A 144,179-nucleotide genomic window follows, 5' to 3' on the forward strand; every position below is an offset into this window, starting at 1 on the left:
AACTGGATTTTAAATTCAGAAACAGTCAATTGCTCCGACTACTAATGTTCATTGCAGAACCAAGCCACCTAAAACTAACACAGCTGCGGACACTTCTCTACTCAGTCTACTGTAAGGTTTCTCTTCCCCCCCCCCTCGTGAAGTTTCAGTTCATTTTAAATATTTCATTATATCCTTTTTTCATCCCATTAAAGGAGAATTTTCTTTTCGTTCGGCACCAGATGAATCGTCAAGAAGAAACAAAATTGCATAATTTTTGATGAAATGAAATCAAAATGACATCCTTTAGCCGTAAAACTTGTCTTATTCCAGGGCTGTTCAACATCGATTGGAGGTCAATCTGCCCTCCTCTTTAGCTCATAATTTTCCAATCGCTACGAAGCAAAATTTAAGAATGGTATTTTGTCCAGCATAGCAGAGCAGTCCTGTAATTGTATCTGTAGAGGAGGTATAAAACTAATTAAATGCTACTATTTGTGTCCAGATTTTTAAAAGGCTCTGTGTTGTTAAAAATTGGTGAAAAAAGTTTCTCCAGTATGCAAAAAGCAGGCCAAGTTATAAATTCTAAAAAAAACGAAAAGATTTACGCTATTATTTTTTTTTCCCCTGAAAGGACTGTCAATATAAAACGAAATGAAACTCATTAAAAAAAAACTTTTCCCACAAAATAAATTTTCAAAGAAAAATAAAAACTCCACTCAACCAAAAATAAGCAAAAACAAAGGCAAATAATCTACCAAGTGTAAAACTACAACAAGTCAGCATCGATGAATAAATGAAACCCAAAATGAACAGAATTACAATAAATAACCGAGTTCAACTCAAAACGAGCAGAAACTAGCATGAGTAGCTCTCAAAACCATTATGCCTTCCCAAGACCAGAACATAATTTGCTAACTAACTAAATAAAAATTATATGTTTTCACTTTTAGAACTTTAATAAGTTAAATATCTGTCCCACAACTACCGTTTCTTCACGAACGTCGTTTGGGTTTGATCTGTGAATCTAGCCAATTTCTTCTTAGCAGTGAAAAACATAGAGATACTACCACCAGTAATGAGGAATAAAATAGATACAAGGTCACCTAGCACAGTAAGACTGGAAGTGCCTACTCCAAGAACAAACCGTTTTACCAATTCGTTCGTTTCTTTATGCATGTCAGCGTTTAATAAGCTATAGTCTCGTGTTTTTTTTTTTATTCCTTGTTTTCGTTGTAAGTGTTAGCGCAATTTAGTTGGAATTTTATTCTAAGCTACGATTGCTTGTATAAATAAAGCTTGAGAGTAAAGAGCTAATGTTTGCTAGGAACCAGAGTCTTCGTATAATTCAGAAAACAAAATTAAATTTGATTTGATACAGTAAATACATACATAAGCAATAACCATTCTCTTCGAAATTCAAGGAAAACTAAACAAAAACTATAAAGATATTTAACAATAAAGCTTCTCAATGAGAATCAAATGTAAAACCAAAATTGAAACAGTGTTAGTATTATTACTTCATGGAAGCTCAAAAAGGCTGACTAAAGAAATATTAGTATTATGCAATCGCCAGATTACTCAAAATTTTTGAAGCAACTTGGGATTTTTTTTTGTAGACACAAATTCAGTATCCCATGACCTGAGAGCGAAATTATCCTGTTCCTTACAAACCTAAAAATTTTGAGATCTTACTTTTGTTTTGAATGATTTTTTCCGCTTTTTAGAATGCTCTATATGGGAAACTTCTAAGACCCTCTGCTGCCTAGCAACTGTAAGGTCAGTTATATGCCTATCAACTCTTCTATGTTTGTCCTGGTAATGAAATTACCCTATTCTGCTTGTTGGTTTTTACTATTAGTAACGGACGAAGAAAAATTACAATTTCAAAAATTAAAATATATCTTTAACTTTGGAATGTTTTTTTCTTGGAATTAGTTGTGAGAATTTTAGGGAAATTTTGGCTTAGTGACATGTGACCATAATCATTTTATAAATGGTTTTATCTTCCATTCTAGATTCCTCCATTCATATGCTCCCTCTTCACCTGAATCTGTTCAAAGTATTCCACTTAACTCCCTCCTATGAAATTCTAGTTTTCTCTCTATTATATCTCTTTGAATTCTTCTTACCCTATTCGAGGAAGCCCTTGATTTCCCTTGGTCCTTTAGAAGAACAAAAAGAAAGATTTTGGTTATTTACCATTCTTCGTTCGTAAAACTTGACTTATTCGTCTTAACCCTTACTTCAAAATAGGCCTAAAAAGTGGAATATAACATTTTTGGTGTGGTTTCTTGTTTGATTTGTAGTTATTCAAACGAGTTCCTCAAACCACCTTTAGACAATTCCTCTGAAAAGCATTTTGCATATCTTCCTCAGTCTTTCAAAGCATCCACATTTCAAGGATATACTGCATTTTTATCATTATTGTGACTTTCAGTATCCTAATAGTAGTTTGAGGACTTATCTTCCAAATTTTTTCCCAAAAAAATGTCCATTTCTTGGCTATTCTACTTTTTACCTGTTTACTGTAGCCATCATCTTCTACAATGCTTTGTGAATAAGTGAAGTTGTCCAGATTTTCATTTAGGATGTATGCTTGAGGCGAAACTTTATTTAAAAGAATTCATTTTACATAGCTGTCATATATGCATTCATCACACATACATGATACATACCGTAGATAAATACATCAATCGATAAATCATAGAACTGTCATGCATATATAGCCCATACATACAAATATATATATATATACATATATATATATATATATATATATATATATATATATATATATATATATATATATATATATATATATATATATAAATATATATATCTTCTATATATATAAAAATAAGTTGTCTGTCTGTGTGTCTGTCTGTGGATCAGGTGACGTCATGTTTCTGTGTTGACTGACGTCATGAAATTAGTTATGGTCATTTTTGCTTTGACGGTGACGTCATTCAAGATATTTAAGACATATGTTCACGTAGAAATCTATTAATGTTTAAGTTTACAATGACTGATGAACTTACCATGGCAAAAGCCGATGAAGATGCTCAAAGAGTCTATGCCAAAAAACTTGCTGCTGATAGAGAAAGTCAGAAAAGAAAGCGTGCCGAGGAACTACCAGAGCAACGCGAAAGCAGACTTGCTGCTAAAAGAGAAAGTGAAAAAAGAAGGCGTGCCGAGGAATCAAAAGAACAGCAAGTAAACAGGCTTGAGGCTGATAGAGAAAGAAAGAACAGAAAGCGTTCCGAGGAATCAAAAGAACAGCAAGGAAACAGGCTTGAGGCTGATAGAGAAAGAAAGAACAGAAAGCTTGCCGAGGAACTACCAGAGCAACGCGGAAGCAGACTTGCTGCTAAAAGAGAAAGTGAAAAAAGAAGGTGTGCCGAGGAATTACAAGAACAGCAAGAAATCAGGCTTGCTGCTGATAGAGAAAGTAAGAAAAGAAAGCGTGCCAAGGAATCACAAGAACAGCAAGAAATCAGGCTTGCTGCTGATAGAGAAAGTAAGAAAAGAAAGCGTGCCGAGGAATCAGAGCAACCTGAAAGTTATCGCCTGGCATTCAGGTACAACCCAGTCGATGACTATAGCTTGAGTAGATGTGTTCAAATCGGGACAATGTCTAAAATTTGTCCCTATTGCAAGGCCTTGAAATTCAATGGTGAAACAATGGGAATGTGTTGCGCCTCAGGAAAAGTTAAACTTCCTCTATTGGCTGCACCACCAGAGCCATTGAAGACTTTCCTTACTGGAACTACGTCAGAATCTAAGCGTTTTTTGTCAAAAATCAGAAAATACAACTCATGTTTCCAAATGACGTCGTTTGGAGCCCAAATCGAAAATCCAGATCAATTTATGTCTACTTTCAAAGTAAAAGGGCAAACTTATCATAGAGCAGGGTCCCTTCTACCATTCTCAGGCGAGAATCATAAATATTTACAATTGTACTTCATCAGTGATAGAAATTCTGAATTGAATGCACGTTGCGAAATTTCTCCCAACGTTGAAAGGACAATCGTTTCCCAATTGCAACATCTTTTCCACGAAAATAATAATTTAGTGCGTCTGTTCAAAAAAGCCATCGATTTGATGCCTACTGATACGCATAAAATTGTTATTTCCGCTGACAAAACGCCTCCTGGCCAACATGTGCGTAGATACAATGCTCCAACTATCGACGAAGTGGCAATCGTTATGGTCGGTGATCAGTTTTTACCTCGAGATATTATTCTTCATAAGCGAAACGCTCAGTTGTTAAGAATTGCTGAAACTCATCGATGCTACGATGCCCTACAATATCCTATCATTTTTTGGGATGGAGCCGACGGCTATCACTTTAATATTAAATTGATGAATCCAGCCACTAACAAAGAAATGAATAAGAAATGCAGTGCAATGCATTATTATTCCTATAGACTAATGATTCGGCAGGATGAAGAAAATTATATTTTAAAATGCCGTGAATTGTTTCACCAATTCGTCGTTGATATGTATGCTAAAATTGAATCAGAACGTTTGCTATATATCCGCCTGAATCAGACCAAGCTCCGCTCTGAACAATACATTCATTTGCGAGATGCAGTTATAAATGACGGTAATACCACAAACGTTGGAAGATTAACAATTTTATCTTCGTCATATGCTGGCAGTCCCCGTCATATGCATGAATATGCTCAAGATGCTATTGCGCATGTTCGTCTCTATGGTCGTCCAGATTTATTTATTACATTTACATGTAATCAATCTTGGGACGAGATACTGCAGCTTTTACTTCAAGGACAATCGGCGGTTCGTAGGCATGACATTACGGCCCGTGTCTTCCGGCAAAAGTTGAAATCACTGATAAACTACATTGTAAAACTTGAAGTGTTTGGGTCAGTGCGATGCTGGATGTACTCAGTGGAATGGCAAAAACGAGGTTTGCCACACGCACATATACTAATCTGGCTACATAAAAAAATTACTTCGAACGAAATTGATGATGTGATTACCGCTGAAATACCTGATAAAAATGTCGATAAGGGGTTACATGATATTATTGTAAAAAATATGATACATGGACCTTGCGGTGCACTGAACGAAAATTCACCATGCATGGCCAAAGGAAGGTGCACAAAGCAATATCCTCGACTTTTAGTATCAAACACAATTACTGGCAATGATGGTTACCCACAATATAGAAGAAGATCTACTGAAGATGGCGGTAAAACAGCAATAATAAAGAAGCGTAACGGTACCACCATCGAAGTAGATAACCAGTGGGTTGTTCCATATTCCCCATTATTATCAAAAACATTTAATGCATACATGGACCTTGCGGTGCACTGAACGAAAATTCACCATGCATGGCCAAAGGAAGGTGCACAAAGCAATATCCTCGACTTTTAGTATCAAACACAATTACTGGCAATGATGGTTACCCACAATATAGAAGAAGATCTACTGAAGATAGCGGTAAAACAGCAACAATAAAGAAGCGTAACGGTACCACCATCGAAGTAGATAACCAGTGGGTCGTTCCATATTCCCCATTATTATCAAAAACATTTAATGCACACATAAATGTTGAATACTGTAACTCCGTAAAGGCAATCAAATACATATGTAAATACGTCAACAAAGGCAGTGACATGGCAGTTTTTGGCTTGCAGCCCGAAATCAAAGATTTCGATGAAATCGTACAATATCAGGCTGGAAGATACATAAGCAGTAATGAAGCTGTTTGGCGAATTCTTTCATTTCCGATACATGAACGTAGTCCAGCTGTTGTTCACTTAGCGGTACATTTACAGAATGGTCAACGTGTTTATTTCACGGAAACCAACGTGCAACAAAGAGTCCTGAATCCACCGGATACAACATTAACAGCTTTTTTTCGCTTTGCAAAAATGATTCTTTTGCAAAAAAACTGCTGTATACTGAAGTGCCTTCGTATTACACGTGGAATACTAAAAATAAAGTATTTGAACGTCGAAAACAGGGTAAGTCAGTCGCCGGCCAACCTACCATCTTCAAAGATACCACGATAGGAAGACTCTACACCGTTCAACCCAATCAACATGAATGCTTCTTTCTACGCCTGCTTTTGGTGAATGTACCCGGTCCGACATCCGTTGAGTATTTGAGGACTGTAAATGGTACTATACATGACACTTACCGTAGTGCATGCCAAGCTCTGAATTTATTGGAGAATGACCAACACTGGGATAACTGCATCAATGACGCGTGCGAAACGTCAACCCCAAGTCAAATTCGTGCATTGTTTGGCATCATTTTAACAACTTGCTCTCCATCAGCTCCTACAGAGTTATGGGAAAAATATAAGTCAAAAATGTCCGAAGATATACTCCATCGAAAACAGTTAGAGACGTCAGATATGACTTTTGATTTTACATCAGAAATTTATAACTACACTTTAGTTGTTATAGAAGATTTGTGCGTACGTATGGCAAACAAACCTCTTCAGGATTTAGGAATGCCTTCACCTAACCGTATCGCTGCTGTTTCGACATGTGTAGAATTGGATCGTGAACAAAATTACAGTACGAGTGATCTATTGTCGTATGTACAAAATAACATTTCCAAGTTAACGTCGGAACAAAAAGACATTTATGATACGATAATGCATTTTGTCGATAACAACGTTGGAGAAATTTTCTTTTTGGATGCGCCAGGAGGTACTGGTAAAACGTTTGTTCTGGCATCAATTCGATCAAAAAATGATATAGCATTTGCAATTGCGTCGTCCGGAATAGCCGCAACATTGCTGCCTGGTGCAACTAATAAAGGAAACTATGGTATGGAGATGCGTCCTCAATGTTTGACATCAAAGTTGACACTCTTGCTTCGATGACATGGTTTTGAAAAACAGTTAGTGCTGTACACTTGTGAAGTTTGAAAGTATATCTTGGGTAGTCTCGTCTAAAATTTGAGTATTTTTCATTCTTTTGACGGAAGTAAACTTTTTAAACTTTTCATTGTGCTCAAATGCTGATGTAGCCTATTTTTTCTCCGTTGACAATGAGACGCTAATATCGAGATTTAGCTAGCCCTAATTTGAGCCACTCATGTTTCTCACGGAATTTCCTGGTTGGCTGAAAAACTATGAAAAGTTCTGATTGGCTTGGTGCAAGTAAAATCTTAGTGTGAATAGGTTTAATAATAAGTAATTAGGAATTCCATAATTACATAATTGCGTAATTCAATGCAGGTTTAGAAACAATAGGTGAATAAAGTTTAATATTAGCTTTAAAAGACAAGAACCTGAGAAAATTTTATTAATTAACAAAAGAGAGAAAAACCACCTAAAAGTATCAATTGATCTCGGTGAAAATCAATACATCAGATTGAGCATATCAGAGAACCCTACTGTAAAGATTTTAAGCTCTTATATACAAGTTGAAGGATTTTGCGGTTATTTTCCAAAAGAAAGATCATGGATGCGTGTTTCATGTTTTTGTTATGTTTTTCCCAGGGGTGACTGCATTTAACCAATGTGCCTAGGATATCGGGAGAGGACTCATTACATCGAAAATCAAATGTTCTAGCGTTTAGAGTGACCAATAGGTTGAAGGATAGCTGGCCCCCCCCTTCCACGTCCTCTCTACTCCAAAGTTGTTCGGTATAAATATTGTTATAGCATTTTATCTATCATAGTTGAAAGGTTGAGTAACTATCCCTTTGGGGATAGTATGACAACTTCCCCACCCCTACAGTCCCTATAGAAACGGCTTTAAGTTACAAAACTTACCCATTGTTTAATATTTTTCAACTATGATGGTATTGTCTGGAGGGATTCTTACAGAGAAGTTTTCATTGAGTGGAGGCAATTCATGAATGTTTCTTTAATCGTTGTTTGTTTGAAAAACGATTAGGAATAAACAAAAACAAATTACTTTAACTGAAAGTAAGGAACAACATTAAAAATCAAAACGAAAAGAAATCATTCCGTATATGAAGTGGTTGATCTCCTGCTCAATACCTTGCTTTTTACGCTAAAGTTTGACTGTTTTTGTCCCAATTCCATAGGAACAACTCCTGAAACTCAAGGGCTGTTTGATTTGAATTAGGAAGACTTTCTAAAAGTGCCAAAAAACGTTCTTGTGACGAGCACGGTCTTGAGGAAGAGGGCAACGCCTTTATTTACGAAAGAATTTCTGTTTGCTTTGAGTTTTGATGTTGCTCCTTTCAGTAAAAAAAAAAATTATTATGAAAGAGTAATGGCTGTTTAAGAAACAGGCGACATAAATATATAAAATTATTGATAAAATCTTGGTCGGGTATTCTTTTAAGCTGTTTTTATCTGACCACCTAAAAAATTTGAGAGACTTTTAAAAGAGTTAAAAAAAACTTTTTTTACCATTAAAGATTTCTTTTCAGTCAACATTGTGGTGCAATTTATTTTGGTCATGTTTGGCCTTGGGACAGAACGCCGAAGCTCACTCTGCCCTCGTGTTGAATCCTGACAAATCTCAAATAAGTGACCTTCTATGCTCATTTCTATTTGACCTACTAGAACGAGGCAATGCCAAAGAGCTGCTAAACTACTCTTACAGTGGAATGGAAAGCTGCATATTTGAGTATATGCTTTCACTTGCTAGATCATTAACTATTGGTGAAGCAAAGGACTATTATAACTTTCTTTACTCTTTGAATATTACGAAGAATAACCCTTAACAAGGTAAGCTTGAGCTTAAGATCCACGATGAGACTTGAGAACTAATCTTTAACCCCCCAACCCACCCCTCCATATACAACCACGTTGGGCTTGAAGAAAGAACTGAAACTTTTGCGCTGGTCAAGTCTCATGATCATAGAAACTTGGTAAGGGGCTCATTCGATCGGACATTCAACGTTCTAACACCTTATATGTAGGACGAAAGTAATGCGAGAGCAACCAGCCTTCCTCACTTACCCTTTTGTGCTACCCCTCCTTCTGGAGGCCCAATGATATTGAATCTAAGTTCACAAATATTATTTTTTGTTCAGAAACTCTAGAATGTTCAGAGCGTTGTCAGGCTATCAAAATAGTATATCTGCACTATCTTAAAAAAGGCTAGGGAGATCAAGTTACAACTTCCATGGAGTTTCTTTTTTTTGGGTGGGGGAGGTATTAGGTCTTCCAATTTAAACTTTGGGGAGCGAACAGCGAAGGATTAATTAGGTTTTGCCTAGAATTTACTAAATTTTGGTAATCTAAGTCCTTGTGAGATTCGAAAGTATTTACAGTGAAGTAGTAATATAAAGTGGAAGAAATTAAGTTTACCTAGGTCATTGTATATAAGTTTATACAGTATAATCAAACTCAGTATTTTTTTTAGCTACTACATTATCGGCGCTTACAGACAGTTCTTTCTCTTCCCATTTAATCTGCCATCAGCGGTCCAGTGTACATTGCCCTGGAACACGTATTTTGGCAGAAACGTTCTCAAAATGCCTTTGAAACCAACTTGTGACTTCGAAACCAACTTTGAAATCAACTTATAATTTCTAAAATCATCTAATAATAACATTACACTACTAATAACCGATTTCTGTATATTATATGTATTAGAATAAATTAATTTAAAATTATATTCTTTAAAAGTTATTGTTACAAAGGTGAAGCCAAATTTTGTGTTCAAGAGAAATCTGACTTGCCTACTCGTGAAAAAAATCTAACGTCGCTTAAATTTCTTCTTATTTCAAGGTTCTCCGGGGCACTTGCACCTCGAGCCGTTTTTGTCTAACGGTTGAGATAGGGAATGATTTTACTGTCTAAATTTGTATACCAGGGTTAACAAAAGGGGGTACAGGTAATCTCAAGATCGGTTCGGGAAATTGAGTCGAAACTTTGGGAGGTTCTGTGGAGTCAAATAAATCTCAAATTTTGACTTGATGAAGGGGGCAGAGGTAAATCTAAAAACACTATGCGTATTTAACCTGTAACAACAACTGTATTTGCAATATCTTGAGACCAGCTTTAGAAATGTAGCTCCAATTTCAGGTAGTGAAGGGAGGAGACTTCAAATTTTGTGCAGGAGGAGGGAGTGGCTAAATTTATGGTTTCCAAAGCATCTCATGGCCTTTGCACTAGAATCTTCATTGGGAATTACAACTTTGTAGCGAGGTAAATCCAAAGACACTATTGGGTACGAAGCTATGAACTTATCGTATGAGCAATATTTCTGAAATGGCCTGAGATATCATGTTAAAGCTTTCAGGGAATTTTATATGGACCAAGTTAGCCTGAAATTTATACTTATTGAGAAGGAGCAGGGGGAGAAGGGATTTTTTCGATTCACCTAGCTTTTTTGCACTATAACCCTTTCTGAGACTCGTGATCTATTCATGGTTAACTAGCATTGTACTAAACCAAGACAAACTATGTATTGCTGCCTGATGAAAATATCGTATCTGCTTTATCCTTAGGATGGCTTTTGGGATCAAGCTGAAAATTTTGAAGGAATGTAAGGGAAAGGATTTAAAGATCTGGTGTCGAATCTATTTAAAATTTTAGCTCTATTAGCCCCTATTGGACTAAAATCTATTTGCAGTGAAGCTGTTTTTAGAACAAGAGAAACCATGTTAACCGTTTTATTAACGTGCCGCATCTGTAATATCTCCAGAACAGTTTGGGAATTGAGTTAAATTTTCAATGGGATTTGTAGGACCAAGTAAACCTTGAATCTTGGACAGAGGTAGATATAAAGAAAATACGTTTTCTTGTTATCAAACTGGTAAATCTGAAATATTGGGAACGACAGGTGAGGATTGAGCTGAAACTTTGGAGCATTAGGGGGGGGGGAGGAGGCAAGAAGTCTTCATGTTTTGTGTTTATACAGATGTAATGCAAAAAATGTATGCCTCCTTTCTACTTAAAACATTTGAATAGTTTGCCTAAATTGAAATTTGAATCTGTTTACGTGAAGTAGTTAGATGAATTAAAATAACTCTTATGGACAGAAATAAACATTAAAACTCGAGAGTGGCCTCAAAATTATTTCGTAAGACCCTTATTTTTATGTAACCTAGCTACTTCACTTTGAGTGGTTTTGATTGTTCCCGGCCAAAAAGGCTAAATAATTTGAGATACACAAAAAGACTAAGTCATATTCTTTCTTCTATGCAATAAGCTTTGAAATGACATTCGCAACTTTCTTCGCCAGGTAGGTTCTTGCAATGAAAATAGATTCGAAACTAATGTTGGATGCATTAGTCTGTGACCTCCAAAATTGTGTTCGCCTCAGATAGGTATACAACTTCCACGGCTAGATAGACTTGAATGAAAGCTGAGTATTTTGAATATTGGTTTCATCTACATGTTACGCCTGAAACTATGTCAACAAGTTTTTTTTTTCTCTGACTGTCTTGTTTTTCTTACATGACATGCAGCTAAAACGAAGTGAATTAAAAAAAAACAACGAAGGGTAATTAAGACACGGCTATATTAAGAAAAAAAATGTTCGATCGATTTGTGACGCCCAAAATAGGCCCAAATATGGTCTATCCCCCATCAGTTAATAACGTACTGATGAAGGATGCTGGGACATACAAACCTAAGAAAAAATAAATTATTTTTAAGAAAAGTGGGTGGTATTAATTCGTGAAATGGTTCAAAAATAGATTAGACAACCTTTTTCTCCGATTGGTCTGAAATTTTCACAGCAACTAGAATATTCAGATTAACCTTAACGAGAACAATGAATTTCGGAAGAAAAACGTGGTTTTATCCACTATTAGCCAGAAAAATTGGATTTTTTTGTGCCAATCTGATTTCAGTTGTCAAGCCTTGTGAACACCTCAATTAAAACTTCAGGACGAAGAGAGCCTCAATTGAGGAAGTAAATCGGGTTGGATTGATTTTTGACGTCCTTTTATCATTAATACTATATTTTTATTACAGACAAGTATCTTTTCGATAATGACAGAGACCTGTAATTTTAAAGAAAAAAATCCATAACAAAGTAGATCATTAAATGACTATTTAAATGAAACGGTGGATTAAAATACGCGTTTATTTAAAGGTGGCCACAAGATGAAGGTTAGGATGGCTTACGAACCGTAGGACAAAAATCACGCAGATTTTCTTTTGGTATGATAATAAGGCCTCTCCATGTACCCCCATGATTCCGAACATGGGGCGCAGGCCCTACCGATTAAACATGGTAATATTTTGGTGGGTTATGGGCATAACGTGCATCCTTTGGTCGACCATACTTTAGAGCCGTATAAAAGCTAGATAAATGACGTCACACTCATGTAAAAGGTGTATAAGGTGTTGTATTTAGACACTATTTTTCAATAAGTATAAAATATGCCTGCAGGAAGCTCGAAAAAAGATACCCCAAACTAATGGCCTTTGAAGCTTACTTGAAGCATACTCTCTTCAGGTGTATGCTTCAGGTAAAATTTTTACTTGCAAAATTTAAATATTATGAGGAGGGCATCATGATCATAGAAATGCCTTGGTATGGCATTGCCCAAAATTAAATGAGACTGATCTATCTAAAATATGCTAGTAAATCCATTATCACAGATGTGTTATACAAAGCTACTGTTGATCGAAAACTATGACTGAAATGTCAAATTTTGTCTAACATTTAAATTACAATCCAATATTTTGATTCTTAAGCAGAAAATCTGAAAATTTTTCAAATATTCTTAATGTTAACCAACGATAAAACTATGTTGATTAAAAGCGAACGAATTTAAACTTAAAGATGTTTTTTTTTTTTAAAGAGCAGTTTATCAAAGAAAAGTAGAGAGCCATATTAAATTACAAGACGAGTAAACGCAAGCAGACGAGACGAGCAAAAATAAAGGACTGTAATAATTGAAACTGGTGACTATTACCATCAATGAATAAATGAAACTTAATTTTAACATAAATTAAAATTAATAATGACATCTAACGTCAAGATAACAGTTACTGCTATAGATGAATTAACACATCCTAAAACTAGCAGAAATCAAAATGAATAATCAAGTCAAACTTGAAACGACCAGAAATTTAAAAGAGTCTTGCTTCCACCCTAAATCTTTTAAAGGCCATTTACGCTTTATTGAAAACCAAATATAATAACATGTTGAACAGTTGTAACACAGAAAAATCAAGAATTTCTGGAATTTCAGGAATTAGTGCAACCTTCTATCCAACAATAAGTTCGCTTCTATTAGTTCTTTTCAGTCATTTTGATTATTATGGTAATCTGATTGTTTCTTATTTTTTTTTTTATTTCTGGAAAAATAAAGCCATACTGTGCAAAATATATGTCGTTTTCAATAAAACACAAACGACACCCAAACTGTTTTTAGGATTTGAGAAGGATGATTGGTTTTATCACTTTTATTTTCAAACCATGATTAATCTTCTGCCATACATTTTTATTGTTGTGTTGCTGTCGATTGTTGGAAAAATAAATGACACACAGTTTGAAATACATATCGAAACCACTAAACTTTTATGCTTAGATCATACATATCAGCTTCAGATCCTTTATATCAGCTTCTTTATATAAGTTTCAGATTATCATTGATCATTATATCCGCTTCAGATTTTATCACCTTCAAGGATTTTATCTACTTAATATCATTTTTTTATATTTACCGTAATTTTCACTTTTGGCCTTCTGTGCTTATTGTATTTTATATATCACATCTTCCATGGTTTATAGAAGGAATTCTTAAAATTCTAAGACAATGGGTAAAAAAAAGTGTCAAACAGATTGGGCCATACATAAAATGCTTCCAATCTAACTGTTGTGGAAGAGTTACATGGACCTGATTGCGTATGGTCTAATTGTAGGCCAGGTAAATGAAATAGATAATAAATTCTCTTAAGTTTTGAGTCAGTAAATTATCTGTGCTGATTCAAAAGGTGTTAGTGAAATTTTTCTTCGCCGCTTGGATTTACAACTTGTACCCTCAAACCAAGCCAAAACAACCGATTAGTTTAATCAGCTTCTCTCATATGTTGGTTCTCAACTTGTTTTCAACAAGTTGTGTATCAACTTGCTTTTTTCCAAAATGTCCTCTCTTCTCACTCACATTGTTAGTTAGGAAATAGAGCTTTTACTTTCAAAATCAGTTCTGTTGTATCTTCTATGCATCAAAAACAAAAACCTTTTTTGTGTATAATCACCTATTTCTTAATAATAGTTACTTGAATTACTGTAACCAATATTCTTGCCGTAATCTCCAATCGTTGAACAAGTTTATGAGATCTGGAGTTCTGCTCCTTTTCTAAAGGATTTAAAGACGGTATATCTATACGTTACTAACAGCTTGCTTTGACATGGTTCACACCTCAAATCGTTGAGTTGAAAAACCCGACTTTTCGACCTTATGATTTTACATTGCTATCCAATTTTCTTATAATTTTCCTACTCTAGTATATATTATTTATTTTTTCTTTTACCTTTTTATCTAAAAAATGAGAGTATTATTGCAGTATATTTTATTATTATTGCTCTGCTTGCATAAATGTATACATTATTTATAAAAGTGTTTATTTTTATTAATTCTTATATTTTAAAAATATATATTTATCTTCGTTTTTGCTATGTTTTATGTCTTTTATTACTAGTTCTTACATTTTATTGGAGATATTTGTATATTGATAATTGTTATTTTCTTATAGCTTCTAATGTTATGTATGAACAAGCATATCGACTTAAAACAGAGACTGAAGCCAATAGTCGTAGCCTCAGTCAAAGAGTGCAGTGCTTATTGTTCACGAAGACTTGCTTGGAGTTGGTACATGCCTCAAATGCTTGGGTTGAAAGACCAGACCTCAGAAAAGGCATTTTGGGTCATGAGAGGAATGTCGAGGTATAATCATTGCTTTCTTTTCTCTTGTGTTTGGTCCTTGACATCTCATAAGTTTTGACAAGTTTGATAACACTTTTTGATTTATTTTGATTTTTTTTAAGTAGAGTGTTTTTAACTTTTTTTTTTGGGATGACCGTAGGGGGAGAGTGATTGAAATCTATGAAGTTTTTATGCCATCCTATTTCAACTTTGAAAAATAACCCTTAACACAAAAAATTAATATTAACGAACTTTGCTATTATATCTGATATGTTTAGTTTAATTGACGTGGTCTTTTAATTTTTTATCGTTTACTCCCTCCCCCAGCACTGTTCCCGAAAGAATTCCTGCGGAAATAAGTCTGGTGCAGCTTTCATCGCACAAAAAGTATATAACTGTCGATCGAATGTGTGTGTGTGTGTGTGTCCTTGTGCGTTAGATTGTGCCTATGCTTGCGTATCAATATTTGAACTTGTATGGTATGTGTTTTCATACTCCACGTCTAATCCTGATTAGTAAATAAGAAGACGAATCCTCGTTTCTATCATAAAATTTCTTCGAAAAGAAGCATTTCAGAACCGGAGTCTAAAGGCCCATACCCCATTGCACATGCCCCCATCAACATGCAACAATTAAAGTAAACGGCTTGCACATGAATAAGTAAACTATCAAGAGAAAAGGGTGGAATATTGAGGAACTATTCACTCTCAGAAATCCTGTACACTGGATTGCGCATGCCAAGCGTGGTGGAACTGTTCGAACTGTACTAAGAGTGGTGGAATTGTGCCAAGCGTGGCGAAATTCTGCCAGGCGTGAGGAAACTATGTCAAGTATGGTGAATGTTTGCTAAAGAACTATGTGACATCAACCATCACAGCCAGATGGGAATGTACGTTACACACTTATTGAGTTAAATAATTAAAAATTAACCAGCCAGTTTAAAACTTGAGATGAACAAGAAAAAAGTCCTATAATAATCCAAATTTAAACGATCAGAAATTACTGTCAAAGAATAATTGAATTCGAAAATAAACCGAAATGAAGATAAAAATCACATCAAAACTAAAAGTAACGGTACTTATATATATGAATAATTAAATTTTGTTGATCAGTCCAAAGTCGATAATAAATCCCGCCTTGGAATAAAAACTGCTGAGGAAGAGAGCCATTGAATTCCTACGATGCTTTCTCCCTCTCAAAATTCAAGGTTGAATCGTCTTCTTGGAGCTGAGAAAGTGCTCCAGATATGGTTTCTAAAATTAGTCCCTTGTTGTTGGGGTTAGATTGATCTGTGGCAGAAAATGAGGCAGACTAGTGATCTCTGTCTGAGGGATCGTTTGTCTCGAGCTAAAACATCTTGTGGTTTTTTCACTGATGACATATCGCAGGGCTCAGAATCATGCAGAACCACAGTCGGCCCTTATGGAACTCTGGTTCTAAGCTGAGACCACTATGATTTCTTGATGATCTCTGCTTGGCTTGAGCTCTACCTGGACGTTAATCGGAAGCACCTTTTCTTCGAATTTCGTAAAAAAAATTTCCCACAGAATTTTTTGGAGTAATGTGGGGCAGATCCCTGTTTCAGTCAGTACATCAAGGATTATTCTTTTGTTTTTCATAAGCTGTATCGTCAGAAGCCTGACGGAGCATTCTATTTTGCGGCCCTCCGTCGTTACATATTTCAAAGTTTTCCCAGGGATGGTGGTAAACTCTCTTGACCCGGCTTTAATGAGTCGATCAATAAAGGTAGTATTTGACCATCGCAGCGAGCCTTTATAACATATCCTGACTTGGGTTTTGATAGCTTTTCCATCAGATCAGTTGCATATACCCTTTCCCTTTTTGGCTCTTTGGTTTTTCGTTTAGCTCCCCTGCATTCCTCTGTTGCATGTGACGTTGAGTTAGGATGGCAATAGTGACGTTTTGGTCCGCGCTTTTGTAGTTTGCCTTCAGGACATCGCTTCAAGAAATCTCTTTTTATGTTTTCTTTCCTCCTTTCTGTTTAAGGATTTACTTCCGAACAGAAATCCATTTCTTTTTTTTTATTTCTCTGATTTCTGTTTAGGGGTTCAGTTCCGAAAAGAAATTCACTTTTTGTTTTTCGTTCTAGTTTCTGTTTTTGGGTTTACTTCCGAACAGAAATCCACTTTTTTTAAATTCTGATTTCTGTTTATAGTTTAACTCCTAAAGAGAAATCAACTTTTTTTATTTTACTTTTCTGATTTCTGTCTACATATTCAATTCCAAACAGAGATTCACTTTTTATTCTTCGTTCTAATTTCTGTTTTCGGGTTTACTTCCGAACAAAAATCCACTTTTTTTATATTCTGGTTTTTGTTTACCGGTTCAGTTCCAAACAGATATTCACATTTGTTTTTCGTTCATTTGTGGAACAAACAGTCTTGTAGTCGTTGCTAGAAGCCTTCCAGCATTCAGTGGCTAAGTCGACAAAAGCCTAGGTGGAAAACCACAAGAAAGCATTAGGAGAAGCTTTAATGGCTGAGCGAAAGCTGAACGGAGTAACTCTCCACGGAAGGCAAAACCTATACGAAATTTTAGTTAAATTCAAAGGCGGAAAGAGGGTAGTTGATTGCATGATTTGACCCTCATTAATGAAGTGAATTAAAACATTTGAAAATCATTTGATAGTTGCCAGTATTTAGCAAAACGAGAAAACGTGGATTTCGCTGAGTGTTTAGTTGCTTCCAAAGAAATTCATTTTGGAGGGATAAAGCTACAAATTAAAAAAAAAACGTGAATAAACCCCCCCCCCCCTCTATCCCTCAATCACTCACTTTTTCTTTCTCGCTTTCATTCTATTTTTATTCTCTCACGATGAAGAGTTTACAATTGAAGTTTATGAGCTTTCAAACTTGAAAAAGGAATACGATCTTACTGTTGCCCATATTAGCCTACTTCAGTTAATGGAGAGACAAGCTCTGAACCCTAATGTACCGTCCTCAGCCCAAGAAACTGTTGCCCAGTTGGTAAATATGAAGGGCTATGAGCTTGCAATCTCTGTTGCCAGAAGGTAAGCAAAAATATTAAACAAACAATTTTGCTTTAGATCCAGGGGTGGAGTTTTAGATCGATTTGTGCTTTATGCCTTAGGCTTGCGGTTTCTTTCATTTATTTATATACTCTATATTATAAATTATAAAATGATGCATGTTATGATATAGTCTGACGTAAGCCTGCTGGTAGGCTGGTTGATTTGTTTTTAGGTTCTTAGGTTTGAATTTTCGTTTATAGGTTGTTCTGTTATGATTTATTTGCTATTTGCGAACAAATATGTAATTTTACAAGACTCTAAATTCTTTAAAAATGCAAAAACTGGCCAATTAAAGAAAAAGTAGGAGAAGTCGAACATAAAATAATGCTAGTAGTCACCGAAACTAAAAAAGAAAATTTTGTAACAATTTGTACATAGAAAGAATCTGCTTTTCATTTTGATTCCAAATATTAACAATTTATTAAGAATATCTAAAAATATTAGCGTAAAGGAATATGCCTATGTTTTGGAAAAGTGGGAAACCCCTCCCAAAAGGAGGGGTGGCCGAAAACATAACCAGCAAATTCAGTATATCTGACAAAAGCAGCAGAGGTTTCCAGTCTTAATGTATTAAAAGCAGTTTTTCTTATTTTTCGAAAAGAATGGTTACGGAGGCCATCTATCTATCTATATATCTTTTTATCTATATATATTTTTGTCGGAGTGACTTTATTGCCCCAGTGGTTGTAGAATCTCGATTTCTTGTTCGAATAGAAATTCAACGTTCTAGTGTTTTTGTTTTAAATAGCATGCCAGGCCAGGCCAGGATGAGAATTTTAGCCATTTTGTGGTGCAAGGCAATTGCCAAAGAACGCCAAAATACTATCGACTGAAAATTCTGAAAGAAACAAATCGACGTACAGGCAGCTGCCTATAAAACTTATCAGTTTCACAATGTCGCATGAAACTATATTCGTCTCTAAAGATGCAAATTCACTTGACTTACGTGAGGTTTTATAAGTTTGTGTGTAGTGGTGTATAATTTCTTACCGTTTACGATAAATGATGAGTGGGTATTTCTGCACGCGAATTGGTGGGAAGGGGATGGGAGGGGTATCTAAAGCCTCAATAGGTTCATTTTAGCTCCAAATTTTCTAACCTCCTGTGAGTGGTCCTTCAGACGAATACAAAGCAGAAGTTTAATTCCTAAACTTCCTTCGTTTCGAGAATAATTTGGAATAAACGTGTTGTATGGGTGGAATTGGTTGACAGTTCTCTTCTTATTGGAGAAAAATTATACACTTATGCACATATCATATACTTATCTGCACTAAAAGGCGAAGGGCTAAGGGCTTTTAACCTTCCAGACTACAGAAATTCAAAGTTTAGCTCCCAAAAGTACACTGTAAGCCCTCGTTTTCAAACTTCTTGTGGGATGTGTTTCAGTAAATTATTGAGAGGGATGTTTATCTCCCGATCTCAATGAATTTCGAGGAATATATTTTTACTAACTTCTGAGGGATTGGGGGCTGATGGGTGAAAAGTTTCAATTTAAAAATTTGTCACGCCTAAAAGTACTCTTTCCTTGAAACATTGTGGTACAAAGTTTAAACGTTAGTCTAAGGACCGAAGAACTCAAGGGTTCTAACCACCCTGGTGTTTAGGAAGATCCTACGTATGAAATAGAGAATTAACCGAAACTGATTAAACCAATAAATTTTCAACTCGAAGTCCCTTCAGTCCCCTATTCTGTAGTCTGTAGACTAAAGTATCCCGTTATTTTAGAAGCGAATGTTCTAAAAAAAAAACGTTTGTATAATTTTTTTTTTCATATTTGCGTACAATGGAATCTTCTGCTCAAATTTTCAGCTGAGAAAGGCAATTGGCAAACAGAACACATGTGATTCTTTTTTTTTTTTTTTTATTCTAAAAAAAAACTATTTATTCTGCTGACACTATTTTTTTTTATTCTAAAATGCTTTCAGTAAAGCGCTTGTCAAATTATAGTAAGGAGTGAGTGGGACGTTTTTCCTTCATGTATAGGGCAATTTCTTGTCGTTTTAGGTTTTAACGTACTGTTTACAATCATTAAAATAGCTTCCTTCTTTTCTTGTTATAGTTGTTTCATACTTCTATTTTTGCCCTTTCTTTGTCTGTTTTGTTTTCTAGTTTCCAATTATGTTATGAATGTGATTTTGGGGGCTCGGCTTATTCCCTTTCCTTCGCAGGAAATTCCCACCCCCCCCCCCTGTAATGTCCCTCCTGAAAGATCCATCAAAGGTAAAAACTGCGCAGCCAAAAGGAAATTAAGACAAAGAAAAAGTACAAAGAAAAGTATAATTGTGCATCAGCTATTGTGAAGGAAGGACGGTGGGCCATTGTTAAGTTGGGAGGAGGGATGCTAGATGCCTAAAGGATATGTTTCAATGCCCAAATTGGCTATGTATGTATGAGCTTCTGATAAACTGGGACGGGGTATTCGGGGGGCTGGGGGAGGGGAGAATCTTTCATCACCCTTAATTTAGGCTAAGCTTAAATAAGGGTACTGTAGAGAGATATCTCCCTTCTTATTGCAGAAAAATCTCTCTAACCTCTATATTAAAGCTTCATTTAACTAATATAATTTGCTTCGTAATTCATAAAATTGGATGCCGGTGTCCCCCTAAAAATCCCCCCCATAGAAAATTCCCCCATACGCAAAATTGAGCAGGCATAGAGAAAGATCAAAATAAGTACCGCACAATTTCAATCAAATATTCTAAGGGGTATTCAAAGGACCAGATATCAAAATCAATTTTAGGAGAGGGACTGGCTAGTCATCAATCACTTCTGACTTTAAAGAGAGGACTAGAACTCTCAATTTCTGATCAAATGAACATTCTCAGAAGTTTATATATTTACGAGGGGGGTGTTGGGGATGAGAATGGGGCATCCCTCTCCTATATGAAATAAGTTCTGCTCGTTTCGGGTTTAATATTATTTTTACTTTCATAATAAAGGTGTAGACAAATATTTCTAGAAGTCCAAAGATATTATACATCAATTTCCCCCTACACCTCTCCTTCTTTAGAACTAATTATGTATTTATCTGAAGGCTCAGTGAGAGTTAGGATCTTTTTGCATTGAAATCTACCTTTTGAGGCACCTGCCTTTCCCTAACAATAAAATGATCAGAGAACTCTACTCTAGAGGTTTATAGCTCTTTTCTAAAAAAATTAGAGCTTTTTTTTGTGAAAAATATCACTGATATTTATTGTTCGTTATTTCATTTTTTTCCCCTAGGGATGATAATATCAAACCAAGGGTCCTACAAGATCGATATAGGGATTATTCGTATACAATTTTAAGTTTCATTTTAACTAACCCAACAGATGGGAGGGCAAAGAGCCCCCTTCTTATATCCCTAGTTTCCCTAAAGACATCCCAATAAAAATGTGAAACAACTATTTGGTTCATCATATAATGGTCCAATTAATATGCTGAGACGGGGGGGGGGGGCTAGTTACATATGATCTTTTTCTTCTTAAAATGAGTACAAGAACTTCTTTTTTCTTCTAATGAGCTCTGTCTAGGGTTTCTATGACCATCCCTTCCATATGAAGTACCTCTGGTAAAAAAAATATTTATAATGATGCATTGAAGCTTTATGGCCATTTGCTATAGGCAACGACAGACCGTCTCCTACTGATATGGTTTGTTTCCTTCACGTTTTTTCCTCAGAAAATTTTGCCCCTGTCCTAGAACCCCATCTGATATCTGGTCCTTTGCAACGCTTAAGGACGTCTGGTCAAGGTTTCAAGGCTCCTTTTTTTGAATAGTTGAAAATATCAATGAATTTACATCCATGAATGACCTAACCTACACAACGCCTGGGATAAGGACTGAAAATTATGTCAAATGTCGATTCTTTGTAGGTATATTCTTTGAGTGGAAAGGGTGGGGGGGGGTTTAGTCTTAGGAGTTTATTGGAGTCAGTCTTTAGAATCGTTTTTTTTTTTTGGCAAAAAATAATTATTTTGCTATGGAAAGGGGGAGGGGTTAGTGGCCTAAAGTCTTTCCTGACCAATTTTAAACTTACAGTCGTAAGCCCTTGGGCCAAGGGGACTAAGTAAGGTATAAGGAAACTATTTAATGATTGGTTCCTTTGAAACTGGTCCCTCCTCTTATAGCATGGGCTCTAAAAAGGGCCGAATCTTTCCAATTTGCCTTAAACTTACGAGAAACTTTTGGCAAAGGGGTCCTAATGCAAAAGGGAATAGATATTTATATCCCCTCAAAATGCAGCCCTAAATCATTTAAATCCTTTATAGTATTATTTATCACTGTTTGTTGTAGTTGTTGATTTATTTGTTGCGACAAGATTATAACTTACCGTATTTTCGGATTAAAATAAAAGTAGTTTGGCATCTATAGATTTCCAGTAGGTTTTATCACAATCTGTTTTGAGACTATTTTTTGTTTTTTGTATAAGTAGTTTTGTGACCGGTATGTTTCCATAGTGTTATTTTTCATAGATTTGTATGTGTGTATTATGTTGTCAGAATTGTCATTTGCTCTTTAATTTTATTATGTTTAGTGCGACAAGCTTGATAAAAGCTTACCGTATTTTGGTATGAGCAAAATGAATGAACTTTGAAAGGTCTTGTGAGTTCAGGTTGTTAGCATAGGTTTGAAAATTAATGTTAAGAAGACTTATTCCTAAGGTTAGGAATAAGTAAAGATAGAAAGGCGACGTTGGGTAAAGAAACGATTGATCAGGAGGTCAGTTGCATTTACCTTGGTAGTATTATTAGTAAAGACTAAAGGAGCAGTGAAGATGTTAAAAGTAGAGTAGCCAAGGATCAGAGTGTTTTTTCACAGTCAGAAAAGCTTGGAGGAATAGGAAGATAAATCTGCACACCAAGATGGAAGGTACAGTGATGACAGTGGTCAAATATGGCTCTGATGCATGGGCGCTCCAAAAAGCTGATAAACATTTAATAGATATTTCCAGAGAAATTATCTACGGGTTTTTCTGAGTACCCAGCTGACTGATTAAGCTAGGATACTTAAATCATCAACACAATCTAAGTCTAGGAGAGTTTTTTCTTCCCATTTGATTCCACGGTCTCCCATTGCTTTTCCCGTGCTCCTTAAGACAAAGTCCATCAAAATAATTCGCATGCAGGGGGATAGAACACAACCCTGCTTAATTCCTGATTTAGTACAAAACCGGCTGTTAACCTCATTTCCTACCTTAACCACAGCAGTGTTATCCTCGAACATAGCACCAATCACTTTAATGTGTTTGTCTAGTATACCATAGAAGGATAAGACCATTGCTAAAGCTCTTCTATCAACATAATCAAACGATTGCTCATAATCTATGAAACTAAGGACCAAAGGTGTTGGTCCTTAAAACTAAGGCATTTCTCAATTATTAACCTAAGAGTGAAAATGTGGTCGACACATCCTCTACATTTTCTAATTCCGCACAGTCTCCTTTTAAAACTTTGTCTAAAGCATTTCTCTGTCTAAACCGTCACATATGTAGGGCGACTGCCAAAATGAAAAATGTCGAAACGAAAAAAATTAAAAATCAGCAGCATTCAAAGTTTAGCCTTCACTTTACTGCTTTAGAATTGTTGCCATGACAACATTTTTATGTTTATATACTAACTGTAAAAATCGCTGGTAGGTGTTAGAATAATCTTCATTAGCATCACTGAAATCACATTTAAAATGTTTTTGTTGATATTTCAATCCATTTACTCTCATTCCAATTCTATTAGTGTTCACATGGTAAATACCTTGTTTTTTGTCGTATGAATGCTATCTTTTCATATTTTTGTCTTATATTTTCTGTTTACTGACTACTCTCCATGTTAATTCTTTATCTGTTTTATTATTACTTTTAAGTATTATAAGCTTCCCGTATTAATTCAGATGAGCTGTTCTTTCCTAATCTAGCTTTTAATTGTTCCGCCTTCTTCGTTAATCCAGCATCTAATTGAGTCGCTCTTGGTAAATTGAGATGTAATATTGGTAACATCCATGATAAATGCATTACATATACTTTAAACTTTTGAGACAATACCACAAAAAGACAAATTGCTTTTACAAAGAGTTTCCTTTAGACTCCTGAAACACAAGTAAAATAATTCTAATAACCAACATCAAATCTACAACTACTCAGAATCTACAGAAAGTAAAATTTATACTGTGTTTGATTACGGCAAGATTATCTATTCAAAAAACCCGATTACTTATCTTTGGATCGTTGGACGGGTTGTAAACAATGTCAGAGGCTAAGAGGGTAAGTACTTTAAACGGTTTAGATTAGCAGCTGGATAAATTACACCAGTCCTGCTAATCCCAGAAAATGCAGGATCAGTGAGGGCAAGTTACAACTTTATATGTAAATAAAACACTCATATTTTCAATAATGGAACAAGTATATGAAACTTAATACTGAAAACAGAATGATCCAGTAATTGTGAAATATGGCACACCTTAAGGTTTTGTAAATAGACCCAAGGTTTTATTCCCAATTTAGACACTAACTTTAAAATACACCCTAAGTCACCTTCAATTTTTACTTTATTTCTGCCTTATCAACACAATATTTTAGCACGAATTTTACTTACAATCATTTATCCTCGAGCTAATGGAGAATTATTGATGGAGTGTGTGCGTGAAATTAAAATTGAAAATCCCGAGAAATTATTTTCTATTTGAGAATCAAGTGGAGACGTTCTTTGTGTTTCAGAGTTTATTTTCCCCTTTTTTGCATTTGTTTGAAATTAAATTTTAATTTCATTAAATTAATTTTTTTTAATTCATTAAATTATTAAATTAATTTCAATTATTTCATTATTCATTATTTTCAATTATTTCATTATTTTCAATTATTTCATTATTTAAATTATTTCATTAAATTAATTTTTTTTAATTAAATTTTTAATTTAGTTAAATTAAATTTGCATTTGTTTGGAATGCTATTTAAAGTCTTGGTTTATACATAGAGGTTATGTCTCATAGCTTTTGAAAAAAGTATAATGATCTCACGGATTGTTAGCAATAAGTTTTCGGTAGCTAACAATTGGACAGCAGAAATAGGCCTTATTTTAAAAGTACAGAGTCGAATTAACCAGCTATGATAATTATTGAAATTATTGGTTTGAGATTATTGATATTCCCCAGATGGATGGTCGAAAAGAATAATCTTTGGCAATCTTCCACTCTTCTTCTGTAAAATATGTCCTAGCCATCTCAATCTTTCTTTACAGTCTCTAGGGAATGGGGTCGAACCACAATTTTAGTACACCCAAATATTTGTCCCAAGGTGAGTCAAACGGGCGCCTAGAACAATTCTCAGACAATTTCTATGGAGAATATTCAAAAAATATTCTTCTGTCTGTAGAAGCAGCCACATTTCAGAGCCCCCTTTGGCAAATGTCCTCACATTAACTTCCTATATTCCAATCTTCATTTGCAGACTTATCGTCCTTTTCTTCCTAACTTCTTTCAACTTCAAATATTGATACACTTTGCAACTACATTACCAGTAGCCTGGGAGGGTCTATTCAAAAGAGGAGGGTCTATTCAATAGGGAGGGTCTATTCAAGACGTTTGGGTAACGTCTATTCAAAAGCGAGGCAAGGACCCCACGTCATGTGTAAATTATTGTCCCATTACAGTATCGTGTTTTTTAAGTAAGTTCCTTGAACATTAGCAACTACCAGTAATTGAGTCGAATTGTGATCTTACGCCTTTTCAATTTGGTTTTCGGAAAAGTTTCGGTTGTTCCCATGCACATCATGTTTTAGGCCGACTCATGAAAGATTTCGTAAAAACCAAAAAAAAATAAATTTATACTGTCTTACTGTTGATATTTCTGGAGCTTTCAACAATATTGTGCACTCTCAGGCTCTATTTTCCCTTGCGTCTTCAGGTGTCAATCCTTCCGTACTAAGTTGATTGTCTTCTTGGTATTCAAAGTCTAAAATTCAAGTTACCTGGAATGGCCAAATATCTGACCCGGTAAAAATTAATAAGGGAGTTCGGCAACTTGCCGTATCGTCTCCTAGTATATTTAAATGTGTGCTTGCATTGTTCCTACGTCCCCTCAGAAGTTCTTTTTTTACGCTAATATTGGTTTGTCTTCTATTGTATATGCAGATGACGTTCTTCTTGTTGCCCGGACTCACCGTGGATTGCTTCTAATTTTACTATATTAACCAATGACCTATCTAAGATTGGACTGTCAGTTAATGCGTCTAAATGCGAGTTCATTTGTTTTAATAGCCCTCATGTGGTCGCTCCATTCGTTGCTGGGACTCCAGTTCTACCATGTTCTTCTTTAGTTAGTTGGCTTGGTCTGTGTTTCGGCCCAACAATTTCCACAACCTGCTCATCCCTAATGAATCAAGCCGTGAAAAACCTACGCGTCGCTTACGGAAAAATATCCCCAAACAAAAGCCGTTACAACCGCAATGGTTTGTGCATGATTTTATAACGCTTATTGCGCCCCTGTGCTTTTCTTTTTATCAGGCATTGCTCATCTGTTTTGTAAGAAAGATCGCCATACTCTACGTGCAGCTTATTTCAGATATTGCGAATTCCTTTCCGGCTTCCTAGATGGCACCGAAAAAAGAATAATTGATCGATTTGGTTTAATAGATGTGCCTTCTCGGATTCGGTCTTTTAGTGATGATTTATGTAAAAATATTATCAACTTTATTCACGTTTATGACCCCTCTGCAGCCTTTTTTCCATATTAATACTGGTTAATTAGTCCATGTTGTCTTTTGTTAGTTTGATTTTTTTTTCTTCGCTGTTTATCGTTTTTGTTTCTGTTTATTTATAATACTCCGTACTTTGTGTTTTTTATACTTTTACGGGTAATAAAGTTCATTCATCCATTCATTCATTCATATCCTAAGAACTTCTGTGGAGGAAGTTTAACCTTTGCTTTTAAGCCTCCCATGCGCTTTAACCCAGTTGAGTTGAAACAAATGAATTAGTTTGATCAAGATAAGAAATTGGAATTCTTGTATGTTTCCTCACCTGCATACTATCTTCCTCTCTGGTCCTTAAATTCATTGAATGTGAGTGAACCAGTAGATATTTTGGTAAATATTAGTTATGTAATCATTTTTCTATCTCAAAACAGTACTACCATCTAGAAAACATTTTGCGTTTTTTTATAGTTAATTTGGGTAAAAGGAAAAATGTATTTTCCAGGAAGCTTCTTGTTTTGCTAGCTAGTGAGAGACAAAAATGTTTTTTTTTTTGAAGCCCAAAAGTAGAGAAGTTTGAAGCATTATAGCTCAAAAACCTGCTATGCAGGTTTTGATAACTTGTCACCAAACCCGCATTGTAGTTACTTTGCATTGTATATGTATATCTATCTATCTATCTATCTATATAAAAATAAGGTGTTTGTATGCATGTTTGTTTGTTTGTAAAAAGAGCGTTTGCATATGACGTCATTGTAAGTATAAAAGGCTTTGTATATACACAGACAATGGGACAGCGAAGAATGTTGTATTTTCGCAAGTTTTACGTAGTTACAATATATATATACTAGCTGTTGGGGTGGCGCTTCGCGCCACCCCAACACCTAGTTGGTGGGGGCGCTTCGCGCCCCCCCCAAGCCCCCCCGCGCGCGTAAGTCGTTACGCGCCATAATAGTTACGCGCCATTGTAGTTGTGTCCCTATGTCCCACCTGTGAATATAGATAGATATATATATATGGTTTTAACTACGTAAAACTTGCGAATATACAACATTCTTTGCTGTCCCATTGTCTTTGCATATAAATAGATCCCCGTTGTAGTTGTGTCCCTGTGTCCCGGTCGTCATTTATATTCCCTGTGTCCCGGTCGTCATTTGTATCCCGGTGTCCCGGTCTGTATATACATTCGTTTTTTAGTTTTGTTTTTCTCCTTTATTTTTTTCCTTTTTTTTTCTTTTTTAGCTTATTTAGATTTTTAGATTTTTTAGTTTTTTTATTAGTTTTTAGTTTTTTTTCTTTTTAGTTTTTTTGTCCCGGTCGTCATTTATATCCCCCTGTTTCCCCCGGTGTCCCCGTTGTAGTTGTGTCCCTGTGTCCCGGTCGTCATTTATATTCCCTGTGTCCCGGTCGTCATTTGTATCCCGGTGTACCGGTCTGTATATACATTCGTTTTTTAGTTTTGTTTTTCTCCTTTATTTTTTTCCTTTTTTTTTCTTTTTTAGTTTATTTAGATTTTTAGATTTTTTAGTTTTTTTATTAGTTTTTAGTTTTTTTTTCTTTTTAGTTTTTTTGTAGTTTTTACCTTCTTTTTAGTTTTGTTAATTTTTTTTTTTTACTTATGTCCTGGTCGTCATTTATACTCCCTGTGTCCCGGTGCTTTGTTGATTGCTAATCGAACATTCCTTTTGTCCTGGTCGCTTTCTCTTTGAGTGTCGTCATTTATTAGTTTTTTCTTTTTTTTCTTTTTAGTTTTTTATTGGTTTTTACCTTTATTTTAGCTTATTTTTCAGTTTTTTCCTTTTTTTTAGTTTTTTTTTATTTTTTATTTTTTTTAGTTTTTTACCTTTTTTTAGTTTTTTTAGTTTTTTTAGTTTTTTAGCTTTTTTTACTTTTTTTTATTAGTTTTTAGTTTTTTTTTGTAGTTTTTGCCTTTTTTTAGTTTTTTCGGTTTTTTTTTAGTTTTTTATTGGTTTTTACCTTTATAGTTTTTTTAGTTTTTTAGCTTTTTTTTTTTATTAGTTTTTAGTTTTTTTTGTAGTTTTTGCCTTTTTTTAGTTTTTTCAGTTTTGACGTCACCTGATCCAGTTTTTTCAGGTGACGTCACCTGACACATCCATCCACACATCCACAGACAGACAACTTATTTTTATATAGATAGATATATATATATATATATATATATATATATATATATATATATATACAGGGAGGTATAACACAGGACACAGGGACAAAGGGAGTATAAATGACGACCAGGACATAAGTAAAAAAAAAACTAAAAAAAAACTAAAAAAAAGGCAAAAACTACAAAAAAAAACTAAAAAGAAAAAAAACTAAAAACTAATAAAAAAAAACTAAAAAAACTAAAAAAAAAAACTAAAAAAGAAAAAAAAATAAAAAAAGGAAAAAAATGATAAATAAAGGAGAAAAACAAAATTAAAAAAAAAATAAAATAAAAAAAAACTAAAAAGAAAAAAAACTAAAAAAAAATAAAACAAAAAAAAAAACTAAAACAAAAATTTATTTCATCATATACCATTTCAAAAACGAACGTATATACAGACCGGGACACCGGGATACAAATGACGACCGGGACACAGGAAATATAAATGACGACCGGGACACAGGGACACAACTACAACGGGGACGCCGGGGGGCACAGGAGGATATATAAATGACGACGGGGACACAGGGAATGATCGATTAGCGATCACCATCAACAAAGCTCAAGGGCAATCAATAGAATCTTGAGGTATAACTAAAAAAACTAAAATAAAGGTAAAAAACTAAAAAAAGACCAATTCAAAAACGATTGTATATACAGACCGGGACACCGGGACACAAATGACGACCATGACACCGGGACAAAAGGAATATAAATGACGCATGGGACACTCAAAGAGAAATCACAGACTGGGACACCGGGACACAAATGACGACCGGGACATAGGGAATATAAATGACGACAGGGACACAACTACAACGGGGACGCCGGGGGGAACAGGGGGATATATAAATGACGACGACGACACAAGGAATGGTCGATTAGCAATCACCATCAACAAAGCTCAAGGGCAATCATTAGAATCATGAGGTATAGATCTGAATACGGATTGTTTTCCCATGGACCATTATATGTTGCATGTTCAAGAGTCGGTAAACCTGACAATCTATTTATATGCACAGACAATGGGACAGCGAAGAATATTTTATATTCGCAAGTTTTACGTAGTTAAAACATATATATATATATATATATATATATATATATATATATATATATATATATATATATATATATATATATATGTATATATATATATATATATATATATATATATATATATATATATATATATATATATCTATATTCACAGGTGGGACATAGGGACACAACTACAATGGCGCGTATATAATATGGCGCGTAACGACTTAAGCGCACGAGGGGGCTTGGGGGGGGGGGGCGCGAAGCGCCCCCTCCAACTAGGTGTTGGAGTGGCGCGAAGCGCCACCCCAACAGCTAGTATATATATATATATATATATATATATATATATATATATATATATATATATATATATATATATATATATATATATATATATATATATATATATATATATATATATATATATATATATATATATATATATATATATATATATCAAGTTTTCATTGCTTAGATAGCTCAGTATTTGTTCAGCACATTCATGTGGTAACTCAGCAAATCTGTTGAAGAGAGAATTGAAACTTCTATTAGTTAGTTCAAGCAGCACTTTCCTTCTATGCTGCTTCTGAAACGGTTTTTTATTATTGTGTTATACATTGAAAATTTTGTTTCCCAGTTTGATGATTTCAGTAAACCTTTCAAAGAATTTTCATTCATCGTGTATAGTTCCATTGAGCTTATCTCACTCTTCATTTGTTGTAGTTCTCTTACAAATTTATCCCTGAGCTCATTTGCAGGATAACTTGTCTGAGTCTTGTCTGAGAGCCTTATGTTTCTTTCACTTACATATAAATTTGGTTCAGCAGCATTTATGAAATTTTTCAAGTTTTCATTGCTTAGATAGCTCAGTATTTGTTCAGCAAATTCATGTGGTAACTCTGCAAATCTGTTAAAGAGAGAATTGAAACTTCTATTGGCTAGTTCAAGCAGCACTTTCCTTTCTATGCTGGTTCTGAAACGGCTTTTTATTATTGTGTTATACATTGAAAATTTTGTTTCCCAGTTTGATGATTTCAGTAAACCTTTCAAAAAATTTCATTCATCGTGTATAGTTCTATTGAGCTTATTCCTTTGATAAAAATGTCATAGAACGTTATATTAAAAAATATTGTCTCACTCCTCATTTGTTTTAGTTCTCTTACAAATTGATCCTTGAGATAATTTGCAGGATAAACTTGTCTGAGTCTTGTCTGAGAGCCTTATGTTTCTTTCACTTACATATGAATTTGCCACTCTCAGTTTTAATACATGGCTTGCAAAATAAACAGCAGTATCATCAACAGCTAAATCAAAAGCTGTACGGTCATTTCCATCTGTTATATCTATGTCAGATCCATGCTCCAGGAAAGTTGCAACACACTCTTTATCTCCACTCTGACTAGCATAATGAAGCGCTGTCATGCCATACTTGTCCTTGGAGTTAACATAGGCTCCATATTTGAGAAGACATTTACAAGTCTGTGAAACTGAAATAGACCCAGAAGAACATGATAAATGAAGTGGACTTGCGCCATTCTCATTTTTTAAATTAACATTAACGCCAGACTGTATAAGATATTCAACAGTCTTTGTGTGTCCTTTACAAACTGCAAAATGAAGTGGACTTTCACCTTTCTCATTTTTTAAATTAAGATCAGCGCCAGACTGTATAAGATATTCAACAGTCTCTGTGTGGCCTTCCCAAGCTGCAAAATGAAGTGGACTTGTACCATTCTCATTTTTTGCATTAACATCAGCCCCAGACTGTATAAGATATTCAGCAGTCTTTGTATCATCAACAGCTAAATCAAAAGCTGTACGGTCATTTCCATCTGTTATATCTATGTCAGATCCATGCTCCAGAAGAGTTGCAACACACTCTTTATCTCCACTCTGACTAGCATAATGAAGCGCTGTCATGCCACACTTGTCCTTGAAGTTAACATAGGCTCCATATTTGAGAAGACATTCACAAGTCTGTGAAACTGAAATAGATCCAGAAGAACATGATAAAGTGTGTCCTTTACAAACTTCAAAATGAAGTGGACTTTCACCTTTCTCATTTTTTATATTAAGATCAGCGCCAAACTGTATAAGACATTCAACAATCTCTGTGTGTCCATTCAAAACTGCTAAATGAAGGAGAGTTTTACCATAATGATTTCTTATAGCGCCAGACTTTAAAAGACATTCAACAGTCTGTGTGTGTCCTTTCCAAGCTGCAAAATGAAGTGGACTTGTACCAGACTCATTTCTTAAATTAACATCAGTGCCAGACTTTAAAAGATATTCAACAGTCTGTGTCTGTCCTTTCCAAGCTGCTAAAAGAAGTGATCTTTCAAATGGAATGGACATGTTATTTTATCATGTTTCTGTAATTTAAATGGATATGAACCACTGTTCTCATATCATTGATATATATAGGTATGATTACGTCATGACTCCTGTACTCGTATGATGTACTTGCCCTCCGTAATGATGTTAATTAAAATTACGTCATTAGCCTAGGTTACAGGTAACACAAGAGTGTTACCTGAGATACCTGTAACACTAGGTTACAGATATCATTTCAATGATATGCGTCATATCATATCATTTCAATGATATCATTCAATGATATTAGGCTTGCGGCTAATAGAGAAAGTAAGAAAAGAAAGCGTGCCCAGGAATCGCAAGAACAGCGTGAAAACACGCTTGCGTCTCAAAGAGAAATTACCAAAAATAATCGTGCCGAGGAATCACAAGAACAGCGTGAAAACATGGTCGCGGCTAAAAGCGAAATTGCCAAAAAAAATCGTGCCGAGGAATCACAAGAACAACGTGAAAATAGGCTCGCGCCTCAAAGAGAAATTACCAAAAGAAAGAGTGCCGAGGAATCACAAGAAAAAGGTGAAAACAGGCTTGAGGCTCAAAGAGATAATGCCAAAAGAAAGCGTGCCGAGGAATCACAAGAGTAACCTAAGATTATTGCCTGGAATTCAGGTACGGCCCAGTCGATGATTATAGCTTGGGAAGATGTGTTCAAATCGGGACTATGTCTAAATTTTGTCCCTATTCGAAGGCCTTGAAATTTAATGATGAAACAATGGGAATGTGTTGCGCCTCAGGAAAAGTTAAACTTCCCTGTGTCCTGTGTTTGGGACACAAATGACGACCGGGATACAGAGACACAACTACAATGGGGACGCCGGAAGGGCACTGGAGGGATATATAAGTATGCCAAAGAATCACAAGAACAACGTGAAAACATGCTTGAGGTTCAAAGAGATATTACCGAAAAAATCATGCCGAGGAATCACAAGAACAACGTGAAAACAGGCTTGCGGCTCAAAGAGATAATGCCAAAAGAAAGCGTGCCAAGGAATCACAAGAGTAACGTAAAAATTATCGTCTAGCATTCAGGTACAAACAGCCCAATCAATGATTATAGCTTGAGTAGATGTATTCAAATCGGGACTATGTCTAAAATTTGTCCCTATTGCAAGGCCTTGAAATTTAATAGTGAAACAATGGGAATGTGTTGCGCCTCAGGAAAAGTTCAGCTTCCTCAACTGGCTGCACTACCAGAGCCATTGAAGACTTTATGACGTTACAGAACGGGACACCGGGACACCCCGGACACAAATTTTGTCTTTTAGCCGCGACCCTGTTTTCACGTTGTTCTTGTGATTCCTCGGCATGATTATTTTTGGTAATTTCTCTTTGAGACGCAAGCGTGTTTTCACGCTGTTCTTGTGATTCCTGGGCACGCTTTCTTTTCTTACTTTCTCTATTAGCCGCAAACCTAATATCATTGAATGATATCATTGAAATGATATGATATGACGCATATCATTGAAAAGATATAATGTATTACTCTTGTGTTACCTGTAACCTAGGCTAATGACGTAATTTTAATTAACATCATTACGGAGGGCAAGTACATCATACGAGTACAGGAGTCATGACGTAATCATACCTATATATAGCAATGATATGATATCCATTTAAATTACAGAAACATAATAAAATAACATGTCCATTCCAATTGAAATATCACTTCTTTCAGCAGCTTGGAAAGGACAGACACAGACTGTTGAATATCTTTTAAAGTCTGGCACTGATGTTAATTTAAGAAATGAGGCTGGTACAAGTCCACTTCATTTTGCAGCTTGGAAAGGACACACACAGACTGTTAAATGTCTTTTAAAGTCTGGCGCTAATGTTAATATAAGAAATCATTATGGTAAAACTCCCCTTCATTTAGCAGCTTGGGAAGGACACACAGAGACTGTTGAATATCTTATACAGTCTGGTGCTGGAGCCTATGTTAACTCCAAGGACAAGTATGGCATGACAGCGCTTCATTATGCTAGTCAGAGTGGAGATAAACATTGTGTTGCAACTCTTCTGGAGCATGGATCTGACATAGATATAACAGATGGAAGTGACCGTACAGCTTTTGATTTAGCTGTTGGTGATGCTGCTGTTTATTTTGCAAGCCATTTATTAAAACTGAGAGTGGCAAATTCATATGTAAGTGAAAGAAACATAAGACTCTCAGACAAGACTCAGACAAGTTTATCCTGCAAATTAGCTAAATTTGTAAGATCAATTTGTAAGAGAACTAAAACAAAGGAGGAGTGAGACAATATTTTGTAATACAACGTTCTATGACATTTTTATCAAAGGAATAAGCTCAATAGAACTATACACGATGAATGAAAATTCTTTGAAAGGTTTACTGAAATCATCAAACTGGGAAACAAAATTTTCAATGTATAACACAATAATAAAAAGCCGTTTCAGAACCAGCATAGAAAGGAAAGCGCTGCTTGAACTAGCCAATAGAAGTTTCAATTCTCTCTTTAACAGATTTGCTGAGTTACCACATGAATGTGCTGAACAAATACTGAGCTATCTAAGCAATGAAAACTTGAAAAATTTCATATATGCTTCTGAACCAAATTTATATGTAAGTGAAAGAAACATATGGCTCTCAGACAAGACTCAGACAAGTTATCCTGCAAATGAGCTCAGGGATAAATTTTTAAGAGAACTACAACAAATGAGGAGTGAGATAAGATCAATGGAACTATACACGATGAATGAAAATTCTTTGAAAGGTTTACTGAAATCATCAAACTGGGAAACAAAATTTTCAATGTATAACACAATAATAAAAAACCGTTTCGGAAGCAGCATAGAAAGGAAAGTGCTGCTTGAACTAGCCAATAGAAGTTTCAATTCTCTCTTCAACAGATTTGCTGAGTTACCACATGAATATGCTGAACAAATACTGAGCTATCTAAGCAATGAAAACTTGAAAAATTTAATAAATGCTTCTGAACCACTCCACAAGGAGTGGTAGCATTAAGAGTTTCTAGCATAATATAATTGATTTAGTGATTGAAAGATTATTCTAAGACCGTAGCGGTGAGTTTTAAAAGAGTGCGTGCATCTTTGCTGGTTTGGCGCTTCGCGCCATACCAACACCTAGTTGGAGGGGGTACTTCGCACCCCCCCCCCCTGCGCGCGTAAGTCGTCACGCGCCACTGTATTTGTGTCCCTGTGTCCCAGCTGTGAATATATATATATATATATATATATATATATATATATATATATATATATATATATATATATATATATATATATATATATATATATATATATATATATATATATATATATATATATATATATATATATATATATATATATATATATATATATATATATATATATATTATATATATATGTATATATATATATATATATATATATATATATATATATATATATATATATATATATATATATATATATATATATATATATATATATATATATATATATATATATATATATATATATATATATATATATATATATATATATATATATATATATATATATATATATATATATATATATATATATATATATATATATCTATATAAAAATAAGTTGTCTGTCTGTCTGTGGATCAGGTGACGTCATGTTTCTGTGTCGACTGACGTCATGTTTTCGACTGACGAAATTACAGACCGGGACATCGGGACACAAATGACGACCGGGACACCGGCACATAGGGAATATAAATGACGACCGGGACACAAGGAATGTTCGATTAGCAATCACCATCAACAAAGCACCGGGACACAAATGACGACCGGGACACAGGGAGTATAATTGACGACCAGGACATAAGTAAAAAAAAATTAAAAACTAAAAAAAAGGTAAAAACTACAAAAAAACTAAGAAGAAAAAAAAACTAAAAACTAATAACAAACTAAAAAAGCTAAAAAGCTAAAAAAAAAAACTAAAAAAGAAAATTTAAATGAAAAAGGAAAAAAAATGAAAAATAAAGGAGAAAAGCAAAACTAAAAAAAAGAAAAAAAAACTATTCAAAAACGAATGTATATACAGACCGGGACACAAATGACGACCGGGACACCGGGACATGACGACCGGGACACAGGGACACAACTACAACAGGGACGCCGGGGGGCTCAGGGGGATATATAAATGACGATGGCGACACAGGGAATCGTCGATTAGCAATCACCATCAACAAATATCAAGGGCAATCATTAGAATCATGAGGTATAGATCTGAATACGGATTGTTTTCCCATGGACCATTATATGTTGCATGTTCAAGAGTCGTTAAACCTGACATTCTATTTATTGGATCTGTCAGGTGACGTCATGTTTCTGTGTCGACTGACGTCATTTTTTCGACTGACAAAATTACAGACCAGGACATCGGGACACAAATGACGACCCGGACATCTATCTATCTATCTATATATCTATATATATAAAAATAATATATAAATAAAAATAAGTTGTCTTTTTGTGGATCAAAAAACTAAAAAAGCTAAAAAGCTAAAAAAAAATTAAAAAAGAAAATAAAATGAAAAAGGAAAAAAAATGAAAAATAAAGGAGAAAAACAAAACTAAAAAAAGAAAAAAAAACTAAAAAAAGGTAAAAAACTAAAACCTAAAAAAAGACCAATTCAAAAACGAATGTATATACAGACCGGGACACAAATGACGACCGGGACACCGGGACATGACGACCGGGACACAGGGACACAACTACAACAGGGACGCCGGGGGGCTCAGGGGGATATATAAATGACGATGACCACACAGGGAATCGTCGATTAGCAATCACCATCAACAAAGCTCAAGGGCAATCATTAGAATCATGAGGTATAGATCTGAATACGGATTGTTTTCCCATGGACCATTATATGTTGCATGTTATAAAATATTCTTCGCTGTCCCATTGTCTGTGCATATAAATAGATTGTCAGGTTTACCGACTCTTGAACATGCAAGTTTTTTTTAGTTTTTTAGCTTTTTTAGTTTTTTTATTAGTTTTTAGTTTTTTTTTCTTTTTAGTTTTTTTTGTAGTTTTTACCTTTTTTTTAGTTTTTTTTAGTTTTTTTTAACTTATGTCCTGGTCGTCATTTATACAATATATATATATATATATATATATATATATATATATATATATATATATATATATATATATATATATATATATATATATATATACATATATATATATATATATATATATATATATATATATTTTGTAACTACGTAAAACTTGCGAAAATACAACATTCTTTGCTATCCCATTGTCTGTGTATATACAAAGCCTTTTATACTTAAAACTTGCGAAAATACAACATTCTTTGCTATCCCATTGTCTGTGTATATACAAAGCCTTTTATACTTATAATGACGTCATATGCAAACGCTCTTTTTACAAACAAACAAACATGCATACAAACACCTTATTTTTATATAGATAGATAGATAGATAGATATACATATACAATGCAAAGTAACTACTATGCGGGTTTGGTGACAAGTAATCAAAACCTGCATAGCAGGTTTTTGAGCTATAATGCTTCAAACTTCTCTACTTTTGGGCTTGAAACAAAAAAAAAACATTTTTGTCTCTCACTAGCTAGCAAAACAAGAAGCTTCATGGAAAATACATTTTTCCTTTTACCCAAATTAACTATAAAAAAACGCAAAATGTTTTCTAGATGGTAGTACTGTTTTGAGATAGAAAAATGATTACATAACTAATATTTACCAAAATATCTACTGGTTCACTCACATTCAATGAATTTAAGGACCAGAGAGGAAGATAGTATGCAGGTGAGGAAACATACAAGAATTCCAATTTCTTATCTTGATCAAACTAATTCATTTGTTTCAACTCAACTGGGTCAAAGCGCATGGGAGGCTTAAAAGCAAAGGTTAAACTTCCTCCACAGAAGTTCTTAGGATATGAATGAATGAATGGATGAATGAACTTTATTACCCGTAAAAGTATAAAAAACACAAAGTACGGAGTATTATAAATAAACAGAAACAAAAACGATAAACAGCGAAGAAAAAAAAAATCAAACTAACAAAAGACAACATGGACTAATTAACCAGTATTAATATGGAAAAAAGGCTGCAGAGGGGTCATAAACGTGAATAAAATTGATAATATTTTTACATAAATCATCACTGAAAGACCGAATCCGAGAAGACACATCTATTAAACCAAATCGATCAATTATTTTTTTTTTCGGTGCCATCTAGGAAGCCGGAAAGGAATTCGCAATATCTGAAATAAGCTGCACGTAGAGTATAGCGATCTTTCTTACAAAACAGATGAGCAATGCCTGATAAAAAGAAAAGCACAGGGGCACAATAAGCGTTATAAATCATGCACAAACCATTGCGGTTGTAACGGCTTTTGTTTGGGGATATTTTTCCGTAAGCGACACGTAGGTTTTTCACATTAGGGATGAGCAGGCTGTGGAAAGTGTTGGGCCGAAACACAGACCAAGCCAACTAACTAAAGAAGAACATGGTAGAACTGGAGTCCCAGCAACGAATGGAGCGACCACATGAGGGCTATTAAAACAAATGAACTCGCATTTAGACGCATTAACTGACGGTCCAATCTTAGATAGGTCATTGGTTAATATAGTAAAATTAGAAGCAATCCACGGTGAGTCCGGGCAACAAGAAGAACGTCATCTGCATATGCAATAGAAGACAAACCAATATTAGCGTAAGAAAAGAACTTCTGATGGGACGTAGTCACAATGCAAGCACGCATTTAAATATACTAGGAGACGATACGGCACGTTGCCGAACTCCCTTATTAATTTTTACCGGGTCAGATATTTGGCCATTCCAGGTAACTTTAATTTTAGACTTTGAATACCAAGAAGACAATCAACTTAGTACGGAAGGATTGACACCTGAAGACGCAAGGGAAAATAGAGCCTGAGAGTGCACAATATTGTTGAAAGCTCCAGAAATATCAACAGTAAGACAGTATAAAATTTTTTTTGGTTTTTACGACATCTTTCATGAGTCGGCCTAAAACATGATGTGCATGGGAGCAACCGAAACTTTTCCGAAAACCAAATTGAAAAGGCGTAAAATCACAATTCGACTCAATTACTGTTAGTTGCAAATATTCAAGGAACTTACTTAAAAAACACAATACTGTAATGGGACAATAATTTACACATGACGTGGGGTCCTTGCCTCGCTTTTGAATAGACGTTACCCAAACGTCTTGAATAGACCCTCCCTATTGAATAGACTCTCCTCTTTTGAATAGACCCTCCCAGGCTACTGGTAATGTAGTTGCAAAGTGTATCAATATTTGAAGTTGAAAGAAGTTATGAAGAAAAGGACGATAAGTCTGCAAATGAAGATTGGAATATAGGAAGTTAATGTGAGGACATTTGCCAAAGGGGGCTCTGAAATGTGGCTTCTTCTAAAGACAGAAGAATATTTTTTGAATATTCTCCATAGAAATTGTCTGAGAATTGTTCTAGGCGCCCGTTTGACTCACCTTGGGACAAATATTTGGGTGTACTAAAATTGTGGTTCGACCCCATTCCCTAGAGACTGTAAAGAAAGATTGAGATGGCTAGGACATATTTTACAGAAGAAGAGTGGAAGATTGCCAAAGATTATTCTTTTCGACCATCCATCTGGGGAATATCAATAATCTCAAACCAATAATTTCAATAATTATCATAGCTGGTTAATTCGACTCTGTACATATTTATTCTTTGTTCTAATTTCTGTTTTCGGGTTTACTTCCGAACAAAAATCCACTTTTTTTATATTCTGGTTTTTGTTTACCGGTTCAGTTCCAAACAGAAATTCACATTTGTTTTTCGTTCATTTGTGGAACAAACAGTCTTGTAGTCGTTGCTAGAAGCCTTCCAGCATTCAGTGGCTAAGTCGACAAAAGCCTAGGTGGAAAACCACAAGAAAGCATTAGGAGAAGCTTTAATGGCTGAGCGAAAGCTGAACGGAGTAACTCTCAACGGAAGGCAAAACTTATACGAAATTCGTTAAATCCAAAGACGGAAAGAGGGTAGTTGATTGCATGATTTGACCCTCATTAACGAAGTGAATTAAAAACATTTGAAAATCATTTGATAGTTGCCAGTATTTAGCAAAACGAGAAAACGTGGATTTCGCTGAGTTTTTAGTTGCTTCCGAAGAAATTCATTTTGGAGGGATAAAGCTACAAATTAAAAAAAACGTGAATAACCCCCCCCCCCCTCTATCCCTCAATCACTCACTTTTTCTTTCTCGCTTTCATTCTATTTTTATTCTCTCAGGATGAAGAGTTTACAATTGAAGTTTATGAGCTTTCTGACTTAAAAAGGAATACGATCTTACTGTTGCCCAACTTAGCCTACTTCAGTTAATGGAGAGACAAGCTCTGAACCCTAATATACCTTCCTCAGCCCAAGAAACTGTTGCCCAGTTGGTAAATATGAAGGGCTATGAGCTTGCAATCTCTGTTGCCAGAAGGTAAGCAAAAATATTAAACAAACAATTTTGCTTTAGATCCAGGGGTGGGGTTTTAGATCGATTTGTGCTTTATGCCTTAGGCTTGTGGTTTCTTTCATTTATTTATATACTCTATATTATAAATTATAAAATGATGCATGTTATGATATAGTCTGACGTAAGCCTGCTGGTAGGCTGGTTGATTTGTTTTTAGGTTCGTAGGTTTGAATTTTCGTCTATAGGTTGTTCTGTTATGATTTATTTGCTATTTGCGAACAAATATGTAATTTTACAAGACTCTAATTTCTTTAAAAATACAAAAACTGGCCAATTAAAGAAAACGTAGGAGAAGTCGAACATAAAATAATGCTAGTAGTCACCGAAACTAAAAAAGAAAATTTTGTAACAATTTGTACATAGAAAAAATCTGCTTTTCATTTTGATTCCAAATATTAAAAATTTATTAAGAATATTTAAAAATATTAGCGTAAAGGAATATGCCTATGTTTTGGAAATGTGGGAAACCCCTCCCAAAAGGAGGGTTGGCCGAAAACATAACCAGCAAATTCAGTATATCTGAGAAAAGCAGCAGAGGTTTCCAGTCTTAATGCATTAAAAGCAGTTTTTCTTATTTTTCGAAAAGAATGGTTACGGAGGCCATCTATCTATCTATATATCTTTTTATCTATATATATTTTGTCGGAGTGATTTTATTGCCCCTGTGGTTGTAGAATCTCGATTTCTTGTTCGAATAGAAATTCAACGTTCTAATGTTTTTGTTTTAAATAGCATGCCAGGCCAGGCCAGGATGAGAATTTCAGCCATTTTGTGGTGCAAGGCAATTGCCAAAGAACGCCAAAATACTATCGACTGAAAATTCTGAAAGAAACATATCAACGTACAGGCAGCTGCCTATAAAACTTATCAGTTTCACAATGTCGCATGAAACTATATTCGTCTCTAAAGATGCAAATTCACTTGACTTACGTGAGGTTTTATAAGTTTGTGTGTAGTGGTGTATAATTTCTTAATGTTTACGATAAATGATGAGTGGGTATTTCTGCACGCGAATTGGTGGAAGGGTACACTGTAAAAGTACACTGTAAGCCCTCGTTTTCAAACTTCTTGTGGGATGTGTTTCAGTGAATTATTGAGAGGGATGTTTATCTCTCGATCTCAATGAATTTCGAGGAATATATTTTTACTAACTTCTGAGGGATTGGGGGCTGATGGGTGAAAAGTTTTAATTTAAAAATTTGTCACGCCTAAAAGTACTCTTTTCCTTGAAACATTGTGGTACAAAGTTTAAACGTTAGTCTAAGGACCAAAGAACTCAAGGGTTCTAACCACCCTGGTGTTTAGGAAGATCCTACGTATGAAATAGAGAATTAACCGAAACTGATTAAATCAATAAATTTTCAACTCGAAGTCCCTTCAGTCCCCTATTCTGTAGTCTGTAGACTAAAGTATCCCGTTATTTTAGAAGCGAATGTTCTAAAAAAAAAACGTTGGTATAATTTTTTTTCCATATTTGCGTACAATGGAATCTTCTGCTCAAATTTTCAGCTGAGAAAGGCAATTGGCAAACAGAACACATGTGATTCCCAACTGACACTATTTTTTTTTATTCTAAAATGCTTTCAGTAAAGCGCTTGTCAAATTATAGTAAGGAGTGAGTGGGACGTTTTTCCTTCATGTATAGGGCAATTTCTTGTCGTTTTAGGTTTTAACGTACTGTTTACAATCATTAAAATAGCTTCCTTCTTTTCTTGTTATAGTTGTTTCATACTTCTATTTTTGCCCTTTTTTTGTCTGTTTTGTTTTCTAGTTTCGTTCAATGATTCACTCATTGTGTTGTTTTTAATTTATGAAAAATTACCTTAATTAATGATGCTTTGATAAGATTAATTTAAAAAAGTTTAAATTGAAAATATTAGGTCATTTATATGAAAATTTGTAAAAAAAAAACTATAAGAAACAAGAAAAAAATGATAATACTTTATATATTATATTACTTAGTTTACGTTATTTATTTATTGTATCTTGATTATGAAATCGAAAGAGCTTCTTGTGAATTGGTCTGCACTTCCATTTTTGTGTTTTATTCTTCCTCCTTTTTGTATGCAATGATTCATCTTGTATTATTTGCTGTTTTTTTTTGTATTGGTCATTCGCTATTGTATTTGTGATATATTTTATTTTTAGTATACTGTAACGGCAAATGTCCCAGTGGTTTATTATGCTACTGTCTAAATTAATTATGATTTTACTTAATTATTCATTTCTTCGCAGGTTTGACATCAAGACAACTATAGTGATTGATGCCCTGACATCTGACTATGTAAATCTGTTGAGGTCGTTCAAGAATGATTTTACTGCAGAAAGTGAAACTCTTCATTTCATACGATTGAACAATCCTTCTGGTTCGTTTTCATTTTTGTGGGTTTATTATTATTATTGTTATTATTACTTAATGTTATTCACTATTATTATTATTATTATTTAATGTTATTTTGTTGATCTAGAAATAGTTTTCGGAAACTGATTTCCAATTATGTTATGAATGTGATTTTGGGGGCTCGGCTTATTCCCTTTCCTTCGCAGGAAATTCCCACCCCCCCTGTAATGTCCCTCCTGAAAGATCCATCAAAGGTAAAAACTGCGCAGCCAAAAGGAAATTAAGACAAATAAAAAGTACAAAGAAAAGTATAATTGTGCATCAGCTATTATGAAGGAAGGACGGTGGGCCATTGTTAAGTTGGGAGGAGGGATGCTAGATGCCTAAAGGATATGTTTCCAAACCCAAATTGGCTATATCTGTATGAGCTTCGGATAAACTGGGACAGGGTATTCGGGGGGCTGGGGGAGGGGAGAATCTTTCATCACCCTTAATTTAGGCTAAGCTTAAATAAGGGTACTGTAGAGAGATATCTCCCTTCTTATTGCAGAAAAATCTCTCTAACCTCTATATTAAAGCTTCATTTAACTAATATAATTTGCTTCGTAATTCATAAAATTGGATGCCGGTGTCCCCCTTAAAACCCCCCATCCCATAGAAAATTCCCCCATACGCAAAATTGAGCAGGCATAGAGAAAGATCAAAATAAGTACCGCACAATTTCAATCAAATATTCTAAAGGGTATTCAAAGGACCAGATATCAAAATCAATATTAGGAGAGGGACTGGCTAGTCGTCAATCACTTCTGACTTTAAAGAGAGGACTAGAACTCTCAATTTCTGATCAAATGAGCATTCTCAGAAGTTTATATATTTACGAGGGGGGTGTTGGGGATGAGAATGGGGCATCCCTCTCCTATATGAAATAAGTTCTGCTCGTTTCGGGTTTAATATTATTTTTACTTTCATAATAAAGGTGTAGACAAATATTTCTAGAAATCCAAAGATATTATACATCAATTTCCACCTACACCTCTCCTTCCTTAGAATTAATTATGTATTTATCTGAAGGCTAACTGAGAGTTAGGATCTTTTTGTATTGAAATCTACCTTTTGAGGCACCTGCCTTTCCCTAAAAATAAAATGATCAGAGAACTCTACTCTAGAGGTTTATAGCTCTTTTCTAAAAAAATTAGAGCTTTTTTTTGTGAAAAATATCACTGATGTTTATTGTTTGTTATTTCATTTTTTTCCCCTAGGGATGATAATATCAAACCAAGGGTCCTACAAGATCGATATAGGGATTATTCGTATACAATTTTAAGTTTCATTTTAACTAACCCAACAGATGGGAGGGCAAAGAGCCCCCTTCTTATATCCCTAGTTTCCCTAAAGACATCCCAATAAAAATGTGAAACAACTATTTGGTTCATCATATAATGGTCCAATTAGTATGCCAGGACGGGGGGGGGGGGGGCTAGTTACACATGATCTTTTTCTTCTTAAAAAAAGTACAAGAACTTCTGTTTTCTTCTAATGAGCTCTGTCTAGGGTTTCTATGACCTTCCCTTCCATATGAAGTACCTCTGGTAAAAAAAATATTTATAATGATGCATTGAAGCTTTATGGCCATTTGCTATAGGCAACGACAGACCGTCTCCTACTGATATGGTTTGTTTCCTTCACGTTTTTTCCTCAGAAAATTTTGCCCCTGTCCTAGAACCCCATCTGATATCTGGTCCTTTGCAACGCTTAAGGACGTCTGGACAAGGTTTCAAGCCTCCTTTTTTTTTGAATAGTTGAAAATATCAATGAATTTACATCCAAGAATGACCTAACCTCCACAACTTCTGGGATAAGGACTGAAAATTATGTCAAATGTCAATTCTTTGTAGGTATAGTTTAGACTGGAAAGGGTGGGGGGGGAGGTTTAGTCTTAGGAGTGTATTGGAGTCAGTCTTTAGAATCGTTTTTTTTTGGAAAAAATAATTATTTTGCTTTGGAAAGGGGGAGGGGTTAGTGGCCTAAAGTCTTTCCTGACCAATTTTAAACTTACAGTCGTAAGCCCTTGGGCCAAGGGGACTAAGTAAGGTATAAGGAAACTATTTAATGATTGGTTCCTTTGAAACTGGTCCCTCCTCTTATAGCATGGGCTCCAAAAAGGGCCGAATCTTTCCAATTTGCCTTAAACTTACGAGAAACTTTTGGCTAAGGGGTCCTAATGCAAAAGGGAATAGATATTTATATCCCCTCAAAATGCAGCCCAAAAAAGTGTCAAAAACTTTTTTTCTCATCTATTTCTAACAGAAAGGACTATTTTAGAAACTTAAAAGGGGGACTGTTCTATTAAAAGTTGAAAGTTCTTCTATTTTTTTTCAAAGGCCGAAAGCTACTAGAGGGTATTACACCTCCCTCTCGCTTCCTTTTCTGAAATCTGGCCTTCCTCTAATGCGTTTGATATCGAATGAGATTTTGAGATATCTGTCTCATTCGAAAATCTCCAAATGTCTTTTAAGTTTGTCTTTGAAGTTGATACCAGTCCCATAACCGCAATGTTAAACTTTATCTTATTCTGCAATGATAACACAAAAAAAGTATTAAAATAGATTGGTATTGCAAAAACAAATACTATGAGACATTCTACAACACGTATTTGGCCTACATTTTGGAATATTGGTAAAATATTCCATAATCTCTTCCTTTCTTTTTTTTTATTCGTCGTATTTTCTCTGTGCCTGCTTAATCTTTGAATTTGGGATAATTTTCAGTGGGGTTGATAAGCCTAGCACCGTTGTATTGATCCAGTTTTTAAGAAATGGTTAATCCGGGTGGATTTGATCTCCTAATCTAGAGAGTCTTTTGTTTCTTTTTGTTTTAGTGCAAAAAACCTAGATTAAAGCTCAAATTTAGCTATTAACAGCAAGCCTGGTGATTTCGCCTCAACTGCCATTTCATATTTAGATGTTAGTTGGGAATTTGTCAAACTGTAAGCTCCCCCAACTCAAATCAGTCTACAGTGATAAATACCTATATTGATGTTCCTTTTTGATAATAATACAAATAAAATGGAAAAATAAATGTCACTCAGTAACTTCTGAAGAGAACCAACAGAAAATGAGCAAGGTTGTTTGTTGTACAGCTGCGTACGCTCCTTCTCCGCACCAACCTGTTTCAAGCTTCACTCTTTACTCCCTTCTTTAACTTTCTTTTCTACTGTTTATTATGACCTCTTCTCGACCCATTCGTAGATGTCCTCCCTTTTATTTGGTCCGTAGATGGATGCCCGAAAAGCCCAATTCTATCATACACCTATCATAACTCATCCGCAAAAAGGTAATCGGACCACATTTTCACTGCCTATCATTTGATATATGGTTATTCAAAAAAGCATCTGAACTTTTCCTTAGACAATTCCAAAAAAAATCAAAAAACGATTGCTGAGGGTGGGTGTTAGAGGGTTTTTAACTGCTTTGGAAGACCAGTTTACGAGTCTGAAATTAATTTAGTTTTTAGGAGAAATAGTGTTTTATATGCGTTTTTACGACCAGTTTACGAGTTGCAGAAATATTTTGGAGGTGGGGGGGGTCAAAGTCTAAAATATTACCCTACATTCGGAGGTAACCGCCCTCAACATCCCTTTGTGAACTTCAAGCATCTGAACTTTTCCTTAGACAATTCCTGTGGAAAGTAGCTAGAAGGTCTTGCTCGCCCTTTTGAATTGCCCATGTTTCAAGCTAAACTTGACAACTGCATTTTTGCTTCTTCCAGCAACCCAGTTATACTTTAGAAATTATCTTCCTGTTCTTGCAAAGTTTTCAACTGTAAAAGATACTGTTCTCCTTGGCTTCTCCTTTTTACACCTTTTCTGCATCCACTGTTTTTGCTAATAATGCTGCCTAAATAAGTGAAGCTGCCCATTCCTTGGTCGTCTCCTGGCTCTCTTCATCACCTCTTCATCCACATTTAGTCCTAGTTGCATGACTTGGTCTTCTTAACATTAGCTTTAGATTTCAAAGTTTCAAACAGTTCGTGGTAAGGAACTGTAGTAAGGAGCGATCCGGCTCAATAGTAACCAAAACTCTAAAAAATTGAATTTTGATATCAATAGCTACATCAAAAGAATCGCATTTTAATGATGATTTTAAATATATAACTTTCATCAAGTTTAGTCTTACCCATCAAAAGTTACGAGCCTGAGAAAATTTGCCTTATTTAGGAAAATAGGGGATAACACCTCCTAAAAGTCGTACGATCTAAACGAAAATGACACCATCAGATTCAGCGTATCAGAGAACCCTACTGTAGAAGTTTCAAGCTCCTATCTACAAAAATGTGGAATTTTGTATTTTTTGCCAGAAGACAAATCACGGGGTCATGCCCGTGATTTTTTTTTCAGGGGTCATCGTATCGACCAAGTGGTCCTAAAATGTCGCAAGAGGGCTCATTCTAACGGAAATGAAAAGTTCTAGTGCCCTTTTTAAGTGACCAAAAAAATTGGACGGCATCTAGGTCCCCTCCCACGCTCATTTTTTTCCCAAAGTCAACGGATCAAAATTCTGAGATAGCCATTTTGTTCAGCATAGTCGAAAACCATAATAACTATGGCTTTGGGGATAACTTACTCCCCCACAGTCCCTGGGGGAGGGGCTGCAAGTTACAAACTTCGACCAGTGTTTACATATAATAATGGTTATTGGGAAGTGTACAGACGTTTTCAGGGGGATTTTTTTGGTTTTGGGGGTAGAGTTGGGGGAGGGGGCTATGTGGGAGGATCTTTCCTTGGAGAAATAAGTCATGGGGGAAGAAAAATTTAATGAAAAGGGCGCAGGACGAATCTGGTCACGTTAGAAAAAAACGTCAAATTCAGAGCTTAATATACAATGCTGGGTGTTCGGAGCCTCTCTATTATGGAGTATAATTTGAAAATAACACAACTATACGAGCGATAAAATATATATGCCACAACCATAACTGAACTAACGAAAGAACTGCTAAGAGATAACACAACTGTAAAGCGAAAACCGGTGAAAACTAACGGGAAAATAAACGAACTAAGAGGTGGAAGGGGCCCAGAGAAAAAAAATACAATCCTTTTCCACTTTTGAGCCTAACTTCCGCAAAGGAGTAATAATGTCAGAAGCCCCGAAATACCGAATTATTTTCTTTTCAAACAGTTCGTGGGAACGAACTGTAGTAAGGCGCGACCCGCCTCAACAGTAGACGAAACTCTAAAAAACGGAATTTTGATGCTAAAATATACATCAAAAGAATTAAAGTTTCATGCTGATTTTAAATATGTACGTTTCATCAAATTTAGTCTTTGTCATCAAAAGTTATGAGCCTGAGAAAATTTGCTTTATTTTAGAAATAGGGGGAAACACCCCTTAAAAGTCACAGAATCTTAACGAAAATCACACAATGGCATTCGGCGTATCAGAGAACTCTGTAGTAAAATTTACAGGCTCCTATCTACAAACATGTGGAATTTCGTATTTTTTGCCAGAAGACAAATCAGGGATGCGTGTTTATTTGTTGTTTTTTGTTTTTTTCCCCAGGGGTCATCGTATCGACCAAGTGGTCCTAGAATGTCGCAAGAGGGCTCATTCTGACGGAAATGAAAAGTTCTAGTGGCTTTTTTAAGTGACCAAAAAATTGGAGGACACTTAGGCCCCCTCCCACGCTCATTTTTCTCCAAAGTCAACAGATCAAAATTTTGAGATAGCCATTTTATTCCGCATAGTCAAAAACCATAATAACTATGTCTTTGGGAATGACTTAATCCCCCAAAGTCCCTGGGGGAGGGACTGCAAGTTACAAACTTCGACCAGTGTTTACATATAATAATGGTTATTGGGAAGTGTACAGTCGGTTTCAGGGGATTTTTTTTGGTTTTGGGGGTGGGGTTGAGGGGAGGGGGCTACGTGGGAGGATCTTTCCATGGAGAAATATGTCATAGGGGAACAGAAATTCAATGAAAAGGGCGCAGGATTTTCTAAAATTACTATAAATAAAACAATGAAAAAATAAACATGGAAAAGTTTTTTTTCAACTGAAAGTAAAGAGTAGCATTGAAACTTAAAACGAACAGAAATTATTACGCATATGAGGGGTTCTAAAAATACTTTAGCATAAAGAGCGAGGTATTTAGGAGGAGATAAATACCTCGCTCTATATGCTATAGTATTTTTAGTAATTTCAACTATTTATTCTACGGCCTTTCTGATTCAGGGGTCATTCTTAAAGAATTGGGACAAAACTTACGATTTAGTGTAAAGAACGAGGTATTAACGAGGGTACAAACCCTCTCATATACATAATAAAAATTAAAGAATATAAAAGTTTGTTACGTAAGATAATTCTTAAGCTACATATATTTTTTACTAATAGAAAAATTCGTCGAAACATTGCATGGCAACTAGGCCTCCTTTCCCATCCCTTTTTCTCAAAATCGTCTGATCAAAACTAAGAGAAAGCCATTTAGCCAAAACAGGAATTAATATGCAAATTTCATTTTAATAATTTATGTGTGGAGAGCCAAAATCAAACATGCATTAATTCAAAAACGTTCAGAAATTACATAAAAAAAACTAGTTTTTTAACTGAAAGTAAGGACCGACATTAAAACTTAAAACGAACAGAAATTACTCCGTATATGAAATGGGTTGTCCCCTCCGCAATCCCTCGCTCTTTACGCCAAAGTTTGACTCTTTGCCACAACTCTGCTTTTTAATACAATTAAAAGCTTTAGCGTAAAGGGCGAGGGATTGCGGAGGGGACAACCCATTTCATATAAGGAGTAATTTCTGTTCGTTTCAAGTTTTAATGTCGCTCCTTACTTTCAGTTAAAAAAAACTAGTTTTTTTATGTAATTTTACAGCTAGAGTTCATAGCCTTCTATGACTGCCAGTTAAGCAATATCATCCCTGAATTAAAAAAGAATGAAGTGTGATTGTCAAGACCTTATATACCCTATTCGAGTTTATTGCTACTAACACATTAGTTTGTATAAGTTATCCCGTTTGGCTACCGACGTCAAGAACGTCAAAAAAATTGTAATAATCATGACAAATAATCAGAAAAGAAATTGATCAAATTAAAATTAGTAAAATTTCAAAATTAGCATTTTCTTCGTAATTGTCGGAAAGCCATTTAAATATGTCTCTGGGGATGACATAACCCACCAGCATCACGAGCAAGAACCCTTAGAATGAAATACTAGTTGTTCATTGATAGATCTTAGTAGAAAAAGGTAGGTATGTTTGGTCTTAGCTAATGGACTATTTTAAAACTTTCAGGGACTGTTCCCTGTGCCAAAGGGATGAGGAAGTGTGCCCAAAAATAACTTGAAAATCTGTTCATATTTGATTGGTTGAAATTTTACATCCATAAGTCATGGATGAAGGAGACTGAAAGACAAAAAAAAAATTATTTAAGGGGTATGGACCACCAGAAAATGGGTTAGACCGCTTTTTCTTTTTTCTTGGTCTTTAAATTAGTTGTCTTTTCAGGAGTGTTGCGAGCCAAGCTCTTTTTTTGCACGGAAAATAAAAATTGTAAAATATAAACTTAGCTTTCAGGCTATTTTATTTTTTTTTATTTGGGTTATCCAATTGTTCTCTTGCTATACTTATTGATTCGTATACTAAACTCAAATATTTTATGATAAATCCGAACATGTGAGCATTGAGAATCATTTTTTTTTTGCGCCGAAAATAGAGTTTGGGCAGCTTAAACTTAAGTTAAGGCTATGTTTTGTTGCTTTTTAGATATGAATCATCCTTAAAAAGGTGTAAAATTTAAAATTAAAATGTCACCTCTTTGTTTTTTTCGAAAGAACCAAAATTTTAAGTCTTTCTGTTATGCAAAGATTTTTTTTTAGTTATTTTATATTTTGTTTTCAGTCCGTGAAATAGTATCTTCCCGGCCAGTCGAGCAAGTTGAAAGACTGCTCGAGGCTAGTTTAGTAGCAGCCGAAAGGTCTTTGGAAACGGCGTGTCATCGTACATGTGCCTTTCGAATTCTTAGTTCAGATGTCTTCTTACCGGCTTGGCTTGTAAAGTCCTACTCGGTAAGTTTTTTTTCTGTAAAGGTGAATTTGATTTTTTTTTTTCTTTTTTTTTCCGAAGCAAGAGGAAAGTCCTGTTAACCATCCTAATTTCTTCTTGCTTGCATAGTTTTTCTTCTCTATTTATATTAAAGTTTCCCTCTAGCATGAACTAATGTATTTCCTTCTTCGTGGCTTTTTAATATACTAATTTATATTTAGATTTATCAAAAAGAGAGCAAACCTTTTGAACTTAAGAAATGTCCACGATTTGCTCAATTTTCATAGTCAAATACAATTTATTACAATTTTTCTTCTTTTTTGGAGGAAGCGCCATGTTCTCGTTAGAAGAGGACGTCGAGAAAATGACATAAAATGGAAAAACGATAAGAATAGAATTCAATAATTTTAATTAACGTAAGCTTAATTTTAAGAAGAGTATGCATAGATGGATGATACTCCGGGTAGATTCATGTGGATCTTGAATACTCTTATCGTGTGTCAAGTCCTCTTAAGGGGAAGGGGGGCGCCGTCTAGAAAAATTGAAAAAAGGTAATTTATTCGTTATACTAGCAGTAGAAAAGTAGGCCGCCTCCACCTGTCTCGTCAAGACCCAACAAGTATTACCTTCATCATGTGTGAAATCCTTTTTTAGAGTGAGGTCATCTAAAAGAAACTGATAAAAAGGATTTTCTTTTATAATGACACTAATGAAACCCCAGACCCACCCTCAACAGAAAAACTGAAAAAGCTTCCCTGTAGCCAAGATTGTATCTAGGGGGTGGGTTGGATTTGACCTCCTGCCCCAGAAATGTTTGTCCGACTCGTAAAAACGTAACAAAAATGAATTAAACAATTTTTGATGCGTTTTTGTAAGTTTTTAAACCCCCCCCCCCCCCCTCTCAATAAAAAATCTTGTATACGCCGCTGTCTGTAGCTATTCTCGTTGGCCATCGATCCGTAGATAATTTTGTAGATTGTGTTTGGGTGTACGCTTTCATAATTGTTATGGACCAAGGAAAAACAGCCGTAACCCAGCGCAATAACCTTTGAATACCCAGTGATTGGGTTGAGTTGTGAGTAGTAAATGTAAATATTGAACAAATGATATAATAGTATCGTACTGCAGACTAGAGAATAGTTTAACTAATGGAAATATTCATTAACTAATTAAAATTTTGAGTTTTTTTGCAATAGCCAAAGGAATACAATAATTATGGCTATTGATTATTTGAACAAGAGGTAGGTATGGTTTCTGCATGAAGTTTTACAAGCAAGACTTTTCATTATGAAATATGATTATGAATCGTTTGGATGAAACTAAAAACATTTAATATTTAAAGAGAGAAATATAAAAAGATCTGTTCGGAAAGATTTAAGATACTAAAAACAATTGAAACAAAAATATGATAAAAAAAATGCTTTGATTTTAAAATGCACTAAAAAAGTAAAAACTAATTTTCTTTTCCGGTATTAGTAAAAACTAGTAAAATTTAGTAAATTAGTAAAATTAGTAAATTAGTAAATTATTAGTAAATTATGTTATAGTTATATAATTATGTAACTATATATAGTTATAGTTATATATAGTATATAGTTATATAAGTATAGTAAATTATTAGTAGATTAGTAATTAGTAAATTAAATTAGTCAATTAGTAATATTAGTAAAAACTAATTTTCTACTCGGAAGAATTAGAATTTTGACAGAATAGAGATAAAAGCGCGTGGTAGTCATTACGCATTTTATATCTGTTCGAGGACGATGATCCTACAATTCATTTTTAGTTCGAAAAATTTTCGATTTTTTTGGGTAGTAGGAATTTTTTTTTACTTTTTGATACATTTGGATGCTAAAGCGTTTTAGTCTCTAAAAGGAATGTTTAAGTGTGTTCTCTGTACTCTTGATGTAATTTTTTTTTTTACTCGTGCATAAGCGATTTAGAATTAAAGTCGGTTGCATGCTTCCTCTGAAGCTAAGATTTTCAAATATCATATTTAGGTTTAGCTTCAATATCTTTATAAATGCTTAATTTTCTTGTAAACTCTCTCATAATATGTCTTGGTAGATTCCAAATGTTTAAGGTAACATATTGCCGAAGGTTGTACGAAGGCTATCCATGTGCTGTCAAACGAAAAGCAGGTTATCCCTGCTTTTATTTTGATTCCAACCGAGGACACACCCATAGGGCAGAGAGCTTCGAAAGAAATTTCGGAATTCACACGAAATTTCAAAATTTTAAAATAATATTCATACATTTTATAGGCGTACAATCGGTGTTTCTTTACTTTTAAAGGCCAATAATGTTTTTTTAAGAATAATGTTCTTTAAAAAAATAATGTTCATACATTTTATAGGCCTACAATCGGCGTTTCTTTACTTTTAAAGCCAAACTGTTATCTGCTTTGTAACAGCTTTGTAACCTAACAAATTCCAATTCGTATGAAGTGTAAAAATGATACTGCCTCAAGGTGTTGTTACCAATTATACACGTTTTCAACTTCCTTTTAAATCTGGTCGTAATGCTAGGGAGATGTCAACATTCTTAATGATATTCTGGCAAACCCCTCAAGGAGTGCTTAAGCCAATGAGAAAGGAGGAAATCTTGAATATTAAGAATTATTGCTAAAAATCATCTCTTATAACTACAAACTTAATAATCTTAGGGATTATTTATCGGTATAAGATCTACAAAACGACACAAAAATCAAGGCTGTATGATTAGTGCAACCCTTTTAAATAGTAAAGAAAGAATTTCATAAATGCCCAATTTTAAAGGAAACTGATGATATTAAAAAAAACCATTCACGGCCAAAAATTGTGGAATCTTGTGGCAAATCGAGAGGCTACTTTACAATGCTCTACGTCTTCTAAAAGTGGTTTTATTACTACTTTTAAACATTAGAGGTGTCCCACTCATTAATTTTTTATGAAGCTCTAAAGAAAAAAAAATGCAAATTTCTTCGGCCTATTCATATTACAGCTTTCAATGAAGCCAAAGTAATTTTTTCATCAAAGAATCTGCTCGTGTCTGTTGTTAATATACATTTCACTGCTATAGGAAAATAGCATTGGCTTCAAACCTGGGAGACTGACCTTAAAGGATGTGTAAGATTGCCGGTACCACCACCTCTAGACATTTCATTCTGTTTATCACTACCAATCTTCAAAACATAATCACCAATCTAATTTGCTATTTCCAATTTATCATCAATAATTCAATTATTAATCTTTAATTCGGTTATACTCGTATCTTTTTTTTCACACGCTATAGCTTCACGAATAATGCCCCAAGTATCTTTTATATTACCTTCTTTAATCTTTAAACGGTTTAAATAATACTCGTTCTTTGCATTTCTTCTTAATTTATTTACATAATTTCTCAACTCTTTAAATTCATTTAAAATCACTTTAGATTGGTTATCAAGATATTTACAATAAAAATTATTTCTTTGGCTTATTAAACTCAAATTTCATCATTAATCCACGGCTTTCGCGGTTTCGCTTTCTTACAATTAATTTCTTTCAATGGGCAATTTTTCTCAAACACAGGGTAAAGGATATCTGAAAAAATATTAAAAACTTTTCAAGCATCATCCTTTTCACTGTAAACCACCTCCCAATCCAACGAACTAACTTCATTTTTAATTTAGCCAGATTAACTTCTTTCATGTCACACCGAAGAATTTAAGTTTTTTCTTTTAATTTTACAATCTGATAACTTCTGCAGCGAACAAAGAAGTGGTAAGTGGTCCGAATCAGAATGGGTTAATACGTCAGAGGTGCTATCTTCCACCAAAACTTCACTGACGAACAAATAATCGATCAAATTTGCAGAATGGTCCGTTAATGGGGATGAGATAGAATTTAACGGGAAAAGACAAAATGAGAGCATGACATTAAGGAAATCCCAACTGAGGTCATAAATAAAATTTGAATATGTCAAGAGGTACATTGCACGGTTCATGATTATAATAGTAACCGTTTACATATAATATACCAATTACAATTATAAATGATTAGTACATTCAAAAACACTCACAGGCAAACACCCGAAATAAGCTGCATCAAACACTAAATATTTGTCAAGGTAATATTATTAAAATGCCGAATAAAATAAGGGAAAAATGATATGAAATATCTCTCGGTACTAGAGGCCGGGTGAGTCATTAACTGTGGACCATTCTTTTTTATTTGTTGGCGTCTAGTGGCATGTCCTTCAGAAGGAGGGGGAGCTCTGAAGGTCAGGTAACACAACAAAATGAGTTGGGAAATTCTAACAGTTTAGTCCAAATCTATTTGTCAACTCATGTCTGTGACTATCTATTGAATTCAAATGAGTTCTTTCAGTGCGTATGTTGAGTAGTTGTGCTCAAGTATAATTTATACAGTTTTTAATTTTGTATCATCTCAAGTCTATCTGTTTTTGTTAAAGTCAGATGCAAAGCTGGACTCAAGACTGGATGTCAATCTGGTTTCGTTAAAGTCGGATGTCAACTGGTCCTTCAGTAGGGGGGGGGGGGGAGGGCTTCATGGTCCTTCAAGGTCGGGTAATAGACCATAACAGGGTGGGGAATTCAGGCAGTTTAGTGCAAATATGTATGTCAACTCATGTCTACGACTATCAAGTGAAGTCAATATTAATTGTTTCAGTGTATCATCATATGTTGAGTAATTGTGCTCAATTAAAATTTTACATGTGGAGGTGGGATTAGTGATAATTTCAGGCCTCATAGAAGAGGGACATACTAAGGTGGTTAACACCAAGGAAATACTGAAATAAGGAAATAAACCGTTTCTGTCAGACCAAGAACTAAGTTCTTAGTAAGTAAGTAAATAAGTGAGATAGTAAGTAATAGTTAATAGTAATTATTATGATAATGTTTATAATACTATTATGTGTATTGTTATAAATTATAACATAATGTTATTATATCTAATTATAATGTTATGTATTATAATAAATTTTTAGTAATTATTAGAAATTAGTAATAAAATAGTAGTAAAAAAATAGTTAATAAGAAATAGTTCAGAGATAAGTTTCCAAAAAAAAACATAGTTTAATCTCGACAGGGATTTCCTATTCTCAATACCATTAAAATTTCCATTATACTGTATAAAATTCAGCAGATTTCTATTTTATTGAAAAGACATAAGATGAACATATAAGCAATTATCCAAGAAACCAAAAACCGAAACATCAGCGTTTCTAACAGCTTTCAAATAATTTGATGTTACTCTTTCCATATCTGACAAGGCCTAAAATTAGAGAAAAAAAGTTTAAAAGTAATCAGCAAAAATATAACACATCAATAGTATATTCGAGCAATTTCCATAACAGATTGTAGTTTAATAATACTAAAATACAACATATTAACTTTTTCCCTATCTGACTATGGCCAGACAGAAGCCAAATCATGGCTAGAAAAACACCAAACAGAAGACTAAACTTCTGTTTAGAACACAATAAAACAAATCAACAATTCCTGCCATTCGCAAATATCTCTCACCAATAGAGAAAGTTAGTATAAGTAATTTCATAGAGCCACTTCTAAAGCTAAAAAATTGGGAGTTGGTTCCAAACACATTTTAAGTGAACAGCAAATATTTGCAAATACCTTTTATATGTCTTTTAGATGTCTTTAAATTAGATGTCTCTTCTGGTGATAGTCGCTTAACAGAATTTTCCACATTTTTTCAAGTTGTATCATTTATCTATAGCAGTGGTCTTTCAACTGAGGTCCAAGGACTCTTAGAAATCAAGGAAACTTTCAAAAGGAGTCCATGATTATTCCAAGCGTTTCTGATTGCATCCCTGTACGTTGGGCCACGCTGTTTTTAAAATTACTTATATCTTATCTTTTATGCCGGCGATTCAGCTCTTTCTTTCTACAATCAGTACAAACGTCAGCAACGCTGTACCCTTGTATCGTTTTTGGGACAATTTAGAGGTCCTGTAGCAATGCGAAATATTGGAAATTTCGTATAATCCAGTATATCCAGTATAATCCAGAGTCTTCAGTACACTCCTTTTTGGAGAACATGAGTCGCTCTTAAGAATTGAGACAAAATTCAAACTTTAGCGTAGAGAGCGAGGTGTTGAGGAGAGGTAATACCCTTTGGGACAATTTGAAAGTCCTGTAGCAATGCAAAACACTGGAAATTTCGTAGTATGATCCAGAGTCTTCAGTACACTCCTTTTCGGAGAACATGAGTCGCTCTTAAAGAGTTGGGACAACAACAAACTTTAGCGTAAAGAGCGAGGTGTTGAGGAGGGGCAACGCCCTTTATATACGTAATAATTTCTGTTCGTTTTAAGTTTTAATGTTGCTCCTTACTTTCTATACTTGAAGGTACAGTAGTGGGATTAAGGTAGGAAAAGGCTGAGAAATAGCTGAAGCGGGTAGAATCCGGGGGAGGGTGTGTCTTTTGTGAGAAATGTTTCTGTGTGAGTGTTTGTCATTGCATTTTTTTTTAATTTTTCAAATGTTTCTAAAAAAAGGATAAAGATCCTCCTGAGCCATTGCTGGCGCATAGGGCGTCGAGTTATACAGGGACAAGTAACAAGCTTGTCGCCCATCGCCCTATGCATCAAATGTTTGTAGCCTTACTTTTTTAAGAAGAACAGTTTGAAGAGGTTTTGAATAGGTGTTCGATTTCATTGCAACGACAGTAGAAAAAAGTGGTTTGGCAAGTATAGGACGCACGGAAGGGTATCAGAAATTTTAAAGCTTTTTTCGAAATTTGTGGATGCGCCATTCAGCACCTTAGTGATCGTAGTGATTGAATGTATAGTGATTGTATTTTTGAGAGTAAGTTTTGCTAACCTTCTTAGTGGTAAGAAATCTCAGTTTTGAAAAGTAATCCATTTATGCACCAGATTGAGCAAAGGAAAATTTTTGTGTAAAGTATTTTACAAGAAGTCACTAGTGTTGGATTAAAACTAGTTATCTTCACTAGCAATAAACAGTTTTGACCATTATATAATTAAATAAAAAGAGCTAATTTTTTTCAACTGAAAGTACGGAGCAACATTAAAACTTAAAACGAACAGAAAACTTAAATTACGTAAATGCAGGTTGCCTCGTCGTCAACACCTCACTCTTTACACCAAAGTTTTATAGTAATTTTGAAAGACACTTCCTATTGTTCCAATTAAACGAATATAGTGTTTCAGAAGTCTTTCTTAAAGAATTCAGACAAAATTAAAACTTAGCGTAAAGAGCGAATAGTCAGTATAATAATTTGATTCTTTTGATATATGTATTGGGATAGAAATTCCGTTTTTAGAGATTTGGTTACTATTGAGCGGGTTGCTCCTTACTTACGGTTTGTTGCCACGGACTGTTTGAAAAGTCTTATAGACAAGAAAATGATTCGAAATCAAATTTTCCTAAGCGTAATGAAGTGGCAAATCCATTTTAGGTATCAATGCCCCAGTTTGAAGTGGCTTTTTAAGGAAAACTAAAATTTGGGGATAGAAAAGGGATTCACTGACACGGCACTCGATCGATTCCGATTCCATCTGAAAAACTGCCACCATGGATCTATTATTTATATCTCTGCTACTTAATCTTATTTCTGGGCAACCAAACAAGGATTCAAGGAAAACCTGGTTTTGTTTCTTTCTGATTGCAGGGGATTCTTTGCTTCTGGCTTGTTTTGAAAGCTGTTTCAAGACTTGATTTAAGCTTGCAACAAAGTAAAAGCTGGGCAGCTAGCAGGCTTGAAGCAAGCTTGTTTGAGGCCTTTCGTTTGATTTAAAATTAGGTGAATTTCGTATGTACTTTAAATCACCATCCCTATTCTTCTTAGATCTGCCAAACTTTCGGATTTTTCCCAGAATCTTTGGATCTCTATCCTGAATTTGGGATCTTAGAAAAGGCACATATTAAACATTACTTTAAAATTATGTTAATTCTTTATGTTGTCATTATTTCATACAATAGGATGTTTGGACCCAGTTTCAGCAGCTACGAAAGTGCCCTTGAGCTCTTGAATTTGCCCACCTTATTCGATCAAAGACATGAGCTAATAATGAAATTTGGGAAATCACTATTAATAAACGGGAGGCACCGATCCATACTTCCACCATCCGCATCAATCAGCAGACATACTACAACAAACCAGAACCAGTCAAGTGCCGTACGAACAGATTCGCAAACTCCTTTGTACCATATTTCGTAAGAGCATTTAACAAGTGAATTGGAAGTTGTGCCATATTTCTTAAGTGTATCTAATTAGTGACCATTTTATGATTGTGAAAGTAGCGTAATTTAGCGTTCACTTTTGAGTGCTACGATAGCTATTTCAATAGACGAATTTCCAAATGTAGAATTGTTTGTTCGCTAGCGAACCTTGGGTCGTTCAATTCTTGGTTAAAGCCGTAATTCTACATACCCCAAAAATTACTAGAGGCATATGTCTGCCAAAAAACTGCTCCATCTGTTAGTGAACAAATATCGCCGGATATATCCAGATAATATCAAACAATTCTTGGTAGCGAACTGTAAGTAAGGAGCGACCCGCTCAATAGTAACCAAAGCTCTTAAAAACAGAATTTGATACCAACAGATCAAACAGTTCTTGGTAACGAACTGTAGTAAGGAGTGACCCGGCTCAATAGTAACCGAAACTCTAAAAAATGGAGTTTTGATACCAATAGTTACATCAAAAGAATCAAATTTTAATGCTGATTTTAAATATAAAAGTTTCATCAAGATCAGTTATACCCGTCAAAAGTTAAGAGCCTGAGAAAATTTGCCACATTTTAGAAAATAGGGGGAAACACCTTCTAAAAGTCATACAATCTTTTCAAAAATCACACCATCATATTCAGCATATCAGAGAATCTTATTGTAGAAGTTTCAAGCTCCTATCTACAAAAATGTGGAATTTCGCATTTTTTGCCAGGAGACAGATCACGGATGCGTGTTTATTTGTTTTTTTTTTTGTTTTTTGTAGTTCTTTTCCCAGGGGTGATCGTATCGACTGAGTGGTCCTATAACCTTGCGAGAGGGTTCATTCTAAGGGAAATTAAAAGTTCTAGTGCCCTTTTTAAGCGACCAAAAAAATTGGAGGGCACCTAGCCCCCCTCCCACGCTCATTTTTCCCCAAAGTCACCTGATCAAAATTATGAGATAGCCATGTTATTCACCATAGTCGAAAAGCCTAATAACTATGTCTTTAGGGACGACTTACTCCCCCGCAGTCCCTGTGGGAGGGGCTACAAGTTGAAAACTTTGACCTGTGTTTACATATAGTAATGGTTACTGGGAAGTGTACAGACGTTTTCAGGGGGATTTTTTTTTATTTTTGGGGGAGAGTTGAGGGTGGGGGGGGGGTACGTTGGAGGATACCGTTATAGGACGTTACCTCCTCGTTATACCTCAGTCTTTCCGCTAAAGTGTTTTTAGTAATTTCAACTATTTATTCTACGGCCTTTGTGATTCAGAGGTCATTCTTAAGGAATTGGGACACAATCTAAGCTTTAGTGCAAAGAGCGAGGTATCGACAGGGTTGAACCCCCTCAGATACGCAATAAAAACATACGAATATAGAAGTTCGTTACGAAAGTTAATTCGTAAGTTACGTATATTTTTTACCAATGAAAACGTTTGTAAAAAGATAAAAGTTCTAGTTGCTTTTTTAAGAAGTCAAAAACTTGGAGGGCAACTAGGCCTCCTCCTTCGCTTCTTTTTTCTCAAAATCTTCCGATTAATGGCAATTAATTAATATGCAAATTTCGTTTTAATTATTTTTGTGTGGAGAGCCAAGATTAAAACATGCATTAATTCAAAAACGTCCAGAAATTGAATAAAAAAAAAACAAGTTTTTGTAACGGTAAGTAAGGAGCGACATTAAAACTTAAAACGAACAGAAATTACTCCGTATATGAAAGGGACTTTTCCTCCTCAACGCCCCGCTCTTTACGCTAAGGTTTCTTACTGTTTTAAAAAGTAGAGTTAAGAGAAAGGGTCAAACTTTAGCGTAAAGAGCGAAGCGTTGAGGAGGGAAAGTCCCTTTCATATACGGAGTAATTTCTGTTCGTTTTAAATTATATGGACTGTAAAGAAGGTCTTCAAGTTTAATTATCACAGCCGTTTGCAATCGGACCTTTTTTAAACAACGCATTTGAAAGGTTTACTTGTCCTTCCATCCCTTTCGAAGGAATTTTATATCTAACACATAAAACCCTTCAGAGCAAAGAAAGTATATTCAAATTGGAAACAAAATAAGTCTAAACCAACCAAACATCCGCCTGATAATTATACCTGATTACGTAGAGATAGAGAGAGAGGAGAGAGAGGAGAGGAGAGGAGAGGAGAGAGAGAGAGAGAGAGAGAGGAGAGAGAGAGAGAGAGAGAGAGAGAGAGAGAGAGAGAGAGAGAGAGAGAGAGAGAGAGAGAGAGAGAGAGAGAGAGAGAGAGAGATGAGAGAGAGAGAGAGCGAGAGAGAGAGCGAGAGAGAGAGAGAGAGAGAGAGAGAGAGAGAGAGAGAGAGAGAGGAGAGAGAGAGAGAGAGAGAGAGAGAGAGGAGAGAGAGAGAGAGAGAGAGAGAGAGAGAGAGAGGGGAGAAAGAGAGGAGGGAGAGAGAGAGAGAGAGAGCGAGAGAGAGAGAGAGAGAGAGAGAGAGAGAGAGAGAGAGAAGAGAGAGAGAGAGAGAGAGAGAGAGAGAACAATTCTATAGATCTTAACTAAACAAAATAACCAACGTTCAAGCCCAAAAAGCTATGCTGAACAGTTTTTTTTTTAAATTTCCTCGTAGATCCAATCAAACAAAATAAAAGAAAACCTTACCTTGCTCCAATAAGAATCCGTCGCTACTTGATATTTGAGCTCCATAAGGAGTTTGTCAAGAACTCTCAGTCGACTTGGTGGTATGGTTCAGTGGTAAAATTCTGAAATTTCGTGTGAATTCCGAAATTTCTTTCGAAGCTCTCTGCCCTATGGGTGTGTCCTCGGTTGGAATCAAAATAAAAGCAGGGATAACCTGCTTTTCGTTTGACAGCACATGGATAGCCTTCGTACAACCTTTGGCAATCTGTTACCTTAAACATTTGGAATCTACCAAGACATATTACGAGAGAGTTTACAAGAAAATTAAGCGTCTATAAAGATAATGAAGCTAAGCCTAAATATGATATTTGCGAATCTTACCTTTAGAGGAAGCATGCAACCGACTTTAATTCTAAATCGCTTATGCACGAGCAAAAAAACATTACATCAAGAGAACGGAGAACACACTTAAACATTCCTTTTAGAAATTAAAACGCTTTAGCATCCAAATGTACCGAAAAGTAAAAAAAAAAATTCCTACTACCCGAAAAACTCGAAAATTTTGATATAAAATGCGTAATGACTACCACGCGCTTTTGTTTCTATTCTGTAAAACTTCCAATTCTTCCGAGTAGAAGGAAAGGAAAATTAGTTTTTACCTTTTTAGTGCATTTTCATATCAAAATATATTTTTTATCATATTTTTGTTTGTTTCTTTTAATTCTTTTTAGTATCTTAAATCTTTCCGAACAGATCTTTTTATATTTCTCTCTTTAAAGATTAAATCTTTTTAGTTTCATCGAAACGATTCATAATCATATTTCATACTAACAAGTCTTGCTTGTAAAACTTCATGCAGAAACCACACCTACCTCTTGTTCATATAATCAATAGCCATAATTATTGTATTCCATTGGCTATTGCAAAAAAACTCAAAATTTTAATTAGTTAATGAATATTTCCATTAGTTAAACTATTCTCTAGTCTGCAGTACGATACTATTATATCATTTGTTCAATATTTACATTTACTACTCACAACTCAACCCAATCACTGGGTATTCATTGGATATTGCGCTGGGTTACGGCTGTTTTTCCTTGGTCCATAACAATTATGAAAGTGTACACCCAAACACAATCTACAAAATAATCTACGGATCGATGGCCAACGAGAATAGGTACAGACAGCGGCGTATCCAAGATTTTTTACTCAGAGGGGGGGGGAGTACAAAAACGCATCAAAAATTGTTTAATTCATTTTTGTTACGTTTTTACAAGTCGGACAAACATTTCTGGGGCAGGAGGTCAAATCCAACCCCCCTCCCTTCTAGATACAATTTTGGCTACAGGGAAGGTTTTTCAGTTTTTCTGTTGAGGATGGGGCTGGGGTTTCATTAGTGTCATTATAAAAGAAAATTCTTTTTTTCAGTTTCTTTTAGATGACCTCACCGTAAAAAGGATTTCACGCATGATGAAGGTAATACTTGTTGGGTCTTGACGAGACAGGTGGAGGCGGCCTACATTTTCTACTGCTAGTATAACGAATAAATTACCTTTTTTCAATTTTTCTAGACGGTGCCCCCCTTCCCCTTAAGAGGATTTGACACACGATAAGAGTATTCAAGATCCACATGAATCTACCCGGAGTTTCATCTATCTATGCATACTCTTCTTAAAATTTAAGCTTACGTTAATTAAAATTATTGAATTCTTTTCTTATCGTTTTTCCATTTTATGTCATTTTCTCGACGTCCCCTTCTAATGAGAACATGGCGGTTCCTCCAAAAAAGAAGAAAAAATTGTAATAAATTGTATTTGACTATGAAAATTGAGCAAATCGTGAACATTTCTTAAGTACAAAAGGTTTGCTCTCTTTTTGATAAATCTAAATTTAGAAATATAAATTAGTATATAAAAAAAACCACGAAGAAGGAATTACATTAGTTCATGCTAGAGGGAAACTTTAATATAAATAGAGAAGAAAAACTATGCAAGCAAGAAGAAATTAGGATGGTTAACACGACTTTCCTCTTGCTTCGGAAAAAAAAAAAAAAAATCAAATTCACCTTTACAGAAAAAAGACTTACCGAGTAGGACTTTACAAGCCAAGCCGGTAAGAAGACATCTGAACTAAGAATTCGAAAGGCACATGTACGATGACACGCCGTTTCCAAAGACCTTTCTGCTGCTACTAAACTAGCCTCGAGCAGTCTTTCAACTTGCTCAACTGGCCGGGAAGATACTATTTCACGGACTGAAAACAAAATATAAAATAACTAAAAAAAAATCTTTTCATAACAGCAAGACTTAAAAATTTTGGTTCTTTCGAAAAAAACAAAGAGGTGTCATTTTAATTTTAAATTTTACACCTTTTTATGGATAATTCATATCTAAAAAGCAACAAAACATAGCCTTAACTTACGTTTAAGCTGCCCAAACTCTATTTTTGGCGCAAAAAAAAAATGATTCTCAATGCTCACATGTTCGGATTTATCATAAAATATTTGAGTTTAGTAAATAACTAAAAAAAAATCTAAAAAAAATCAATAAGTATAGCAAGAGAACAATTGGATAACTCAAATAAAAAAATAAATAGCCTGAAAGCTAAGTTTACATTTTACAACTTTTATTTTCCATGCAAAAAAAAGAGCTTGCCTCGCAACACTCCTGAACAGACAACAAATTTAACGACCAAGAAAAAAGAAAAACCCATTTTCTGGTGGTCCATGCCCCTTAAATAATTTTTTTTTTGTCTTTCAGTCTCCTTGATCCATAACTTATGAATGTAAAATTTCAATCAATCAAATATAGAAAGATTTTCAAGTTATTTTTGGGCACACTTCCCCATCCCTTTGGCACAGGAAACAATCCCTGAAAATTTTTAAATAGTCCATTAGCTAAGACCAAACACGCCTACCTTTTTCTACTAAGACCTATCAATGAACAACTAGTATTTCATTTTAAGGGTTCTTGCTCGTGATACTGGTGGGTTATGTCATCCCCAGAGACATATTTAAATGGCTTTCCGACAATTACGAAGAAAATGCTAATTTTGAAATTTTATCCAATACCACGGTGAGTTAGAGGGGTACCCGGGGACAAAATGGCGCGGGAAAAGGGTGGTGAGCCTCTTCCGAGTTTGTACGCCCAGCGTTTTCATACACAGTGGCTGAGGAATAAAGAATACACGAGGGACTTATCGCTCTATATCAGTGCAACACTACTGCCTTGACTAATTTCTTTGATTAATTAGTCAAAGAAGAATTTCTTTGACTAATTTGATTAATTTCTTTTCTGATTATTTGTTATGGTTATTACAATTTTTTTATGTTGTTGACGTTGGTAACCAAACGGGATAACTTATCCAAACTAATGTGTTAGAAGCAATAATCTCGAATAAGCTATATGAAGTCTTGACAATCATACTTCATTCTTTTTTAATTCAGGGATGACATTACTTAACTGGCAGTCATAGAAGGCTATGAACTCTAGCTGTAATCTATGAAATCTAAAGCTAATGTTAAGAAGACCAAGTCATGAAACTAGGACTATATGTGGATGAAGAGGTGATGAAGAGAGCCAGGAGACGACCAAGGAATGGGCAGCTTCACTTATTTAGGCAGCATTATTAGCAAAAACAGTGGATGCAGAAAAGGTGTAAAAAGGAGAAGCCAAGGAGAACAGCATCTTTTACAGTTGATAATATGAAAAAAACTTCGTTTTTTTAAAGAGTTAAAGAGGCTGCGTCCCAAAGTCGAACCTTAAAACGTACAGGAATTACAAGAGGCAGTTGGGGGGCTGCCGCCCCCCAAACCCCCAGCTTTTAAAGACTCTTTTGTACAGGTTTTTTTTTGTGGGGGGACTTCATTGTTACTAATTACTAGTTTCGGCGCAATGGTTCTCCTGTCCTCTTGTGTTTAACATTTTTCGAAGTTATTCCATTATTCATTCATTTCAATTTTTTGTTAATTAAAAGAGGGCCTTTCCGAAGCCAAGAGCGGGGGGTTAGCAAAAAAACAAAAAACCTGTACCAAAGAGTCTTTAAAAGCTGGGGGTTTGGGGGGCGGCAGCCCCCCAACTGCCTCTTCTAATTCCTGTACGTTTTAAGGTTCGACTTTGGGATGCAGCCTCTTTAACTCTTTAAGAAAACGAAGTTTTTTTCATATTATTTCTGTACGTTCTTCTACAATCCATGGTGGATGTAATTTAATAATTCCTGTACTCCTCGTACAGGAATTAGGAGAGGAACTTGGGTGGCTGCCGCCCCCCCCCCCGCTTTTAAATCATTGTATAAAATAGACAAAAAAATAGATAGAATGACCGAAATGTTTCTTTTGCTCATAAGAAGCTAATATTCTGTTATCTCTCAATTGATAAGCTGTCCAGGTGTTATCAAAATTATACACTTTTATTTTGATGTTGTTAAAAAAAACCGCCCGTAAGGGACTTGAACCCTTGACCAGAGGATTAAAAGTCCCACGCTCTACCGACTGAGCTAATCACTTACATGTGTGTAAATATAACTTCTCAATAAGTTTTAAAAATTTCAAATTAACATGGGCTCTTATGGAGAGAAATGCGTTAATTAAGTAGCTAATGCGAGGTTTCTGGAAAACAGGGAAGGAGTTATCGGATCGAGCTGAAATTTCGCGGATAAGCTCCTGGGCCGTAGAGGACCTTAACTTGTGAATTTCAGCCCGATCGGACAACGTTAAAAGGGGGGTGGGGTTGGGGAGTCGAAACTTTCGGGGGGTTAAGATTTTCCTACTAAACTTTCCAGGAAAATTACTCGGAGAATTCCGCATCGAATGAGTCCTCGTACACCCAGATCCGATGTCGGCTGTGACCTGTAGGCGTCGAGAAAAAAAAAGAAAATGAATTTTAAGTGTCTATGCGTGGTTTCTGGAAAACAGGGAAGGAGTTATCGGATCGAGCTGAAATTTCGTGGATAAGCTCCTGGGCCATAGGGGACCTTAACTTGTGAATTTCAGCCCGATCGGACAACGTTAAAGGGGGGCTGGGGTTGACTGGTCGAAACTTTCGGCCAGATTTTCCCCATGAAGGAAAAGTCGGAGGGGGATGAAATTTGGCAGGTTTCTTAGTTGGAGCTCGGGCTACGAAATGCATCCCTCCCCATCCCTCTGCGACCACTGGAACTCGCTTAACATTGTCGTGGGTCGCCTCTTTATAGAGGCACGAGGGTGCCTCCTTGAAAAGTTTGCAAGAACAGGAAGATAATCTCTAAATTATAATTGGGACACTAAAAGAAGCGAAAATTCAGTTGTCCAGTATAGCTTTGAAAAATGGGTCAATTCAAAAGGGCGAGGAAGACTTGCTAGTTACTTTCCACAAGAATTGTCTAAGGGAAGGTTCAAGTCTTCTTTTGAATAGCCATATATTAAATGATAGGCTGTAAAAATGTGGTTCGATTTCCTTTTTACGGAGGAGTTATGATAGGTTGTGCTTTATTGGGCCATGATAAGCCCCAAAATTGGGCTTTTCGGGCATCAAACCAAGGACAAAACAAAAGGAGGACACCTACGAACGGGGTGAGAAGGGATTATAATAAACAATGTGAAAGAAAGTTAAAGAAGGGAGTAAAGAGTAAAACTTCAAAAAGGTTGGTGTGGATGAGGAGTGTACGCAGCTGTACAACAAACAACTTAGCTCATTTTCTGTTGGTTCTTTTCAGAAGTTATTGAGTGATATTTATTTTCCCATTTTATTTGTATAATTATCAAAAAGGAACATCAATATAGGTGTTTATCACTGTAGACTGATTTGAGTTGGGGGAGCTTACAGTTTAACAAATTCCCAACTAACATCTAAATATGAGATGCCAGTCGAGGCGAAACCACCAGACTTGCTGTTAATAGCTAAATTTGAGCTTTAATCTAGGTTTTTTGCACTAAAACAAAAAGAAACAAAAGACAGTCTAGATTAGGAGATCAAATCCGCCCGGATTAACCATTTCTTAAAAACTGGATCAATACAACGGTGCTATGCTTATCAACCCCACTGAAAATTATCCCATATTCAAAATTAAGCAGGCACAGAGAAAATACGACGAATAAAAAAAACAAGAAAGAAAGAAATTATAGAATGTTTTACCAATATTCTAAAATATAGGCCAAATACGTGTTGTAGAATGTCTCATAGTATTTGTTTTTGCAATACTATTCTATTTTAATACTTTTTTCGTGCTATCATTGCAGAGTAAAACAAAGTTTAACATTGCGGTTATGGGACTGGTATCAACTTCAAAGACAAACTTAACAGAAATTTGGAGATTTTCGAATAAGACAGATATCTCAAAATCTCATTCGATATCAAACGCATTAGAGGAAGGCCAGATTTCAGAAAAGGAAGCGAGAGGGAGGTTTAATACCCTCTAGTAGCTTTCGGCCTTTGAAAAGGATAGAAGTACTTTCAACTTTTAACAGAACAATCCCCCTTTTAAGTTTCTAAAATAGTCCTTTCTGTTAGAAATGGATGAGAAAAAAAAGTTTTTGGCGCTTTATTGGGCTGCATTTTGAGGGGATATAAATATCTATTCCCTTCTGCATTAGGACCCCTTAGCCCAAAGTTTCACGTAAGTTTAAGGTCAATTGGAAAAATTCGGCCCTTTTTGGAGCCCATGCTATTAGAGGAGGGACCAGTTTCAAAGGAACCAATCATTAAACAGTTTCCTTATACCTTACTTAGTCCCCTTGAACAAAGGGCTTACGGCTGTAAGTTTAAAATTGATCAAGAAAAGACGTTGTGGCTAATTTCCGGGCCACTAACCCCTCCCCCTTTCCATAGCAAAATAATTATCTTTTGTTACCAAAAAAAAACGATTCCAAAGACTTTGACGCCAATACATTCCTAGGACTAAACCTCCCCCTCCCTTTCCACTCTAAACTATACCTAAAAAGAATTGACATTTGACATAATTTACGGTCCTTGTCCCAGGCGTTGTGGAGGTTCGGTCATCCTTGGATGCAAATTTATTGATATTTTCAACTATTCTAAAAAAAAAGGGGAGCCTTGAAACCTTGACCAGACGTCCTTAAGCGTTGCAAAGGACCAGATATCAGATGGGGTTCTAGGACAGGGGTAAAATTTTCTGAGGAAAAAACGTGAACGAAACAAACCATATCAGTAGGCGACGGTCTGTCGTTGCCTATAGCAAATGGCCATAAAGCTACAATTCATCATTATAAATATTTTTTTTACAAGAGGTACTTCATATGGAAGGGATGGTCATATAAACCCTGGACAGGGCTCATTCGAAGAAAACAGAAGTTCTTGTACTCATTTTAAGAAAAGAAAGATCATATGTAACTAGCCCCCCCCCCTCCGTCCCGGTATACTAATTGGACCATTATATGACGAACCAAATGGTTGTTTCAAATTTTTATTGGGATGTCTTTAATGAAATTAGGGATATGAGAAGGGGGCTCGTTGCCTTCCCATCTGTTGGGTTAGTTAAAATGGCACTTAAAATTTCATACGAATTATCCCTATATCGATCTTGTAGGACCCTTGGTTTGATATTATCATCCCTAGGGGAAACAAATAAAATAACAAACAATAAACATCAGTGATATTTTTCACAAAAAAAAAAAAAAAAATAAATAAAGATCAAATTTTTTTAGACAAGAGCTATAAACCTCTAGAGTAGAGTTCTCTGATCATTTTATTGTTAGGGAGATGCAGGTGCGTCAAAAGGTAGATTTCAATGCAAAAACATCCTAACTCTCACTGAGCCTTCAGATAAATACATAATTAGTTCTAAGGAAGGAGAGGTGTAGGTGGAAATTGATGTATAATATCTTTGGATTTCTAGAAATATTTGTCTACACCATGAAAGTAAAAATAATATTAAACCCAAAACGAGCAGAACTTATTTCATATAGGAGAGGGATGCCCCATTCTCATCCCCAACACCCCCCTCGTAACTATAGAAACTTCTGAGAATGCTCATTTGATCAAAAATTAAGAGTTCTAGTCCTCTCTTTAAAGCCAGAAGAGACTGAAGACTAGCCAGTCCCTCTCCTAAAATTGATTTTGATCTCTGTCCTTTGAATACCCCTTAGAATATTTGATTGAAATTTTGCGGTACTTATTTTGATCTTTCTCTATGCCTGCTCAATTTTGCGCATGGGGGGATTTGTGGGGGGGGGGGGGTTATGAATTACGAAGCAAATTATATTAGTTAAATGAAGCTTTAAAATAGATGTTAGAAAGAATTTTCTGCAATAAGAAGGGAGATATCTCTCTACAGTACCCTTATTTAGGCTTAGCCTAAATTAAGGGTGATGAAAGATTCTCCCCTCCACCCCCCCCATACCCCTTCCTAGTGTATCAGAAGCTCATACAGATATAGCCAATTTGGGTATTAAAACATATTTTTTAGGCATATAGGATCCCTCCTCCCAACTTAGCAATGGCCCGCCGCCCTTCCTTCACAATAGCTGATGCACAATTATACTTTTCTTTGTGCTTTTTATTTCTCTTCATTTCCTTTTGGCTGCGCAATTTTTACCTCTGGGGCGAATCTTCCAAGAGGGACATTACAGGGGGGTGGGAATTTCCTGCGAAGGAAAGGGAATAAGCCAAGCCCCAACATAACATTCATAACATAATTGGATATCAGTTTCCGAAAACTATTTCTAGATCAACAAAATAGCATTAAATAATAATAATAATAATAATAATAATAAATCACATTAAGTAATATTAAAAATAATAACAATAAACCCACAAAATGAAAACAAACCAGAAGGATTGTTCAATCGTATGAAATGAAGAGTTTCACTTTCTGCAGTAAAATCATTGTTGAGCGACCTCAACAGGTTTACATAGTCAGATGTCAGGGCATCAATCACGATAGTTGTCTTGATGTCAAACCTGCCAAGAAATAAATTATTAAATAAAATCATAATTGATTTAGCCAATAGCAAAATAAACCACTGGGACATTTACTGTTACAGTATACTAAAATTAAATATATCACAAATACAATAACGAATGGCCAATACAAAAAAAAACAACAGCAAATAATACAAGATGAATAATTGTATACAAAAAAGAGGAAGAATAAAACACAAAAATGGAAGTGCAGACCAATTCACGAGAAGCTCTTTCGATTTCATAATGAAGATACAATAAATAAATAACGTATAATATGTAATCTATATATATAAAAATAAGTTGTCTGTCTGTCTGTGGATGTGTGGATGGATGTGTCAGGTGACGTCACCTGAAAAAACTGGATTAGGTGACGTCAAAACTGAAAAAACTAAAAAAAGGCAAAAACTACAAAAAAAAACTAAAAACTAATAAAAAAAATAAAAAAGCTAAAAAACTAAAAAAACTATAAAGGTAAAAACCAATAAAAAACTAAAAAAAAAACTGAAAAAACTAAAAAAAGGCAAAAACTACAAAAAAAAACTAAAAACTAATAAAAAAAGTAAAAAAGCTAAAAAACTAAAAAAACTAAAAAAACTAAAAAAAGGTAAAAAACTAAAAAAAATAAAAAATAAAAAAAAACTAAAAAAAAGGAAAAAACTGAAAAATAAGCTAAAATAAAGGTAAAAACCAATAAAAAACTAAAAAAAAAAGGAAAAAACTAATAAATGACGACACTCAAAGAGAAAGCGACCAGGACAAAAGGAATGTTCGATTAGCAATCAACAAAGCACCGGGACACAGGGAGTATAAATGACGACCAGGACATAAGTAAAAAAAAAAAAACTATCTATATATATAAAAATAAGTTGTCTGTGGATCTGTGGATCGTGGATCAGGTGACGTCACCTGAAAAAACTGGATCAGGTGACGTCAAAACTGAAAAAACTAAAAAAAGGCAAAAACTACAAAAAAAACTAAAAACTAATAAAAAAAATAAAAAAGCTAAAAAACTAAAAAAACTAAAAAAAGGCAAAAACTACAAAAAAAACTAAAAACTAATAAAAAAGCTAAAATACTAAAAAAACTAAAAAAAAGGCAAAAACTACAAAAAAACTAAAAACTAATAAAAAAAATAAAAAAGCTAAAAAACTAAAAAAACTAAAAAAAGGTAAAAAACTAAAAAATAAATAACGACCGGGACACAGGGACACAACTACAACGGGGACACCGGGGGAAACAGGGGGATATAAATGACGACCGGGACAAAAAAACTAAAAAGAAATAAAAACTAAAAACTAATAAAAAAAACTAAAAAATCTAAAAATCTAAATAAGCTAAAAAAGAAAAAAAAAGGAAAAAAATAAAGGAGAAAAACAAAACTAAAAAACGAATGTATATACAGACCGGGACACCGGGATACAAATGATGACCGGGACCCGGGACACAGGGAATATAAATGACGACCGGGACACAGGGACACAACTACAACGGGGACATCGGGGGAAACAGGGGGATAACCTGACAATCTATTTATATGCAAAGACAATGGGACAGCAAAGAATGTTGTATATTCGCAAGTTTTACGTAGTTAAAACCATATATATATATATATATCTATATTCACAGGTGGGACATAGGGACACAACTACAATGGCGCGTAACTATTATGGCGCGTAACGACTTACGCGCGCGGGGGGGCTTGGGGGGGGCGCGAAGCGCCCCCACCAACTAGGTGTTGGGGTGGCGCGAAGCGCCACCCCAACAGCTAGTATAATATATAAAGTATTATAATTTTTTTCTTGTTTCTTGATAGTTTTTTTTTTTAATTTTTCATATAAATGGCCTATTATTTTCAATTTAAACTTTTTAAAGTTAATCTTATCAAAACATTAATTAAGGTCATTTTTCATAAATTAAAAACAACACAATGAGTGAATCATTGAACGAAACTAGAAAACAAAACAGACAAAGAAAGCGCAAAAATAGAAGTATGAAACAACTATAACAAGAAAAGAAGGAAGCTATTTTAATGATTGTAAACAGTACGTTAAAACCTAAAACGACAAGAAATTGCCCTGTACATGAAGGAAACCCGTCCCACTCACTCCTTACTAAAATTTGACTAGCGCTTTACTGAAAGCATTTTAGAATAAAGGAAACAGTGTCAGTTGGTAATCACATGTGTTCTGTTTGGCAATTGCCTTTCTGAACTGAATATTTGAGCCGAAGATTCCATTGTACGCAAATATGAAAAAATAATTATTCAAACGTTTTTTTTTTTTTTTTTATATAGCATTCGCTTCTAAAATAACGGGATACAAATTCGAACTTTAGTCTACTGAGCAGGGGACTGAAGGGACTTCAAGTTGAAAACTTATTGATTCAATCAGTTTCGGTTAATTCTCATTTCATACGTCGGATTTTCCTAAACACGAGGGTGGTTAGAACCCTTCAGTTCTTCGGTCCTTAGACTAACGTTTAAACTTTGTAATACAATGTTTCAAGGAAAAGAGTACTTTTAGGCGTGAAAAATTTTAAAATTGAAACTTTTCACCTATCAGCCCCAAATCCCTAAAAAGGTAGTCAAAATATATTCCTCGAAATTCATTGAGATCGGGAGATAAACATCCCTCTCAATAATTCACTGAAACACATCCCGAAAGAAGTTTGAAAACGAGGGCTTACAGTGTACTTTTGGGAGCTAAACTTTGAATTTCTGTAGTCTGGAAGGTTAAAAGCCCCTAGCCCTTCGTCTTTTAGTGCAGATAAGCATATGATATGTACATAAGTGTATAATTTTTCTCCAATAAGAAGAGAACTGTCACCCAATTCCACCCATACAACACGGTGATTCCAAATGATTCTCGAAACGAAGGAAGTTTAGGAATCGAACTTGTGCTCTGCATTCGTCTGAAGGACCTCTCACAGGAGGTTGGAAAATTTGGAGGTAAAATGAACCTATTGAGGCTTTAGATACCCCTCCCCTCCCCCAGTTCGCATGCAGAAATACCCGCTGATCTTTCATCGTACGTGGTAAGAAATTATACACCACTACACATAAACTTACAAAATCTCAAGTAAGACAAGTGAATCTGCATCTTTAAAGTTCTAAATCGATTTGTTTCTTTCAGAATTTTCAGTCTATAGTACTTTGACCTTCTTTGGCAATTGCCTTGCACCGCAAAATGGCTGAAATTCTCACCCTGGCCTGGCCTGTCATGTTATTTAAAGCAAAAACACTAGAATGTTGAATTTCTATTCGAACAATCGATTTTCCGAGATTCAACGACCACTGGGGCAATATAATCACTCCGACAAAACGATAAAAGAATGACATCCGTAACCATTCTTCTCAAAAAATGATAAAAACTGCTTTTAATATGATAAAGAATGGAAACCTTAGCTACTTTTCTCCGACATCCTGAATTTGCTGGTTATGTTTTCGGCCACCCCTCCTTTTTTTGAGGGGGGGTCCAATTTTCCAAAACATAGGCAAATTCCTTTACGCTAATATTTTTAAATATTCTTAATAAATTTTTCATATTTGGAATCCAAATGTAAAGCAGATTCTTTTTATGTACAAATTGTTACAAAATTTCCTTTTTTAGTTTCAGTGACTACTAGCATTATTTTTTGTTCGACTTCTCCTACATTTCCTTTAATTGGCCAGTTTTTTTTTATTTTTTAAGAAATTAGAATCTTGTAATATTATGTATTTGTTCGCGAATAACAAATAGATCATAAAAGAACACCCTATAAATGAAAATTTAAAACCTAAGAACCTAAAAATAAATCCACCAGCCTACCAGCAGGTTTACGTCAGATTATACCACAACGTGTATCATTTCATAATTTATATTATAATAGAGTACATAAATAAATGAAAGAAATCGCAAGCCTAAGGCATAAAGCATAAATCGATCTAAAACCCCACCCCTGGATCTAAAGCAAAACTGTTTGTTTAGTATTTTTCCTTACCTTCTGGCAACAGAGATTGCAAGCTCATAGCCCTTCATATTTACCAACTGGGCAACAGTTTCTTGGGCTGAGGACGGTACATTAGGGTTCAGAGCTTGTCTCTCCATTAACTGAAGCAAGCTAAGTTGGGCAACAGTAAGATCGTATTCCTTTTTCAAATCTGAAAGCTCATCAACTTCAACTGTAAACTCTTCATCCTGAGAGAACAAAAAGAGAATAAAAGGGAGAGAAAAAGTGAGTGATTAGGGGATAGAGGGGGGACCGAGATGGAGAGACCCTCCACGAAAGTTCAACTCATATTACAGAGACAGAGATCCGACCTGGCGATTTATGCGTTTTTATTATAGATTCTCATATTATTTATGTTTTTTTTTTCAATTTGTAACCTTATCCCTCCAAAATGAATTTCTTCGGAAGCAACAGAACATTCAGCGAAATCCACGTTTTCTCGTTTTGCAAAATACTGGTAACTATCAAATGATTTTCAAATGTTTTTATTTCACTTCGTCAATGAGGGTCAAATCTTACAATCAATCACCCTCTTTCCATCTTTGAATTTAACTAAAATTTCGTATAGGTTTTGTTTTCCGTGGAGTTACATGCAAGTGGGCCCATTTTCTGAAGTGGAATCATACAAAGATTCTAAATCTTCATAATTGCAGGACCAAAGTAACTCCGTTCTGTCTCCAAGTCCCCCCCCCCCACACTGCCAACGTTTTAACATAAAAGAAGGCATTTTGTACCTTGTTTAAATTTTATAACAAATTTTGTAAGCATGAAGCGCAAAAATAATTACAATATTTTTATCAAAGACTAAAAAGATAAAAAAAAACTTTTCTAATATCATGAAATTATTTCCAAAGGCACACAGAAATAAAAGACAAAAAAAAATCCTGGCACCTAGAAAAATTGAAATTATATAAGACTAAAAATGCGCGCTTGAAAAAACGCCAGCACCTTCTGATAATCATAGTGATGTTGTCTTTATATTCATATTGAAGAAAGCGGAGTTGAAGAAGTCCCTCGGTGGCTACAAAATATGAATACTTAGAAAGCGACTTAGGCTTCAGGTTTACGATACCAAACTTCAAGCTTTGTAAAACAGACTATCTCACAGGATTCATTGATTGCTGTAAAAATTGACACAGACAAGAGAAAATACCATCCGGCAAATATGACACAAAATTCTAAAATCAGGACTACCCCAGGCTAAACGAGATGGATTCAAAAATCAACGGAATTTTAATCAAAATGGAATAGTTGTGGGCATCAAGTCTAGGCTAATTGTAGAACAAGCTAAGACATATAGTCCAATTGAGCGAGAGGCAATTATGGCATTAGCCCCCTTTTTTAGGATTGTACAAAAATGATGTTTTATCTGAAATTAGCGAAACCAATTGTCTTTGTTGACCAGTGTGCTTCAGTTTTCAAAACATCGAAGAAAAATAAGAATAAAATCACTATAACAATCAAGATGACTGCAAAACAACTACTGAAAATGAGCTCATTGTTTAGTTGACCTATAATGGCTTACGTGACCTTTCTAATGGGCTGACGTCACACAATTCACTCGGCTGACACGCCGAGTGAAGAAAATGAATTGCTCGTATGTACACAGAGGCGTTTGTAAATATCACAGCCTATATAGACACCAGTTGCGCAAACATATTTCAAAAGCAACACATAGCTATTGTCGCGGCATTGCGTCAAAACCAGACACTCTCGCAGTTGGAAACTGGATTCCGAAAAGGCTGGTTGGCTGTGGGAGAAATTTCTGCTTTCACTCCCAGAATAGAGCCAAGATCTTTCCGCGCTGATTGGCTCTTGGAGCGCCGGAGGTTAACGCCTAGTCTAAAGATGTGTGCCGAAATCCTTCTATGGGCAAGATATGACTCGGCGCCACTGGTCTCTATATAGGCTGTGGTAAATATTTTGTTAGTTGAATTCTGACTAAACAGTTCATTATATTTGGTAACCAGCGGAGGGATCCGTTCCCAAAGTGACCTCTTTCTTCCGGATCCTTTTTACAAAGAAAGACTATCATATATCTCTGCTTCCGGGTTTAGTTCCGAGCAGAAAATTCACTCGTTTGTTTCTATTTCCGACTAGAAATCTCTTCCTTGTTTTCGTGTCTAATTTCTGTTTTCGGGTTCAATTCCGAACAGAAATCCCTTTCTTGTTTTCTTTCCTCCTTCCTGTTTAAGGATTTACTTCCGAACAGACATCCATTTCATTTTTTTATTTTTCTGATTTTTGTTTACGGGTTCAGTTCCGAAAAGAAATTCACTTTTGTTTTTGTTCTAATGTCTGTTTTCAGGTTTACTTTCGAATAGAAATCCTCTTCTTGTTTTTCTTTTTGTTCCTGATATCTGTTTACGGGCTTGCTTCTAAAAAGAAGTCCACTCTTTTTTTCGGATTTCTGTTTACGGGTTTACTCCTGAACAAAAATCCAGGTTTTCCTTTTTTTTCTGATTTTGGTTTACGGGTTTAATTCCGAACAGAACTTTCTCTTTTTTTCTTGCTTTTTTTCTTTTGCCCTTGTTTTACGGTTTCGAGTTCTAATTCTGGGTTCTTTCCGATTACACGTCCATAAGTTAAGCCCTTTGCGCTGGCGGAAGATAAGGAGACGAAAAAGCATTCCAGGGTTTCAGGAGCTCCAAGGACTGACTTCGTCCCTTGCCACACAAGGTCAAGAACCAAGCATAGTTCTGAAGGGGAAGATCTAGAGAAAACGCTCAAGATGGAACAAATAGTCTTGTAGTTGTTGCTAGAAGCCTTCCAGCATTTAGCGGCTAAGTCGACAAAAGCCTTGTTGGAAAACCACAAGAAAGCATTAGGAGAAGCTTCAATGGCTGAGCGAAAGCTGAACGAAGAAAACCAGCTGTCTCTAGTACATCATCCGAAGAAGGCGATGCAACAAGACCGAGAGCTTGTAGAAAATAGCTTCCAGACTCCAGAATAGCTTCCAGGAAGTGACGACGTGGAGGCCTACTTGGAAGCTTTTACAAGAACTACAACTGCCTCCAATTTGCCTCAAGCCACGTAGGTGGCCAGGCTTGTAGCAAACCTATCCGAGAAAGCTCTGCAGGCTTAAACAGCCATACCAACTGTCAGGCCTATCGACTTCGACGAGGTCACAACAGCGATTCTCAAGAAATTCTGCGTCAATAGCGAGACTTTTCTCCGGCGATCTCGACATGCTAACAAGCGCTCAGGTGAATCCAAATACAGAATACGGGGACTAACTGACTACCACAGCCAAAAAAAATGGCTGTGTATTGAGAAGGTGGAGGAACAAAGAACGGCAGAACGTAACCTGGCCAGGCATTTAGATCAGGTTCTTGAAAATGTTGTAGTGGAGCAGTTCATTACAAATGCTATCCCAGACCTTAGGGTTTTCTTAGGGCAGAGAGGTGCAACAGCCCCGAAATAATGCATCAAAAAGGCTGATAGCTGGGACAAGTCTCAACCGCCCGTTGAAGAAGGAGGTAGCTCGAATAATGGGACCTCTCACCAAACCTCACCAGATTCCTGGTCTTGAAGGCAAATCACACAAGCGCCTATCAAAACTTTACTATTGCCATCCTAACTCAACGTCACATGCAAAAGAGGAATGCAGGGGAGGTAAACGAAAAACCAAAGAGCCAAAAAGGGAAAGGGTATATGCAACTAATCTGGTGGAAAAGCTCTCAAACCCCAAGCAAGGATATGTTATCAAGGCTCGCTGCGATGGGCAAATACTACCTTTAATGATCGACTCATTAAAGCCGGGTCAAGGGAGTTTACCACCATCCCTAGGAAAACTTTAAAATACGTTACGACGGAGGGCCGCAAAATAGAATGCTCCGTTAGACTTCTGACGATACAGCTTATGAATCACAAAAGAAGAATCCTTGAAGTACTGACTGAAACAGGGATCTGCCCCCCATTACCCCAAAAAATTCTGATGGGAAGAAATTTTACGAGATTCAAAGAGAATGTACTTCCGATTAACGTCCAGGTAGAGCTCAAGCCAGGCAGATATTATAAGAGAAATCATAGTGGTTTCAGCTCAAAACCAGAGCTCCATAAAGCGCCGACTGAGGTACTGCATGATTCTGAGCCATACGATATGTCATCAGTGACAAAACCGCAAGATATTTTAGCTCAGGACAAACGATCCCTCAGACAGAGGTCACTAACCTGCCTCATTTTCTGCCACAGATCAACCTAATCCCAAAAACAAGGGACTAATTTCAGAAACCAGATCTGGAGCACTTTCTCAGCTCCAGGAAAACGATTCAACCTTGAATTTTGAGAGGGAGAAAGCATTGCAGGAATTCAATGGCTCTCTTCCTCAGCAGTTCTATTCTAAGGCGGGATTTATTATCGACTTTGGACTGATCAACAAAATGTAATTATCCATATATATAAGTACCGTTACTTTTAGTTTTGATGTGATTAATATCTTAATTTCGGCTCATTTTCGATTTCAATTATTCTTTGACAGTAATTTCTGATCGTTTAAAATTTGGATTTTTATAGGACTTTTTTCTTGTTCATTTCAAGTTTTAAACTGGCTCGTTAATTTTTAATTATTTAACTCAATAAGTGTGTAACGTACATTCCCAACTGGCTGTGATAGTTGACGTCACATCCTTGTTTAGCAAACATCCACCATACTTCACATAGTTTACTAACGCCTGGCAGGATTTCGCCACACTTGGCACAATTCCACCACTCTTGGTACAGTTCGAACAGTTCCACCACGCTTGGCATGCGCAACCCAGTGTACAATATTTCTGAGAGTGAATAGCCCCTCGATACCCCACCCTTTTCTCTGGATAGTTTACTTGTTCATGTGAAAGCCGTTTGCTTTAATTGTTGCATGTTGATGGGGGCATGTACGATGGGGCGTGAGCCTTTAGACTCCAGCTCTGAAATCTCTGCTGCTTCTTTTCGAAGAAAGTTTGATAGAAACGACAATTCGTGTTCTTATTTACTAATCAGGATTAGACGACACACACACATTCAATAGCCAATAATATACTTTTTGTGCGATGAAAACTGCACCAGACTTATTTTCGCAGGAATTCTTTCGAGAACAGTGTTGGGGGAGGGGGTAAACCATAAAAAAAAATTAAAAGACCAGGTCGATTAAATTAAACATATCAGATATAATAGCAAAGTTCGTTAATGTTATATTTCTTTGTGTTAAGGGTTCTTTTCCAAAGTTGAAATATAACGGTATAATAACTTCATAGTTTTGAACCACCCTCCCCCTTCCCCTACGGCCTTCTCAGAAAAAAAGTTAAAAGCATTATGCTTAAAGAAAAACTAAAATAAAACAAAAAGTGTTACAAAACTTGTTAAAAACTACGAGATTACAAGGACCAAACACAAGAGAAAAGAAAGCAATGATTATACCTCGACATTCCTGTCATGACCTAATATGCCTTTTCTGATGTCTGGTTTTTCAACCCAAGCATTTGAAGCATGTACCAACCCCAAGCAAGTCATCGTGGACAATAAACACTGCACTCTTTGATTGAGGCTACGACTATTGGCTTCAGTCTCTGTTTTAAGTCGATAAGCCTGCTCATACATAACAATAGAAGCTATAAGAAAATAACAATTATTAATATGCAAATATCTACAAGAAAATGTAAGAACTAGTAATAAAAGACATAAAACATAGAAAAAAAGAAGATAAATATATTTTAGAAATATAAGAATTAATAAAAATGAACACTTTTATAAATAACTAGCTGTTGGGGTGGCGCTTCGCGCCACCCCAACACCTAGTTGGTGGGGCGCTTCGCGCCCCCCCAAGCCCCCCCGCGCGCGTAAGTCGTTACGCGCCATATTAGTTACGCGCCATTGTAGTTGTGTCCCTGTGTCCCACCTGTGAATAGAGATAAATATAAATATATGTTTTTAACTACGTAAAACATGCGAATATACAACATTCGTCGCTGTCCCATTGTCTGTGCATATAAATAGATTGTCAGGTTTACTGACCCTTGAACATGCAACATATAATTGTCCATGGGAAAAACAATCCGTATTCAGATCTATACCTCATTATTCTAATGATGTGTCCCTGTGTCCCGGTCGTCATTTATATTCCCTGTGTCCCGGTCGTCATTTGTGTCCCGGTGTCCCAGTTTGTAATTTCTCTTTGAGTGTCCCGGTCGTCATTTATATTCCCTGTGTCCCGGTGTCCCGGTCGTCATTTGTGCCCCGGTGTCCCGGTCTGTAATTTCTATTCGAACAATCCCTGTGTCCCGGTCGTCATTTATATATCCCGCCTGTGCCCCCGGCGTCCCCGTTGTAGTTGTGTCCCTGTGTCCCGGTTGTCATTTATATTCCCTGTGTCCCGGTCGTGATTTGTGTCCGGGTGTCCCAGTCTGTAATTTCTCTTTGAGGTTCCCGGTCGTCACTTATATTCCCTCTGTCTCGGTCGTCATTTGTGTCCCGGTCTGTAATTTCTCTTTGAGTGTTTTTTTTTTAGTTTTTTTTAGTTTTTTACATTTTTTCTTTTTTCAGTTTTCTTTTTCTTCTTTATTTTTCAGCGTCACTATGAAGTACATATCGACGAACCTTTGTTTTTTTAACTTAAATCTGGTAGGCATTGATGACCTTATCCAAGTCAAAATCCCAAACCCAATCATCATCGCTATCATTTTTAGTTTTGATATGTTTTGACTCTCGCTGTCCAGGTGGATTTTCATCTAACTGCACGGTTTTGCGTTCTTTAGCCGCAAGCCTGTTTTCTTGCTGTTCTTGTGATTCCTCGGAACGCTTTCTTTTCTTACTTTCTCTATCAGCAGCAAGTTTTTTGGCATAAACTCTTTGAGCAACTTCCTCGGCTGTTGCCATTGTAGGTTCTTCAGTCATTTTACAATTAAACATTTTTCCGTGAACAAATGTCTTAAATACCATTAATGACGTCACCGTCATAGCAAAAATGACGACAACTAATTTCATGACGTCAGCCGACACAGAAACATGACGTCACCTGATCCACAGACAGACAACTTATTTTTATATATATAGATGTGTACATTTATGCAAGCAGAGCAATAATAATAAAATATATAATATATTGCAATAATACTCCTATTTTTTAGATAAAAAGTTAAAAGCAAAAATAAATAATATATACTAGAGTAGGAAAATTATAAAAAAATTAGATAGCAATGTAAAATTATAAGGTCGAAAAGTCGGGTTTTTCAATTCAAGGATTGGAGGTGTGAACCATGTCAAAGCAAGTTGTTAGTAACGTATAAATATACCGTTTTTAAATCCTTTAGAAAAGGAGCAGAACACCAGATCTTATAAAAATGTTCAACGATTGGAGATTATGGCAAGAATATTGGCTACAGTATTTCAAGAGGTTCTATGTCCAATATAAATTTCAAAGGAGAACATAATCGTATTTTAGTAATTAATATTAAGAAATAGTTGATTGCACACAAAAATGGTTTTTGTTTTTGATGCATAGAAGATACAACAGAACTGATTTTGAAAGTATAAGCTCTATTTCCTAACTAGCAGTGTGAGTGAGAAGAGAGGACATTTTGAAAAAAAACAACAAGTTGATACATCTTGAGAACCAACATATGAGAGAAGCTGATTAAACTAATCGATTGCTTTGGCTTAATTTGAGGGCACAAGTTGCAAATCCAAGCGGCGCAGAAAAATTCACATTGAATCAACACAGATAATTTACTGATTTAGAACTTGGAGAATTTATTATCTATTTCATTTACCTGGCCTACAATCAGACCATACGCAATCAGGCCCAACTCTTCCACAACTGTTAGATTGGAAACATTTTATGTACTGAAGTTGCCCAATCTGTTTGACACTTTTTCCAGCCCATTCTCCTAGAATTCTAAGAACTCCTGCTATAAACAATGGGAGATGTGATGTATAAATACAATAATCACAAAAGGCTAAAAGTGAAAGTTACGGTAAGCATAAAAAAATAATCATAAGTAGATAAAGATCCCTGAAGGTGACAAAATCTGAAGCGGATATAATGATCAATGATAACCTGAAACTGATATAAGGAAGCTGATATAAAGGATCTGAAGTTGATATGCATGATCTAACCATAAAAGTTTAGTCGTTTTGATTTGTATTTCAAACTATGTGTCATTTATTTGTCCAACAACCGACAGCAACACAACAATAAAAAATTATGGCACAAGACTAATCACGATTTGGAAAAAAAAGTGATAAAACTCATCATCCCTCTCAAATTCTTTAAACAGTTTGGATGTCGTTTGTATTCTAATGAAAACGATATGTATTTTGGACAGTATGACTTTATTTTTGAAGAAATCAGCAAAAATAAGAAAAAAATAGATTACCATAATGATCAAAATGACTGAAAAGAACTAATAGAAGTGAACTAATTGTTGGATAGAAGGTTATAAAAAAGCCTAAAAATTTCAGAAATTCTAGATTTTCCTGTGTTACAATTATAAAACAGATTATTTAAAATGTATTTGGTTTTCAATCTTCAACGCCCTGGTCGGGTCTGTAATTCTTTATGGAACAGAAACCAATCCGGGCACAATCACAGCTCTCAAGACCGTAGACGTAAAACCTAAAGAGGATAGAAGACCTGAGATGGCTCAACTTAGTCAACAACGAGAAGTTGCTACAGAAGTTGCACTGTTTTCCATCCAAATTGCGGAGCGCACAGTACGATGGTACGGTCTACGGTCATCGCCTTAGAATACCATCACACCTACTTGAAAAAATCGTGCTGGGCTTTAACCCCGCAAAAGCCTGCTGGAAACGATCCCGCGGCAGACCGAGACATCGATGGCCCGATAGTCTTTCAAAATACTTGAAGTTGGTAAACATCGATGTCCACGATGCACCAGCGTTAGCTGCTGATCGCACGAGTTGGAGGAGGCTGACATCACTATCTATATTGAGCCACTTCCGGCAGGTGACATAAGTCAAAGTAAGTCAAAGTCAAGTTTCAATAAAGGTAAATGACGTTAAGCCCTTAAGAGATTTAGGGGCGGAAGCATGACTCCTATATGTGGTAATTTCTGGTCGTTTTGAGTTTGACTTGATTATTCATTTTAACTTCTAGTTTTAACTGCTAGTTTTAGGAAGTGTTAATTCATCTATAGCTGTAACTGTTATCTTTACGGAAGATGTGATTGTTAATTTTAAATTTATGTTCATTTTGCGTTTCATTTATTCATTGATGGTAATAACTATTTGTTTCAAGCTTGAATTATTACAGTCCTTTAATTTTGCTAGTTTCGTCTGCTTGTGTTTACTCCTCCTGTGATTTAATATGGCTCTTTACTTTTCTTTGATAAACTTCTCTTTTAAAAACGATCTTTTAATTTGAATTTATTCACTTTTAGTAAACATGGTTTTATCGTTGGTTAATATCAAGAATATTTGAAAAGTTCTCAGATTTTCTGCTAAAGAATCAAAATATTGGACGGTAATTTAAATGTTAGACAAAATTTGATAATTCAATCGAAGCTTTCGATCAACAATAGCTTTGTGTAATAAATTTGTGATAATTATTTTACTAGCATATTTTGGATAGATCAGAGCGTCCCATCCAATTTTGGGCAGTGCCATAACAAGGCATTTCTAAGACCATGATGCCCTCCCCATAACATTTAAATTTTGCAAGTCAAAATTTTACCTGCATACACCTGAAGGAAGCTTAAAAGACCATTAGCTTGGTATCTTTTTTCAATCTTCCTGTAGGCATACTTTATACTTGTGAAAAATATTATCTAAATACAACAACACCTTTTACGCAATGTATGGCGTCATTGCTATACTATTATGTATATTCTGGCTCTTTATATGCACACGAGTGTGACCTCATTTATCTAGATGTTTTTTGTTTGTTTTTTTAAATTAAGGCTCTAAAGTAAAATCAACCAAAAAATGCACGTTATGCCCATAACCCACCTAAATATTGCCATGCCTCATCGGTGGGGCCTGGACCCCAAGTTGGGTATCACGGAGGTAGATGGAAAGGCCTTACTATCATACCAAATGAAAATCTGCGTGATTTTCGTCTTTCTACGGTTCTGAAGCCATCCTAACCTTCATCCTGTGGATCCCTTTGGATAAACGCATATTTTAATCCATCATTTCATTTAAATAATCTTTTAATGGTCTTCTTTGTTATGGATTTTTTTCCTTTAAAATTACAAGTCTCTGTAATTTATTAAAAAGTATACTTGTCTGTAATAATAATATAGTAATAATAACAATAAAAGGACGTCAAAAATCAGTCCAACCTGATTTGCTTCCTTAATTTTTGCCTCAATTGGGACTCTCTTCGTTCTAAAGTTTTAATTGAGGTGTTCCCAAGGCCTGAAAACTTAAATCAGATTGGCGCAAAAAAAATCCAATTTTTCAAACTAAGAACCGATAAACCACGTTCTTCTTCCAAAATTCATTGTTCTCGCTAAGGTTAATCTGAACGTTCTAGTTACTCTGAAAACTTCATATAGATTGGAGAAAAAAGCCGTTTGATCTATTTTTGGACCATTTCATGAATTAATGCCACCCACGTTTCTTCAAAGTATTTTTTTTTCTCTTAAGTTTGTATGTCCCAGCATACTTGCTCACTACGTTATTTGATGGAGGATGGAGCATATTTGGGCCTACTTTGGGCGTCATAAATCGATAGAGCATTTTTTTAAATGCCCTTCGTTGTTTTTTAGGTTCACTTCTTTTTAGCAGCATATCATGTTAGTCTAAGACAGTTTGAGAAAAACAAACTTGTTGACACAGGTATAACCTGTAGATGCAACCAATATTCAAAATATTCTGCTTTCATTCAGGTCTACCTAGCAGTGTAAGTTGTATCCCTATGGCGAACACAATTTTGGGCCAATTTTGGGAGGTCACAGACTAATGCATCCAACTTTAGTTTTGAATCTATTTTCATTACACCAACCTACCTGGCGAAGAAACTTGCTAATGTCATTTCAAAGCTTATTGCAGAGATGAGATATTTGACTTTTTTTTGTGTATCTCAAATTGTTTAGCATTTTAGCCCAGAACAATCAAAACCGCTCACAGTGAAGTAACTAGGTGAATAAAAATATCGGGTTTTTATGTTTATTTCTGTCTATAAGAGTCATCTTGATTCACCTAACTACTTCACGTAAACAGATTCAAAGTTCAATTTAGCCAAATTGTTCAAATGTTTTAGGTAAAAAGGAGGCATACATTTTTTGACAATACATATCTACAAATACAAAACATGAAGACTTTTGCCTCCTCCTCCCCCCCCCCAATACTCAAAAAGTTTCAGCTCAATTCTCACCTGTTATTACCATAATTTCCCAGATTTACCGGTTTGATAGCAAGAAAACATAGTTTCTTTATATTTACCTCTATCCAAGATTCAAGGTTTACTTGGTCCTACAAATCCCATTGAAACTCAGTTCCCAAACTGTTCAGGAGATATTACAGATACGACACGTTAATAAAATGGTTAACATGGTTTCTTTTGTTTCGTTCTACATTACTACTTCACCGCAAACAGATTCTAGTCCAATAGGGACTCATAGAGCTAAATTTTAAATAGATTGGACACCAGAACTTTAAATCCTTTCCCTCTCCACCCCTTCCCCCTTCTGAAATTTTCAGCTCGATCCCCAAAGCCATTCTGAGGATACTGCAGATACGATATTTTGATCACCCGGCAACATACAGTTTGTCTTGGTTTACTACCTTGCTAGTTTACCATGAATAGATAATAGGTCTTAGAGAGGGTTATAAAGCATAAAAGCTAGGTCGAAAAAAAAATCCCCCCGCCCCTGTTCATTCTCAATAAGTAAAAATTTTAGGCTCACTTCGTCCTTATAAAATTCCCTGAAGGCTTAAACTTGATATCTCAAGCCATGTCAGAGATATTGCTGATACGCTATTTTCATTGATTCGTACCCCATAATGTCTTTGGATTTAAGTCGCTATTTAGACGAGACAAAATTGTAATTCGCAATGAAAGTTCTAGTGCAAAGGCGATCAGATGTTTTGGAGACCATAAATTTAGCCACTCCTTCCCCAACACAAAATTTGAAGCCCCCTCCCCAACCCCACTACCAGAAATTGGGAGCTAGATTTCTAAAGCTGTTCCCAAGATATTGCAAATATGTTATTCTTACAGGCTTAACACGCTTAGTGTTTTTAGATTTAGCTTTGCCCCCTTCCCCAAGTCAACAATTAATGTTTATTTGACTTCACAGAACCTCCCAAAAATTTCAACTCGATTTCCCGAACCGATCTTGAGATATTACCTATACCCCGTTTTGTTAACCTTGGTCAATGAATGCCAATTTAGACAGTACAATCATTCCCTATCTCAACCGTCAGACAAAGCCGGACCAAGATGCAAGTGCTCCGGAGAACATTTAAACAAGTAGAAACATAAGCGACATTGGATTTTTTCACGGGTAGACAAGTCTGATTTCTCTTGAACACAAAACTTCGCTGCACCTTTGTAACGCTAACTTTTAAAAAATCTAACTTTAAATTAATTTATTCTAGTACATATATAAAAATCAGTTATTAGTAGTGTAATGTTGGATTACACTACCATTAGTTAGTTAGATAAATACTATTAGACAATTATACTTATAAGATATTTATAAGACTAATACTAATATACTATTATATATATTATAAATACTTTTATATTACTATTATACTATTATATTATATTATACTATTATATTAAATTATATTATAAATACTATTATATATATATATATATATATATATATATATATATATATATATATATATATATATATATATATATATATATATATATGTATATATATATATATATAAGATATTTATAGGATAAATACTATTGTACTATTAGATAAATTAGATGATTTTAGAAATTACAAGTTGATTTCAAAGTTGGTTTCGAAGTCTCAAGTTGGCTTCAAAGGCATTTTGAGAACGTTTCTGCCAAAATACGTGTTCCAGGGCAATGTACACTGGACCGCTGATGGCATATTAAATGGGAAGAGGAAGAGCTGTCTGTCAGCGTCGATAATGTAGTAGCAAAAATTACCGAGTTTGATTATCTATATATATAAAAATAAGTTGTATGTTTGTACGCATATGACATCATTATAAGCATATAAGGCTTTGTATATGAAGTCATTATAAGTATATACGGGGGCGATACAAAGATAAATTTTAGTATAAATCCTACAATGGCAGAAGAAACAGCCGAGGAAGCTGCTCAAAGAGTTAATGCCAATAGGCTTGCGGCTAAAAGAGAAAGTAACAAAAGAAAGCGTGCTGAGGAATCACAAGAACAACGTGAAAACAGGCTTGCATTAGGTCTTTCTTCAAGCCCAACGTGGTTGTGTGTGGACGGGTGGGGGAGGTAAGGGGTTAGTTCTCAAGTCCCATCGCGGATCTTAAGCTCAAGCTTACCTTGTTTAGGGTTATTCTTCGTAATATTCAAAGAGTAAAGAAAGTTATAATAGTCCTTCGCTTCGGCAATAGGTAATGATCTAGCACGTGAAAGCATATACTCAAATATGCAGCTCTCCATTCCACTGTAAGAGTAGTTTAGCAGCTCTTTGGCATTGCCTCGTTCCAGTAGGTCAAATAGAAATGAGCGTAGAAGGTCACTTGTTTGAGATTTATCGGGATTCAACTCGAGGGCAGAGTAGGCTTCGACGTTCTGTCCCAAGGCCAAACATGACCAAAATAACTTGCACCACAATGTTGACTGAAAAGAAATCTTTAATGGTAAAAAGTTTTTTTTAACTCTTTGAAAAGTCTCAAGTTTTTTAGGTGGTTAAATAAAAACAGCTTAAAAGAATACCTGACCAAGATTTTATCCATAATCTTATATATTTATGTCGCCTGTTTCTTAAACAACCATTACTCTTTCAATAATAAAAAAAGTTGTTTTTTTTTAACTGAAAGGAGCAACATTAAAACTCAAAGCAAACAGAAATTCTTCCGTATATGAAGGCGTTACCCTCTTCCTCAATACCGTGCTCGTCACAGGAACGTTTTTTGGCACTTTTAGAAAGTCTTCCTAATTCAAATTAAACGGCCCTTGAGTTTCAGGAGTTGTCCCTATGGAGTTGGGACAAAAACAGTCAAACTTTAGCGTAAAAAGCAAGGTATTGAGCAGGAGAGCAACCACTTCATATGCGGAATTATTTCTTTTCATTGTTCTTTACTTTCAGTCAAAGTAACTTGTTTTTGTTTATTCCTAATCGTTTTTCAGACAAACAACGATTAAAGAAACATTCATGAATTCTCTCCCCTCAAAGAAAACTTCCCCGTAAGAATCCCTCCGGACAATACAATCATAGTTGAAAAATATTAAACAATGGGTAAGTTTTGTAACTTAAAGCCGTTTCTAGAAGGACTGTAGGGGTGGGGAAGTTGTCATACTATCCCCAAAGGCATAGTTACTCAACCTTTCAACTATGCTAGATAAAATGGCTATACCAATATTTTTACCGAACAACTTCGGAGAAGAAAGGACGTGGAAGGGGGGCTAGCTACCCTTCAACCTTTTTGGTCACTCTAAACACTAGAAAATTTGATTTCCGATGTAATGAGTCCTCTCCCGATATTCTAGGCACATTGGTTAAATGCAGTCATCCCTGGGAAAAACATAAAAAACATAAAACACACATCCATGATCTTTCTTTTGGAAAATAAAAGCAAAATCCCTCAACTTATATATAAGAGCTTGAAATCTTTACACTAGGGTTCTCTGATATGCTGAATCTGATATATTGATTTTCACCGAGATCAATTGATGATTTTGGGTGGTTTTTCTGTCTTTTTTTAATTGATAAAATTTTCTCAGGTTCTTAGTTTTTAAAGCTAATATTAAACTTCATTCACCTGTTGTTGCTTAACATGCATGGAACTACGTAATTATGGAATTACTAATTACTTATTATTAAACCTATTCACACTGAGATTTTACTTACACCAAGCCAATCAGGGTTTTTCATAGTTTTTCAGCCAATCAGTAAATTCCATGAGAAACATGAGTGGCTCAAATTAGGGCTAGCTAAATCTCGATATTAGCGTCTCATTGTCAATGGGGCATTACTAGGCTACATCAGCATTGAACAAAAAGAAAAGTCTGATATTGGTATTTAAAAAGTTTGTTTCCGTCGAAAGAATGAAAAATACTCAAATTTTAGACGAGACTATTCAAGATATACTTTCAAACTTCACAAGTGTACAGCACTAACTGTTTTTCAAAACCATGTCGTCGAAGCAAGAGTGTCAACTTTGATGTCAAACATTGAGGACGCCTCCCCATACCATACTTTCCTTTATTAGTTGCGACCCAATACCGTTTAGATTCGATGCATGTATTGTGCATGTACAACAAATAATCATGCATGTATGTTTGTATCATGTATGTGCATGCATGTGTGACTTGTGTGTATCACACACGAAGCATAATATGTTTGTGTGTGTATTATATACACATCATAAATACATACTAGTATGCATTGTACGAATTATGTATGTATGGCAGCAATTGTGGGGGTGCATATATAATACCCATATCAAACTAACATTAATATATATATATATATATCTATATATATATATATATATATATATATATATATATATATATATATATATATATATATGTATATATATTTGTATGTATGGGCTACATATGCATGAAAGTTCTATGATTTATCGATTGATGTATTTATCTACGGTATGTATCATGTATGTGTGATGAATGTACATATGAAAACTATGTAAAATGAATTCTTTTAAATAAAGTTTTGCCTCAAGTATACATCCTAAACGAAAATCTGGACAGCTTCACTTATCTACGTAGCATTTTAGCAAGGATGATGGCTACAGTAAACAGGTAAAAAGTAGAATAGCCAAGAATGAACTTTTTTGGGGAAAAAATTTGGAAGATAAGTCCTCAAACTACTACTAGGATACTGAAAGTCAAAATAATGATAAAAATGCAGTATATCCTTGAAACGTGGATGCTTTGAAAGACTGAGGAAGATATGCAAAATGCTTTTCAGAGGAATTGTCTAAAGGTGGTTTGAGGAACTCGTTTGAATAACTTTAAATCAAACAAGAAACCACACGAAAAATGTTCTATTCCACTTTTTAGGCCTATTTTGAAGTAAGGGTTAAGACGAATAAGTCAAGTTTTACGAATGAAGAATGGTAAATAACCAAAATCTTTCTTTTTGTTCTTCTAAAGGACCGAGGGAAATCTAGGGCTTCCTCGAATAGGGTAAGAAGAATTCAAAGAGATATGATCAAGAGAAAACTAGAATTTCATAGGAGGGAGTTAAGTGGAATACTTTGAACAGATTCAGGTGAAGAAGGAGCATATGAATGGAGGAATCTAGAATGGAAGATAAAACCATTTATAAAATGATTATGGTCAAATGTCACTAAGCCAAAATTTCCCTGAATTTCTAAACACTCATTCCAAGAAAAAAACATTCCAAGGTTAAAGATACATTTTACTTTTTGAAATTGTAATTTTTCTTCGTCCGTTACTAATAGTAAAAAAAAAAAAACAAGCAGAATACGGTAATTTCAGCACCAGGACAAACGTAGAAGAGTTGATAGGTATATAACTGACCTTACAGTTGCTAGGTAGCAGAGGGTCTAAGAAGTTTCCCACATAGAGCATTCTAAAAAGCGGAAAAAACATTCAAAACAAAAGTAAGATAAATTTTAAAAAGTAAACAAATTTTGAGTAATCTAGCGATTGCATAATACTAATAATTCTGTAGTCAGTCTTAGTAGAGCTTCCTTGAAGTAATAATGCTAATGTTGTTTCAATTCTGGTTTACATTTGATTCTCGTTGAGAAGTTTTATTGTTAAATATTTTTATAGTTTTTGTTTAGTTTTCCTTGAATTTCGAAGAGAATGGTTATTGCTTATGTATGTATTTACTGCATCAGATCAAACTTGATTTTGTTGTTTGAATTATACGAAGGTTCTGGTCCCTAGCAAACATTCGCTCTTTGCTCTCAAGCTTTATTTATACAAGCAATCGCAGCTTAGAATAAAATTCCAACTAAATTCCGCTAGTACTTACAACGAAAACAAGGAAAAGAAAAAAACACGAGATTATAGCTTATTAAACGCTGACATGTAAAAAGAAACGAACGAATTGGCAAAACGGTTTGTTCTTGTAGTAGGCAATTCCAGTCTTACTTTGCTAGCTGACCTTGTATTCATTTTATTCCTCATTACTGGTGGTAGTATCTCTATGTTTTTCAGTGCTAAGAAGAAATTGGCTAGATTTACAGATTAAAGCCAAACGACGTTCGTGAAGAAACGGTAGTTGTGAGACAGATATTAACTTATTAAAGTTATAAAAGTGAAAACATTTAATTTTTATTTAGTTAAGTGCAAATTATGTTCTGGTCTTGGGAAGGCCATATACTGTAGCTATGCCCTCTTTGCACTAGCTTTTATCAATTCAACAAAATTTCACGTGAAGGAATCAACGTATGGTTCGATGCAGTAGTCCCCTTTAGATAGACAAACACATACGATTGTAAAACTAGAAAACAACAAAACAAGGACAACATTCAGTCAATGAATGAAAACAAAAAGACAAAGGAAAACTTGGCAACTTGGCATTTTCGTTTCTTCCGCAAATCTCCGTGGAAAAGGTGAAACTAAACTTTATTGAGGGCGGGTTAGCGGGAATCTTTATCGAAATATCTTTTTAACTCTGCCTTCTTTTAGCTCTGCTCTGCAGAGCTAAAGCTCTTCTGCTTCTTTCAGCTCTTTAGCTCTGCCTTCCTTACTTTAAAGCCAATACTGTGCCTTCCAATACTGTAAGGCCAAATTATTTAGTTAAGTGAAAATTATGTCTTGGGAAGGAATAACGGTTTTGAGAGCTACTTATGTTAGTTTCTGCTCGTTTTGAGTTGAACTCGGTTATTTATTGTAATTCTGTTCGTTTTGGGTTTCATTTATTCATCGATGCTGACTTGTTGTAGTTTTAGGCTTGGTAGATTATTTGCCTTAGTTTTCTCTTATTTTTGGTTGAATGGAGTTTTTATTTTTCCTTGAAATCTTATTTTGTGGGAAAAGTTTTTTTTTTTAATTAATTTCATTTCGCTTTATATTGACATAGTCTTTTCAGGGATAAAGAAAATGATAGCGTAAATCTTTCGGTTTTCATTTAAGAACTTATAATTTGGCCTGCTTTTTGCATACTGGAGAAACTTTTTTCACCAATTTTTAACAACACAGAGCCTTTTAAAAATCTGGACACAAATAGTAGTACTTAATTAGTTTTATACCTCCTCTACAGATACAATTACAGGACTGTGTGGCTATGCTGGACAAAATACCTATCTTAAATTTTGATTCGTAGCGATTGAAAAATTATGCGCTAAAGAGGAGGGCTGATTGCCCTCCAATCGATGTTGAACAGCCCTGGAATAAGACAAGTTTTACGGCTGAAGGATGTCATTTTGATTTCATTTCGATAAAAATTATGCAATTTTGTTTCTTCTTGACGATGCATCTGGTGCCTAACGAAAAGTAAATTCTCCTTTAATGGGATGAAAAAAGGATATAATGAAATATTTAAAATGAACTGAAACTTCCCGAGGGGGGAAAAGGGAAACCTTTGAGGAGACTCAGTGGAGAAGCGTCCGCAGCTGTGGTAGTCTCAGGTGGCTTGGTTCTGCAATGAACATTAGTAGTCAGAGCAATTGACTGTTTCTGAATTTAAAATCCAATTTATTTTTAAGCTAACCTGCCTACAATAAACTTCATATCATCTGTGTGTCGGTCCTTTTTGAGTGCTCTTTCGCCATCACCGAAAGCCACAACCAATTCCACGATGGCTGTCACAGCCCCATAAAAAGCTACCCATTTTTGGTTTTTACTGTTCATTGAATTAGTTAAAAAAATAAGGGGTGTTTCAAAAGGAACCCAGGATTTGAAAAGCCACCTATTTTTATTTGTTGGTTTTTACAAGTTGTTTTATTACACATAAAAGTAAGTGTAATTTTTGTAATTTTTTGATGTTGCATTTTTTTGATGTTGTGCTTTGGTTCTCCAGTTTGATCTTTGTGGTCTATAGTTATAATCTTGGAAAGATATTGTACAGAACAGCGAGTGTTGATCGTTAAAAATCCCTACAAAAATGGTGAAACTTTCGTGGAAACTGATCAAGCCAAAAGTGTTCGTAGGCTAGTCAAGATATTTGACAAAAATCAGAGTCCACACAATAAATCAAAAGCCCGAGTCACGTTTTGGAGATTAAGGTGGAGTAGGTGTTTAATTGGTCCATTTTTTCGAAGATGACTAAGTAAGGGTTCATCACGTTGAAAGGATTTCGTTATCTTAAGATGCTCAATAATTTTCTTTGACCCCAGTTGGATCAACTGAACACTGAAAATGTCTGGCTAACAAAAAAAAAAAAAAAAAAACTGACAACTTGCTACACTCCAGGAGACACAAACGCTCCACAATGTGAAAATTTCCCAGAAAGACTAATACCGTTACGAGGAGACCAGCCTATCCACCGCAATCTTGACACCTGTGAATTTGTCCTATTAGAGTACACTAAATCACGAGTTTACAAAAAAAAGAAACATGTATCTATTGAAACTCAAACAAGAACTTGAACGTATTCACAACAAAGTTGACGGGGAAATGTGTGAGCAAGTGATCATTAATTTCATGGACAGAACTAGTGCTTGTGGGGCTCATATGGGGAGTCATATGTCCGATATTGTGTTTCACGTATAGTCTCAACTGCATCGGAAGAAACGAGTGTGTTTTGTTGGGTTCTTAAAAACAGAAATATGTATTACGGATTCAAAGCTGGTGTTCTTTTTAATCACCCTTTACTTTTTGCCAAGCTAGAAGGAACAGGACTAAGCATTTTGAATGTCTCATGAACATTTGCGACTTTTTACTTTTATTTTGATTCGCTCATCGATCAATGAAGTCAATGTATTAGAGGGTGCATATTGATCTTGAACAACATTTTCTGACGAAGACCGTTGGTCATTCAGGATTTCTTTTTCCTTGACGATTTCATCAACGGGTGCTCTTTTTTGCTCAACGGGCTCTTCTTTTTCTAAGGCTTCGAAAACTTTCACAAGCTCGGTAAGTCCTTTTAAATCAGCTTCAGTAAACTCTTTCCTGAAGTCAATGGAAGCAGTTTCAATTCCAATATTTTCTCCAGTTTGGCTAAATGTATTCTTAACAAAATACAAAATTCCACATTTTTGTAGATGGGAGCTTGAAACCTCTACAGTAGGGTTCTCTGATACGCTGAATCTAATGGTGTAATTTTCGTTAAGATTCTATGACTTTTATGGGGTGTTTCCCCCTGTTTTCTAAAATAAGGCAGATTTTCTCAGGCTCGTAACTTTTGATGGGTAAGACTAAACTTGATGAAACTTCAATATTTGAAATAAGCATTAAAATACGATTCTTTTGATGTAACTACTGATATCAAAATTCCATTTTTTAGAGTTTTGGTTACTATTAAGCCGGGTCGCTCCTTACTACAGTTCGTTACCACGAACTGTTTGATAACAATGAAAAACAAAACCAGGAATTAATATCATTATACGAATAATTAATAAATTAATTAATAATTAAACAGTCAGTCTACTTTTAAATAGTTTTACTATATACCCCCCATGAAAACTTCAAAAGTATCTTTAATCTCTTTTAATCTTCAGTCAGTAGACGATTTATGAAGAATGTTAAGAGGCTGGGAGGGAAAAACGGACTTTCCCGAATCGTGACCAATCCTTTTTTTCACATAAAAAAATGGTAGAATGGAAATTTCCATGGACAAATTTAGTGCTTTTCTTGAGAAAAAAATAACGACAAATCAATTTACATAAAGTTATAGCTGGTTCAATAATATATGATAGATTATTTTAAATTTATTCTTTACTAATTGAAAGTAGTATAATTTATTTATTTGTTTATTTTATTTTACAAAACCAGCAGACAAAGTATTGTCTATTTTAAGAATGTTGACAGAATTTGGCTTTTGTATTACATCATTTGTTTAATTAGTACTTTTTTTGTCAAGCAAAAGATATGCATTTATAGCCAATTATCTGACTTTGATTTTCATTTCTATGTAGGCTGGAATGTTTCTTTTTAATGTAACCTAAAATGGTGACAAAACTGTCATTTTTGGACTATAATCCTGACTAGAGTATAGAATTTTCGATGGTGCAGTTTTACTTACCAGACTGGTTTCCATTCGTAAATTGCTTCTCTGCATAATGAATATAAGTCTGTAGAGCCACATATTCACAAGAAGATATGAAAGCAATTAAGAGCTTGACCGGCTGAGCTAAAAGCTGTACAATTATGCTCCGTCCGATTGCTTGAAGGAGGACATCAATGGTGACATCTAAGGAATTTCACGTCTTATATTCAATGCTGCCATCTTAGAGCCATAGCTCATAAGATAGAGGTCAGTCAGATTTTTGCTGTTTTCCGTACCACTAAAATTGTATATTTCTGCAACTTCTTTTACCAATGGTAACTTTTTAGCATGAATATGTTTTACCATCGCTTGCAAGTTAGAAGATGGTGTTTCGCAGAGCCATTTCATCAGCCAAAAAGCTAGAGTATGTTGACTAAAAGCAGCTTTGATTGTGGCATTTATTGCTATTTCATCTCTACTTTGAAGGCCAACAAACTTGTGTCTCATATTCAAAACTTCAATTAGAACCAAAAGATCACGACAGAGTTCGTAACAAAATTCAGTCATTTGTGAAAAACATCTTTCAGCCAAGGATTGCGAAAAAGATGATACGAGCTTCTGATTAGGGACACAACCTGTATCATCATCAATTGACGGTGTTAAGAGTTGGGCAATGACTTGAAATCCAGTATTGATTGAGGAGATTTTACTAAGGAAACGGGAGGTAACAGTGGTGACCATCCCGTGCTCACCATGCAGTCTATTTGTAACTTCAGCGGCAACTTCAAATGGCTCAGTGCGTCCTTCAAGCAGCTCCTGAAAAAAACTATTGTGTCTATCAGCAAGAAACTGTCTTATGTCGTTCAGAAGAAGTTTGACTTCAAAAACTGCTTGGACTTCCGCAACTTCCAGATTTCCAAATTCAGATATTGCTTCAAGGGAAAATAATACCTCCAAGTCATCCTTTCTTCTCATGACACCCACCGCATTGCGCCGGAGAAGCAGAATTAATCCAGAGTCAATGCTAGAAAATATACTCAGCGGCCAAGTAATATTCGACTCATTGGAGATACAAAGCTCACGGAATTCCCTCCATACATCAACAACATCTGCTTCTAAATTGACTTCCAAGAGCTGATTGAAACGGTTTTGAATGACTTCCACAACCATTTCTTTCATTGTGCCTTTAACTATGTCTAGTCTGTATTTCAGATTAAAATCCTGGAAAAGAAAATAGTATCAAACACCTTCGCTTTTTCCGATCTTCTCTAACATCATTAACACCATGAAATGACCAAAACTTTATAAAAATTTTCAAGCCACGCTATATTGACATTGTTAGTCTCTGCACTCAGAAATATACTTTTACAAAATTGCAGCAAGTATAAAAATTTGTTATACTCTATTTCGAGTTTTGGCAGAGAAATATAATCAAAAAACTATTCATAATAGTTAACAGTTAGTGAAGAGTCAGATAAGTTTAAAGTAATCTATCAAAAGTAATCACTACAAGAAAAATCAGATTTTAAAAACAGGAAGCATGTCTCTAAAAAAGGATACAATATTTCCAAAAATTACCCAACATATTCAACAATGTGAAAACCTCACAACAGAGGCTTAAACCCTCTGCCTACCTACCAGCCAAAAAAAAAACGAATTCGAATATTTCCCGAAAAAGGATACGTATGCAAAAAGATATGTTATGTATGCAAGTTTATTTGTTTTGGCTAACGTTTTCCTGTGGTATTTTTATCGAGCAATTGGCCGTAGACCACCTACGAAGGCTCATCCAAACATAAATTTAGAGTTTTTAAGTATTTTAAGGAACAAAGGAATACGGACTCTTAAGTCCAAAAATTCTGAAATAGCCATTCGGTCCAAGTCTTCTAATAGTCTATCAGCTTCCAACGAAACAAATACAAGTAGTAATAAGCATGTTCCTAAAGCCGCGGTCACTCTTGTCTAGCAGCCACTACTAACTATCCGCTAGTAATATTACCAGCAAACAGCATATTCCGATACAGAACCAGCAGCTGGTGAATGCCAACGGGCTAGTTTTTACTAGCCACAAACAGAGGTTGAATGCGTTTAACTTTTTAGCGCTACCTATCATATACTGACAGTCACGTGATCTCCTCTCTGGTGCGAGCCGTCCAATGTGAAAAACTAGTTGCTAACAGGCGGCTGGTGAATTAAGTCGTATCTATTTGGTTTTATGCAGTGTTATTTAGTTTCTTATTCCTTTCTACTTCTTTTTCATGATTAACAGTGAATATGATTGACAGAAACAAGTGGCCAGGCAAAGACATTATAACATGTCTAGATTTACTCCCACATTATACTTATCTGAGGGACGCTTTTCTTACAGACTATCTTAACAGATATGCAAAAGACACGGTTTACCAGGTATTATACATCCAATGATTTCAAGTTATCAACCACAACTGCACTGGCGGCTACTTACTAATAACGTGGGCCCTTCAGTTCCACTGACTGATGGCGATATTTACAAGCGGCTGGTTAGTAGCGGCTGTCTAACAGCCTAGTTTTACCGCGGGCTAAGTCTACTATCGTGCAGTCTATAATGAACGTAAAAGAATAATGATATAATAACGATAAATGATGTAACGAACGTCTAAAAGAACGAAAAGATATAGGTGGTCAAATATGGCTCAGAAGCCTGAGCACTCCAAAAAACGGATCAAGATTTGCTAGATGTTTCCAGAGACATTGCCTACGAATTGTTCTGGGTACCTATCTGGCCGACTGTATTTTGAACAGTAGGCTGTACAAAAAGTGTAACTCAGTCCCACTTTCTTGCGCTATAGTGAGAGATAGATTGAGATAGCTAGGTCACGTTCTACCGAAAAAGAATAACAGTTTGCCGAAGAATGTCCTTTTTGGTCAACCGTCTAGGACTAAACGGAAAGCAGGTCGTCCACGGCTGGAGTGGGAGGATGCCATAAATAAAGATTTGAAGAAATGGGAACTTCCTGGGAGGGTGTAAAGAGGGGTGCTTTAATAGAATAGGATGGAGGAGGAGCGTGCGTTGCAGTGTTGGCCTCATGCGGCTTGGTATTGCGGTGAGTTGTTAGTAGTAATAATAAATAAACATAAATGGAAGTCTTCAATCAGAAGCAACCTCCTTCGTTGACAAAAAAAAACAACATCTAAGCCGAAAATCTCCGACTCAAGTCAGCCGGGGATTAGTATAAAACTACACCAAGTTAGGCACAAATATAACACACTGAATTTTTAAGTAGCAATTTTTAAGAAGATTGTAAAATTTCCTTAACAACTACCTACAAGAAAAGAGTTTGATCTTTTAGATAGATTGCTAGAAACATCTTAAGAACTTTAGTTAGCTTAATATAGCCTACCTATCAGTAAAATTAAAATTGAAAAAAAAAAATCGAAAACTAAGAGATTCAAATAAATTAGCGCTATTGACATCTAATGCTCTTCAAAGACTAGAGTAGGACAAAGTTCGAGTTCAAAGATTTTGCAGATAACTCTATTAGATTGGGGTTTACTTCACTCGGTTAAACGTCTAAGTAATCGACGTCTGTAGCAAGAGCGCTTAGAGGATTGAAATAATAATTTGAAGAAAATGATTATTTGAACATACAAAATTAACCTATGGAAGATTTTCTAGAGATTATTTACAATCTCTGAAATAAAATTATTAAGATAATATTAAATTATGGAGAAACCATTTATTGATAATATTTATGAGACAATTTCTCATACTGCCTGTTGTTGAATAATAGAATACAGTATGTTTAAGATAATTGGAAAAGGTTTTAGGCTCACTTGTAGCCACTAGCTTACATTTGTCATTATTTTGTTTTGTTTTTTAGAGAGACAGAGGGGCCGGCAAAATGATCTTTTTTGTAATCTAGGCAGGGGGCAAATTCCCATTCCCTTTAAATCTTTCTTTATGCCATCCTCCCATCTCAGACAAGGCCGATCTACTTTCTGTTTAGCCCTAGATGGTTGGGCGAAAAGAACAATCTTCGACAATCTGCCTTCCTTCATCCGCAGAACGTACCCTAGCCATCTAAACCTTTCTTTTACTATAGCCCTAAAAAGTGGGATTGAACCATATTTTTCGTACAGCCTACTGTTTGAAATGAGGTCAGTCAACCGGGTAACCAGAACAACCCGTAGGCAAATTTTCTGGAAACATCTAGTAAATCTTCATCCGCTTTTCGGAGCGCCCAGGCTTGTTATATTTGACCACTGTCATCACTGTAGCTTTCAATATTCTAATCATGGTTTGTAGACTTTTCTTCCTATTCTTCCAAAAAAAATTTAAATGCGAAAAACCCCCTGAGCCTTGGCTATTGTACTTTTAAGCCTTGGTAAGTTGGTCTTCTTAAAATTCATTTTCAAACATATTCTAGCACCCTGAACTTGCAAAACCTCTAAAAGCTCAATCATTTTGTTCAGACTTTCATATAGGAGGCTTAGATCATGAGCATAATCTAAGTCCAGGATAGTTTTCCTCCCCATTTGATTATGCGGTCTTTAACGCAATTGTCAGAATTTAAATTGTCAGCCAAAACATTCACAATTTGGTTTTCAGACGCTTAGAGGATGATTTAAGTTCCAGCTCCCATACAGGTCGGAAGACGACATTTTAAAGAACCAATGAATATACTGTTCAAATTTTCAATTGATCCCTGAGTTTCCATATGTGCTGGTGAGCTTTAACAGGGATTTTTATTGACAATATTTATACAAATATATATATATATATATATATATATATATATATATATATATATATATATATATATATAAAAAATAAGTTGTCTGTCTGTGTGTCTGTCTGTCTGTCAGGTGACGTCATGTTTCTGTGTCGACTGACGTCATGAAGTTAGTTGTCGTCATTTTTGCTATGACGGTGACGTCATTAAAGATATTTAAGACATATATGTTCACGTAGAAATCTATTAATGTTTAAGTTTAAAATGACTGATGAACTTACAATGGCAAAAGCCGATGAAGATGCTCAAAGAGTCTATGCCAAAAAACTTGCTGCTGATAGAGAAAGTCAGAAAAGAAAGCGTGCCGAGGAATCAAAAGAACAGCAAGGAAACAGGCTTGAGGCTAAAGAACGCAAAACCGCGCAGTTAGATGAAGATCCACCTGGACAGCGAGAGTCAAAACATATCAAAACTGAAAATGATAGCGATGATGATTGGGTTTGGGATTTTGACTTGGATAAGGTCATCAATGCCTACCAGATTTTAGTTAAAAAAACAAAGGTTCGGCGATATGTATTTAATAGTGAAGCTGAAAAATAAAGAAGAAAAAGAAAACTGAAAAAAGAAAAAATGTAAAAAACTAAAAAATACTAAAAAGAAAAAACACTCAAAGAGAAATTACAGACCGGGACACAAATGACGACCGGGACAGAGGGAATATAAATAACGACCGGGACACTCAAAGAGAAATTACAGACTGGGATAACGGGACACAAATGACGACCGGGACACAGGGAATATAAATGACGACCAGGACACAGGTATTTAAAAATATCGTTCAAAGACAAATTTTTAATTGTAAGAAGACCGTTGAAAGAGAAATTTCTAATTGTAAAATGACTGAAGAACCTACAATGGCAACGGTACCATCATCGAAGTAGATAACCAGTGGGTTGTTCCATATTCCCCATTATTATCAAAAACATTTAATGCACACATAAACGTTGAATACTGTAACTCCGTAAAGGCAATCAAATACATATGTAAATACGTCAACAAAGGCAGTGACATGGCAGTTTTTGGCTTGCAGCCCGAAATCAAAGATTTCGACGAAATCGTACAATATCAGGCTGGAAGATACATAAGCAGTAATGAAGCTGTTTGGCGAATTCTTTCATTTCCGATACATGAACGTAGTCCAGCTGTTGTTCACTTAGCGGTACATTTACAGAATGGTCAACGTGTTTATTTCTCGGAAACCAACGTGCAACAAAGAGCCCTGAATCCACCGGATACAAAATTAACAGCTTTTTTTTCGCTTTGCAAAAATGATTCTTTTGCAAAAAAACTGCTGTATACTGAAGTGCCTTCGTATTACACGTGGAATACTAAAAATAAAGTATTTGAACGTCGAAAACAGGGTAAGTCAGTCGACGGCCAACCTACCATCTTCAAAGATACCACGATAGGAAGACTCTACACCGTTCACCCCAATCAACATGAATGCTTCTTTCTACGCCTGCTTTTGGTGAATGTACCCGGTCCGACATCCTTTGAGTATTTGAGAACTGTAAACGGTACTATACATGACACTTACCGTAGTGCATGCCAAGCTCTGAATTTATTGGAGAATGACCAACACTGGGATAACTGCATCAATGACGCGTGCGAAACGTCAACCCCAAGTCAAATTCGTGCATTGTTTGGCATCATTTTAACAACTTGCTCTCCATCAGCTCCTATAGAGTTATGGGAAAAATATAAGTCAAAATGTCCGAAGATATACTCCATCGAAAACAGTTAGAGACGTCAGATATGACTTTTGATTTTACATCAGAAATTTAGAACTACACTTTAGTTATTATAGAAGATTTGTGCGTACGTATGGCAAACAAACCTCTTCAGGATTTGGGAATGCCTTCACCTAGCCGTATCGCTGCTGTTACGACATGTGTAGAATTGGATCGTGAACAAAGTTACAGTACGAGTGATCTATTATCGTATGTACAAGATAACATTTCCAAGTTAACGTCGGAACAAAAAGACATTTATGATACGATAGACTCAATTTCAGGACGTATACAACTACCTGCTGATTTCTGTAATTTCGTGACGTCCAAAAATGAATTGATTGAAAAAGTATTTCCGAATATTCTAAAAAATTATAAAAATAATAAATTGCTAAGTGAAAGAGCGATTCTCGCACCCAAAAATATAGACGTCCACGAAATCAACAATATTGTTTTGACCAAGATTCGAGACCAGGCAGTCCTTTACAAGTCAGTCGACACAGTTTTGGAACCGAATGAAGCGGTTAATTATCCATCTGAATTTTTAAATTCCATAGATCTTTCAGGGTTTCCACCACACGTGCTACAACTAAAAATAGGCGTACCAATAATACTTTTAAGAAATATCAACCCACAAAAGCTTTGCAATGGCACGCGACTTGCCGTAAAAAAAACAATGGAAAACCTAATAGAGGCCACAATCTTGACAGGGCCTTTTGAGGGTGAGGCTGTTCTTATTCCTCGCATTCCCATGATTCCAACGGATCTGCCTTTTCAATTTAAAAGATTGCAATTCCCAATTCGATTAGCATTTGCAATCACCATTAACAAAGCTCAAGGTCAATCATTAGAAAAATGTGGTATAGATCTTAATACTGATTGTTTTTCCCATGGACAATTGTACGTTGCATGTTCGAAGGTCGGTAAACCTGACAATCTATTTATATGCAGTGACAATTGGACAGCGAAGAATGTTGTATATTCGCAAGTTTTACGCAGTTAATTTGTATTGTATCTATCTGTCTATCTATCTATATAAAAACGAGTTGTGTGTATGCATGTTTGTTGTTTGTAAAAAGAGCGTTTGCATATGACGTCATTATTAGTACATACGGCTTTGTATATGCACAGACCATGGGAAAGCCAAGAATGTTGTATATTCGCAATTTTTACGTAGTTTAACTCCTGCAGACGAAATGAATGCTTGCCTGAAAAATTCTAATTTATGGGCACACGTAAAAATATTAAAATTAACTACAAATATGCGTGTCCGATTGCAAAACGATGACTCTGGTCAAACATTTTCAGATCAATTAGTGGCAATTGGAAACGGAAAGCTCCCAGTAGTGGGAAAGCCAAAAATGTTGTATATTCGCAATTTTTACGTAGTTTGAAACACATATATAAATCTATCTATATTCACAGATGGGACACAGGGACACAACTACAATGGCGCGTAACGACTTACGCGCGCGGGGGGGCTTGGAGGGGCGCGAAGCGCCCCACCAACTAGGTGTTGGGGTGACGCGAAGCGCCACCCCAACAGCTAGTATATATATATATATATATATATATATATATATATATATATATATATATATATATATATATATATATATATATATATATATATACTAGCTGTTGGGGTGGCACTTCGCGCCACCCCAACACCTAGTTGGTGTTATATATACATGGTGTTATATGTAGATATATATATATATATATATATATATATATATATATATATATATGTTTTTAACAACGTAAAACATGCGAATATACAACATTCTTCGCTGTCCCATTGTCTATGCATAAAAATAGATTGTCAGGTTTACTGACTCTTGAACATTCAACATATAATTGTCCATGGGAAAAAAAAATCCGTATTCAGATCTATACCTCATTATTCTAATGATGTGTCCCTGTGTCCCGGTCGTCATTTATATTCCGTGTCCCGGTCGTCATTTATATTCCCTGTGTCCCGGTCGTCATTTTTGTCCCGGTGTCCCAGTTTGTAATTTCTCTTTGAGTGTCCCGGTCGTCATTTATATTCCCTGTGTCCCGGTGTCCCGGTCGTCATTTGTGTCCTGGTGTCCCGGTCTGTAATTTCTATTCGAACAATCACTGTGTCCCGGTCGTCATTTATATATCCCGCCTGTGCCCCCGGCGTCCCCGTTATATTTGTGTCCCTGTGTCCCGGTCGTCATATATATTCCCTGTGTCCCGGTCGTCATTTGTGTCCCGGTGTCCCGGTATGTAATTTCATCAGTTGACAAACATGACGTCAGTCAACAAACAACTTCATGACGCATACAGCTCAATCCTTAAAATGACGTCAGTCGACAAACATGACGTCAGTCGACACACAAACATGACGTCACTCGACACACACACAGACAACTTATTTATATATATATAGATAGATAGAAACCTGTACTATTTTTAAACTGTCATGATGTCAAACCTGAACGCTGTATTACTGAAAACCAAGCAGCAATTACAAGTGAGAAATTTAGCAGGGAATGGTGGTTACATTTGAGGGTTTAAGGTGTCATTCCCGTTATATGTACCTCTAGGCTTAGGACACGATTGTGGGTCCGTCCCCTCCTATAAATTTTCGAATTTCTCTGAAGATTTGTTCTTATTTTGGGACATGAGACTTAAAAATTATTTGATTTTTTTGTGGTTTTTCATGAAGGTGACCAGAGCGGAAGCTTTCAACAGATCGTAATGGGCGAGGGGTCAGATCCTCCTCTTGATAATCAAGTGCTATAGTTATGGGAGTCACCTTGCATCACTTAGCGGTCTGTTAGTCGTCTCGTTCCCGACTTTTATATATACTTGCCATAAATATAATCAAAACACAGGGAACGAACTTTACTTCGCGTCATCTGCATAATCATAAATAACTAGGAGTTAGATATTTGCGAGTTCGAACCTACAGCCTAGAAAATATACCTAACCTTCGGGGCGACACGTATCTGGCAGGGAGAGGGACCCCCCCCCAATGGTTTCAGCCACTCGATAAAAAATTGAGTCGACTCAACGATAAACGGCGGTGTGAAAATGACCAGCCAGTCGGTAAAATTCATCCCCCCCCCCAAACTTTTTGACTAATAATGTTACGCCTTTGCCTGATATATGCTGCCAAGTGACTAAGATGACTCCCAATTAGGCAAGAACTACCATAAACAGTAACAGTAACAGACTATTATTCCAAAGATCATGGGTATGAATTCTATAGATGGCACATTTTTTATAACAAATTGCTAATACCGATAAGTAACCCAAGAACAGAGAATTACCGTTAGTGCACGAAATATGGACTCTTCGCTGTAATTATAAGGTTTCAATATGTCACTCAAATAAACTTCAAGCGGATCTAACTGATCAATTGCAAGATAAGTAACTCGTTGTTGCCAAACATCATCTTGTACCCATACAGCGTTTCCTGATACTAATGATACATGGGCAACCTCATGTCGACCATTTTCTTCGAAGAGTGCAAACAAATCAGATACTCCACAGGAAAAATTGACAAGATTTTTCTGAAAGATAAAAATACACAACTATTTTGTGTTAAGCGGATTACACCTGTTGAGAAAGACTTTTGCGTATGGAGCGCTTGCATCGTCCATTGAGTAACTTTTCATCCTGAATTCAAATATCTAATCAGAATTTTTTTTTATCACCCACATTTTCTTTTTCCCTATATGAGTATTGAAGATTGGCATGTGCATATTTTTACGCAGTTTTTATTACGTACGAGTTAATTTTGTTAACGCATGTATATAATTTGTAAAATACTAATAGAAAATCACTCAAAATGAATATACTATATCTTTTTTATTTTATTTTTTATTGGATTTTAGTTTTTTGTAGCTTTTGTGGTCAGTGTCCCCTTTTGGGGGCCCTAAGTAAAGAGCGAGGATTTCCATGTATTAGTGTATATGTATAAAGTTCTTCTATGCATAATTTTCCTTTATCCCCCCACACTTCACATGGAAGAGGTGATCATAGAAATTGAAGAAAGGACTCATTTGACTGTAAATCGAAAGTCAAGACTCTATCTAACTCTATTACAGAGTTGATAGTTAATAGAAATAAAACAAAACGTAACTTTTCACAAACACAAAAAAGAATTTTTTGGCAAATGGAATGAAATTTTTTTCAGTGTCTATGGATTTTGAAAAGACAAAGAAAATGTAAATATCAGAAAATCTAAAAGCTACAATTGTGTTGGACAACCAATAAACAACTTAACTGAAATATCAACTGCACTTTACATGAAAAAAGTTAGCAGTTGATATGACATCATACCACCATCAAAGCGTACTGAAACTAAAGAAAATATTGAGACAACTGGAGACATTTTATTTATTTATGAGGTTTTTCTTAGCAAAAACACTACAAATATCCTAACTTCTAAGTGGACTCGACTAGCAACTATACCCACCTATTCTGGGACGTAACGATATTTTAGAGTGTTCAACAGATGATATTTCTTGATTCAGCCCCCTCCCCCCAAAAAATATACGGTTTATTAATGGCCCTAAAAGAGTGTTTCCTGAATCACCCCCCCCCCCCCCCCAAAAAAAAAAAAAAAAATAATAATAATAATAAATAAAAACAAGAACAAGGCGAGAAAAACAAGAACAAACATCAGGAACAGGAGCTAAAATAGGGAAAAGGTAAGGGCATTAACATGAAGCGACGCAGGAGGGAAAAAGCACAGGAACCAACGCGTGACTTAACATATGGACAAAACAGGAATAGATACAGGGACGAAGGGGCACAGAAGCGAAGGAACACAAGTAATAATAAAGAGATAAACACAAAAACGAACACAGAAACAAACATCCAAATAAATTAAGTTTCACAGAATAGAGACAATTGTAGGTTGGCGGATTTTGATAAGTTTTATTTACGAGAATTGACGATGAGAACAGAAAAACCCATTCATCCGTGTCCAATCCGACTTCTTCTGTGTAAGGGTTCCTTAAACTCTTGACATTACAACACAAACTAGGACAAATTACCAACAAGTTCGTGCTGCACTTGTAAACACGATAATGTCAACAAACACTATAGCTGTCGTTCGCTCTTTACTAGATTCCAGCTATGAAAAAACCCAAGGCTTTTTCCTCTTTACAAAAAATAATTACGGGCGATGGATAATTTTATGCCATTCATATCAAATTGTACCCGAAAAATAAATTAAAACAAAGAAATGGAAGCTACTCTAATTGATATTTAGAAAAAATGCCTTTAAAGCCATGAAACGTTTAAACTAAATCCTTTATAGATTGAAGATAAACAAATTAACAATTCAGGAAAGGACTCAAATCCCAAGTTGGTCATATTAATTTGACAAGATGTAATTTTCAGTCACACTACGTATCACGCAACTGCCTGAATGATTGGCGTAAATAAAAGTCAGCATAGAATGCATTTAAATTTGATCTTGCAATTTTATGAAATTATAAAACACCTAACAACTGCGAAGACGTGTTGAATTTATTGAAAGTCTATTAAAAATCAGGGACACAACATGTCTCTGAGTATGCATTTCTCGGACCCTTATCTCGATTTTTGTTTACTAATCTTACTGCTGCCATCAATGAGTATAGAGAGCGCTTTTATCAAGACGGTTTAAACATGGAATATATATATATATATATATATATATATATATATATATATATATATATATATATATATATATATATATCGGAGAGTGAAATGAACACATTGAAGAGAGATTACCAAATACAGTTATCGTTTTTTTTACAAGATTACCAGATTACCGTCTACCAAATACAGCAAGAACTCAAAGCAGTTACGTTTTAGGTAGCTTTAGAAATTTTAATTTATTCATTTAAATATAATGAATTCTCTGAAAAAAAAATGCTTATATGTTTATATTTAGTACGCTTTTTGTACTAGGAGGAGTTTATTTTCACTATGTGCCACAAAAAATTATTTTATGCAATCTAGTATCATTAGTATTGAAATCTGGCCTTGTCGCCACCCTGGCATTGAACACATACATTATTTTCCACCAAAAAAACAAATTTTTTAGTATATATTTCATGGTTCATTTTAAAACGTTTATTAAATTCAACTTCAACAACGACTTAAAACGTTTTCAATTCTGTTTGCCATCAATAAGGTAAAGGTAAATGTAAAGGATACGGCATTAGACTTTACAGTCCGTACCGGCGGTGCTGATCTCCGTTTCTTGGCCCTTCAGCCAGGAAGTGCAATGGGGGGTTGGGGGCCAGCCATCCTGTGCTTTCGCACACCCTTTTATTGGTGTTGAAAACGGAAAAAAATTCCTTTTTTTGGTGTTTTAAAACACCTTTTATTGGTGTTTTAGATTGTTTGATGTGGTCTTGTAAGCCCAATTTAAGTAATTATTTATTATGAAACCGTGTGAAAAACCAAAGTTTTTCTTATTTAATACAAATCTAGTAAGCCATGAACACCGTTGTAGCTGTCACTTGCGCTTTACTAAAAACAAAATATACTTACGAAATTTGGTCTGTAATAGTTATAATAACGAAAAACAAAACTGCTGAAATTGCCAGGAATTAACATCATTATATTCATAGTTAATAAAATAATTAATAATTAAACAGTCAGTCTACTTTCATGTTATTGGTTATTCTTTTTTTTTATCTTGCTCATTATGGTATTTTTTATTGTTGATGTTTTGACAAATAAAAACCATAATCTTCTAAATACATATCGTTTTTAAGGAAATACACTCAAACCGTTTGTAGGGTTTAAGAAAAAAGAGTGGGTAATAGCATTACTTTTACTTGTAAACTTTGATTAGTCTTGAGATAAAGCCCAAATAACAATCTGGCCTTCAAAATTTTTAAGGGGTGGTCGCTCTTCTCCTGTTTATTTTAATTTCTATTTGATGTAGTTTTGTTTCGATTGACCATTTTACTTTCTCTTTATTTTAGAATTCATCTATACTTTTTATTCTTTTTTCGTCTATTCATCTATACTTTATTACTTTTTATCTTAGTGATTGATGTAATAAATCATTTGATTTCTTTTCGTTTTGGGATATATTTATCCATTGTTAGCGATTTTTTTCTGTTTTCAATTTAGACCAACATATGACCTTATTTTTGCTCGTCAAACGTTTTAATATAACTTTTTTACTTTTCCGTTAAAAAAAAAATCTTTTTTAGAAAACAATTTCAAATTATTCATTAAAAGAGTATGATCCAATCACTCAAAGACAAAATCGCAAAGTACACAGCCACACCTTCATAAGAAAAAGCAAAAAAAAAATGGATTTCAACGAAAGAGAAAAAAGGAAACTGAGAGATAAGATAGAAATTTAGGGTTGCCATTACCCATAAATAAGGGAAAAGAACTGAAAGGAAACCAAACATCTTCAAATAAAATAGGGGTATCTAAATATAAAAACAAATCTTATATATAATTATATACAAAAAGAGAAAAGGTGTAACTACAAGTCACAGGGAGGAACAAACAACATTTAATGCTATTTTTGAAGAATAATGCAAACCTCTTAAATCTGGTATTGTATATTCAACAATTCCTACCGCAAACAAATTAATAAAGAACTCATTAATAAGGTAGATTAACGAAGCAAATAAAGTAAATAATTAAGGTAAATTAATTTCTTAGCAGTTGAATTTACTAGTCTTATTCATCGCAGGAAATAAGATTTAGAATTATTGGAAAAGATTTTGAATTATTGATCTAGATTTGCGTCTTACCTCTACTTACCTTTTTTTATTGTATATGTATTTCAACAAAGTAGAGACAAATATTGTCATAAAGTGAGGCAAAATCCTAACACAAAAAGAAACATATAAATTTTCTTATATCTGCGAAAGGAAAGACTTTCAGCCCCGTGTAAGTATTGTAACAACTGTCGAAACAATTTTGCATTTAAAATGAAGACCCTTATCTTGTAAGAGCCCTAATTAGGGGATCTGGCGTCACCTCCCCCCCCCCCCTCTGAAAATTCCCCCATGCGCAAAATTGAACAGCCAGAGAAAGTAATAATAGATACCTAAAAAATTCGATTAAATAACCCAAAGGACCGGATATCAAAAATTTTAGGACACGGACTGGTCTCCAATATTTTTGACTTATAAAAAGGACTAAAATACTCAATTTCCGATCAAACGAGAATCCTTCAAAGTTTCTAAGACCACGAAAGGGAGGTTGGGGATGAAAAAGGGACAGCCCCCCTCCTATGCGAAACAGATTCTGCAAATTTTGGGGTTTAATATTACTCTTTACTTTCATAGTAATAGCGTAGACCAGAAATATTCCCAGAAATCAAGTGGGATTAAATATCAATTTCTACATCCACCCCACCTCCCCTATCTCCTTAAAACTAATTCTGTATCTACCTGAAGGCTCAATGGGAATTAGGATGTTTTGGCATTAAAATACAGCATTTGAGGCACCTGACCCCTTCCTAACAACAGTAAGCAATGGCTTGGGAGGGGGTAGTTGTCCTCCGATTACTTTTAAATTTTAAAAAAAGGCACTGGAACTTACAATTTCCAATTGAATGAGCCCCCTCCTAAGTTTATACGGCATACCTTCTAGCGCTTCCCCTGTGGGCTGGAAGGGGGGGGGATCCAACCTGGAGGCATGGTTATTTGACCTTGAGTTATTTTGAACAAAATGGCTATCTCAAAATTTTTATCGGATATGTTCAGGGAAAAAAAAGGTGTGAGTGGTAGCTTGTTGCCCTCCAATCACTCTCAAATATTTAAAAAGCTACAAGAACTTTTAATTTGCAATTGAATAATGCCCCTCCGAAGTTCATACGACCACCCCTTCCATATGAAAGGTCTCTGGGAAAAAAAAGTAATAATATATTAGACCCTTATCGCTCTTTACTATAGGCAACCCTATAGCATCGCATCTGACTCAGTTAGGTCCGTAAAACTTTTAATATTCCCTCTAATGAACATTCAAAATTATCGAAGGGGATTATGGTGCCGTAGAGAAAAATTTTCTACGGGGGAAACACCTAGACTCTCTGATTCGGGCCTGATTCGGGAATCTACCACACCAGAATATAAAACGAGGATAATTTAACCTAAACTAAAGCAAATGAATAACAAAATTTCAAAAGTAATGTCTCTAGGATGACATAGAAGTAAAGCTGATCCGTCACCACGCTGTATTGCCAACTTCATGGCTATTTTATTGGCCTCCCAGAGTTGAAAATATTCAAACTTTTATCAGCCAATACGGCTTTAAAATTAATATGTTTGTTCTTGTTTTTTTTTTTTTTGCCGATCTCTGTTGTTTTTTTCGATATACTCTAAACAATACGAAAAGGATTGAACTAATGTCGACGAATGTCGAGACGGATACTTTAATTGAAAACTTTTTTCTTAATCCGGGCCTGAAAAGAACTAAAATAAAAGAATAGAAACTCGTTTAAGGCTTATTTAAATTCCATTCATTTAAATAACGCTTGAATTTTACTTCACTCGTCTGGTGTATTTCTGGCTAATTTATAAAAAATTACAATTTGTTCAGGCTTTTCTTGAGGTCAACAAAACAAACAGAAGTGCTTGAAAAAAAAACAAACACACATCAAGGCTTGTATAGATTTACAGAGTAAAGCTTGTCAAGTGCCCTCGTGTAGGGACACTTAATAAAGAAAGATGTGAATTATATATATTTTATTTTTGTCACTCGTACAGAAAGGGGGATCATGGAAATTTAGAAGAGGGTTCATTGGATTGGAAAATCATATGTTCTAGTGCTCTTTTTAAGAGTCAAAAGTGATTGATTAAAGAAAGATCCAATTGTTCAAAAATACAAAGAAAGAGGGAGAAAGAGAGACGGATAGAGAACGACAGAAGGGAAAGAGAAAATAAGAGAGAGAGAGAGAGAGAGAGAGAGAGAGAGAGAGAGAGAGAGAGAGAGAGAGAGAGAGTGAGAGAGAAAGAGAGAGAGAGAGAGACAGACAGAAATGGGGAGATAGAGGGAAGAGCTTACCTTAGCAGTTTGTATAGCAAACTTGAAACTGAAAGTGAATACTCCACCGATATACGCAATCTCATACACTTGAAATTCTTTTGAGTCATGCAGAGAAAGGCTAACTATTAAATTGTTCATGTCTTCAGGATCTACCCAAGACGCCATTTTATGCACATTTTCTGCAAAGAAAAATTACGTTTGAATTAAAGAAGATTCAACAGAATTTGATGACAATCAGCAAACTGAAAATGCATGTTTATCCCCCAAAATATAGCATCAGCATATTTAATATCGTAGATATAACAACGGACACCGCAGAAAACTAACCTGGGTTAGAGGGGTAGAATAATGTTGCCAATCTTCAAGTGACTTCGAAGTATTTTGCTGTGGGGACTATATTGACACATTAAAAAATCAGTTGACCCCTTTGCAAAGAAACCTCCAAAGTAAAACCTACCAGGCTCATGGAATCGAAATTGACTACATTCATTTTATTTTATGTTTCTTCTCACTTGCATCGTATTTCTCTAACACTTAAATTTCAAATACAAGGATTCTGAATCCAAATTAGAAACAAAATAAATTATTATCGCGTCTAAGCATATTTATACTAAAAATATATTTGTGTTTGAATTTCAAATACAGAAAAATACACAATAAATCGTTCGTTTCATTTTTGCTCCACTTAGTTTTCGAAGTTACACTCCGGATAAACAAGCACACCAATAAACAATCAAACCAGTGCACACCTCATTTTTGCTGGTTCTTTGGTTCCAAAATTCTTCAATATAATTTTCCAAATTTCCAGCTTGATTTATTTAGCTGATTCTTCAGTGCACACGAAACCAGAAACATGAATTCGCTGGCTTTTCGTCGCTGCCCGTCACCATTGTTTTCGTCACCGTTATAACGGTTCCAAAATTCTTTAGTATAATTTTCCACATTTCCAGCTTGATTAGTTTAGCTGATTCTTCACTGCACACGAAACCAGAAACATGACTTCGCTGCCTTTTGGTTGCTGCCCCTTTCAAAAAACGAAAGATTACGACGTCACCCTAAGCAACATTTCTTAAATTATATCTTCTAATAAAAATTTTGTCAATTTTTGCACAATTTACAAAACTTATAGTATATTTAAGAAGGATTTGCCCATTTAGAAGATTCGTTCCAGAAGATTTCACACTTCTATCTTAAGCCGTTGAGCTGCAACTCAGCGAACATAAAAACAAATAGACGGACACTTTGATACAAAATGTTGAGATATATATATATCTATATCTATATATATAAAAATAAGTTGTCTGTGGATGGATGGATGGATGTGTCAGGTGACGTCACCTGAAAAAACTGGATTAGGTGACGTCAAAACTGAAAAAACTAAAAAAAGGCAAAAACTACAAAAAAAACTAAAAACTAATAAAAAAAATAAAAAAGCTAAAAAACTAAAAAAACTATAAAGGTAAAAACCAATAAAAAACTAAAAAAAAAACTGAAAAAACTAAAAAAAGGCAAAAACTACAAAAAAAAACTAAAAACTAATAAAAAAAGTAAAAAAGCTAAAAAACTAAAAAAACTAAAAAAACTAAAAAAAGGTAAAAAACTAAAAAAAATAAAAAATAAAAAAAAACTAAAAAAAAGGAAAAAACTGAAAAATAAGCTAAAATAAAGGTAAAAACCAATAAAAAACTAAAAAAAAAAGGAAAAAACTAATAAATGACGACACTCAAAGAGAAAGCGACCAGGACAAAAGGAATGTTCGATTAGCAATCAACAAAGCACCGGGACACAGGGAGTATAAATGACGACCAGGACATAAGTAAAAAAAAAAAACTATCTATATATATAAAAATAAGTTGTCTGTGGATCTGTGGATCGTGGATCAGGTGACGTCACCTGAAAAAACTGGATCAGGTGACGTCAAAACTGAAAAAACTAAAAAAAGGCAAAAACTACAAAAAAAACTAAAAACTAATAAAAAAAATAAAAAAGCTAAAAAAACTAAAAAAAGGCAAAAACTACAAAAAAAACTAAAAACTAATAAAAAAAATAAAAAAGCTAAAAAACTAAAAAAACTAAAAAAACTAAAAAAAGGTAAAAAACTAAAAACTAATAAAAAAACTAAAAAATCTAAAAATCTAAATAAACTAAAAAAGAAAAAAAAAGGAAAAAAATAAAGGAGAAAAACAAAACTAAAAAACGAATGTATATACAGACCGGTACACCGGGATACAAATGACGACCGGGACACAGGGAATATAAATAACGACCGGGACACAGGGACACAACTACAACGGGGACACCGGGGGAAACAGGGGGATATAAATGACGACCGGGACAAAAAAACTAAAAAGAAATAAAAACTAAAAACTAATAAAAAAAACTAAAAAATCTAAAAATCTAAATAAGCTAAAAAAGAAAAAAAAAGGAAAAAAATAAAGGAGAAAAACAAAACTAAAAAACGAATGTATATACAGACCGGGACACCGGGATACAAATGATGACCGGGACCCGGGACACAGGGAATATAAATGACGACCGGGACACAGGGACACAACTACAACGGGGACACCGGGGGAAACAGGGAGATGTAAATGACGACCGGGACACCGGGACAGGGAATGGTCGATTAGCAATCACCATCAACAAAGCTCAAGGGCAATCATTAGAATCATGAGGTATAGATCTGAATACAGATTGTTTTCCCATGGACCATTATATGTTGCATGTTCAAGAGTCGGTAAACCTGACAATCTATTTATATGCAAAGACAATGGGACAGCAAAGAATGTTGTATATTCGCAAGTTTTACGTAGTTAAAACCATATATATATATATATATCTATATTCACAGGTGGGACATAGGGACACAACTACAATGGCGCGTAACTATTATGGCGCGTAACGACTTACGCGCGCGGGGGGGCTTGGGGGGGGCGCAAAGCGCCCCCACCAACTAGGTGTTGGGGTGGCGCGAAGCGCCACCCCAACAGCTAGTATATAAAAATAAGTTGTCTGTCTGTGGATGTGTGGATGGATGTGTCAGGTGACGTCACCTGAAAAAACTGGATCAGGTGACGTCAAAACTGAAAAAACTAAAAAAGGCAAAAACTACAAAAAAACTAAAAACTAATAAAAAAAATAAAAAAGCTAAAAAACTAAAAAAACTAAAAAAAGTCAAAAACTACAAAAAAAACTAAAAACTAATAAAAAAGCTAAAAAACTAAAAAAAGGCAAAAACTACAAAAAAAACTAAAAACTAACAAAAAAAAATAAAAAAGCTAAAAAACTAAAAAAACTAAAAAAAACTAAAAAAAAGATAAAAAACTAAAAAAAACTAAAAACTAAAAAAAAAGGAAAAAACTGAAAAATAAGCTAAAATAAAGGTAAAAACCAATAAAAAACTAAAAAAAAAACTGAAAAAACTAAAAAAAGGCAAAAACTACAAAAAAAAACTAAAAACTAATAAAAAAAGTAAAAAAGCTAAAAAACTAAAAAAACTAAAAAAACTAAAAAAAGGTAAAAAACTAAAAAAAATACAAAATAAAAAAAAACTAAAAAAAAGGAAAAAACTGAAAAATAAGCTAAAATAAAGGTAAAAACCAATAAAAAACTAAAAAGAAAAAAAGGAAAAAACTAAAAAAAATTTTCATCTAAAAAACTAAAAAAAACTAAAAAAGGTAAAAACTAAAAGAACTAAAAAAGAAAAAAATAAATGACGAAACTCAAAGAGAAAGCGACCAGGACAAAAGGAATGTTCGATTAGCAATCAACAAAGCACCGGGACACAGGGAGTATAAATGACGACCAGGGCATAAGTAAAAAAAAAAAAACTATCTATATATATAAAAATAAGTTGTCTGTGGATCTGTGGATCGTGGATCAGGTGACGTCACCTGAAAAAACTGGATCAGGTGACGTCAAAACTGAAAAAACTAAAAAAAGGCAAAAACTACAAAAAAAACTAAAAACTAATAAAAAAAAATACACCGGGATACAAATGACGACCGGGACACAGGGAATATAAATGACGACCGGGACACAGGGACACAACTACAACGGGGACACCGGGGGAAACAGGGGGATATAAATGACGACCGGGACAAAAAAACTAAACAGAAAAAAAAAATAAAAACTAATAAAAAAACTAAAAAATCTAAAAATCTAAATAAGCTAAAAAAGAAAAAAAAGGAAAAAAATAAAGGAGAAAAACAAAACTAAAAAACGAATGTATATACAGACCGGGACACCGGGATACAAATGACGACCGGGACACAGGGAATATAAATGACGACCGGGACACAGGGACACAACTACAACGGGGACACCGGGGGAAACAGGGGGATGTAAATGACGACCGGGACACCGGGACAGGGAATGGTCGATTAGCAATCACCATCAACAAAGCTCAAGGGCAATCATTAGAATCATGAGGTATAGATCTGAATACCATATATATATCTATATTCACAGGTGGGACATAGGGACACAACTACAATGGCGCGTAACTATTATGGCGCGTAACGACTTACGCGCGCGGGGGGGCTTGGGGGGGGGGCGCGAAGCGCCCCCACCAACTAGGTGTTGGGGTGGCGCGAAGCGCCACCCCAACAGCTAGTATATATATATATATATATATATATATATATATATATATATATATATATATATATATATATATATATATATATATATGGACTGTAAAATTTCAGAAGAATCCCCCTAAACCACGGTTTATTGCTGGAGCAGCTAAATGTCCAACCCGCATTGCTGCTACTGACCTCTCTTTAATTTTAAAGGAAATTGTCAATAAACTTAAAACCTATTGTTCTGGTATTAAAAAATTTTCGAATTTTAATCCATATTGGAGTGTTAATAATTCACTGCAGGTGATAGATTCTTTAACAATGGTTTCAGCTAAAAGAATTGAGTCTTTCGATTTTGCGACAATGTATACTAATTTATCACTCAATTTAGTGTTTGATAATTTAAAAACTGTTATAAAGAAATCTTTCCTCTTATCTAGTAAAAGGTTCTTGAAAATAGACAGTTATAATAAAAAAGCCATATGGACAAACTGCTTTAATACTACAGTTAACTTGAGATTTTACAGCTTGGATATGATTTTTGAGTTATTGGAATTTGTTTTATACAATACTTATATAAGATTTGGGGGTGATTTGTACAAGCAAATTATGGGAATTCCCATGGGGGGGAATGCCAGCCCATTTATAGCTGACGTGTTTTTAAGTCAACTAGAATATAAATATATGATGGATAAGAATAATCCAATTAATTTAAAACATGCTTTGTCAAATAATAAAAGATATTTAGATGATATTTTGGTCTTAAATTGTAAGGATTTCATTGATATTTCTAAAAATATATATCCATCAGAGCTTATTCTTGAGCCTAGTCATGGCGCTGGTCATGAAGATCATTTCTTAGATTTAAATATTAATATTTGTGATAATAATAAATTAAGTTTTAAAATGTATAATAAAACGGATGATTTTGATTTTGAAGTGATTAGTTTCCCATTCCCTGAAAGTAATATACACTCAAATATCACATATTCAGCGTTTTTCTCACAGTTACTTCGTTATGCAAGGATTTGTAGTAATTATATTGATTTTAAAAATAGATGTAAAATCTTAAGCCAAAAATTGATATCAAGAGGTTTTTCTGCAAATAAATTAACTTGGCAATTTAAAAAATTTAGTTTTCATTATAACGAACTTTTAAATAAATATCAAAAGAATTATCTAGAAATACTTAAAGAAATTTTTAACTAATTTCGGAGGTTCGAGAAATGTTGTCACAGCGCCATTTATTTTGAATTGTGTCTCTATTTGAGCGGAATTTTTTAAAAAATTAGCCACATGGTAAAGATGAATTATATAATTGTTTAGTTCATTCAGGTTTTTTGCAATGTGTTAATATTTGTGATTTGGTAAAATTTATAATATTTAGTTTACCTATTATTGCTAAAGGTAGGGATATATTAACAGGATAAGCTTGTTTTGGTTTTACTTGGTTGTTTTACATTTGCTGTTTTTTTTTTTTTCATGGGCATGTATTTTGGGGGTGATACCTGACGCGGGGATGCCATGGATATTCTGTGGTAGCCACAACACTGTGCTGGGTAGAGAATTTAGAGTGGCGAAACCCTATATAGGCCAGTGTATTCTCCTGATGAGCCCTTATGTTGGGTGTTGCCTCTGAATTATTTGTCTATATTATTTTTTCTATTGTTTGGTAAATGACGACTTATACTTATTGACGACATGACTGCCTGTCCATGGATTATTCTTTATGGTTGATTGTGTGTGGCTGTGCTGTTTGACCTATGTGATTGTATGGATGAGTAGGGTTAAGGCCTCATTCAAGTGCTGGTGTATATTAATCACTAATTTAGGAAAACAGTCTTCCTTTTCTCCTTCTGTCTTTTTTTTTTTTTTTTTTTTTTTTTTTTTTTTTTTTTTTTTTTTTTTTTTTTTTTTTTGTGTTTGTGCTGTAGCATTGGTGATTTCTCTTTTCATGATATATATATATATATATATATATATATATATATATATATATATATATATATATATATATATATATATATACATATATATATATATATATATATATATATATATATATATATACAGTACATTGCGTGTATGAGAACAGCTAACACTGCTGCCGTAACTGGTGTCTCGTACAAAAAATTAGGCTAAAAACAACAAAACACTTAAAAACTACTTTCCTGTATAGCACAAGGGCAAATTAACAAAGACATCTTTCATGTCATTAGGCCCCGACCCCCTCCTGGACCCGCCAGCGTAAATATCCAGAAATTTTATGTGTACGATTTGTCTTAATTTTGATTGTCAGTCTGGAGTAAAATAATGACGAAGACAACACTGCCTTTCCACCACAAACGAAGAACCACACTTGGAAAACTACATTGAACTGATTTCCACTTGAGATAATTTTCCCTACTGTTTTCTAAGTGTGTTCCTTCGTGTGTCAATCTGGAGTTTTCTGACATAGTTCAAAGCATTAGTTTCAAACCTCTAGTTTCAAACCATTAGTTTCAGACCCTCTCCCATTGAATTTTTTTTAACTTCTGAATAATGCTAAAAAAAAACTAGACAAAGTTATAAATCAAGGTGTATGTATAGTACATTGTGTGTGTGAAAACAGCTAAAAACAACAAAACACTTAAAAACGACTTTCCTCTATAAAGACTTAAGGGCAAATTAACAAAGACTTGTTTCACTTCATTAGCAACTGGCTTTAATTGCAGGTACCTATAAATCTTATATAAATGCATAAATGCATAATTGGTATCCACGGATACCAATTTAACATTATTATACGCTTAATTAAAAGTGCCAAACCAGCATTTTTAAGTCAAAATTAACTTCAAATCGTAGCTAACAAAATGTAATTCATATTACTTTTTTGTATTTTTCTTCTTTCTGATGTACTCTTGACTGCAGTGGCATCAATAGGAGGGGCAAGCGTCCCAAAGATTAAAAATAACTGCTTCTTTTCATATTTTCATCAAAAAATTTCATTTTTCAGTATTTTATTCTTACTGATATACTCTTGACTGCAGTGGCATCAATTGGAGGGGCAGGGGGCAAGTGTCCCAAAGATTCAAAAAACTGCTTCTTTTGATATTTTAATCAAAAAATGCAATTTTTCGGTATTTTCAACGAAAACGTTGGAAAAGAAATAAAATCCCCCCTTCAGATTTTGTAAAAATCCATTTTCCCTCTCCCTCGTCCAAATTATTTTCCTGAATTAATGCTAGTAATTGAGAGTGCTCTAAAAAGTCAAAAACTAGCAAAAGTTAGTTGTCCGGATCTTCATTTTATACTAAAATCCTAGAAAGTACTAAAGTGTGACAGATTTTGAGGAATTAAAAAAATGAGTAGATACACATGAACTCAATCTCTAAGGCGGGGGGAGGAGCTATTTTCAAGCCCCCACAGCAAAATATCATCTTCTTGCCATAATTTTCCGGTTTTTAACGAAAAGAGATCTTCCAGATCAATCTCATGGGCACAGTATTTTACTACCTGTAGGGATTTTTTTTTTAAACAAAAGACTCAAATTACAACTGAAAAAGTAAGGAATCCTCCTTCAAAAAAATCACTCTCCATGTAAATGTTTCAATTAAGCTAACTTACAACACTTAAAAATATTTCTATTAAAAATATTTTACTACCTGTAAAAATTTTTCCTTTAAACAAAAGACTCAAATTACAAATGAAAAAGTAACCAATCCTCCTTAAAAACACTTGAAAAATATATCTATTGAAAATCTCAACAAGAAAATATAAACAGGGGCGCCAATTCACGAAATTGTAGAGGGTTGGAAGGATTTTTTTCCGATATATATAAAAAAAAACATTAAAATCCAGGGGGGAATGATTACAAAAACAGGTGTTTTCAAATTTTAATTGGCAAATGGAGAGTTTCCTTCAACACAGAAAAAAACTCTAAACTTTGGGGAGGAAAAACAAATCTAGTCCCTTTCCCCAATTGGCGGTCCAGGATACAAAGAACAAATTATTGTTACCAGTGCTAAGCTATATAGGAATACAGGTTCTATGAATTGAAATTACCGACAAGATTTTTTTCAAGGTTTGTTCCCTTATGCGTTAGATGAGATGTTGTATATCACTCGCTTAAGTGCTCCAGGCATTAGACCTTTCCGAATCCTTCCAACTAGTGAGCCATAACTTAGCTCACTTAACACGGAAACTAGTATTAATTTCCCTAGTTTTAGCTGAATGCTTGATCCAAGAGCAATTTTAAATCACTCACCTAAGTGCTCCAGGCACTAGACCTTCCCATATCCTTCCAACTAGTGAGCCGTAACTTAGCTCACAAAACCAGGGAACTTGTCCTGCTTTCCCTAGTTTTATGAGTTGATTGCTTGATCCAATAGCCATTGTAAATCACTCACCTATGTACTTCAGGCATTAGCCCTCCCCATATGCCTCCAACTAGTAAGCCACAGCTTAGCTCACTCAACACGGGAACTTCTACTAGTTTCCCTAGTTTTATGAGTTGAACGATTAATCCAAGAGTCATTGTAAATCACTCATCTATGTGCTCTAGGCATTAGACACCCCCCCCCCATATCCTTCCAACTAGTGAGCCATAATTTAGCTCACAAACCACGGGAACTTGTCCTACTTTCCCTAGTTTTATGAGTTGATTGCTTGATCCAAAAGCCATTGTAAATCACTCACCTAAGTGCTCCAGGCATTAGACCTCCCCATATCCTTCCAACTAGTGAGCCATAACTTATCTCACAGAACATGGGAACTTGTCCTACTTTCCCTAGTTTTATGAGTTGATTGCTTGATCCAATAGCCATTGTAAATCACTCACCTATGTGCTCCAGGCATTATACCTCCCCATATGCTTCCAACTAGTAAGCCAGAGCTAAGCTCACTAAAGACGAGAACTTCTAATAGTTTCCCTAGTTTTATGAGTTGAACGATTGATCCAAGAATCATTGTAAATCACTCACCTAAGTGCTCCAGGCATTATACCTCCCCATATGCTTCCAACTAGTAAGCCAGAGCTAAGCTCACTAAAGACGAGAACTTCTAATAGTTTCCCTAGTTTTATGAGTTGAACGATTGATCCAAGAATCATTGTAAATCACTCACCTAAGTGCTCCAGGCATTAGACCTCCTCATATGCTTCCAACTAGTAAGCCAGAGCTAAGCTCACTAAAGACGAGAACTTCTAATAATAATAATAATAATAATAATAATAATTTATTTATAACCCACAAAGTACATTAAACTGTGGAGTAAACACACAAAAAAAGAAAAAACAAGACAAAAAACATAACAACATAAATAACAGAGCAGCATAACGACATACAACATAAATAAATTACCTCCAATCAAAAAATGGCCAAAGAGGGTCAAAAACACCGACCATTTGCCGAGTTTTAAAACATATATCTTTAGATAAATGTTTCAGTCGCGAGGGCGCATCAACGATGTCAAATTTAGATACGACTGTATGATTCCGATACCACCGAGGCAGACGCAGCAAATACTTGCAATACTTAAAATATCCTGAGCGTATTTTCTTTGTATCCTTCTTGCGAAGGAGGAAAGCAAAACCAGAAAGATAAAAAACAGCAGGGGCACAAAAACTAGAATAAAGACGGCATAGTCCATTTCGGTTATACCGACCACGATTTGGTGAAATTTTCGCGTATCCAACCCGCATACTTTTCAGCACGCTGGACGTAATAGCGGAGCAAGTAGACGAAAGTGACGTGGAAAAAGAGAGACCCAACCATTTAATACTTGCTGAACATGGTATAGTTGAAGAACCCAAACAAAGAGGTGATGCTGGTGGAGGACTCCCAAAACACAAAAACTCACATTTGGAGGCATTAACTGAAAGGCCTACTGTGGATAGTGCGGCTGAAAGCCGGTAGAAGTTGGTAATTAGACTATTTTTTGTCCAGCTAAGAAGCAGAACATCATCAGCATATGCAACGTGACTAATGCCTAAATTATCATTGTAAAAAATTGACGGTTGAAGACGTTGGAGACACGAAGCTAAAACACATTTAAAAATGCTCGGGGATAACACGGCACCTTGCCTAACGCCTTTTTTAACAGGAATATACTCCCCTACCGTACCATTCCACTTCACCCTAACTGAAGAATTAGCATACCAATACTTAAGGACGGAAACAATAGAAAGGTTAACACCCGAGGCTGCTAGTGAAAACAAAGCATTTGAATGAATTACATTATCAAAAGCACTAGATATGTCAACAGTCAAACAATACAGGGGACTTTTTTGAGCAACAGCTTGTTTCATTAGCCGACCCACAATATGGTGAGCTTGAAAACAGCCCATACCTTTTCTAAAACCAAGCTGGAAGGGTGTAAAATTGCACTTGGAGTTAATGGCCGGTAGCAGTACATATTCAAATAGCTTACTAACAAAACAAGACACAGTGATAGGACGATAATTAGAGCAAGCACTGGGGTCCTTACCCCTCTTGACTATGGGAGATATACAACCGGACAAAAAACTATCTGGCACAACGGACTGTGCCAAACATATCTGAAACAATAATTGCAAATGCTTCAGCAGTTAAGGACAATCATAAGCAAAAAACTTGAAGCAAAGACCATCACTATCGAGAGACTCAGACTTATTCACTTGCATAAGAGCTCGGAGTATAACACCAGATTCCACCGACAACACTTGAGATTGGTTGATACGAATTGGGAGGATTGAGTTTACAAGCTTTGTAAAATGATTTTGGAGATTAATATTAAACGAAAGCAAAATATTTTTATAATGAGAAACGAAGTCACATAGCCGAAGAGACGAATTAATTGGAGGTGAGCACTTAATACTGTTTATAACACGATCCCAGGATTTCTTGTCACAAGGACCATCCCAGGCATTCAGTCTCGCTCTACGCAGGGAATATTTGTACTCTCGTTTGGTTTTCTGTTTTATTTGATGTACTGAACCAGAAGAAGGACGATTACAGGCTATCCACATACGGAGCCAGAACTTAGCTTTTTGTTTAGCTATCTTCACTTTAGGATCAACTTTCCAAAAGGGATTGCGAGTACCCGTTCGCACGCACTCGGAGGGTACAGCTGTTTTAGCGGCAGACTTTAGACAGAACACTATTTGCTGATAATACGAGTTGATATCTATCCGTGTTGAAGTTGTAGATACAGATGTTTGCAATAAGTGGAAATGCACTTTAATAGATGAGATAATAGAATTAATAGATTTAATAGATGAGATTTAATAGTTTCCCTAGTTTTATGAGTTGAACGATTGATCCAAGAATCATTGTAAATCACTCACCTAAGTGCTCCAGGCATTATACCTCCCCATATGCTTCCAACTAGTAAGCCAGAGCTAAGCTCACTAAAGACGAGAACTTCTAATAGTTTCCCTAGTTTTATGAGTTGAACGATTGATCCAAGAATCATTGTAAATCACTCACCTAAGTGCTCCAGGCATTAGACCTCCCCATATGCTTCCAACTAGTAAGCCAGAGCTAAGCTCACTAAAGACGAGAACTTCTAATAGTTTCCCTAGTTTTATGAGTTGAACGATTGATCCAAGAATCATTGTAAATCACTCACCTAAGTGCTCTAGGCATTAGACCTCCCCATATGCTTCCAACTAGTAAGCCAGAGCTAAGCTCACTAAAGGCAGAGAACTTCTAATAGTTTTCCTAGTCTTATGAGTTGATTCCTTGATCCAATAGCCATTGTAAATCACTCACCTAAGTGCTCCAGGCATTAGACCTCCCCATATGCTTCCAACTAGTAAGCCAGAGCTAAGCTCACTAAAGACGAGAACTTCTAATAGTTTCCCTAGTTTTATGAGTTGAGCGATTGATCCAAGAATCATTGTAAATCACTCACCTAAGTGCTCCAGGCATTAGACCTCCCCATATGCTTCCAACTAGTAAGCCAGAGCTAAGCTCACTAAAGGCAGAGAACTTCTAATAGTTTTCCTAGTCTTATGAGTTGATTCCTTGATCCAATAGCCATTGTAAATCACTCACCTAAGTGCTCCAGGCATTATACCTCCCCATATGCTTCCAACTAGTAAGCCAGAGCTAAGCTCACTAAAGACGAGAACCTCTAATAGTTTCCCTAGTTTTATGAGTTGAACGATTGATCCAAGAATCATTGTAAATCACTTACCTAAGTGCTCCAGGCATTAGACCTCCCCATATCCTTCCAGCTAGTGAGCCATAACTTAGCTCACAAAACACGGGAACTTGTCCTACTTTCCTTAGTTTTATGAGTTGAGCGCTTGATCCAAGAGCAATTGTAAAATATGCATCTTCCAAAGGAGACAAATAAGAATCAGCATGCCTTGGTGCGTTGCCTAAAAAAAAGAAAAAGCTTTTAGCCTAAGTAAAACATTCCTGCCAGGCACAGGTACATATATTATAAGTGCGAACTCTGGCATGCAAAGACTTGTCTAAATCCAAACTACTTACAATAATGAGGAAGACTTGAATGAAGGTTGTTAGGTTTATTCCAAGCTGGACAATAAATGGACTATAATAGACATGAATGATCAGTAAATAGGGTTCTGCAGGGCTAGACAGTCCAGCAGCACCCGCAACAATGCGGGGTGATAGCTCCCTTTTTGTTAAAGAAAAAAATTATGAGCACCAACGTAAAAGATTTTACGTATTATATTACGATATACGTAAATAATTATATACGTATATAATATAATACGTAAAGTATTATATTAATACAGACTCGCACATATGATGAAGATTTTTTTTTGGGGGGGGGGCATATCATGAGCTCCGCAAGGGGATTTCTGTCTTTTAAGGGACCACGAGTCTTTTAAAGTACATCTAAGTTCCCCTTCTTTTTTTCAAGTCTTGTCTGAAACCAGTGTGAAATAAAACCGCATCCAGAAAATTTCGGAGCTACGGCTCGGGTTTATTCAAAGTTGGACTATAAATACTGGATGAGAAATATCCAAGTAAATAGCTTGTGTGCGTCTTTCTCATCTTTTTATGCTATTAGTATTTGGTAATTGATTTTATCTACTTTTTTTCTTTGGTATACCTGTTGGTAAAGACTGCCAGATGTAAAGCCGAAATATCCAGAAATTTATGCGCAAAAAAGTTATTTTTTTTAAGACAACACTCTCAATTAGAATTTTTTTGCCATTTTTATAATTTCATGTCAGTTTAACTATAAATGGAAGGCCATTGTGGTCAAACAAATTGTTTTGCAATTTAAGAGAGAGGGGACCGAAAAAACCTCCAATTCAACAAATTAGAACATGCGAACTGAGACATTAGCCTATCACCAAAAATAGGGACTTTCATATTTTATTTAAGTATTTTAAGAGCAAGTGTTTTTTTGGAACAGGTAATTGTATCAAACCAGTGGTCAACGAGTCTTGGGAGAGGGCTTATTGGAACCAAGATTTAACAGACACGGCATATACACTTTCCAATACTTCGTCATGTTTGCACCTTGTATAAACAAACACATAGAGAATCAAGGAATAATAATCCTCCTCCTTTCTCAGCCGAATATACCTTTTTCCTACACTTCCCCCTCTCCCCTATGACAACCAGAAAATAGTCCAACACTCCCCAAACAATCAAACCGATTGCACCTATGTCGATATTCACAATTAAAAACTCGCTATTTCAGCTGATGAGGAATGTGAAACCACTAGACAAGGCTATGTTGGAGGAGGGAGGGGGCTAAACTTTTACGGAAACTTGCGTTACGACCGTCTAATATATTGGTTAAAAAAGCCTAAAGTGACATTTTTTCTACATTTGAGCTCTTTCTCAAACCAAAATCTCGAGTAACAAATCTGTCATTACGTACTCCATTGCTCCATTATCTATCCTCTCGTGCTCCAAACATTATACCAAGTACAGGGTTTACAGTGTAAGTCATCACTAGGCAGCTTTCCCAGTAATTTTGGGTTTCATGTTCAACTTATCTCGAAGTTTATAATAAACTTAAATCTTTAAGTTTGTAAAATGAAATATTACAGAAGCTAAAAAATGCTTAAAGGTGCTGCGAGTTCACAACAATCGTTCTTACAAATGTTCAGTTGCAAGATTAAATACATTTAACACCATCCATTGGACAAAGAAAAGTGACATAACAGGGACTAAAATCACTTGTCAAAAATCCAAAAGGACTAAATCCAAGCATGTCACTGCCTTGAGGCACCATTACTGAAGCACCCTTTACAGCGTAAGTGAAAACACTTGTAAAAAAAAAAAAAAAAAAGAATAAAAAAAAAAATTAAAAAAATAAAATCACTCGTTCAGCACTGTCGCAATTGCAGAAAAAAAAGCAAAAAATAAAACAAAAAATAAACATATGTCCATGATTACTTGTCCAGGGAAAGTATCAAATTTAGTATTTTTGAAGATGATGGATCGAAACTTCCTTTTAGGGCATAGACAGGCTGGATTTGATGGCAAAATTTTAATCTAGATTGCATCGCTTATTGGGTGACTTTCCCCCGTTAGGGGGGAAGTCAGCCTTCTAATTAATAATGTTAACATTAATAATTAATAATGTTAATTAATAATGTTAACATTAATAATAAGATTAATAATGTCATTAATAGGGGTAATACCATTTTACTGGCTATCTGGACTTTTTTGTTTGTACAACTACCTGAGCTTGTGAAAGAGCCTAGACAGTCAAACTCAAGACACAAGCACAGACAGATCAGTTTTTGTAAGCCCAACTGTCTCAGCGTATAATTGGGTTCACTTGCATAAATTTCGAGGCAGATAGGAGACCCTTGTAGGCTTTAGACGCTTAACCCCCTTGCAATTTCAGTCAAATTGTTGTTCAACTAACATTAAATTAACTTTTTTAATAGTGCAAATGTCTAAGTTTATAAATTGAATCAATGGCCTTGCCTGACACTCATTGCAGAATCGCCCCATTTTGACTTTAGACGCTTGTTTGCCTCCCATTCTTCTCATTCTCGTTGATTCTGAATTAAAATGGAATAGTTGTGGGCATCAAGTAGTGGCTAATTTTTGAAAAAGCCAAGACAGATAGTCCAATTGAGTGAGAAGCCAACCTGGCATTAATCCCCCCCCCCCCATATTAGGATTATATAAAAATGTCGTTAGTTCATTTGTTAATATATGTGTCTGTCCATTATCCGTCCATGCGTCATTGCTAGGGCAGTAGAACCAAGGTAGATAGTCAAAGAGCTAAGATAGTGATAGAACCTATATTTTTCCAAGAGTTTGGTTAACCAAACAGTTGGAAAACTTAGTGTCTGGAGTGAATACTTTGATCTTAGTGATAAAGAAACAACTCGTAATGATTGTGGCAGCCGTGGCCGTGAAACCAATTCTGTGAAGGAGGAGGTTTTATCATATTTGAATGAGAGGCGAAAGAAACTATCTGTGCTCAAAGTGTACCCAAGGGTAATGAAAGTTTTCAGGAAGTACAACTGTATCATTCCTTCGTCTGCATCTGCAGAACGACTTTTTTCGGTAGGTGGTGGAATTTTTACTCCAAAAAGAAACATGCTCAGAGATGGTATGTTTGAAAAGCTTCTGCTGTTGAAAGGAGCATCTAAGAAATTAAGTTAAGTTATGATGAAGCTGTAATGAATTTTCTTTGTAAATTCTTTTCTTTTTATATCTTAACTGAAGTAAAATTGGATTTTCATGAAACCAACTGATTTTTTCAAGAAAACTATCGGTTTTTCTGAAAAGCGGTTGATTTCTTGGCAGAATCTTCCTTATCTTGTCTACTTGAAAGGAAACGGGTCTTAAAAAAGTGTTTTGCGTGATATATACTGTAAGTAAAAGTAAAATTAAAATACTTGAGTACTTCAGTATTGAAGTACTTTTTCAAAAGTACTTATTACTTAAGTCGATTTTTAAAGAAGTACTTAATACTTGTACTTAAGTAAAGATTTCTCATAGTACTTGGTACTTGTACTTAAGTAAAAAAAAGAAGTACTTGGCACAACACTGATTGCAATGTTGTTCATCCAATCGCCAAGAAATTTTAAGAAGTTGTTGAGTTACAAAGGTTTTCCGAATAGTTTTTTTTCCGAATCAAGGGTAATTGTCAGGGTGAATTTCCTGATAATAAAACTTTTCGAAAGGGGGAGAGTGGGGGGGGGGGGGTCCGGCAGGAGCATAGTTTGGAGGGGAAATTATCCGGAGGAAATTTGTTTTTATCCGAATGAACACTTTTGAATTTGAAAATACAATAATTATTATTACGCGGAGGAAATTATCCACGGGGAAGGGAGAGGGATTTTTCAAGGGGAATCTTTCAGGGGACGGGGATTTTTCGTGAAGAACTACCGAGGGGGAAATTTTTATTGGAGAGATAATTTTCCGCAAGAGGATTTTCAGTGGGAGACTTTGCTGGGGGTGAATCTTCCTTGAATTTCTTTTCTTTTAAGATGTCAGCAACGCGCGATGGTTAAACTTGTATTCCTAATAAAATATACCTTCTAATCAGTTATATTTAATTAATTTTTAAAAGTAATTTTTTGACCTCTGGGTAACACGAGATGGCACTAGTTGTATTTTCCCCTTGCTCAGAGACGGGCTGTGGCATTCTCTTTTATCAGTTATCCACAATATTTGGACCCATCCAAAGGATTAACAGAACTAATATGCAAAGGGAACCTATTTTAGATGGGAGACAAATTTAGTGATTATATTAAATAACAGTCGGCAGCCCAAGCCACTACCTCCAGGCTCTTCCAATGGGTACCAAGTATTGCTTGAAAACTCTTTCTGTTCTATAAAACTATGCTAATTGCAACTTAAAATTCGCAACTTATACGAAGAAGTTTTCAAAAGAGAGTCTAAAGTAGGGAGGTTTGCAAAGCTAAAAAATGGCATTCGCCCTACAGCCAGGGTTGCCACCTGTAGGACAAAAGTTCTATGTTAGCACTATTTCATTATGTTTAGCAATGTAGCACGTACTCAGGGTTGCTAAAATAGCACGACATTACTGTTTTAGCACTATTTTCTCACTATACCAGTCAATTTTTTTACATTAGCACCGAAAATCGCTTAGTAGAACGCAAATTTGGGTCATTGTAGCACTTTAAGAACTGACCATGGTGGCAACCTTGCCCACAGGTGAAAAGCTTCTGGATTCGACAATTGAGTCGTTTCAGAGAACTTCGGAAGGAGAATGGTCACCAATCATGTCGTGAATTTGAAAAAAAAAAATAAATTGCGATCACATTACGAATCTGGATCATCTTCATTCAACAGGATTCGCAAAGTTTAAATATAAGCCCTTATTCAGCCAAGTGGATTGATGCGCTGGATTTAGGATCCTTTGTCCAATATGCGAGGGTTCCAATCCTAGTGTACCCAATTATTTTGTTTGGGATGGAGGTCAGTGGCGCGACTCTGTAAGCTCAGCCAGAGTCGACCCAGTTCTAAATGGGTACCTGGAGAAATATGGAGGATGGTAAGCAGGAAGGGTGTGCGAAAGCATAGGATGGTTGGCAACACCCCATTGCACTTCTTAGCTGAAGGGCCGAGAAAGGGAGATCAGCACCGCCGGTAGGGACTATAAAGTCCAATGCCGTGTGCTTCACCTTTTTAACTTACCTTAATCCCCAAATTGTCAATGACTCACTAACAATGTATTAGCAAGAAGAAAAAGTTTATATGATTAATTTCTTTTGTTGCTAGATTAGGTATTTTCGCGTTGTATTCTGCTTCTGTGAGCGTTTGTAATCTGTACTGTTGTTTAATTTCCTTGCTTGTTAGTTATTTATTTATATTTTTGTGTGTATATGGCCCTTGGGCTTTTGATATACCCTTACCTACTTATCTGTCTATAATGAGCCAACTTCGTCTCTCGAGAATTTTTAACGGCTCTGTGACTACCTTACAGAAACGATCACCATCTTGAATGATAATTGCGAAGATTATTGGCATATACAAAAAGATATAAGGCTTTTAGAATAAAAATCTACTGAAAACAGCAAACAGAATAGGCGCCACAAGGGTCCAACTCTAAGCCAAGAGTTCAACATGGACACACAATCTTCACCAAGAAAAGTTTAAGGTCTCAAAGTATTCGTTATCTTGTGAACCCATTTCGTCTGTTCAGACTTCTTTGCAGTTCTGTGACTACTCTAAACAAAGACCATTTTCCGTGATAATCTCGATTGCCACATTCTTTTTTCCTTTAAAATCATATAATGCGCATTTTTACTTAGATTGTTAAAACAAGGATCTCGATTGAGAGCAAGATTCGCGGCCAGGATTGCGAAAACTAGCTCAAAAGTTGTAACCAAGCCAAATTCAAAAGTTTCAACCGAGCATTATATGTCTAATGATACTTATAAAGATCATAGACATTATATCTCTAGAACTTCTCATTCTCATACTATTTACCATAAATATACCTGTCGCTCCTCTTAACACATTCTTGGTAAGTCTTAAAGTCTTACGGGGTTTGAACCCTGCCCCCTGGCTTAAGTTTTTGTCCGAGTCCTAAAATCTTAACAAAAATGCATATAAACAAATTTTGAAAGAGTTTTTTTAAGTTTATTTGTAACCCCTCCCCCAACAAAAATCCTGGAAGCACCCTAGAAAGCATGAAATTTTCTGTTCCATTCTGTTCTCAATTTCTTTAGTCTCATAACAAATTTAACCATTAATTTAACCATTTAAAATGGTTAAAAAAAGTACATGTAAAAAGGGAGAGGGAACAAAATAAGCAAACGAATACTTGGAATTACCTTTGCATGGGACGTCAAATCAGGTGAACGAAAAGCTATTTCACTCGGCCAACTTGGCCTAAAAAGGCCATAATGAAGACAAGACTCTACAAGCTCTGATTGCGCACAGGCTTAGCTTATGATATTAAGAAATAAATTTGAGCTTCTTTTTTTCTCAAAAATATTTTCTTAGTTTTACTTTATTGGCCAAATTAAAAAGTACAATGAAAGTATTTAGTCCCAAAGCTTGGGACACAAAAATCTCACCCTCCCCTATAACAATGGAGTTTAAGGTAAGTAAATTTCAACAGGTACTCTTTTTACGAAAACATTCATTACCAACACTAATAAAAACTGCTTTTAATTGAATTTGAGAATTTGTCTCCATCTAGAATGTTTTTGCTTTATCATAGATGAACAAATCTTGAGATACTTAAATAAAATTTAAACAAACAACACCAGAAACAACCTTGTCACTGTTTCTGTACAGCTGGATTCTATGAACAGAAACTGTTATAACTATCACCAACTACGTATCAACAGTATCAATAACTATAACATACCCTGTCACATATATTTCTATTCGGTAAAAACTAGCTACATTATATGTAGCAGATAACTGACCTCGCTTTTTTCTCTGCAGAATGATTCTATCAACAGAAGCTGTTTTAACTGTCATCAGCTACATATCCACTGTAAATACCTATAACTTTAACGTCTCAACTGTTACATATGATTCTATTCAGCAGAAGCTACTGTAACAATAAACATTCAACGAAACAGCATCAGAAAATAACTGACCTTGCCATTTTTTGTCTCCAGTAGAATTCTATGAATATAAGCTATCATAGCTATCATCAGCTACATATCCATTATAACCATTTATAAGTGTAACATGTTAACTGTTACATGTGATTCTATGCAACAAAAGTTGTTGCAACTAGATATTTCAATTAAACAGCAAAGAAAATAACTAACCTCGCCGTTGTTTCTCTGTAGTATGATTCTATGGACTGAAGCTGTTGTAACTACCAATGCAACTATGTGTCTAGTTGATTCAAAAAATTTGTTAATGGATACATGTGATGCAACAAAAGTTGTTGCAACTAGATATTTGAATTAAACAGCAAAGAAAATAACTAACCTCGCCGTTGTTTCTCTGTAGTATGATTCTATGGACTGAAGCTGTTGTAACGACCAATGCAACTATGTGTCTAGTTGATTCAAAAAATTTCACTCCACCAGCCATGATGCGATTGGGAAATATAATTCTTACCGAATTATTTGACAGGTTACAGCGTAGAGATTCTTCAACAAAGTGTACAATGTTACCATTGATATGCCTGAAATTATTTAACAAAAAATATCAGTCTAACAGTAACTAAATTGTGGAATATCAAGGAACATGTATAATCACACCAAGGGGTATACTTACGGAGTGGGGGGGGGGGCGTTTAACTTGAAGGCTACCCGTCCGAAAAAATATCTTTATAATAAGTACTCTACTTATCATAATTGATATGTTTATTTAAAAAAGAAAGCCCCATAAATTACTAATTTACTAACATGTTGTAAAAAATCCAAATTTCTGGCTATGTTCAGCAAAGTGCTGTCAAAGATCTTGATTCAGAAAGCGAGTTGACCCATTGAGCAGAGAGGTGAGTAACTAAGGAAAAGTTCAAAAGCGTGTGTATTACGAGGCTTTGTTTTTGCATAGACAGAAGGAGGAGACTTTTTAACTCTCAGATTTGTAAAACAGAATCCTCCCAAGGTGAAGTTTTTATGACGATCTTCTATAGTAGACTACTATTTACTGACACTGAAGTTCAGGTTGCAGATGGAGAGCAAAATCCTCTATCCCTCCTTGGGTAAAATCTTGATGCATGTCAAGTCATCATCATACTTGCAGTACTATAAACAAATGCTTATCTCACAGATTTCTAACATAAAACAGCCCAGAGGAACAGCTTTGATGCATATCATCATAGTTATTCTACTGTCTGTTATGTTAGCCTGTGGGCACTTAAACATAAATATTGTAATTTAAGTGCATTTACTGCCCAGAGAATTAACAAGGAAAAGACCAACATTATTCTACTCCTTCCTGCTCCTCAGGAAGATTTAGAGACAAAAATATAGAAACAACAAAATAGATATTTGTTTTCCTTTTCTTATTGTTCCTACCCTCAGGAAGATCTAAAGATAAAAATATAGACAACAAAATAGAGATTTGTTTTCCTTTTCTTATCTTTCCGTTCCCGTATATTTTTTTTATTCTTTTTTTTTCAATTCCGGCAAATTCACTGTCGCAAAGATTAAAGAAGGGAATTACTAGAAGGGATATTGATTCAAAAAAGGCTGTCCTCAAATGGGGTGGGAATAGATGATAGAATTTGAAGATAACTGGAACCTCATGGGAAGGGTTAAAGCGTTAACCTTTGAATAGATTAGGGGAGGCGCAGCAAGAGTAGCTATGTTGGCCTCAAACAGCTTCATGCTGCAGGAAGTTATTAGCAGTCGTAAATTTTCTCTCTGTCAATAAATAGTGAAAATGTTGCATGAACATACTGATATTGATAACACGGCTCATCTTGCATTTTATTAATGAAAAAACGATCTACAGATTTATTTGAATATTATTCCTTAATGTCAAATTTCAAAACAAATTTCCACTGTTGATTCTAAAATGAGTTTATAATAGGTATGTACGAAATATTGGTTTTTACTACTTATTGTAAAAAACACATATATGTAACATCTTACCAATTTGAGAAAGGAGCCAAAATTCGACGTTGAACCTGTCATGATATGGTTTTTGATTGAAAATTTTTCATAAAAGACAAATTTGTACAAACTATAGCATATGTGGTGCTTCGTTTCGGAATTTAGTCAGTAGCCTACCACAAAATCGGGGTCCAGCCTATTACCCTCCCCTGACAAATATTCCCACGGGTAAAATTAAGCAGCCAAAGGGAAATTAAGACAAAAAAAGAATAAAAAGTATATGATTATGGAACTTCTATCTATATTCCAAAATACAAGAGTCCATCAGGCCAATAGTACCCAAAAGTCTAAAAATACTTTTGATAGTACTTAAAAACATCCAAAAAATTGGCTTTTTATGCTGAATCCAAAGTATAAAGTCTATTAAGTTTAATGTTAGACCTATCCATCAAACACCACAAGCCTGAAAAATTTGGCTGATTTTAAAAAGTGGGGATAAAACCCACAAAAGAGCAAATGATCTTTATAAAAAAACACACATTTAGATTCATCGTATTAGGAAACCCTAGTGGGGAGGCTTAAAGCTTTTATGAAAAAAAAACATCGAAATTTCGCATTCTTTTCCCCCAGAGAAATGATCATAGAGGCATTTTTTTTTTTTTTTTTTTCAGGGGCGATCGTTTAAAGCTAATCTTCCTAAAAGATGGGGAGGACCTCATTCGAGTGAAAAAATAAAAAGTCTATTGTCTTTTAAAGGTGCCCAAAGAGATTGTGTCACGGGCAAATGGCGTTTTCTGCTATTTTGTGGTACCAAACTATGATTTTACTCCATAGTTTTTTTTTTGTTTTTTTTTATTAGTTTTTGGGATTATTTCAGGCTGGAAAACTGATTGACTTTTAGAAAATTGTCTTTGCTTAAACTATAGCTTGCTCATTTGGAATAAAGAGCTCTGTCAGTTTTAAATTTGCTTGGTTCTGTAAGAGTTTGAGTCCTTTATATTTAAATTAAATTCGAAATTAAAAAAAAATATATCTCTTGAAGGTACTTCAGTCTAGAAAATTTTCTAATATATGCCCAGTGGAGGCATTCTTGATGGCAAGGGGTAAACTGGTGTCATATACTGTATTTGCCAGCCGGAGCGTCACATATGGAAGAGGGGAGACGCCACTATCCAACGTTTTCAGCAAATCAGATAAAAATACGAGTCGGTGAAACAGTGGCGCGAAGCCACTATTTCACTGAAATAGCGTTTAGAGACCATAACATCAAGGTACATCTCTTATATGGACCACATGTTGACTACACTAGCTGTAAATCTAGAGATGTTGAGATATTTAAGTTGTCAGAATTAACAGTTGCACTGTCTAGTACACAAGATTAACATCTTAAATCAAAACGTTTTACATGAATCTTTTCATTGCTTTAAAGTTAGGGCTCTTTCTCTTGACAACCCTGGCCAGTTGATCGGTGATGCTGCACAAACTACGCGATTCTTTTTATGCTCTTTGAATTTGTCCTAGTTAAAGGCGTAATATATAGGTCGAAAAATGTTTGCAGGAATTCATTTCTGGGAGGGGGGGCAACTTCATCAAAAGAACAAGAAGAGAAATTTTATAATAACAATGTAAAAAATAAGAGGATAACCATAAATATGATGTGTAATCAGAAGAGGGTGGAGGAAAAGATTGAATTACCAATGGATAAATGCTGAAGAAATAGAAGCTTGTTCATTTTGTAAAACATATCTGCATCTTCATAACATATCTGCTCAATTTCTGGGATCCCTAAAAGAAATCACTATCTTAATCAATTAGTGGAATGGCTAACATTGTTTTTTTTTTTTGTTTTTTTTTAAATTATTGGAAACTCTCTCAACAAATGATAAGTAAAAATTTGATTCTTCGGTTATAAAAACACCATCAATGAATTAGAAATTATTCACAAGATAATTGCTTATTCAATAGATTCTCCATATAATTAGAGAAATTACTCTTTCTGAGATATTTATGCAACAGAAAAATAAACAGTCAAATTGAACACAGACTATAGGAGACACGGAGAAATAATTTGAATTATCTGGCTACCTTGGCCCATAAAAACTAAGGTACATAATAAAATTTCTAAATTATCACAAATATATTCTACTACTAACTACTACTACTATTAACAACTTACCATAGCTAGCCACCTGAGGCCAACACAGCTACACACACTCTCCTTTAGCCCAGTCTATTCAAAGCCTCCCTTTTCACACCCTCCCAGGAAGTTTCCATCTCCTTTAAATCTTTCTTTATGACATCCTCCCACCCCAATAGTGGTAGACCTGCTTTCCGATTAGCCCTAGACGGTTGTCCAAAAAGGACAATATTTGGCAATCTGTCATCCTTCATCCGCAAAACATGTCCTAGCCATCCCAACCTTTCTTTCATTATAGCCCTAGAAAGTGGGATTGAACCACATATTTTGTGCAGCCTACAGTTTGAAATACGGTCAGTCAGTTGGGTACCTAGAACAACCAATAGGCAATTTCTCTGGAAAACATCTAGCAAATCTTCATCAACTTTTTGGAGCGCCTAGGCTTCAGAGCCATATCTGACCACTATCATCACTGTAGCTTCTATGATTCTAATCTTGGTTTGCAGACTTATCTTCCTGTTCTTCCAAATTTGCAGACTTATCTTCCTGTTCTTCCAAATTTTTTTATAGTAATTTTTATTTGTTTTAAGTTTGAATTATTACAATAATGGTGTCAATTACAGGTTTTGAAACCCAAGATTTTGGAAGACACATTTTTGGTATCTTCATTGAAAAATAAAAAATACGCCCTCCCCCTTCCCTATTTCCGTCAATTAGTGCCACTGTATTAAAAGGTTTTGTTTCTGCTCGTCTTATGTTTTAATGTTACCTTTGTTTGAAAATCTTCCTTTCTGAAAACTATTTTTTTTATAATTTTCACTCGTATTTTAGTTTACATAGTTTTACTATGGGTCAGTATTAGGATTTTTTTTCTGCATAGCCTAAGCATATAAATGTTGAATTTTAATGGCAATTTTGGGCGAATTTGAATATTCAGACAGTCTTCAATAGCATTATGTAATTTTAGTTTTGCTAATAGAAGTATGAGTGGATGGAGAGGGGTAATATTTTTCGAAGTACAGTTGAAAATATACTTAATTTTTGGCCTTCTACAGGGCCATCCTCTGGACACCCTCAAATATGTGTGTATAGTAATCTACCATTTTCTTATAAGTCTTTGTATGTTACTAATTTAAAAAAAAAAATTCTGCAAAATAAGTTTTCAAAGAAAAGTAAAGAGCTAATTAAGCCAAGAACGATCAGAAATAAAGTCAAATAATCTTCCAAGCTTAAAACTGCCACAAATCACTATCAATAAATAAATGAAACCCAAAACTAACAGAAATTACAATAAATAGCCAAGTCAAACTCAAAACGAGCAAAATTAACATGAGTAGAACTGATAGCCCTAATGCCTTCTCAATCCCAGAGCATAATTTGCACTTTACCAAAAAAAAAAAAATGACTGTGGATTGTCAATTTAACTAACATACACTGATATTTATTCCTTAAAGTTTTGATAAGTTTTCACTTATGAAAACAAGAAAAGTGAAAAATTTAAAACGTATGTTGTTTTAGTAACAGTAGCAGTGGCATTAGGATGCAAATATTTTCCTTTGGCTAGTTCAACATCACTCACAACAAGCCCTATTAGTTTCAACTTCACACACCAAACTGTTCCCAAGATACTGCTGTTACACCCATTTGACAACCTGCATACAGAGGGCTTGTTCTGATTTAGTTCATCTTCCTCTCTCAAAATTTCTTGAAAATTTCACCTTAATACCCTGAGACTAGCAAACCAAAGACTAGCCGGATCATCACAAGATACTATGATATATAGGAGTGTTGTTATTGATGTTAAAAGCAAAGATGAGGGGGTTTGTCCCCTCCTCAATACCTCACTCTTTTGCTAAAGTACTTTTGGTAATGTCAAAAAAGCTATTTATTCTAATTAAATGGCCTTTGTAGTTCAGGGGTCATTCTTAAAGAATTGGAGCAAAATTCAAACTTTTGTGTGAAGAGTGAGTTATTGACAATGGGGCGAACCCCCTCATATACATAATAAGAAAATGTGAAAATAGGAGTTCGTTATACAAGTTAATTTATAAGTTACATATATTTATTACTAATCAAAACGTTCGTAAATAAAATTAAAAGTTAGCAGCCTTTTTAACTAAACAAAAAATTGGGGGGCAACTAGGCCCCTTCCCCTACCACTTTTTTCTCAAAATCGTTTGGTCAAAAAAAATAAGATTACTATGCAAATTTTGTTTTAATTATTCATGTACAGTGAACCAAAATCAAATTTTCATAAATTTAAAAATATTCAGAAATTAAATTAAAAAAATCAAGTATTTTCAACTGAAAATAAGGAGCATCATTAGAACTTAAAACAAACAGAAATCATTACGTATATGAGAGGGTTTGCCCCTCCTCAATACTTCACTCTTTACGCTAAAGTATTTCTGTAATTTCAAAAGAGCTATTTATTCTAATTAAACATCCTTTGTGGTTCAGGGGTCACTCTTAAAGAATTGGAACAAAATTAGAATTTTAGGGTAAAGAGCGAGGTATTGAAGAGGGGACAAACCCTCCCCCTGTATACATAATAAAAATATACAAATATAAAAGTTTGTTACATAAGTTAATTTCTAAGTTGTGTATATTTATTACTAATAAAAATGTTCATAAATCAAGTTAAAAGTTCAAGTAACCTTTTTAAATATGCAAAAAATTGCAGGGCAACTAGGCCCCCTCCCCTGCCCCTTTTTTCCTCAAAATTGTCCAATCAAAACTTTGACAAAGCCATTTAGGCAAAAAAAGTAAAGTATGCAAGTTTTGTTTTAATTATTCATGTACAGTGATCTAAAATCAATACCTGCAGCAGTTCAAAAACATTCAGAAAATGAAAAAAAAAACATATTTTTTTAACTGAAAGTAAAGAGCAACAATTAAACTTAAAACAAGCAGAAATTATTCCGTGTATGAAAGGGACTGTCCCCTCCTCAACACACTGCTCTTTACACTAAAGTTTGTCTCTTTCTCACAACTCTACTTTTCAAAATAAAATACTTTAGCATAAAGAGAACAGTGTTAAGGAGGGGACAGTCTCTTTTGTATATGGAATAAGTTCAGTTTGTCTTAAGTTTCAATGTTGCGCCTCACTTTCAGTTAAAAAACTTATTTTTTCTTTTTTTTATATAATTGCACATAGGTTAAAGCCTTTGATGGTTAAAGCTAAACTTAAAGAAACTTATATATTTCAAATCAGCATAACAAGCCAATGCTTTTGATATACTATTGACATCAAAATCCTGTTTTTTTTTAGCTTTGGTTACTATTGAGCTGTGTTGTCCTTACTTATAATTCGTTGCCACAGACTCTTTGACCAAAAAAATTCTTCCCTTCATGGAATAGTGCCTTGGGATTGCTGGGGTTAAATCAAATTTGAACTAGCTCTAAAATCCAGTGAATAGAAAATTTCTGGCTATATATTTAGTAGTTCACCATTTCTGAATGAGACATACTAATAGAACAAGAGTAGTAGGCTGTCTTTCTATTCCTTATTTCACATCATTTAGAAATACCACAGCCACTTTTTTGAAAATACATCCCCCCTCTCCTGATAGTCCCAGATACACCCCTTGGACATATATAAAAAAAACTGAAAGAAAATATAAAATATTCAAATTCTTAGTTTATAAAAAGAAACATGTTTCTATTAGTAAGATTATTATGTTTCCTGGTAAATAGCCTATATAGTAATTGGTCATTTCTGAAGAAAACATGTCAAAAAATAAAAAAGCAGCCCTAGATTTCTTATTTTGTGTTCTTTTGGAAAATTATAGTTACTTTTCTAGCAATTTACCATGCCAGCCCATGAATAAATAGATAAAAGCTAAGAGAAAACACATTAACAATGAAATTGATAAAATGCAGAATGTTTTAGGTTCACCCTAGGTTAATAATTGAGAAGTGCCTTATTTGTCAAACAATTTCTGTCCTCAGTTTTATAGATTATGAGCAAGCATTCAGATCTGTTGAGAGAAGAGCTTTAGCTCTTCTGTGGTATACCAGACAAATACATCAAAGTGATTATTGCTATATACAGGAAAATACTGCTGCAGCTAAGGTAGGAAATGAGGTTAGCAGTTGGTTTTGTATTCAATCAGGAGATAAGCAAGGTTTGTTCTACCCCCCCCCCCTTATATGGATCATTTTGATGGACTTTGTCTTAAGGAGCACAGGAAAGTCAATGGGAGACTGCAGAATCAAATGGGGAGGAAAAACTCTCCTGGGCTTAGATTATGCTGATGATTTAAGCATCCTGGATGAAAGTGTGAGCAAAATGAATGAACTTTAAGAGGTTTTTTGAGTTCAGGGTGCTAGAATAGGTTTGAAAATTAATGTTAAGAAGACTAAGTTACTAAGGCTAGGAATAAGTGAAGATGAAAAGGTGATGTAGACTAAAGAAAAGATTGATCAGGTGGGCAGCTTTACTTACCTTGGTAGTATTATTAGTAAAGAAGGTGGGAAAAGTTAAGGTGTTAAAAGTAAAATAGCCAAGGCTCAGGGTGTTTTTTCACAATTAAAAAAATTTGGAAGATTAGGAAGATAAGTTCATAAACAAAGATCAGAATATTGGAAGGTATAGTGATGACAGTGGTCAAATATGGCTGTCAAGCATGGGCACCCTAAAAAGCAGATGAAAATTTACTAGATATTTTCTAGAGAAATTGCCTATGGATTGATCTGTGTACCCAGCTGACTGATCATATTTCAAACAGTAGGCTGTACAAAAAATGTGGTTTGATACATTTTGAGAACCAAATAACTTAATCTGTCCATTGGCTTCAATAAGTGGAATTTGTTGAAACTATTAGTCAATATTTTTCAATGAAATGTTACAAAAGTAAATAAAAAAAACTTTTTTTGTTAACAAAAAAAAGTAATTTGAAGACTCCAGATAGCTTATGAGCTCAGCTCTTAAGTGTTCCTCTGTGTACATGCCTAGACAAAGAGATTTTACACTAGACCAGAGACCAAACAATGCCACCAATTTTAAATAATAAACAACAATATGGCATATATGCAGGGTAGACCTCAGAGTCCTGTCCCCCTCCCAATTCTTTTTAAATTTCTTGAGCACTTCTTATTTGAATAACAAAATGTTTTTTTGTTTTACTATTAGCCCCTCCCTTCCAAAACTATTTTCATGACTATTTAGTGCTCTTTATTTAACTAAATGGAAAACCGTAGCATCATCTGTAAATTCACAGTAGGAATTGGTAAAACTGCTGTTTGCCAACCAAGTTCAAACTTTCTGAAGTTCACATGCAAGAATTTTTATGCTCATTATTTAACCAAACAAAAATTTTGGTAGCATCAGGAGAATCATGGTGCTTTGCTTCACAATTTTACCAACTTATTTTTTATTGAATGATCAAAATATTGGGGGGCAGGAATATCCCTTTCCCCCACCACATGTGATGACCCTAATTACCATTCAAATTCATTGTACACTTGAGAAAGTGAGAAGAAGTAGAGGTAGGTGTTTCAAATAGCCTACCTTCCCAGGACATTGGCTATTTTAGTCTACACACCCATCCCTGAAAGTTTTATTTTCCTAGCCTAACCCCTTTTCAAGATAGCAAAGTAGTAAAACTAGCTCAAAAAGTAGCCAAACTAGAATTTTACCCTGTTTTCTATCCTTGACCTTAAATAGGCTATCCTACACTAGCCTGTAAATTAAACCCTATTTAAATTCATAAGATAGGCCTAGCAAACAACCCGCGGTGGCGAATTTTACCTGTTAACTATTCTTATTTTGTAAATTAATGGCAAACATTGAGTACTTCCTTTGAGTCAAACTAGGCCTCAGTAGTTTAATAGCCTAGGCTATAAAATTAACCTCCAATAAAAATTAAAGTTTACGCAACATAAATGATAGCTACCTGAACTTCCAAGAGTAAATTCTTGAGCGGGAGCATCCACACTAAGGGGCCGGACCTCAGTGAACAACCTAAGAGTTTTAGACATAGTAAAGCGTGGTTTTACTTTAATTTAAATTTTCCGCTTTGGAAGCAGTGTTGCCACAACACTTTTGTTTTGGACGTTACGACAAAATTTTCGTATCGTCCAAACCCTTTGAAATTAAACTTTTTTGTAACTTTTGATAGTCCTTTTTCAAGACGGGTTGCTTTTATTCGAAAGTGGCAATTAGAAGGGGAAGTTGTTACCTGTATATTTTCAAAATATGCTTTTATGTGATCTCATTAAAAGTTCCTCTTCCAAATTTTAAGATATACCTTTTTTGTATCTTAATTTAAATACTTGAAAACCCCCTCCTCCTTTTTAACTTTTAATGAATTGGGATTCTGTTTTGCTTTTCCAGCATAAACAGAAAGAAAAAATCAGGTTCATATGCATAGGCCAAAGTTCTGCCATGGGATTCTTTAGTTTTTTTAAGTTTATCATTAATTTGGATTTAATTTAGGATACTTTAGAGAAAGAGAAAGGTAAATATTGCCGTTTTTTTAGCAAAACCTTGATAAACATCTCAAAAATATATTGTATTTTGACTTAGTCTAAAACTGACTTTTAATCCATTTATAAGACACAACATATTAAGTACTCATACAGTGAAGTAAATATAATTAAATTGTGAACATGGTTAACTTGGGAGTTTGCTCTTTCCACATTTTCGCTTTTTTGGCAAATGTATTTGGGATCTCCCATTAACTTGGGTCAGGAATTGCTCTCCTTTCATGCATAAGATCACAAACAGTTTAATAGATATGTCTATTAATCTTTCTATTAATATTTCTAATAGCCTTTCGAATAATATTTATATTCCCGATTTTATTCTTATCACCCAGACAAGGCTGAATGTCGGGTTTGAAATAGCAGAAACTCGTATTAACAAGAAAGAAAGTCATCACGATATTCATCACAACAATGAAATGTGTATCTTTAGTTGTATTTTGGGCATCAGAGGGAGAGGAGGGCTACAATGTAAAAAAAAATGACCATGATACATGAAAATAGCCTGGCATAATGCCTAAAATTCCGGTTTAAGTAATTTTTCCCTCCTTAATGCTTGAGTATGGCCATGATTATAATTGAAAGTTAGCTCCTTTTAACAGTTTCAACTATTTTTTAGCGTCATCTCTTCAAAACCCTTTATAAAAACAGCAAGTTTTGCCTATAGCCTAATATTATGTCTAACCATTTTGAAGGGGCTGGGTTTTTACCCAAAGCAATACATTTATCCTATTATAATTGCATATTTAAAAAATAATTATAAAGAAAATAGCTTCTACTATCATTTACCTATGTTTTTATTATAAACTTTTCTTCCTGACTTAGGCCTGTTTCTTTTTTATGTTACTTTAATATGACTGTTGACTGAACAAGATTCAACTGATACAAATTGCTAACTATAGACAAGATAGTGCAAAATCTGTTTGCTTTCTTGAAAAAAAATGTTATCTTGACTTACTATGCAAGTAGGCGAAATGGGTATTTTCTTATTCTAATAACTGAACGATTTTGTGATAATAATCAAATTTACTATTTGATCAACGAATCAACGAATTTACTATTCATAAAGATGGGCGTGATTTGCTAAAAGACAGGGGACAGAGGGCTGCTGCTCCTCCCAGACTTTCGTTTTACCACCTTAAAGCACCTTTATAATACT

The 144,179-nt window shown here is 35.0% G+C and overlaps 2 protein-coding genes and 1 long non-coding RNA gene across 4 annotated transcripts; 2 read left to right on the plus strand and 1 right to left on the minus strand.

Moving 5' to 3' along the window:
• The first annotated feature begins 2,828 nt into the window (after positions 1 to 2,828).
• Positions 2,829 to 36,246, plus strand: LOC136033186 (uncharacterized). The gene is made up of 2 exons (XR_010618878.1): positions 2,829 to 2,874; positions 35,677 to 36,246. It is a non-coding gene; the product is annotated as an uncharacterized LOC136033186 (long non-coding RNA).
• Positions 36,247 to 40,379: 4,133 nt separating this feature from the next.
• LOC136032613 (uncharacterized) lies at positions 40,380 to 56,775 on the plus strand. Its single transcript, XM_065712884.1, has 5 exons — positions 40,380 to 40,566; positions 42,838 to 42,968; positions 50,845 to 51,011; positions 53,072 to 53,129; positions 56,624 to 56,775. The coding sequence occupies exons 1-5, from the start codon at positions 40,460 to 40,462 to the stop codon at positions 56,773 to 56,775; spliced, it is 615 nt and encodes a 204-aa protein (XP_065568956.1). The 5' UTR covers positions 40,380 to 40,459.
• LOC136033187 (nuclear pore complex protein Nup160 homolog) lies at positions 56,105 to 112,562 on the minus strand. 2 transcript variants are annotated; one of them, XM_065713891.1, is made up of 8 exons: positions 95,910 to 96,157; positions 88,099 to 88,399; positions 80,047 to 80,237; positions 74,641 to 74,837; positions 70,529 to 70,659; positions 63,852 to 64,018; positions 61,787 to 62,037; positions 56,105 to 56,246 (listed from the first exon to the last, which is right to left on the minus strand). In XM_065713891.1, exons 1-7 carry the CDS (start codon positions 95,970 to 95,972, stop codon positions 61,852 to 61,854), a joined length of 1,236 nt encoding a protein of 411 aa, XP_065569963.1. In that variant the 5' UTR covers positions 95,973 to 96,157; the 3' UTR covers positions 56,105 to 56,246; positions 61,787 to 61,851. The 2 variants fall into 2 exon arrangements, with proteins under 2 accessions (XP_065569963.1, XP_065569962.1); XM_065713890.1 differs by lacking the exons at positions 56,105 to 56,246; positions 61,787 to 62,037; positions 63,852 to 64,018; ... (1 more) ...; positions 74,641 to 74,837; positions 80,047 to 80,237 and adding exons at positions 105,681 to 105,923; positions 112,402 to 112,562 and having other exon boundaries at positions 88,261 to 88,399; positions 95,910 to 97,094.
• Between the last annotated feature and the right edge of the window lie 31,617 nt (positions 112,563 to 144,179).

Source organism: Artemia franciscana, chromosome 11 (assembly GCF_032884065.1).
Source record: "Artemia franciscana chromosome 11, ASM3288406v1, whole genome shotgun sequence".
In the NCBI taxonomy this organism is placed as follows: domain Eukaryota; kingdom Metazoa; phylum Arthropoda; class Branchiopoda; order Anostraca; family Artemiidae; genus Artemia; species Artemia franciscana.

Excerpts from the sequence above, each read along its gene's own strand:
- LOC136033187 (XM_065713890.1), bottom strand. The coding sequence starts at position 112,548 with ATGGCGTCTTGGGTAGATCCTGAAGACATGAACAATTTAATAGTTAGC. Across the intron at positions 105,924-112,401 it reads TTGCTATACAAACTGCTAAG|AAAAATCTTGTCAATTTTTC; the intron begins GTAAGCTCTTCC and ends TTTATCTTTCAG. Across the intron at positions 97,095-105,680 it reads CCATATTTCGTGCACTAACG|GATTTTAATCTGAAATACAG; the intron begins GTAATTCTCTGT and ends TTTCTTTTCCAG.
- LOC136032613 (XM_065712884.1), top strand. The coding sequence starts at position 40,460 with ATGGAGAGACAAGCTCTGAACCCTAATATACCTTCCTCAGCCCAAGAA. Across the intron at positions 40,567-42,837 it reads GCAATCTCTGTTGCCAGAAG|GTTTGACATCAAGACAACTA; the intron begins GTAAGCAAAAAT and ends ATTTCTTCGCAG. Across the intron at positions 53,130-56,623 it reads TGCTGTCAAACGAAAAGCAG|ATGTCTTTAAATTAGATGTC; the intron begins GTTATCCCTGCT and ends TATGTCTTTTAG.